The following is a 141,836-nucleotide window of genomic DNA, read 5'->3' on the forward strand; positions in this document are numbered from 1 at the left end:
GTGTGTACTGCCGCTCTGTTTTCAGCGCTTCGGAGAATGGGCGGGGCCGCTGCAGAGATGCCCCAGACCCGGCCCTGCACTGCCTGCGCCAGTGGACCTGTGTGTGGTGCGCAGAGAGTCTGCTCTACCACTGCATGTCGGACTCTGAGGGGGAGTTCTGGGAGCCTTGCTCGTGTGAAGACTCGATGGGGGGCCATCCGCACCCCCTTTGTTGTGCCCGCTGGTTAGCCCTCCTGGCCCTGTCGCTCTTCGTGCCCTGCATGTGCTGCTACCTGCCTTTGCACGCCTGCCTGCGGTGTGGGGAGAGGTGTGGCTGCTGTGGGGGAAAACACAAGGCGGTCCGATGAGGCCAGGTTAGGGGGTGGGAGGGGTTCCCTGGACCTAGGAGGTTTGGGTGTTGAGAGGAGAGAGCACCTGTAGGAACGCAGGAGGTGGAGTTTAGCAGACGGAACAGTGCTCTGAGTAAACCCAGACCTCTGACGTGGCCCTCCAAAGCCCCATGGCCTTCCATTGCATTCCGCTCTTTCTCTTTTCAACCTGGGGCCTTCCTCATTGGTCCATGCCTGCTGAAGGTGCGCTGCACTCAGACCAGGCTCTATGGGAGTCATCTGGAGCCTTCATAGTGGATTTACTGAGGGTTGGCTGATCTAGAGTTAGCGGTCAGAGACTTTATCACAGGAAGAGAGTGGCAGAGGCAACGATGATGTGTACACTGTTTCAAATGTCTGTTTGTTTGTTTTTTTTATTTAGAAAGAAAAACACAAAAAACAAAAGATGTTTATATATATGATTGTTATAATTTTAATTGGTATATTTTATTAAATGTAAAACATATTGAAAGAATCCCCCAATGGCACACACTATCACGTATTCACAAACATGAGATCTTGGGGAAGTTATTTGTTTCATGTTGGCCTGTTTATCAGTCAGATGAACAGATGTCACCCTTTACCTCTAATTTTACCTCAGATGTTACTCAAACCCTGGTTAAGAAATGAAAAGGAGGAGGGGGAGAAAGGTTTGGAGAGAGTGAGCACGAGTGAGTGCAGTCTCCAAGAAAGTATGAGCATCTGAGACCACTAGTGTTGTCTTTTGGTTAAAGGACTAGACCACAGTGGAAGAAAGGTTATCAAATGCAAAGGGACAATTATTGTTAAGGGAAGTTGCAATGACAACCACAAAGACTTAAAAGTCATAATGTGATTCATTATGGTCCTTTGTAACCAAACACAAGGTTAGTTTTGTTTTCTGGAAAAAAAAAAATCAAGAACGTGTGTCGAACATTAAACACCCTCACTTTACACATATTTTTTCATCTTTCCATGTATTTTCAATATTAATCATAGAAAACATCACATCCCACCACTGTACTTGTTGAATCAGTCAAGGTGCTTACAACTGAGGCCTCTGAGCGAGTCTATTCTACCTAATGTACACAACAACCGTACAGTCCCAACCCCAAAGAAAAACAAAACAGGACCCCATGCTAACCAATCTGTAAATGTGTCTAGGCCTTTTGAATGAGATGCCACCAAAAAAAAAATTAAGTGCAATGAACAATGTATTGAAAGAGTATTTTTGTACCACGTTAGGAAAAACGAAACGAAAATCAGAAAGTGTTGGAAGTGAATACTGTAGTGTGTTATTGTGTTCGATATCAAGCAGAAAAGATAAATAGGAACACAAACTTGTCTTTGAGCAGCAGCACGTAGCTCACAGGTGTGACATTTAAACGTGCGTGCTGTAGACTGTTGACCCTGTGATAAGAAAAGAGACACATTAACTTGAAAAAGATGAATGGCGGAGGGTCTTTGTTTGAGCACAGTGGCAGATGTGTTTGCTGAATGTTGCTTTAAGTATGAAGTCAAAAAAGCTGCTATTTTAAGTCCTGTCCTAACCCTATTAAAACTTTCCCGCTGCCTCTTAGCAATCGATGAGGTGGTGTGGCAGAGTCAAACAATCCTTCAAGTTCGTATTCCGCCCAAGGTGCTGAGGATGCTAAAGATTGTGTGATGAAGGTTTTTGTAAGTTTATAGCTGGGCTTAAAGAAGAATTCACCCCAAGATATTAAAAAAAAAATGCTTCTGGTGATGTACCTTGCATTTCTGTGTCTATTTTGCAGATTGGTGGTATATTTTTCTACTTCCAGTTAGTAACTGGCCATGGGTAGATTAAAAGCTATTTCCATCAAAACTGCAACAGTTTTTCAAAAATCTTAATATGTCAACATAAACATCAGGGTTTGTTTTTTTTAGCAAATCCCTCAGATTCAAGGATCAAGGGCCTTTTGTACATTCTACTGAATGCAACCAGCTCACGCCTGGGTTTCTGTGAGCTGTTGAAATATTTCCTAAAAAATGTAAGAAATCAGAAAGCAAGGTAGACGTGGATCACGCAGGTTGAGTAAAAACGTGAACATTGGAAAAGAAATGTTAACAAATAATCTCAAAATAAGTCATGAAATGCATTGAGCATCACAGAACAATGATATCCTAACACTGTAAGAGAATCTGTGGGGAGGATTTCTCTTTTAAATCCAGATTAAATCCTTCATTGAAGATGGGAGCACATACAGTATGCTCTGTATAAGGAAGCCAGTGTTGACTAGTCATACTACAGTCCAATGTCACAAATGGAGGATCACCTGGTAGACCTTGAATTATGGCAGAATGAACCTTTCAGAAGCTTCACCAGATTATTTACATTTTAGGTTTAGCCAAGAACTTTTATCCGAAGTGACTTAAAGTGAGTGAACAGACAGTAGGGTTCAGAGTCAGGACGCATGACTGCTGATGAACACGACCCTTGACCTCTCTGTTATAGGACGGTCATCTTCATTGCTAGGCCAGCCTGCCAACAATGTTGGTCCACTTAGAAGAAAAAAAAAAGATTCTGTCAGGAATGTCATAATGGCAGGAAACACAAACTCAGTCGGTCACTAGACTGCCATTCTCTGCTCCTAAATTAGCCCTTTGTCCCACACACACACGCACACACGCACACACACACACACTCCCCACAATTCTGCAATGCATAGACCTGCACACAGATACACATGTTCACTCGACGGTGCAGATATACAGAACTAGTAAAGCCATTGCACAGCTTGCTACTTCTGGTTCAGAAATGGTGTTAGAGTACAGTACTGACAGTCATGCGATCACAATTGCAGGCCCCATTCTTACATCTTAATAAATGTGCCTTTTGATTTGAGTAATCAATAACTTATGATTTCTAAGTAACTCTGTGTTAAGTACTATTTACTTTTTGGGTTATTGATTTCTGCCAATGTGCATATTTTCAAATGTACGTATTTATTAGTTTCAAAGTAATTAATGAGATATTACCTGTTTATTTATTTATTGAGATATTTATTCTGATTCTTTATTTTTTTGAGACAGGTTTTTATCTTCCGTGCTGTCTTACTTCTGACTTTGTGCCAATGTGCTGCTTTGAGGTGTTACATATCGTGGGTTTGTATCATTATTAAACCCTCACTCTATATTTTAAATCAGTGTCTACTTCTCTCTCACGTGTGCATGTCATTAACTCACTGTGCCTTTTCCCAAACACTGTGCGAAAGTTGTAATTATTCCACAATGCTATCTGAGGAGTTTGAAAAGAAATCTAAATGTGCTCTTTTGTTTGAACATTGTTTAAATGAATATGTTTAAATTTTGGAACAAATATTTTGGGGGAGTAGTTTTTACAAATGTGGATATCTACTATTGGAACAGAACTATGCAGAAGGCATGGGCAAATACATCCAGTGACCATTAGAGGGAAGTAATAGGGCTTTAAGTTAAATCGAGTACAAAAGGGAAGAAGAACGGTGAAACATTAAAAAAACAACTTTATTGTATAAACTCAAGGTTTTCCTAGACGGAACAGAGTTGTGATTAGTCGTTGTCCTTTAGATGCTGTGGTCAGTTACTTGGCAGAATACATGTGCTGCCTTTTATGTTTGAGGATCTCAGTGGAGGTGAGGGTCAGGTCTTCGTTACAGACGTCACAGTGATAAACTCTGGTAAGACTGGACACCGAGGAGGAGCCTGCCTTTCCACCTATCGCCTCTGAAAACCACAACACATGCCCACAGTTAGTCTCAAATTATTCATCTCTTTCAAAACTTATTGGCACCAAGTATCAAGTCAGCTGGTGCATTTGTTAAAGTAATCTAATACTACAAGATACCTCACAATAAATATCAACATAAGGAATTTCTGACCTTCCTCCGGCTGCTGCTGTTCTTCTGCTGGCCTGCAGGAGGCCTCGTGCTGCATGCGTTCCAGTGGAGTCAGAGGCATGTAGAGGTCACAGTTAGGACAGCTCCAGAAAGTGCGTAAACACTCACTGTAGAGATCCTTTGAGTCCTGCAAATCATATAGTGGAAACAAAAGGATCAGTGACACTATATATAGACAATTCTCTTGTCAGGGTCAGTTTGTGATCAGTTTATTTTATGTTAGATGCATTTGACCAGGGAGACTGAATAGTTTAATTCCAAAATGATATATAATAATTGAAGGAAAAAAATACTTGAAAGAGTAAACATCCAGAAAATGCATGTTGTCTCTAGCATCACCTTGAAAGATAAGAAATTGCTGGCTTTACTTAAATAATAAAATAAAATAATGACGATTAATCTTAATGTGTGTGAACTGGTACAGTTCACCTGAAGTGACCTCATACACAATTTTCCACAAAATAAACACAAAATAAACACAATGGGAATTTCCCATATCCAAATGTGACGAGACAGTTGAAACATTTATTTCCCATCTCTTTTATAACTTTAAGAGAATGCTTTTCTAGTTTGCCACTGTTTCAGGCAGACTCACAGTCAGGCAGTTGTAGGTGAAGAAACTGGTGACACGCAGACCTCCTTTAATGGGGTCTGGCTTGGCCTCAGCTCCTGGAAAAAGTGGGTTTAGATCTGGAGCTTTGGTGTGAGACAGCTCAGACTCAGACTGAGGGCCGATGTACAGGTTCTGGGTCTGGAAAGCTGTGAGTCGCCGTAGGCTGTAACAGACCTGGGAGGGAAGGTTAGAGGTACACAGAAAGTACAGAAAGATTGTAAAGCGATGAATGAGCATCTGAGTCACTGAGAATTTCTGGAAAGCAGAAATGAACAATAAAACAGACGCACATAGTTCACACAAACAATATGTATTCAAGGTTTTCTTATTTTAACTCAGTTTTTTACTTTTTAATATAAAAAAACATGAACTGAGGAACAATTGTGTTTCATTTTTTTTCTTCCTATATCTTCTTTCTGCATTGATTTTCTGACCAAAATTCTTACTGAAGTTGTTTCTCTTATTTTAGTTATTTGCCTTGTTTGCTTTCCAGTGGCATGTTTTGAAAACCTCTTGATGATTTGTTAAATCTCACCTGGCCCATCAAAATCATACCTTTATCAAAAGATAAGGCAATCTTATCAGACAAAAAGCAATTGTTTTATGATTTCACATGATTATCATTTGCATCTAGAGTTTGTGTATGAGCTACTTATATTTTTTTGGAGTGCATCATACTGTCATCAGTACCTCAGTGTAGAGCAGGAAGCGGACCAGGCCTTCACTCAGCTTCTCCATGACTTTGCGCGACACCCCTGGAACTGCTGTCTCCCCCATTGTGCTCTGTCCCAGCTGGGCCAACAGCAGGCGTTCCCACTCTGCCCTGAGGGTAAGCGCTGTGGACAGCCCCTTCAGGGCCTCCTCCGGCTCCCTCAGCTCCAGCTCCAGCCAGCCATCCACCACCAGACGCGTACAGTCAGCGTTACTGTCCACAGAGTTTGCTACCAGTAGCAGAGCCTAGTGAGCACATACAGACACACAGAGAATTAATACTACATGGACCAGAGCTGGGAGTTATGGAATAGATCATGATACAATAAATATATATTTCCAACAATAATGATGGTTTATACAGGTGGTTTTGTGACACATCAAGTACAAAAATCTGTGCCAAAATCGATTGTAAAAATAAAATCTGGTGGTCTAGTGGTTGATGGCGACAGCAGCATTCCCAGTTTGCACCCGGCTGGGGACCATTCTCTGCTCATCTGTGTAACATATCCACAAAATGTCAAAACTGGTTTTCCAATGAGAATTATTCTCATACTAAATTTGTCCTCTGAATTTTCTGAAATGTATATATTTTAATCTGTGGAAAATAACACAAAACAGAAAACTCAAATAGCACAAGTACAAAAAAAGCAAATCCCGCGATCCATATGTTTCAATAAAACAGTGTTACTTGGTGCATATGTATCAATAATATTGCGATACTGAAACCAATGAATTGATAATGGATCACACTATCTGACTCTTTGACCTACTCCTAGAACTGAGTTAATAGACACATCAACCCAAAAACTCATCATATAGGTTTGCCATCACTATGTCAAGTTACTTAAACATAATAGGGAACTTTGGGGTTAATCCAAGACAGCCTTTCAAAAAAAAAACATCTAGCAGTTTGTTGTGGCAACAGGAACATCCCACATCTGGTACTAACTTGCAGTGCTGGAACCCGCACGCAGTTGGACAAATATGGCTTGTTGGTCTCCAACAGAGTGACGAAGGCTAGCAGCTGGTGTCTGCTGCTGTCCCTCCTATCAGGCCCTGCAGGCCGGAAACAAAGACAAAGAGGGAGAGACAGATGAGATATGATAAGAGACATGCACAATAAGAAGAGTGAAAGGGAGAGACATATGAGGAAAAAACAAAAAGACTTCATCAGTGGATCAGGAGGCCCAGGATTAGATGTTACATGGAGCATTTCAGAGTGCATTACTTCCAATACATTTGTTTAACTGCAAACAAATGAGACCGATGCTGAGAAAAACGGCAGCCACTGTTCTTCAAGGGCAGAACGAGCAGGTATTGTCTTTGAAACATGAAGAAATGTTTTTGTGGTCAGTGTAGTTCTTTCTAGATTTAAAAGTAACTTCCAGAAAGACACATTTTTTAATTAGTAGCTGATTACTAATCCAGGCAGCGTCTAAAAACTATTTAGAAATCAATTGTGAATTTTTAGTGAATTTAAATGTCCCATAATGGTGGATTTAATGATAAGTTGCCATGGTTTATCTCCCAATGTAATTTAAAGGTGTTCTGTTCTTATTTGTTTGTTTGTCCTTACTTTAAGTCAATCAACCACACCACTGGAGTAAAACAGATGTCACAACCAAAATTCATTCATAAATTATAAAATAAAAATCTATATGTAGTACTTTTAAAGACGTTATTACAGAGGTTTACCCATTTCTCTGGTGTCATCCTCAGGCACTTGTAACACCTCTGGGTCACTGGCAAACACACTGGTTGGGTGGATCACCACTCCCTGTTTATTCCTTGTGTGAAACACCTGCAAAATGTAAGATCACGAAGTGGAGACAGAATATTTCAGCCTAAGTCACTTTTTATCACAACAATTGAGGTTTTCCCCTTTATTGTATCACTGAAACGTGTGCAGCAGGAGACCTGACCTGGTCGGAGTCCTTGCGGGTGGAGTTGTGTTCATCGGGTAGAGCCAGCTGAGGGTAGAGGCCTCGGCAAAGCAGCAGCTTGAGCAAAGCCTGCTGGCGGGAGGACAAGTCCTGACTGACGCTGACCGCCTCCTGCAGCTCTGACACGTTGTGACGCAACTTGAACTTCACCTCCTGTTGCAGACCGAACAGCAGCACAGAAAGATCACAGAGTGTAACTGACTCAAACATACACAAACATATCCACCTCTGTAAAATGACTATCTACCATCTTGTTGTTAATTCTACCAGTTTATTGTTGCCAGGGCCCACAAAACTTCCCTCGAGGTCTTTCTGCAAATTGCTGCAGTCAACTGGTATGATCTGTCACAAATATGATCCACAAAGCAGCACTTGACTGTATAAATTGAAACTTTCAAGTTATCACTGGCAGGACTGCAGGAGTAAGAGGCAGATCAATTACATTTTAATTTAATTCTCCTTGATGAATCATATGCATATGAGTGGATGGGGTTTGTTGTAGTTGCAACCCTATATATTACATAGTATTGCAATATAGAGCTTATATATTTTAGTTTATCTGTGAGCGTGAAATGTTGGTGGTGAGGCTTAGTGCTGCTTTATAGCAACCTTTTTCCATGTTACGCTGAATTCACCTGTATGTCCATGTTCTGTCCCGATTGCTCCTTGTTCTTCTTGCCTCTGCCTGCTTCCTCTGTGTCTGATCCTGAGGAGAACTCTCCATCCTGGCCCTCTTCCAACCTCAGGACTTTACGTTTGCTGCTCTCCTGCTGCTCATGATCTCTCTTCAGCTGATGCAGCTTCCTCCTCTCCGTTAGCCTCTCCCTTCGCTGCCCGCGGTCACCACCAGAGGGAGCGCTGTTCTTTGATTCCAGCAGGCCATGGCTCCTCAGCAAGTCCTGTTAACCAGAGAGGAATCGTGTATTGTGAAATAGTGTTCACACATAAAGCACATTAAACATAAAAAATGTTTTTTACGTGTGAACTACTGTGTCAGTAGCCTGCCTTGAACTGTCTGCGTAGGTTGACCATCTCATATAGTCGCTGCTCCTCCAGGCCTCTCCTCCTGCACCACTTCCTTGAGCCACTACCTCTCTCTCCCTTCATCTGTTGAGCTCAAAGATGAACAGGTTTATGTACAATGAAGACCATCTTATATCCCAACTTTTTATATTTAATAGCCACTGTCACACGATGTTTCCCCTACTGACCTCCATCCAGGCATTGAAAGTGTTGAGCAGGGTGAAGGGGTCTCCCTGGTTGCTGTGCAGGGGCTGGCGGGCAGTGGCACAGTCTGGATTGTGCTGTGAGCTGCGCAGGAAAGGTGACTGAACGCTGAGGGCTGCTGCCACTGTCAACACGGGCTCCACCAGGTTAAACAAAGAGCCCAATACCAGCATCTTCCCTGAGTGAACACAAACGCACACTTAAATCTAACTGCTGGTTAAAGACAAAGACTGAAAGATACCAAGTCTGAAATTACACTATTTAAACTGTATTCAACCGTTTACCACCATATTATGTTCTGTTGTCAGCTTCAGGAAAAAAAATTATAAAAATAAAAATACAGATGCGAAATAATAAAGTAAATAAATGATATGACATGGGGTTTGGTGTAGGGAATCTTACCTATGACCACATCCACAGGCAGCTGTGCCAGTAAACTACCAATCGAGGTCAGTTCACTGCGACTGTCTAGTGCTCCCTGCTCTTTCAGATAAGTAACTGCAGTCTGGATACTAGCAGCTGGAGGTGGATCAATGAAGACAAAAGAAAGTGGATCTCCAAGACACATGCTCTTCATCTGCAGGAACAAAACAAAAACAGCATAAATTAAGCTAGAATTTAACTGTGGAAATTGAAGAAAAAAAAGAAGAACTGCTATCCTGCTTACCTGAAGAATGAGGGCATCCAGAGCCACTCTGTGGATTTCAGGAACAGGATAAGGAGCAAAAGCATCATAGTCAGACTCAGCGTAGAGGCGGTAACACACTCCTGGACCTGTACGACCAGCTCTACCTTTCCTCTGCTCAGAGCTGGCTCGGCTGATCCAGAACTCCTGCAGACGTTGCATCTTGGCCTTAGGATCAAAACTCATTTCCTTTACCTTTCCTATAAAAGAATAAACAACAAAACAATTAATTTATATGGTTGTGTTTTCTACTTCAGGGCCATGCATTACATGTTGCCCTTGTTTACTATTTAAATTTCTTTTAAGTTGGAAGAAACACATTTTCCCCAAAAACTGTGAAGATGGACTCATTGGTAGGTCCAGCTAATTGGTAGGTCCAGCTTAAAAAGTCAATCTCCAGCTACGAATGTACTACTAGTTCCATACCTGAGTCTACAACAAAGCGAACCCCATCTATTGTAACTGAGGTCTCAGCAATATTGGTAGAGATGATGCACTTTCTCACCCCAGGAGGAGAAATGTCAAACACCTGAAGAAAAACACGATGACAGAGAATTAGAACTGATAAACCACAGCTAACATGTCATATTCAAACATAATATGTCCACTCTAATCCAAAAGCTGACTGTGCCTTATCCTGCTGGGCCAGTGAGAGGGTGCTGTGCAGCGGTAGGACTATCCAGCGACGTGTGTGTGTGGCATAAATCTGACAGGCTTCCTGTATGGTGGAGATCTCCGCCACACCGCTAAGGAAGAGGAGCAGGTCGCCGCGCTCCTCTGGAGGGTAACGCTGATCGATGCCCTGCAGGATGCGCAGGTATGGTCTGGGATCCAGTTTCTCTGAACGCGAGGACTGCTCCTCAGGTGGAATGGGCTGGTATATCACCTTAGTACAGGAAACAGAGTTGTTGACTGCCACTTAAAAGAAAATATTTAAGAAATTCTCAAACACTAATACTGCTGTCCTCTGCTCACCTGTATAGGAAACAACCTGCCTGGAACCTGCAGTACAGGAGCACTACCGAAATAGTCAGAGAATAGTTTGATGTTGATGGTGGCTGACATGAGGATGAGACGCAGGTCTGGGCGGTCAGCCACCAGAGAGCGCAGGACCCCAAGAAGAAAGTCACAGTGGAGATGTCTCTCATGGACCTCATCCACAATCACCACCTCGTATTGAGCCAGCGTCCTGTCCTGCTGGATCTGTCGGAGCAGCAGCCCCTCAGTCAGGAACAGCAGTTTGGTGGCCGTGGTCCGGCTGGTCTCAAAGCGGATCTGGTACCCCACCTGCAAAACAAGACTGCATTTTGTGAGCTCTGATGCAATATATTTGAGTAAATCTGCAAATTTGATTTGATTTTCTACTACATACGTATGTTATCTATTTGGTTTTTTGGCTATAGCCCTCTACACATTACTGATACATTCAAATGTCTTACTCGGTTGCCTAGTCTGACCAGCAGCACAAAAACAAAAAAGACATATTCAATTTATAACGAAATCTGTTTGTGTTTGTGATGCTATAACTAGCAAATGTTTAGCATTTTCACTTTAGAATTGACTGAAAATGTATGTTTGGTCACTCAACTATGGATTGATCTGCCGCTCAAGTAAGTCAAATGCTGCTGGACTTGATGTTTGGTCTTGAAGATGTTTCACAATTCATCCCAGAGGCTGTGTTAGTTCTACTGACTGACTGGGAATCCCACGGTGGTTAAAATACCTGTGCCTCCCCACCAGTCAGTAGAACTGATGAAGTCTCTTGAACTCCCTTAAGTCCAGTTGCCTCTGACTGAGTACTTCTACATGTCTTACGTGTTGGATGAATGTTGAAGTCTACGGTGTAGCCAGTGCTTCAAACAAGGTAAGAATTTGATCGTCCATGACAAACCTTTGAGCCGTACTCATTGAGACTCTCAAAGCTGACCCTCTTTGCGAGGGACGTGCAGGCAATACGTCGAGGCTGAGTGCAGGCTACGTTGCTGAAGCCAGCTGAAAGAAGATACTGAGGTACTTGGGTGGATTTTCCACAGCCTGTGTCCCCTGCCACCACAACCACAGGGTGAAGTCGCACCAGCTCCATTATCCTGTCTCGGTACTGGAAAATGGGCAGGTTTTTCTGCTCTCGGCGAAGCTTGGCCAGTTTGACAAAACTCTGTCTCTGGCTGAAGTCCAGGAAATGCAGGAGAGCTGTGCGGCAGTCTGAGATCTCCTGACTGCCTGGACCAGAGGATCTCTGCCTGCTTCTGTGCTCTGACTTTCCCAGGCGCTCCTCGACATCCCTGGTGCACACAGATACATTAATCCGGTAGCGAGCATCATACTCTTTAGGAAGGCCAAGGTCTACCTTTCCAGTGCCAGTCTTTCTCCTGTCTTTCCCTTCATCTCCGTCCTCTTCTCGACTGGCTCCTGGCCCAGACATGTCCCTCTTTGTTTTAAACCTCTGGAAGCGGTCAAAGAAAGCCCAGAACTCTCTGTGCTCCCGGCTGCCTGCCTGGATGTAGTCATGCTGGCGGAAAAAGATCTCGTCCAGTTGGGCTCGGCACTGCGGGCTGTCCCAGTCCCAACTCCGGCTGTCTCTCCTCCTGCCTGAATCCATATTTACTGTAACTTAAATTCACCTCCACCACCATCACGTTTAGTCACTACTAATAAATGAAATCCACATGCCACATGTTTACGGGTTTACAAACATGTAACAGTTTAATTAACCTGACTGTTACCTCTAAATTGGATGAACTACAGACTAGCTAACAATGTCGCATCCATTTTAAACCTGAACCTGATGTTTTCATGTGTCGGAGACAGGCAGAGCACAAGTCCTTAACATTGTTTTAAACTGCTACATCTGAGATTATTGGACAATAATATGTTACGACTATAAGAAAAGAATAACTGATGAATAAAGACCGGATATATACTGCTGCAACGAGTGCGAAGAGTAGGGAAACAATAATACGGTGGGACCGTTTCCGCTCCGTCCATAAAAACCTTCCGACAAAGGGTAGATTCCAATTTGTTCCGGGGTGAAAAAACAATTCTGTTATTATAAAATATATTCCTTGTCATCATCATCATCCATATATACTAACAGACGTTTCAATATGAAGGCTCACACTTTCGCCTTACATGCTCTACCGTGGAAATGGAAGAATTTAGCATAAAAAATAGTTTTGCCTTGGAAACAAAGCTTTTCAGATGGCACCCTATTTTATCCCTAACATTTAGCAAACATGAATTGAACATATATTTCTAAGAGACTAAACAGAAGACCATGGAGATGCTTTTGAAACGCAAAATAAAAACAGCACAAAGTACAATTTGCATCTGGACATCTTTCTGACATAATTTCTCTATTCTGCATTTGTCCACACACAGACACAGTGTCAACATCCTGCCGAAGTGGAGACTTACATCATTTGTAATGCAAATACTGAATATGATGTCATAAAGCAAAGTCATCAAAGTATTTTGATGAAATGCATGTCGGTGCATGAAAATAAAAATGCAAAGAATTGGAGAAATTAGAAATATTTTATTTAAAAACATCTGCTAAAAATACATTTACACAGATTACACTGGAGGGACTGTACTAATATTGTGCTGAATGGAAAAAACATGAAAGATTGAACTCAAACAAAACTTACTATTTCATTCTGTTTTATGCTGACAGAAAAGCAGTTCATATCTGTTAAAATGAAATGCTATCCACAATGAGATGGGTAATGCTCTAAAACATGAACAATTACATCAATAACTTTTCAGGGATTTCTGCTGGACTAAAAATCTAAGATACCAAGCCATAGGAGGTAGGGTGGAATGAGCTTGCTGTCATTTTGTTTTTAATTTATAAAATTTAGAACAAAGACAACAAAGAAACATGGTGGGGAATTATTATGATGGTTACTGATAAAACACAGGACAACAGGGTACAATAATGCAAATTTCATGTGTGTAACAAACACGTCTAAAATCTATTTCTTGTGCTTCTCACATAACATTGTTCTCCATCAAAACACACTAAAACAACAACAGCAAAAAACACACAAAAATAAAACGTTTACTTACATTTAAAAACATTTCATCAACCCCACCCTTATAAAATCACAGTGGACATAAAATATGTTGCAGTTGCTCTTCAAGCAAACAGTGCATTTTCTCACTGTAGCTACGACTGGGAGTCAAGGCCACTACATCAACTGGAAAGTCAGAGTGGGTGTTTTATTGACGCAAAAATCTGTCCTGTCGTACTTGTCATCAGTCCATGTTCATATCCATATTCTGGGCCTTGTTTGACAGCTTTGTCAAACAGTGGTTTACACTCCTGTCTTTTCTTTGATCCAGCCACGGAATTTGGTGACTGTTGTGTAGATACCAGGTTTGTTCCTGCGGGCACAGCCATCACCCCAACTGACCACTCCTGCCAGGAACATACGACTGCCGGCCGGACTGGACAGAGGACCACCAGAGTCCCCCTATCAGAGACAAGCACACAGGTACACGTGTTAGCACAGAGGTACTACATGGGGCAAGTATAGGGCACAATTTCTATTTTCCACTTATTTTTCTCATCACTCTGCCCCTTTCTTCACCCTCTCTTCCTTCATTTCTCAGATTAGAAGTGTTTTTTTTCCATAGCTGTGTTATCAATTGTAAGACAATGCAAAAAGCTTGAGGTCATTCTAAATAGAATTCTATACACCTGAACAAACTTAACACTCTTATCAGGGCAGTATAATTGACAACAGTTACATTTCTAGCTAATTGTTTAATTTGTCCATTGATAACATATTCATATCCCTTGCATTCTGGGAGAAAGCTGTTCTACACAGAAAGAACTAAAGCAGGGCCTTTTATTACCTGACAAGCATCGACTCCTCCGATCAGCACTCCAGCACACAACATCCGAGATGTGATCTGCCCTCCCATCAAATCGTTACACACCGAGTGGTTGATGATTCGGACCTGGGCCTTCTGGAGCACTGGTGCAGCAAATCCTGAATCACAAACACACATGAGGACACCATCATGCTTATGTTTAGGTCGAAATGTCAACAGTCATTAAACTTCAGTAATGGCAGGCCTTCATCAGAGAAATGATATTGTTTCTATTGGCAGGTCCACAGTTAAGTTGTATGGTGTGTATTAGCAAATACTTGATCTATTCGCAGACAAATATAGAGCTACTACAATGAAAATATTTTAGCAAATTAGAAAAATCAAAACGCAGTATATAAGAGAGCATCACTGGAATACCAAACCAACATATCACCACTTATAAAGCACAGACACATTTGAATTCACAATAAATTACGATGTTTATCACAATTCAACAGAGGGGCAAAGCAAAACCTGAAAATATTCGTCAATATCTGAGTGATTCCATCTGACCTCCAGGGGAAGCAATTGCACATCCGGGAAAACCAGCAATGACTACTACTAATACCAATACTACTTCTATCACTGCCAAATCAAAAACTCAAACAAGAAAGTGCAATTGATTATTGATATCCTTCCACCTTCTAGATATTTTAGAGATTCAGCTAAAATTTGGGCCTCAGCATTTATTAAAAAGTAATAGTGGCTACAAGTATTCACCAAAATGAAAAATACAAGGTTTGTTGTTTGGTTTGTGGGGCTCACCTCCTTCTCGAGTGGCGCCCCACCCGGTGATCCACACGGTGTTACCAGTTGGGAAATCATGTTGGGGAGACGGCAAGCAGATGGGCCTGATGTAGTCTGAGTAGGTGACAGGACTGTCCAGCTCCATCAGGGCGATGTCATTGTCAAAAGTGTATTCGTTGTAGTTAGGATGGGATATGACCTGCTTCAGGTTCTTCTTCACCACGGGACTTCCAATCTTCCCCTGCATGTGAAGGCCGAGGTAAGCTTCCCAAGTGCTGGGATGGGAGAATCTGAGGACCCACATCAAAACAAAGTTCATTCTCAATCTTGGATAACCATTAACACACACACACACACATCATGTGACATAAGCATCACACTAGAAAAGATGTATGAAAAACCTCGGTAAGGCCTGGTGCTTCAGGCTTTGTTTACTCAGACTGCATACAAAGTAAACTGAACTTTTAAAAGCATTCATTAAAAGGCAATTTAAAGGCAATAATTATTGTGCTGATCGGGAAAATGCATAAATATCAACCTGTGGTAGGAGAGAGCCATGGCCAACAACATGCATCTAAAACTTGCACCGACGGCCTGGAAGGATTTCATGAGTGTTAAATTATTCACGCACACACCCAAGCATTGTGTTGTTACTAAAAACGCAGAGGTCTAAGGTTTCACTTTGCATGTGACCAATTGTTCAGTCAAACAACTGAACTGCCAATTGAGTTGTTTTATTCTAATGATTCAAAGAATTGAAGGAGTACTTGAGGCCTTTCAGCATGTTTGTAAGTTTTATCAGCTGTAATTGAAGTTTTCTTTCCAAGACAAAGTTATGGATTATAACACTAATAGTTATTGTCTTTGTGTAAACACTATATTCTGTATTTAAGGCTAGTCAAGGCCTTAAATGAGGATAAAATAATTGAAGTAACTTCAGCACTTTTGCATACTTTGGAGACACCTTTTCATTTTCTAAAGATGACCCGTAAATAATGTGGCCAGGATAAAAATACATTGATAGAGGACTTTAATGTCAAACTACTGTTGCACTCTCATTTCAAATTCATTTAAATTTGGATCTTATCTAAAAGTGGTTGAGCTGCAAATAGATCTCATTCCAGATCTCACTCCACCTTACTTATTCGGAGTGATCTGTGAGTATGAGCCCCGATTTGTCACATTTAGCAGAAAAATAAAGATTTCTATTTGCCAGAGAGAACAGAAGGCATAAAGTAAGACGCTACCTTGTCTTGCCATCATTTTGCACACAGTGGGCAGCAGTGACCAGCCAGCGTGGACTGATGAGGGACGCTCCACACACGTGACCGTAACTTTTGACATGGAGGCTGACCTGCCAGGGAAACTCCCCTTCTTCTGCATCCTGACCGCCCACAATACGTGACGTCTTGAACATACTCCTCCCGCAGTCTGCAAAGTAAACAGTCAATCACTGGGCTGTCTTGTTGCAACTTGTGGTGCCTGAAGTGGGTGGATGTTCACATCTGTTTTGCAATGCAAGCTAAACATTGCAGAAGGAGATAATAACTAGTTTATAAGCTGACACAAAGCACATGCACCCGCTGAGGTTTGGGTTATGACATACCGCAATTCTCCTCGTCAGATCCATCTTCACAGTCCTGTGTCCCGTCACATTCTGGGTTCACTTTATTGATGCATTTATTGTTTTTACATCTATATGTAAGATCAGTGCAGCTTACATCAGAGCCTACAGAGAGAGGAAGGGAAGAATAATCAATTATGTTATTAAACTATAAAACAGATCCTGTATGAATTCCTCCAGTGTGGGGGAAAACTACTAATTTCAACATCATCAAATGTGTTCATTAAAATGTGTGAAAGTTGTTTGAAAAGTGTTTTTGAAGCTGCATTAATTGATTTTTTGACCACTTGTGAGCTAAAGAACTCCACAACAAGCTAAAATAAACACATCTCTGATATATTATTTAAGATGTTATGGCTAACTTGTCTTCAGTGGCTAATTATTCCACTTGTTTTGAGAAAAAAGACGAAATAGATTTAGTGACTTATATCTGGAGACATTTTTGCTGTTTAGGAGCAAATGATTCTTACTTCTCCCACAGTCAAGCTCATCTGACCCATCCCCACAGTCGTCCCTGCCGTCACAGCGATTCTTCTCAGAAACACATTTGTTATTCTTGCATGTTATTTGTCCAGATTTACATCCACCTTAGGAAACAAAAGAAACAGGCAGGTATGAGAAAACTGACTGAGAGCCTTTCAGTGCTCATGTAATATTCGTCCTCCATCAGTGTCAGCGGGTCTTACCACAGTTCAGCTCATCTGTGCGGTCTCCACAGTCATCTACACCATCACATTTCCAGAACATGGGCTTACACAATCCATTTTTACAAGTGATATCCTTTGAATTGCACTCTGGAGGAAAATACAGTTAAACTCATTTTGTGTGCTAACAATGTAGAGAGTAATTATAAAAAGTAGTTCAAATCAATAGTCTGAGTATAATCTCAGTGAAAAGTACTTACTGCAGTTTAATTCATCACTCATGTCTCCACAGTCATTCCAGCCGTCACACTTGAGCTCTGTTTTAATGCAGCGCTTATTTCTGCACTGGAACTGCTTTGGACAAGCTGTGGATGACAGCGTTAATGTGAGATATACTTGCCTGATGTCAGGAAATAATCATTATCTGGCAGAAACGGAGTCACTTACGGTCTTTGATGTCAATGGCCTCAAAAACCGCATCAAAACCTCGGTCCACATATGAGGCATCAGAGAAAAACATCACGCTCATTGTGTTGGAGTTGCTAGTTTCGGTCACTGTTCCGTCAGGCTCTTCTCCACACAGTCTGGGGATGAGACACACAAGCAGTGACATGTCTGCACTGTTATGTAATTTCTATGTGATTTTTAGATATGCAAGTATGGACTCACTTCTTTCCGTTGACCTTCACGTAGTCTTTGCGACAGTCCTTGCTGTTTTCCTGCCCAAAAGTTCCTCTTGTCTCAGTCAAGAGGAACTTTTTGAACGTCACCTTCACCGCCTTACCAGCAGGGACCTTAACGATTGACAGAGATGAGTAAAAACTAAATAACATGGTGATGTGACCTTCTGAGGAGCAAAGCATAACAGAAACATGTGTGAAATATATGATATGGCTGTGTAACGTGTCGAGTAAGTGCCGACATCTCACCGTGATCGACCACTGACATGATGTTTGAGGAGGATAGTAATTTGGGAAGTTGGGAGAAGTGAAGCTGCCCTTTTCTCCCGTTAGTTGGCCACCACATGTTGTACCTTTTAAAATAAATATGTTAGTGTTAGCATTTGCACAAATATTAAACATTTATGGTGCAGCTCACGACTCCGAGCATTTAGTTGCTTACCTTTACTTCCCTGTCGGATTTGTGAGACCTTTGCTCTAAAACCTGGGTAGTTCTTCTTGTCATTTGAGGCCATCATCACCAGCATGACATTGCCAGAAGACAGAAAGGTCAGTGGTTCACTGGGTGAGTAGTACCCACACATCCTTTAGAAAAAAACATAAACGACAACATAAATTTCCTATATGCACTGTTCACTGATGTGATGGTTATAATCCAGTTTTGTTTAAATTACATGTTCATTGCATAAACAATCTGACATTGGTTGCCTGTGGAACGTAATAAAGCAACATATTGTTATTGGATCAAAAACCAATGGAAATATTTACAATATGTGCTAAATGCTATTTCTGAGGTTTTTCTTGCTAGTGAAGAAGTACAATCCCCACTGAACCTGGATTTTTACCTATGGCCCAAACAAAGTACATCATATTTTAGTTTTACACAGCTGGTGCCTTTTATCTCTCCTGTGCAAGAATGCCATTAATGATTTTATCATGCACACATGAAAGCACTTCCTGTAACTGTCCTGGTTGCTTTCTGACTGCATGTTGTTTTTCTGGTTTAGAAAGTGAAATCCCGTTCTCAAAGCTTCAGTGGAATTGCTCCCAGATTTAGACTAAACTGTCATATTACAAGTACCATTACTCTAGCATGAGGCTTAACCCAGGCAGGAGCCACCCAACCAGAAGCAGAGCATCTGACCAGCAGAGGGCCTTACATACAAGATAAAGTCCTCTCTATCCAAATCTGAAGGCATGTACAGTGTGCCACTGTATAATATATACACAATATAAGAGTGCAGGAGGCAGGCGAGTTATTTATCAACTTGAAGCTGTTTTTAGAAGAGGCAACGGGCAAACTCACTCTTCCATAACACGACTCTCAAAGGCCACCAGGGAGTCGTAGATTTTGACAAAGTCATTCTTGCAATTCTCTTCCAGATTCATCGTATCAAACTCAAGCTTGATGACATAGTTGGGGTCTGCTCTCAGCTGCCACTGGATGAAGGTGTTAGGCGGATAAGGACGGTCAGGAAAGCCAGGGGACTGGATCTGCCCTATGCGATTGGTCTTTGTATGCTCTGAAAACTTCAAAAATTCTGAGACAGAAACAACGACTTTTAGTGGTGGTCACATTCAAATTTGTCAATCACTGTCACAGGAATGTAGTAGGCCATTTACCTCATTCCAAACTAAATTATGAAGCGTTTACAAACTTATTCTATTCGATATCACTGTGCTAATATTTACCGTGTGAATGCCCAACTGCATAATACCATACAATTGGACTAAAAGTAAACTAGATGCTTCTGCCAAATAAAGAGGAACAATATTGCATGCATTTCACAAGCTATTTCAGTCGTGTACACTCACATACATAATTCTTCATAAATGCTGGGTATAAAACCAAGCATAAAAATGAATGAAGGTCTCAGCTATGTTAACATGTTCCAAACCCCATGAACTATGTGTTACACGTTATTTTTTACTGTTCTCTATGTATATAGATTTTAGGGTTGTCAAAGATAACTCTAGTGGAATTAATGATAGATGCAAGCTGAACACTTACTGCTGAATGATGTTGAAAACAAGCGGGAATCAAGTGCTGTGAGATGAAACACAAAACAACGAACAGATGTACCTTAGATGAGGATATTGATGGCAAAACAGAAAAGGAAAGTCCACAACCAGACAGAACTTGACAATTGATTCTACAACAAACCACAAGCAAAACACAATGATGGACGTGGACTGAATCACAAACAACAGTCGTTTGTTCTTTGGTTGCTTTAGCCCTACCTGAAGACACCACATCTTCAAGGACCAGAGAGTTGCCAGGTCTGTGCAGGGAACGCTGCACTTTGTCCACTAGCTTGTCCATTGTAGTCATGGCGCTGTCGACAGCTGCCTCTTGGCCCGCAGGGACTCTGAACTCAGACAGGTAGTAGGCGACAACGCTGCCTTCACTAGGAGCAATGAGACAAGAATGAAATAGTACAGAGGTGGAGCAAAGTAAAAAAACAAAATGTCACTATACTCAAAGGGTCAGACAGATACATGTGTGCTGATATATCAGGCTCTTATTGGTCTTATATTCAATACTTTACATTGGTCAATGATGTCAGCAATATAATGGCTCTTTCCCAAACACAGCTATGTAAAAATGGTAATTAATTCTTCCCAAATTTGCGACAAATAATAGCTGTTAATGCAGCTACAATAATTCAATTTTTCTGGGTTTCAATAGAGAGCTGTAGTGTTGCACAAATGATGTCTTTGTGTTTGATGATCTTATTATTCTTTACCATGGCTCTATACTCTGACCACGTTGCCCTTTGGGTTTATGTTACAGACTGATCATTTGAACTAAACTGAACAGATACACCGAGGGTAACAGTAAATCCTTTTGGGCATGGAAATTCAAGACACACTGTCATTCAAAAGCATTGGGCACAAACATGCATGATCCTCTGAGCTTGTGTTAAGGAGTGAGTGTGCTATAAATGGTGGTGCTATTAGATCTAATCACTTGTGTAGTTACATCTGTTTTTGAGACAGAATAACAGGAAAGGAAACATGACTCTCTTGTTAGAGGTAATCATAAAGGAGTGAAGTAAAGCTTATTATGAATGCCTTGTTACTTCAACTTCACTGCCATACCTGAAAGCTTGAACTGTAGAACCAACATAGTATTTGGCCAACTGTGGACTTTTGGAATAGATGGCTTTAAGCTGAAAGAGACAGGAGCAAAATCACAACAGAACATCAATGAAAAAAAACATGCAGATGAATTTCCTTTTTGAGAACAGGGCGGTGGTGTGGAGTCTTACCTGTGAAATCACCTGCTTCGACAGCGCCTTGAACTCGGAGCTGTTGGAGTTCTCGTAGGCGTCTTCAAACACCTGGTTGGTGATCCGCATGGAGCCGCTGTACATCTTCTTGACCCGTACATCTTTACGGACTGCAGGGTCACACAGACAAGACTGAGGCAACACACCCACAAACTTCAACAGATTTCAAAAAATACAGTAAGTATTTAAAGAGTACGGTCTATATGAAAAGTGCCCTGAGATAACCTCTATTATAATTTGATGCTATACAAATGAAATTGAACTGAATTGAATGTTAGGCCAGGGGCTAAGAAACAAGCCTTTAAATGTGGATCCAGTAACTTTTGAAAAATAGCTTTTTTTTTAACTACTTTCTTATCATCTACTACACTAGCCTGAATAAAGCAATCTGGCAAATCCCATATTTTTCTATCACTTAGTATTTTGATGCACATTTGATATCAGATACTGGATACTGGATATTTTTCTTTTTAAAACAACAAATGTAGAAGACTGTGGATTGGTGGATGTGTTTTCTCTCCGCAAAAGGACTTATCACCATACTACAAAAGTGAGACTAATTAGGTTACTTGCCAGTTAATGTAGCACTTGTCAACCCTGTATGGACTGTAAATGTCGGTCATATTCTTGTTAGTTATTTTGGAATTGTGAAAACTGTTCATCTTTGTCAGCCATCATGATTGCGGAGACTGTTCTGTTAACATATTTTGCGAGTTTTGCTGTGCTCCATTATTTGTCTCACGTTGACGAAGGACATAGTGTATATCAGCATGCTAATTGCAAGATTGGTGATTGACTTTACCCACCTTTGTAGCAATGTTTTCCATTGTGATCAGGTTACTTCAAAGTTTACATCCTTTTTCATTAACTATTTGCTATTGTGTCCAATTAATCTAATTAATATTAAGGAAGGGGTTCTTACAGTGGAAATGCCAGACCAGCAGTCCGGTCATAAGTGCAATAACAGCAGCAAAGATCACCACACCGATCACAGCCCCAACTTTCCCGGGACCCTTTTTCTTCTCAAGCTTTTTGTTATCTGATGCCGGCAGGAACTGGACAGATGTGTCCCAGTCTTTGTCCTGGAAGACAGACATACAATTGTACTGGTGAATGAATGATCAACACATAAAACTGAGGGGTCTATATCAAACGAGCTAACAACAAACATTTCACAGGAGGTGAAGACATATAGACCTTCAGCTGTAAAAGCCCCCCCCCCCCCCCCCCCCCCCAGGGATGTTCATTAACTGACACGGTTGATTTAGTTGGTTCTTTAAGACAGAATAGAAGTGGCTGTCTTATTTCTACTTGAGGAGAGTAGATGATCAACTAAAGATAAGTGACAGCAGCAGACAGCAAGTAGGTACTTGTGTATTTTAGGAATGTCCCAGCCAGTGGTGACCAACAGAAATATACTACTGTATGTTGTGAAATATGACAAAATGCTTTTCTTCAACAGCTTTAAAGAAATCTGAACAAAATTTCATTCAAAACCTGCTCATAAAAAACATTAAGGACAGTTTCTGTTTCAGTGTCTGGCGCTGTTACTGAATTAGAAGCAAACTTCATGCATGAGTCACGGCACTGTGGTTACCTTTAAGAGGTGAGACGGAGGGGGGAGGGAGTACAAAGGTTTCACCATGTAAAATCCTGTCAAACCTGCTGGGAGCAAACCACTGGCAGATCTGAAGTGGAACACAACAAGTTTCTGTGAGAGCTCGCTGTACTGTAGTATAAAATAAACTGGACTACTTTACTACTTTAATCTTAAAAGCTTCGGGATGTTGAATTCAAAAATCAGTTCCTATGACATTGATTTTATGCCTGTCAGTTTTACAATTACAAGGAGCTTAGTGGATCATTTGCAAAACTGTGACTCCATTCACTGTTTTATGAAATAAGGGCTACATTTTGCTTCCTGTATAAACCTGATACTCATGAAAGACAATAATGAATTACACTTCACCTACGAGGGCACGGCAAACAACACAAGCATTAAAATGTAGTGCCTTTACAGAACTTTCAAAGAGCAGGTATTACATTTGTCTTATTATCTAATTCTCAATTTAAAAAGGCTCATTGCAGAGTCTGTGGAATAGATACTCCCTCCAATGTTCCTATGTATTTCTCTGTTTTGATTATTAACCAAATATTACATGCATCATTTATTCACTGCCCGGGGAGTTTAAAAAAAAAAAAAATTAAGCTACAAGCTACAAATAAAAGAGAAATAGATTGTAAATTAAGGAACAGAGATAACATGTCATGTCCCTAAACAAGATGAAGTTTTCCTGGCTACAAATCATTTTCAAAATAACCAGAAATGCACGTGTACATTTTTAGTGAGCTTGTAAGCAATTTCTCTGTCTATCTGGTTCAATCAATATCATTATAGTAAAAAAAACCCGTCTTTAACAGCAATTTGATTATTATTCCTGTGGACAACAGAAACTCTTACTACACATCATGTAATTATAATATGTTTCAAATGACATTGAATTATCACAAAGCCTCACTGTCAAAGACCAAAACATGCTTAGCAGACAACTTTGCTGCTGAATGCTCCTCAGATCTGCTCCATTGTGTCCTGGAGGACAAATCCTCTGAGACTGAAGGGCATTTTTCACATAATGTCTTGTAGTTATCACCATACTGTGATGCTGTGGAGTAATCTCAAATGGATGCTAGTCTACAGGAGAGAAGGACTCAAGTGAACAAGTCACAACAGGGCGGAGGAACCTGGAGGAATTCAGTCCTCAGCCCCACGATGGCTGCCTGCTTTCTGAGGACTTCACTGATGAAGCTCAGTGAGATTGTTTTCATGAGATTCACTTTCAAATCCCTATTTGAAAAAGGTTTTATCCAAGGTTGGTTTTAATTATCTACTGTATACTGCAGATGGGAAGACACCTCAATAAATGTTTTCATTTATTTCACTTCTTGGAAATAGGGTACCAGAGAAAAGGAGATATCAACCTCTTCTATCTCAAAAACCTGTTACATTTATAAGGAAATTTAGTAGAAAGTTATACAACGGGCCAAACAACACAAGACCCAAGATTGTACAAAAGGATTTCTTGTGATTTTCGCTATTTTCTCATAAACTACTGCTCTTACTTGAATGAAATGATCTGACATATATATCCTGTGACTGTCTATCACAGTGTGAACATTGATCCTTGTCCAGATGGAGATTAGAGAATTTCTTGTATCAAAACAACAATTTTGGAGATGGTGCAGCCACAGAAGAGGTATTTGCTCTTGAATCTAAAAAAGGTGACACTTTTGGGCGTATATACACAGGAATAACACGTTTAAAAGTTCTCCCAAAACATACCAAATTAAAGTGCTAACACAGCCTCGAATCAGCACAGAACCAGAAGCTTGGCAAAGAAATGAAAGCAGTTGTTTTTTTCAGCTTCTAAGTGCTGGATTTCTTTTTCACTTCAATAACATGTTTGTCTTTAAGCAAACTAGTGTGTTGGTGATAAGAGTGGCTGAGACTGTTGAGGTTAAAACCCGCCTATTGAATGGTTGTATACAGTGACATCCTTTCAAGTGTTGTATGTATGTGTGGAATGAAAACACAAGTGACCTATCTACTTCATGTCTGACAGGTTTGCTTTAGGTAGTTTCATTTATCTGTAGCCTGCACTTATCTGTCTTATCTAAAGGGATCAGTGTCACTCAGGTAACACGCAGACTCTTCCATAAAAACACAAACACATAATCCACATCTCACATGTGTAGGCTGTAGAGAAGTACACGATTCTTACCGAGTTTGGGTTAGGGGTGTATCTCGGTCCACTGGCCATGTAGTCCATCAGGGGTCAGTGCCTGACCTCGGCAACTAAAAATAAAACCAAACCGAGCTCAAACACCTGAACTACCTCTTCTCCTCTTCTTGTTTATTTCTTTGACTTCTGCTAGTTTCCCTCAGGCCGAAGTGGACCTGCAGGCCTGGTCGCCAAGAGAGGACTCTTGTGTCTGTCAACGAATTCAACCTGCGAGCAAAATCTATACAAGAAGCAGGTTACAACGAAGAAAACGGTCTCCTAGTGTTTTACAAAGAAGGTTCCTCTCCGGTGGAGATGTTCACAAATGTCTGACCAGAATATGTCGCCTGCCTGTGTGACTGCAACGGAGGGAAACTGGACGAAACAGCAGAGGAATTAAAAAAAAAAAACCCCTTTTTCCGGGAGCTTCGGGTTTCTGCGGGCGTGTCTCTACCTCAGATTCACCTGTAGCGACTTCCTGTTTACCTGCCATAGGTGAGCATGTTCCTTTTATGGAAAGCGACTTCAGAAAAGTACTAAAACGAATGCAGCATCAACTCAGTCATAATATTGTGAGGTGAATGGTTGAACTTACCATCGGAGCGACTGTAATAAACTAATGGACGTCAGCTGTGACTGATTGCGCAGCTGGGGGGACTTTGGGACAGAAGTGGCGTTGTGGTGTTGTGGGTGTCTGGACTGTCGTGCTGTTGTGGGTGTCGTTCGCAGTTGGTTAGGGCTGCGGGCGACGACGACAGACACGACAGGGGGCTAGTGTGTCCCTGGGTTAGGAGGGGAGGCTTGTTGCCGCCTGTAGTTAGTTAGGACCGGGGCTCCAGGAGCGCAAGCCGCCGCTCTCTAACTTGTATGTACAGTGTATTTGTTTGTGCATTTTTATTAGTGTGGGGACAGGAGATAAACTGGGGGGGTTGAGCTGGGTGCCGGGCAGGTGGGCTTTGTTAGTGGCCTCACTAATTACAATTTACAATTGTAGTAAAAATATCAAATATTGTTGTAGTAAGCGTTTCATGCAGCTTATTTTTAGTATCAGTCATGTGATCTTATCCGGGCTTCCTGCTGCCTTGTTTGTGCAATGCAACTATGGAGATGACTCACTTCTGCTGAATCACCTGCATTTTTGTTTTACATCCATGATGAGCAATAAGTTTCTGTTTGAGACAACGACATGTCCCCCAAATGGAAAGTCCCCCGATTTGTGGGGAAAACATGAATCAATATTTCCAATCTGTAAATAGAGACTGTTAATTCGCTTAACACATGCGGAATGATACAACGAGACAGCACTATTTAACCACGGGCTGAAACATCCCTCAAAAACCTTTAAAGTAAGAGATTAAGGAAAAGCAAACAAGCCTTAATCATTTTGTATCCAAACACACACACACGATAATGTAGCGCTAAAACCATTAGTTGATGAAAATTAATTTGGCATCTATTTTGATAATTAAAAATAATAAGAAAAAAATGCTCAAATCTTCTGGTTCCAGTTACTCAAATGCAAGTGCTTGCTGGTTTTCTTTGTCTTCTATGATATTTAACTAAATATTTAGGAGTTTTGACAGAACAAGTTTAGGCTTTGAGATATTGTGGTGGGAATATTGTGAAGTAGAAGATGTTGGTTGTCAGAGCCCACGCTTAAGACCTCCTGTTTAATAAAGATTCCCTAGGTGTAGTTACTTTAATGAATTTGCAATCACCACAGGTAGTCCGGTAAGAACTGGAGAATAAGAAGATGTGCTCAAATGGTGCTTTATTGATACCACACACACACCTGTGGTACCTGTGTACTGATGTGTGGTTTCTGCAACATAATAAAAAGTAGGCACAACAGGCATTAATACTACTTCTGAAATTTACCACTATTCCACAAAACTAACTACATTGAACAGAAAATATACATTGAGTGATGTATAATATAGCCTCTGATAAGTAGATCAAATCCACCTGAGTGTCATCTGAACGCATGCTTCGATGGAAGGGATACAACTGAAAGAAATCTGACTTTTTGTACTAAGGAGTTAAATTGGTCAATGCCACAAATTTGCTTAAATTTGATTGCTGACCTAAAAATAGTGCAGAATCAAAATATTGTTTCTTCATTTTACATGTCATAATGTGTTTTAAATGTTTCTGAATCCTCAAATTTTGTGATTACTCCCAGGTTTATGTGAAAATATTAGAGATTTTCAGTGTGGTCTCAGACTTTTGGACCCCACTGTATATTTACTTTGTTTACTGAAATTTTATTTACCAAACAGTTATTTGAAAGAAAAATACATATTCATTGTTCATGAAAATAATTGTTAGTTCCAATCCTAAAATAATGGTCCCTTAAATTCCTGAATGTAATACCAACCTTATCTAACTGTAAGAGCACAGGACTGGCCTATCTATCTATCTATCCATCCATCCATCCATCCATCCATCCATCTCCATCCATCCATCCGTCCATCCCTCCCTCCATCCGTCTGTCCGTCCATCTATCTGTCTGTCATTCCATCCATCCATGAAAAGACGACACATCCGTATGGAAGTTGTGAGTTTATTTATGTGTATCCCCCCTGTAACCATAAATCTGTTTCCATTGTTGTCAATCAATTTTTTTTAAAATCACTAATATGCATATTATATTAGTTCCCAGTCCCCTCCCACAATCAAGCAGGCAGTTACAAGATTGAAGCCGTTTGGGTGCATAGTGAGACAGTCACATACAGAGATACTGTCACAGGAAGAGAAAAAATAGAAAACAAGAAAACAAACTTAAAAATATATATCATTTCATATAAGAACAATGCACACCACAGGTAATCCTCCGGAAAAAAGCCATGATTGCAACATCAACTATACAGGCATACAAAGACAATACTAAGAGAGAGAGAGAGAGAAAGAAAGAAAGAGAGAGAGAGAGAGAAAAGATGATTTTAGGATTCATTTTACTTGTTTGTGTCATTCTCAACCTGTAAAATACACAAGTTAGCTTTTTTTTTCAGAAACCAGCTCTCCAAGCCTTGTCTTTCTGCGTGTCTCTGTCTGCCTGCACAGCCCTCCAGCTCCAAGTTGTCTTCTATTGGTTTTGATCCAGGGCCGGCCCAAGCCTTTCTGGGTACCAAAATCCCAAAATCAAGATTGTTCCCCCAAATCCTGAAGAAAAGTTTTGGTATCTACCAAAATTATTTGTTACAATCCCCAAATTTGGTATATTCAGGTTCAGAAAAAAACTTTAATTGTTTGGCATTTGTTGTGATCCCAGAATAAGTTATAGCGCTACCCAATCCACCAAATCATCACTTCATTTGGGGGCCCCCTGGTGGCAGGTGGGCCCTAAGCAGCTGTTTATTTAGTTTGTGCACCTGGGCCGGCCCTGTTTTGATCTATCAGACTGTTGTACGCTTCATGACCAGCAAAGCCAACAGTTGCTCCAATAACGTGTGTGTACATCATCCCCAAAATTTGTTTTCAAAGTAGCTTTTCTGTTACTTGGCTTTTGCGTCGGATAATTTGTGCAAAAAGTAATAAACAAAAAAACAAAAAAGCTTGTGACATGCCATTGCCCACTGTCACAATGTTTGTAAAATCAAAGCCACGTAGGAAACTGTCAGGTACATAGTATGGAAAAAAAAGCTTCCACGATACATTCAACTATGTAACACATGTCAATAGGTTTTACTTTATCTATCGATTTTACTGTTTCCCTATTGATAAAGGTTGTGTTTGTGTGTGTAGGAGGGGATATTTTATCACATTCACTTAGTAAGGGTTCAGAGTAGGTTTTATATGATGTGTTTGAGCTGGGGGTCTGTGCACACCTTCACCTTCCCCGACTCTTTCTGACAGTGTGCCTGCAAACACAACTCATGACCACCAAGCTAAGAACCCTAAACCAACTCATAACCTCTTCCCTGGGAAAAAAAGGTAAAAACATCTACTCTTATATATATTTAAACTGTATATGTATATTTTGTCTGTTATCATAACAAAGAACAGAAAGTAAATAATTCATGATTTCATTTTTTTCTCATTGGTTGTTTCACTATACATTTTAATTGGTACAAAGAACCTTCATATACAAGCAATCTATTGAGAGGAAAAAACAAAATAAAACACCAATTCTTTTTGAGAAAACCATCAGAAACTGCATGAATGACACTTGCATGATGTAAAACTAAAGCTCAGTGTCTGGTATGCCGGTTTGGTGATGGCTCCTCATAAACATTTAAATTTTGCTTGATTTGCCTTTCACTTTCAAAAATAAAGAAAATGCCTGAAGAAATGTTATATATCTTGATCTGAGATAGCTGTATTGATAATTACAGAGAAACCTGCAGAATCACATTTTCCATAATGCAAAATGGCAGAACATCACCTTTTCAAAAGAAACATGATCAAAAGGAGCTCTATAGTACAATAGAAGCAGTAGTAGAAGTAGTAGCATTATTTAAGGATTGTTTTGAACAAACCAGTAAATGGAGTTTGGATGTATGCAAATGATTTTAACAATAGCATATGTTATTGGTCAGTAGTATGTTCCCCCTCAGTTGCCGTCCTCTGTCAGACTCCACAGCACCCCCTGTAGGCTCTGGTTAGATCTGCATCTGCTCCAGGTATTTGTAGGTGGGGTTTTCGTAGCCGTGATTCTGCATCTTGCTGAGGTGGCGTTCCTCTGGTGTCAGCATGGGGTCAACCTGTTAGACAGACACACAGCACTCATAATGGCTGACCTCGACAAGGGCAGAACGCGTTGGCAACTCAACCCCACTAGCCACAACATGCTGTGTTTGTTGTATTCAAATGCTGCAGGGACATTAACCTAATCTGCTTTACATTGCAAATTTGATAATTGAATCTAAATCTGACACTTGGAATAAGATGGATAGCAGTGTTGACACCCTCTGCCAAATTCTCCACACAAATCTGCACATTCTGCTCCAAATAACAGGTGGCTTACCTCCACGATGCCATGACTGATGGTGCCATATTGCCTCTTCCTCAAAAGCACCAGACTGATCACAATCACAGTTGCTATGGCCACCGCGATCACCAGCAAGCCAATCAGTGCACTGCTCCCAAAGCTGAAGTCCTCTCCCAGGGGGCGGTAGGACTCCTAACAGGTGAAGAGGGGTGAGAGGAAGAGAGAGAGAGAGAGACAGTGAGGAGACAGTACATGCACAGCTGACCACTGGAGCAATAAAAAGAGACACAACAAAGTTGTCTCTGCTGTAATCATGAAGACATTGCACACACATATACTAATTAACTCAATCAGGTTATTTTCTTATGCTGAATAGATATTTAAATTGTTGTTACCATGCTGTTACATTTCTAAATAAAGCTCCCTTCCAGCCATCTAAAAATGTATAAGAGCCAATGAGCCACTTTTAAAAGGAAATCCCAGCGTATGTCAACCTGTTATTCTCATATTTTTAATTTCCATGACCAATGATCATGATAGCATTAGTAACTATGTTTAACATTTGCAATTTGGAAACTTGCTGACATAAACCATCTTCTTGCGTTTGTAGCTACTTCTCTAACTTCTCTTCACAAACTAAATCGAGAGCGAGCCTCACACTGGTGTGAACAACCCAGCGTCCTCACAGGAACACAGCAGCTGTCAAGTTGAAGTGGATCTGCTCTGCTGTGCAGTTCAATAGTTACAGTAACTATATGTGCTTGCTTTCAGTCGGACTCAAAGAGAATTGTTTGCAATGATTTCTGTTCATTTTAAGTTTTTGGGAACGCTGTAGTAGACTCACACGTCTCAACCTGATCAATATATTTCTTGCTGGAATTTGTGTTCCCAAATATCTACAGCAGAGGAAATTGTTATCATGATCAATAGTCATAATGGAAAGATTTGAGATTATCACCCATTTGACACATACAAGAATTTCCCTTTAATAGTATGAGCCAGTCATCAAATGAAATTGTAAATTGTTCTGCTCTGCAGGTAAACTGTATTTTGATTTCAACTTTGTCAAGCATGGATTGTAAAAAAATCACTTTTAGAAATCCATCTTTCTTAACGTAGCTTTGGAGGAGAATTAACCCTTTATTATCATGTTATATTATAAAACCACAGTGGGGCAGGGACAAAATCCCTTTTGGCAGAGGACCTGTAAGACATGATTGACTTGTGAATAGTGTGTACACATGCATGAAATGTGTCTTTGTGGAAGATTGTGAAATATCTTGGCCAATTCAGTATATACACACACAACCACAGTCACCTACACTCGTCTTCACACTGTTATCTGGCACATATGACACAAACTAATCATATGTAGGTTTTTTTTTTTACTGCTCATTCTCACACATAAACTGAGCACACTCAGGTTTGTGTGGATTTACATTCATCATATGAACTGAGATTTTCAATGTGTACATTCAGATACATTCACATAGCAAACATGCACCCATGCAGAAATAACCAAAACATATTAGCCTGAACAGAAAACTTTAAAAGAAAAAATAAGAGCAGGGATTCTGGGATTTTCTTTTTAAATTCTCGCAGTTAGCTGCTGCAGAACTGGTATCTTTGCACACTCCCACACTCCCTCCTTCTTTCATCTTCTCCCCACTACTCATAACTACAGTTCCCCAGAGAGCCCTGTGGAGGGCGCCGCTATACTCACCAGCTCATCATCATGCATAACGCTGACTCTCTCTGCACTGTAAACCACTTCTTTAACATCCAGAGACTCATCAATCACCTGTCAACACAGACAGGGGAGCCCAGGTTACACTCACCATAATGTGTGTGTGTGTGTGTGTGTGTGTGTGTGTGTGTGAGATCGTATGTGTGTGAGATAGATAGGGAGAGAAAGAGAAAGATAGGCAGGCGGAGAGCAAGAGGGTGTGAATGTGCAGCGAAGTAAACTGTACGGATTATCTGTGTTTGGGTGATGATACACTTGGAGCTGTCTCGTACAAACTGGAAGGAGAGAGGGAGGGGGTTTGCAAGCATCAACAACAGACTCTCTTCTAGGCACACAGTTAACATGTCTTTCTAAACAGACTGTCAGCCACTCATTACTGAGCTCTAATCTTAAGAAGAAGCGCTGTGAGTGGAAGTGGGTGTGTTCAGGAGGCAGACACAAACTCTGCTGTCTGTAGAGACAGAGCAGTCCAGAGTCTGTTTCTCATGAAAATCACGATACACATTTTAGGTGTCACCACCTTTTGTTATTTTTAACCTCAGATTGCTCCGCCTTAGAAGACTAGCATTTACAAAAAGAAACATGCATGCATTCAAAAACTTGCATGACTCATATGCACACACACACACAGACACACACACACACACGCGCGCACACACACGTACACACACGCACACACAAATACACACACAAATACACAGCTTTGCAGTTGGTGTTGGATTAGCATGCGAAACACAGCACACATACAGCAGCCAAGCATCGTTTGAAAATCCATGAGGAGGAATGGTGTGTCTGGCAAAGAAAAGAAGCAAGCGATGACTGCCGAACAAAGTGTGGAGATGATCTGAATGAGGGTCGGTTGGCAGAAGCCAAAGAGAGACACGCAAATAGCCCAGTGTGAGATAGTTGTAACTATGACAACATAGTTACTGGAATAATCTGACTCATTAAAAGCTGAACTTAAGAGAGCTATGTCAAAGCGCTGTATGTACTCATCAATTTCAATCATCAGCACAATTGCCTCGGCATGAGGTTGTGGTAATGTAATTAAACCGTCAAGGTAGTTGTCTGTTGTAGGATACTTAACGTGGGGAATACAATTTAGTATCTTTACACAGTTTCTCCTGTGTTTTTGCTTTAACAATGCTGCTCTCAGTTCATGTGTTGAGCAAGTTAGTAAGTTAAAAATGCTTTGAGGTACAAACAGAATGATAAAGTGACAAAAAAAAGCTCTTACCACATTGTCGCTGATCTTGGGTTTGCTGTTGATGATTCTCTCCTCAGCACCTATCAGACCGTCTAAACCAGACATGGCGGAGCCTGCAGGAGGTGAAGGAGCACAGTCAATAACAGAGGAGCAGCACAGACAAACAAACAAACAGGGATGGTGGTATTGACGGTGGACAGCTTCACATAGCTATCCAGCTCTTTCCCTCACTACTGTCGCCTCGGTCTCATTAGTGCACTGGTGACAACAAAGCCCTTTCTTCCATTCAGCACAGTGTGAGCACTGTGAAGCCAACATGACACTGACCTTACATTTTCTACAAAGGCCCTCTCAAAGTGGTGTTTTGCATATAGCTGAGGTTTCTCTGTAAACATCCAGTTACATTGACTCACTTGATGAAACCCCTCTAAACAATTATGAGTCACTTCATGGTTAAACTCTATATCATTGTAGCGTCTCATCTACATATCCTTCATAGTCCCTTGAGATTTTAACAGATGATCATTTTTTAAAAACCCTGTGGGTTTCAGTAAGTGGCTAAGCCAAAAACTGGGCCAGAGTGTCAAATATGCATGTAGACTGATGCTTTTTAAATAGGCATAGGATCTATTAATATACACACACCAGATATGCCATGAATAAATCAGAACTGGGAGCGGAGCGAGCGAGGCAGTGAGAGCAGGGTCCTGAACAATGTACAACAGCCATGCGTCTGGTGTCGACTTATTGTCTGCTGCTGCTGGCCAGCCAATACCAAACGCTTAAGATTAGTACAATTGCCTTTGGATTAAGCGAGGAACAATGATGTGTGTTTACGAGCCTCACTCAGCAGAAGTGACGTCTGAACCTCTGGCAGGTTATCAGATGGTACTGCAGGGTGCACACAGTGTCGCAGCCAGACACAATAACACACAGCACAATGGGAGTGACCTTTATGGAAGCAATGCGACCTTTCATTTTCATGGATTTGAAAAAGTGCTGAAACAATTAGTCCATTAATGGACTAGTCAATAGACAGAAAATTAATTAAGAATTAATCATTTCAGTCATCTACGAAGCCAATGTGCGAAATATTCACAAGGTCAGAATGTTGAAAATGTGAGGATTTTCTTGCTGATGTCCTCTCTTTTTTAATAACTGTAAATTGAGTATTGGTAATGGACATGGGAAAATCTGGAAAATCTTAATGGGCATTTTTCATTATTCCCTGACATTTTAAAGATTATAGATTAATGGAGAAAATAATGGACAGATAATCCATCTAAAAAACAATCTTTAGTAGCAGCACAAATGTAGGTCGGACACGTAAAACGCAAAATCAACAGAAAATGCAGAGGGACAAAGGTTTATGGAAAAAACAGCAGGGGAGGTTGCACATCCATTTTCAAAAAAAATCAATATATAATTTAGATTCAACAATTAGTGGAAGGTGTCTCTCTGTTCACCGAGTAAGATCACAAGGTTGAGCCCAGATCAGACAAAACAGGTGACGTAAGCACATCCCTTGTCTTGGAGGACAAATTGGGCCAATTTAGATTGGGCTGTGGGTCAGCAGCGGAAACACTGAGCCTCAGACAGGGCCACTAAATCACACAGCTCCTGGCAGGAAGAGGACTGATGAAAGGAACGAGTGTGTGGGTGGGGGAATAATTAAGCAAGGTGCTTTGACAAAAGTACTGAGGAAGGGATGACAGCGAACACACGACTGAAGAGTCTCTTTGAGAGGGGGGCTGGTTGGGACCTATCTCTACCAGACTTAGAAGCCACTGACTTTGCTATTCAGCATGAGGTGTTCATCCTAGTATTATGAAAAGCATAAGCGCAACTGAAACCCAACCACACAGCCCACATGAGTCATCAAAAAAAGTAGAAAACTAACCGCCAGATGGCTTCTCATAAAATAGAAATGGTGGGAGAGAGGATCCCAAATTGCACCAAGGGAAAGGAGAACAGTAGAACGAAATAGTAGATGGGAATGGGTTGGGAAATGAGGGGGGGGGGGGGGGGGGGGGCAGAAAAACAAGACGCAACAGAGGCACCAACCTTTCTTGAAGGCACGTGGGGAGTCTGATAGATCGCCTTGGCATTAGAAATTAGCAAAAGAAACAAGAACAGAAAAGGGGAAGGAGAGAAGAGAGAAAACTTAGGTGAGAAGAGAAAAGGCAGGATTAACAAGCTGTGTTAATTGATTAGGAAAAGAGTCCAGCAGGGAAGAGTCCAAAAATAAATTTGAGACATAACCAAACTCAAAAAAGGGAGCCATTTCTAAATTGGCTGATCTGTCCAAGCCCTCTGGGGTGTTGGCATGTATATTAAATGCTCCTTGGGGATTTACTTGTAATTTGTCCTCCATCTTGCTGGAAGCGTTCCATCCATCACTTTTTTCTCTCCTTGAGGATTCACTCTTTTTGTTTGGCACAAATGTGAAAAGGAGGAGAACCATAACTGCTCATTTTTGTCCCTAAGCTTTTGGCTCCAGCCAAAGCCTGAGGCTTTGTGCATTTATCTGAACTTCAGTAGTGCTGTGTTGAAGGCTAGGCAACAGGAACTGTGCAGGCACAGATAAGTCCAAACCCATGGCTCCACAGCACATTTGCACTGGCATAAAGCACATTGTAAACCTATATTGTGCAACAGTTCTAGCGTGCTTTGTCACCAATGTCCTTCAGAAACACAACAGCCACACTGTTGTTCATGATGCTGCTTGTGTGTCAGAGGCTGGAGCTACTCACCCTCTGGCTCTGAACGGGACCCCAAGGATGTGACCTGGAAGGGGCGGTAGGGTTTGCCCTCGGGCATGGGGACTTCCACGCTCTCCTCTGATGACATAGTGACATCTGGCTGTGATTCAGAGATAGACGACAAGAACTGGTCCATGTCAGCTTTCTGCTCCTGGAGTAGCTCGTCTGCAGGAAAGGGCATATGACAAAGCATGAGACGGCCTGGCACATGCTAAAACCTGTCAACCTGGGACATGGCAGCGATGTGTTAAATGAGGGTTTCACCAATTACTGTTAACAGTCTTTTTTTATACAGAGCTGCTACTGCAAGAGACGTCTGTTCCCATTTCTGCTAACTACCAATTAGTATTTTTCTGAGAGCTATTTTCCATGTAAATCTGCACATCTCCCAACAGGATGCTGCATGGTGAAAGCTGTGACCCAGTTCTGTCACTGTAACCGCTCCACTTTAATCTGCGCTGCAACACCATTCTATGGTTCCTTTAATGATCCAAAGGAAACTAAAGAAAATAATAAAACGTGCCGGACATTTCCTGTCTCAAATTGTACCACTGGAGATGAATACATCCCAAATATAGTTTCCAGTTTTAGATCTAATTATAAAAATGAGAGCTGGTAAGCAGAGACCCTTAAAAACAGAGTAGTAGTTGTATTAAATTCCCATCCACAAATTCATACTGAGAAAGAGACAATACTTTTCTCTCTGTCTCTGGTAATTGGTTTACACACAGCACTAAAGCCTGTCTACTGGTCTTCTCTGATATTTGTGTTTCCCTTTGCACAAAGAGAGTTTTTTTTTTTCAGTTTGCACCAGAAATAAGAAAAACACATTCACTGAGGGCCAGAGGAAATGTGATGTATTGCCTCTATCTGTCTGGACACATGTGCGAATTCATTCACTGTCTTCATTTCACTTCATTCTTATTACAGCACACCGTCCTTCCTCCAAACTGCCTGGGGCTTTTGACTGAACACGACTCACCAATTTCATCCTGAATGTCCTCGGCCACATAAGGTACTTTGTAGAGCAGAGATAGACTCTGATTCATCCTCTCCTCGATGACACGCAGGTGGGTCATCACCTGGTGTGGGGGAAAAAAACCGACAAACAGGGTGTCATGTAACCAAAAACCTGCTGTATTTTTATGATGACATCAAAGTGAAACTGCTTCTCTGCTTGGAAATGAAGTGTTTTATTCCCAGGATCTTGAATAATTCAAAACAGAGAAAAAAATAATCAAGATTTTGATGTACAATGTTACCATTTACATCCAGGACTGCAGCTAATCATTGTCATTTTCGATAAACCTATTCATTTTATTTATAAATGGATTAATTCTTTAGTCTATAGAATGCCAAAAAACAAGCAAAAATGCCCATTGTGAGTTCCAAAAGCCCAAGGGGTTGTCTTCCAGTTGCTTATTTGTCTGAACAGCGAAGAACACAATAGAATTATGTTGAAGATGGAGAAAAGCTGAAAATCCTTAAAATCAAGAGGCGGGAATATTTTTTTTTATAAAATACTTTAATGATAAATCATTCATTAAGATTTTTGTAGAAAAATACCATGCCATACGAGAAATCCATTAATTGAATAATCGTTTCAACACTAATCCAGTGACAGCTAATTACAGAGTGATTTGCCAACTATTAGTAGAAATTGTTCATCCCGACAGTATTTATTTAAAAGCTAACATTAATGAACCAGAAAATACACCCTTATCCCAGAAAATCCCCCTGAAATTCTCTTGAGTTTACTGTAAGTGATGAGTTTTGTCACCTAATAGCATCACAGATTACAGTCTTGGCTCTCCTGTTGGGAGATTTGCACAGAGAAGATTTGTTCAGCAGGAAAAACATGGCGGTGCGGTGAGATAATGCACATGAGAAGATTAAAATTCATCTTCAGGTGTCAGCAGAAAGAGAAAATACAAGCCAAACAAAAAGATGAAGATGTAGGCAAAAAAGAAGAAGAAGAAGATGAAGAAGAGCGCAACAATAAGGGAGACAGAGGATGATGAGGAAGTTGTTTGCAACTTAACCTTACTGTCAACCAGTATTGTTACATATTATATATTTATTATATTATTATTATTGTACTTACCGTTTACACCTTACTGATATTTTGTTTATATTTGCACACTTTATTTTGCACTCTTTCCTACTTTGTACTGCAACTGCTGCACAACAATTTCCCTCAGGATAAATATAGTACCATCTTATTTTATCTTATGTAGAACCTTCATGTTTCTGCTCAGTGAGCAACACCAACAATTGCCACAATGCCACAAGTGCAAAATGGAAACGATTACAAATCAGTCGTTTGTTTTAGATTGATCAATATAACCAAGAAACAGACTTTAAAATGTCATCAAATCTTATAAATGACTATACAGAACAAATCTGAGGGCAGTTGTTCTCCGTTCAGAATATAAATGTTCTGAAGGGAGAGAGTCGTTCATGTTCACAAATTTAAACAGAACTGTCCCAGAAATAGCAGAAATGTGCTTTCTGGGAGAGAGCATATTTCTCAAGATGAACTCACACTCGCTCACAGCCAGCCAACTTGCAGACATAAAACAAGTTGCTACATGTAATATTCAAATCAGTTTTGAAGCTCTGAACTGACATGACAGGATCGACTGCCTGTCAGCCCCGATGATCACCACAGTATCACAGTTTGGATAAAAAAACAACTCTTTTGATTGAACAGATACAAAAGTTTTTGTATTCCAAAAATGTTGCGGTGGCGTTCACTCTTTCTACCAGCAATATGATGTTTAGAGAGGAAAACATTTCCACATCTCTGCTGCCAATGTGGTTGGCTGAATATGAAAAGCTACCAGCCACTGACAAAGCTGACCAGCTCTTGGCAGGTAACTGGTGTTTATTTCCCACTATGATGATTGACTGTTTTAATCTTCCAACACATGACTGCAGTGCACCATAGCCAGCAACAGATGGCAATAATGCACCTTTCCCATTAAAGGCACGCTGCAGCCCCTGTGGCACCTTCCTGTCCATGTTTGACAAACAATCCTCATTATGAAGATTACATGTCCCGGTGTTGGAGTAGAGATTTCGATGCATCAAGCAACCTCTCCTAAACCAGACAGGTGAGGCTTTTATAATAATCTTGATCCCAGAAAGTCACATAACACAGTTATGTAAAGCACAGCAAGCCTTCTTCTTCTTTTTTTTTTTTTTTTTTCTTTTTTTACAAAGGATTCTGTTGTAATGCACTTTTAAGTCACATGTCAGTTGCTGAAACTGAAAATACTGATTTGAACTTGCTGCAGGATTGACTGAGTGAAGCACACAGGAACGAGGCTCGACAAGTAAACACTGCGAGAGCACAAAAATACAGATTGGCTTCCCATGACTGAGCACCGCCTCCCAGATCCCACAATTCATCTAAATAGTAACCCTCCAGTCCTTTTCCCCCTCCTCACTATGTTGTTTCATCCATCTGTTGTGTTATGTGTAATGGTGGAGGATAACTATAAATGGTGTCGAAGGGCACTGACACACACAGGCGAGTACATCTAACAGAGGAGCTTCCAGCCAAATCCCCGTGCTGCGGCTCAGAGTCCAGCATTACACAAGACCTGCGCAATGTTAATCTTCGGCTGAGGCTTAAGTGAATGAAACACCCGCCCTCCCTCCGTCAAACAAGCCTACTCACTCCTCCTGGGCTTCAACTCAGAGAAACACACACTCTTTCTACCTCCTACACACTTAGAAACAGGGCAGAGAGGAGCAGGCTGAGACATCATTATACCTCCCCTGTCTGAGCAAGACTAAGAGGAGTGAGATCTTGGAGTGGCTCGGCACAAGGTTTCAGATTTACTGACACGGCCTCTAATGTGGTACATCTTCACTGGCGAAACTAGCTCAGGAAGGATGCGAAACCTCAAATTACAAAGGTACCAATTTGAAATTGAAAATTGAACTACACAGACCGAAAGGACTACACAGTTGATAATCAATTAATTGTATAAATCTAAGAATGGCAAACATTTGGGATTTGAACATTTTCTCTGTTACATCATTGTAAAATAAACATTTTGGAGTTTTTAACTGACTGAACAAAACAAGCAACATGAAGACACCACCGTGGGCCTTGGGCACTTGTAATGGGCATTTTTCACCAAAATCAAATCAGGAGATCATCAGTCATGATCATCAGGATAAAAAAAACTGACCTGTGACTTCATCTGAGCAGCCTTCTCTGGATCCACGGCCAGGACGTGCTGGTAGTGGCGGATGGTGTGCTGGCGGTCCTTGTTCTCGGCGCGGACGTACCGTCTCAGGGCTTGCAGGATGCGGTGGGGCTGAGGGGGACACGGAGAGGGAAGAAGAGGTGTGGTTAGTCATGATGGGTGGTAAAACACAGCCTCATAACCATTTCTGTGAAATACTGACTCTTGGATGGATCATATGATGCAATATTCCTGTCTTTTGTAAATATGAGTGACAGCAATTTCTTTTCTGAAGTGATATCAATCAATTGTATTTCTCTTCTAATTTGATAGTCAATCAAATAATTTTAAATGGGATGTTTATTGTTTAATTTTTTCCATTCAAAAGATTCAGCTCTCATCAGATTCAGATTTGATTTTAGATGATAAACCTCAAAATGACGATATGACTAAACCCACTTAGTTGTGGGCCTCTCATCAGACATGAGCACACTTTGTGCTACTAACGAAAAATAACATGAAAATGTATCTCTTTCCCTTTCCTTCATATATCTGAGCAGGATGACAAGAACATTTGTGTCAAATGTGAGGTGCAAAGAAATCCATTTCATGTAGCAAGAGATAAAATAACATGACATAAAATCTGCTGGAGCACCTACTGAAATAGCACCACACCACAGATGATGCAATTACCAATTTTGGAGGTGTAACCGAAGCAGGATATGAAATTGCTGCTCTCAAGTCAGGCAACATTTGAAATGAGTACAAAATAGAAATATTTAATTCATTCCTTTTTGGGTAACAAGCCCTGGTGGTTAGAGAGACGACCGTTTGCAACAGAGTGCCAATCTGTGTGCTGGCAAAAGGATCAAAAGACTATTAGATAAGAGGAACTAAAAAAACATGACACAGGGATTATAGCTGTAGGTTCAAATGTGATTGACTTTGTGCTCATGGAGGATTTTTGGATGTGCGTTTTTCTGGCTGCTGTAATCCATTCTCCTCCTGATGAATTGCAAGTTGGCAGAGGGTCTTTTGACAGGATATGAGATTAGCCACAGTCCATAAGTAGTGTAAGGCTCAGTGTGGTCTGACAGAAAATGTGTGTGTGTGTGTGTGTGAATGTAATAGCACATGGAGTGAGGGGAGCAAAAAGCAACAGACAGATGGAGAGAGGTGAGGAGAAGATAAAAGATGCTCTCAGAGGCCAGTGTGTGGTGTTTACCCTGGGGGGGTCGGCCTGCAGGGCAGCCAGGTAGTTCTCCAGGGCCAGACGACGGCGGTCATTCAGCATGGCCTCCACCCGGGCGAGGTGAGTCTCCACCAGCTGCTGCTTCTCGCTGGCTGCCTCCTCCTCCAGGGACTCCACCATGGCTTGGAAGTGCTATAAACAAAATCATAAACACATATAAATATGTATATGCATCTTAAACCGTATGACAGAGCTCTTTCAACTTCTACTTAAAAGAAAAAAGCAGCTCTCGGTTTCACCCATGCGCCTCTCAGGCTTGTCAAGGGAGTTGGAGACTCATTTAGAAGTCTCCCCATTCAGACGGTGCCCTAATTTAGCCTTAGAGTGATAAAGATAGAGCAGCCAGGGAAGAGGGATCTGTAATGGCACAGGGAGTGAGGGACCCAGGGCCTGTGAGCCCTCATATCTCACCCAAACAAAGGGACAAAGGGGGGACTCCCCGGGGGAAGGATCAGTGTCTTACCTGGATCAATGTCTGCCTCTCAGCCTTGGGCAGGTTCTTAGCCTGGCGATCAGCCTCTTCCCACTCTTTTCTTACCTAGAGGGAGAGAGACACAGAGAGAGAGAAGGAAATGAAGCGAGATGCAAGGTGGTCCTACTGTATCTGTACACTCAAAGTGTCAGAAAATAGCCAACAGTGATTTTTGTAAACGCAGATGGGGAAAAACAAAAACCTTAAGGTACGACCTTGCTCTTTGCCATTTTCTTGCATTCAAATTTTCAAAGCAAGCCAACTGATGGCACATTTTCTGCCCTGAATTCTCTCAGGCTACTCTCAGCTGCTCCCCGACAAGCTGAAGATAATTTTTGCTTTTACTTAAACTACAAAAATGTTCTTATTTGAAAAACAAAAATTTTTTTTTTTTTCTGACTCTCAAATGTTTCAACATTCTTCCAATTTCATTGCAAAATAGGTCACAAATTGTATGACAGTTACAGAAAAAGACAAATACTTTTCCAACTGATCCTCATAATACATGATTTATATTCATCTGCTTGTTTTTAACTATGATTCTTTCTTAATGACTTAATGAATTGTTTTGTGAATGTAACATTTATCACCATGCATAATTATGTGATATTAATACGGCTTTTGTTTTGTAGGTTTTGGCTCAAAAGGGCAGCTATTAAGCAAGTACTGCAGGTTTTTGGGAAGATGTTCCAAAAGCCAGAAAATGCACTCTGCACTTGGCAAAATATTCTTCGATCAACTGGTACTGATCAATGCCACAGAGAATAACAGAAAATTAATTAGGGAAGTGGTGTCCTGAGTCGACCTGGTAACTCACCCTCTCCATGCGGTTGCGGTGCCTGATCTCCAGCTGCTCCTTGGCCCTCTGGAAGCGACTGTGCTCCTTGTCGTCGGCCGGGGTCTCAAAGTAGATGTCCACATCATCAGTGGGCTGAGGAGTCGGTGGCATGGCTGCAAATTCAGAGACAGATGGTGAGCGGACAGTGCTGCAAACTGACAACCAGGCAGACAGACAGACAGACAGACAGACGACACAGAAACAGACAGACAGGCTGATCCAGGCAGACACAAGTAGTCAGAAAGACAAAGACAGACAGACAACTGGGCAGAGAGAGAGAGGGAGAGAGAGTTGGAAGTGGAATGCAGATTGAAGTTGGACAAAAATCCTCACAGAAGCACTCCTCTCATTGGCGTTCTTCCACCCTCAGTAACTCTGATAAATGTAAGAGAATCTGACAGTCTTTCCTTTTGCATTCCTTTCATCTTCCCATCGGCTTTCTGCTGACAGGTCGCGTCTCCAACACTAATGGAAATATCTCTGTGTTTGACGGTTGGGTCATCTGGGGCGAGGCCAGAGGGCTCTGTTCTGGGTTCCTCGCTATACAGTCACGCAGAACTCACTCCCTGCACCGCTGTAAGTCGCAAAAACAGTAACGCTCCAGGCTCGCAAACAGGAAGAGAACTCATCGTTTCACCTCACCGTCAAAAACAGGAGGCACGGGTTAATGGATGAAGTAAATGCATCGTTCCTGTGAATTTCACTGCTTCACCTCCTTAAATGATTTTATTTCTGAAATGCAAAATAAAAATCCAGTTTCTTATGGCCATGAATTGTGTTTGAACTGATGAAAAGTGAGTCATTGTAAGGTGCAAAAAACATGCGTTGGTGGGGTTCTAGCAAAGGTAGTGGCAGTGCTCTGTGAGCAGACAGACAGGTGGTTTACAGGCAGGCAGGCAGACAGACAGACAGACAGACAGACAGACAGAAAGACAGACAGACACATGAACAAATGGCAGGAGTGGACAGTGGCAGGCAAACAAGGAAGAAAGAAAACTCTAGAAAGTGTGTTTGAAGTTGTATGCATATGAATGAACACTAAATTAAGAAGAATGTCTCTTTTTTTGATTTAGTATTTTTGGAGTTTTTACTTTTTTTAAATTTTAATTCGACTTTTGTACCTCAATTAAAAATTTACTTGGAAGGATTTGATTTGTAGCGACACTTGAGCTGGGTGTTATTTGAAATTCTTCAATACTAGTTCCAATACGATGCCAGAGTTTTGGTACCGATAATAAAATCATACTTTTCTTGATGCATTACTTAATAATGTTTTTCTACTAGTCTTTTCTGCATTTAACAAAAGAAGCCACATTTCTCAAATGTCATGGGCAGCTGTACAAGACATTGGCCTAAAGAAAATCCAGAAGTCTAAAATATTCTTAAATCAGAAAATCTGATCAAATAATAAGTAAAAGAATGTATGAATCTGAGCAAGCATTCAATGACATATTTTGGTTGGTTCAATATCCAGCCCTCATTGACGGGTGTGTAGGAAGCACACTGATCAGTCTACGTTTGACTACTGACACCTGACAGTCCTGGAATGGACTGTTCCCTCGGATATTGATTTGTCTGTAGGTTCAGATAGTGTCCAATATTTTTATTTTTATGAAAATAAAACTTAATATAAGCTTAATTTCTTTCTGTCTGGTATTGTTAATATAGAATATTTCAACAGTTCCAATTTAGTAGAGCACTAACCAAAACTAATGAACCACTGTGTGCCATAAATGAAAACACTAAGATCTATTATGTCATAAATAGCCTATTTATTAGTGAAGAACTGGATGCTAAGTGATACAGTGCTGAAACTATTAGTTCATTAATCTATTGACAGAAAATGAATCAGCTCTTAAGTTCTTAAAGCAGAAATGCCAAACAAACTGCTTCCAGCTTCTTAATTGTGAAGATTTGATCTTTGATTTAAATCATTGTAAATTAAATATCTTTGGATTTTGAGCTCCAAAACAATCTGATCATGTCAGCTTTGGCTCTAGAAAATTGTGATGAATATTTTCTTGCCTCAACAATTAACAAAACAATAACTGGCACATTATCATAATGAAAATACTCAAAATTAATTGCAGCACTTGAAACATCAGTGGAATAATAAAACAAAAGAGAATGACATTGAGTTGTTGTGGTGGAGGTGAAAGGGTAACAACAGCTGTAGTCATCTGATGAGCGACAGCTGAAGACAGCAGAACAGGTGTTCTGCTTGTAAGTCAGTGACAGACTGAACCTATATTAAGTGTTTTCAGCGGAGAGTCTGCAGCAAAGACACAAACAGAGAGAGAGGGAGGGGTGTTGTCAAACGGGCCTCTGTCAGGTGAGACTTACTCAGGCGCTTGCACACGGCCATGCAGTACTCCTCTGAGTCGAAATTGTTGCGGTTGCCGGCACAGCCCCCGTATATGAAGCGCACACACTTCCTCTGGCTCAAGTCGAAGTGCCAGCGGGGCATGGAGGCACGGCAGGGGCCGGTCTCAGCCTCCAGGGTGCACACAGCTGCCAGGGGACAGCTCGTTAGATCATCCGGCCACTAGGGGCAGCACTTAATTCCAGTCTCAATTACAAACACAAAACTACCATCTAACACACCACTGCCACATCTACAAACATGATTAAAGAAAACAAAACAATAAAAATACTGGAGCAACTCCTTTTGTACATGATGAGCAGGATTTGGCTTAAAACCTTGACCTTGTACTCTGATAAAGCAGAACAGTACATCACAGCGTCTGCTGTGAGCTGAAGAGAAGGGTATTTGCTGATGCATACACTTATCTAATTGCAGTCTGGCTGAGATTTAAGTATAACGGCCTATAGTTTAAAAGTTAAAAAGGTTTGATTATATCTAAGTGGTAGGCAAAGTGCCAATAAGGGAGAGAAAGAGAGAGAGAGATAGAAGGGAGGATGGTAAATTATAATTTAAAACAACTCATTACAAACCTTTCACTTCCTGCAGAGTCTTGTCCTCATCTTGGCTCTCTGACATTTTGCTGCTCTCTTTCTTATCATCCTCATCCTCCTTATCTGCCTCCTCGTCCTCATAGACATAGTGGTACTCCTCCTCATCTTCCTCCTCCTCCTCCTGCTCCTCCTCCTCGTCCACCGGCTCCTCCTTTTGTGTGGGCTGCTCATCAGCTGGTGTCTCACTGTGGAGGGGAGGAGGCGGGGGTGATTGAGTGAAGGGGTGGAAGCCAGGAAAAGGAGTGATTTATCAAACAAGGCAGAGCAGCTGCCATAGGTCAATGTCACAACACTTTAACTCATCCAGATGGCCAGTAAGTCCTGCCCTTCGCAAGAGAGCGGACATTACGCTCGCCATATTTCAAACACATGCCACGATCGTAAACACAACCACACACAGCCACAAACTTTGCCCTCCCTTTTCACAACCGCTCACCTGTCCTCCTCATCAAGCAGGTCGGTCTCGTCAATCTCCTCATCCTCTACCTCCTCCTCTTCGTCATCCTCCTGGGAGGGCAGGGAAGGTGGAGCGGACTCCACGGCACGAGAGGCGGGGCAGCAAACGTACTCGGTGCCGTGGAACTTGTCAATGCCACAGGGCAGCAGCATGCCGTAGCTGTGTAGCACCATGGAGCTCTTGGCACAGGCCTGGCAGGGTAGAAGAAGCGAGCAAGTCATGATATTGGATGAACACTGTACAGGGCTCCTAATTGATGCTGCTGCTGTGGTTTCTAGGCCTCTCACTACATTAAAGAATCAACTTTAACTTTGACAAAGTGCCATTTGTTTAACCATTATTCATCAAGGGAAAGTTAACATCAACAATGATGCCAGATGGAGGAGCGTGTGAGTCATGGGGGGGGGGAACAGTGGAAGTTAAATTAATTCAGTCACATGATATTGTTGACATGCTGGTTTTTGGTCTTGGTTTTTGTTTTTTATAGATTTGTGTTGATGTATGTTATTTTTTAAGTCAAACTCTCCACCTCCTGGGTTGCCATATTTTTCACAATTTTATCAACTATTTTTTTAATACTATTCAAAATAATAAAAAAAAATCAGACTAAACACTTGTGAATTCTGCGTCTGGCCAGCATGTGCACATTGCTGCACTTGACATCAAATGTGGGCCAGTGAAGTGCAAACACACCCAGCCGTAGGTGACTAGCACTATCAAAGGGGTCTGCCTGCAGATATGTAAAAACTTTCAAAAGTATTTTCGTAATATTTAAACTTTGCTCATTTATTGTGTATGCTCAATGTCTTGCAGAGACCTTACGCTAAGACGGCATTCTTTGTCATTTACTTTACCAGACTTGGCAGATGTATACTAGCTACCTAACCCCAGAGGTGCTCCCAGCTTTTATTTTATAGTATAGTGCTAGTCCCTTTGCGGATACCTGACACAGTAACAAATCTACTCACCTACAGAATATAGACATACTGATTTTAGAGCTAGTTCTCTTGTCACACACTGACTAACATGATTAATGGGCCACACTTCCAAAAAGTCATGCAGTCCTTTAACTGGCGTGCTATTTTTCAGCAATGCTGTGCTTCATGTAGCAGCTAGGAGGTACTGAGTACAACTTCAGTCTAACTGATGGCAGCTGAGAAAGTCCACTGGAGCAGTCGAGGATTAGCTGCCCTGCTTAAAAACATCTCAGTGGCAGTTGGTGAGGAAGCTGAGATTGTTTTTCGAATCATTTTTCTTACCCAGATTTTCCCACCGGTAAGATTTATTACTGCTAGGCTGTAACAAATTTGTTATCGACTGTAGGACTTTGGGCCTCTGGATGTCACACTATCTAAGGCTGCAGATGATACATGGGTTCAAGCATTCGTATTACAGAGAAGAGTAAGAGTCAGGAAGCATGAGGCAGGGAGAGACAAGAGCAGACGGTGGATGGGCTCAGTGAGCCGCTGCTCCTGTCATGGTCAGAGTGGCCCCCAAGGGCCGGATCTGGAGCTGCCCATGGGATTAGCTGCATTACAGCCACAACACTAATCTGATTAGGAGCTGAAATGTGAAGGCTCCCAGTCAGCTGGTGATCAGAGGGCCTTGGAGACTCGCAGAGACAGGTGGAAAGATGTTAGGGAGGGAAGAGGAAAGGTTGGAAAGTAATAAAAGTGTGACCAGTATGACTAAAGATTTGTTTAAAAGTTGATGCTTAAGACTTCCTCTTCCCACAGGACTTTTCTTTCCCATCTCTGAGATACAGCCTCCCACTGTTTCCTATGAAGTAATTCCTTCCTTACCTCTTTGGCCACGCCGTGCCACTGCTGATGGCTGACGCAAATGTCCATACGCTCCTTGTGGAAGAACTTGCACTTCTCTGGAACCAGAAGCACGTCACTCACGAACTCGCCCACTGTAACAGCAAATCACACGGACCAATATGCCTGTTAGTCACACCACCAATCTGTCCAAAAGAAATCACTCAGAAACAATAAATCGCCCAGTGGGACTAAAAATGGAATAGCAGATGAGTGGAAAAAAGGCTTAATTCAATAATTCATAGCTGCCTGGTCCTTTACATTTCATTACAGTGGTATAACAGAAAGGACAGTTGACACTTGAACATCTGGCGGCGCACCTGAAGCCGAGAGGGATTTATCCCTTTTCCATAGCCACATCTGTAACTCTGTCATCAAAATGGCAGGGGAGAAAATCAGATTTCACACTGTGACTCTTTTAAGGTGGTCCAGACTCTTCCTGCGAGTCAATGATATAATTTGCTTGATAAATTCAATCAATGTTTTATTCATACAACGAGCTGACAGAAAGCAGATCTGGGGGAAATAAAAGACAGGCATCTTGTGAATTCCTATGAATAGTTTCAGATGGAAAACCATGTGCATGCAAGCATATGGTGCAGGGGTCATAAGAAAGATTATAAAGGACAGCGGCTGCTGATAGGCTGGCAATGTGACGAGGCGCTCAGGTAGAAACGCTGCCATCAGAAACAGATGGAAAGCCAGGCGGAGAGAGAGAAAGGAAGGGAGGGAAGGATGAATAGAAGGTTTAGGGCAAAGTCCAGATCAGAGCGGCTGAGGAATGGGCGGACTGAAAACACACAAATGAGGGTCTAGAGGTTTCACGATGAGAGCTGGGAGCTGTCCTATAACTACTCATTTAGTGGTTTCGCCACGACCTCGGCCTGAGGCAGAGCTGCTGGAGCACTTCATATGAGCCAGGCCAGGCAGAGGGTGAAAAAGCAGTGTTTTGGAAAATGAGAGGGTAAGATAGGAAGAGGAGAGCTGGAAATAGCAGAGGACTCAGCAGCTGCTTCTCATCTCCGCCCAGGAGGTACAGTAACACCCCCTCACATAACCTCCCTCAACCTTCCAGACACTCCTTCTCCTGCTTCTCTGCTTTGTGTCCAACAGTGGTGGAGAGTAACTGAGTACATTTGCTCAAGTACTGTACTTGGATACAGTTTTCCATGCTATCATTAGTTCTGAAACAGTATATTGTGATGGGCTTTTTTTCTGACATATCTACTACTTCTAATTCACTACATTTTAGAGACAAATATTAGATAAATATATCAATTTATTTGACTACTCAAACTACTCAACAGTGTGTTTAGTTAAAATGGGCTCCTTCCTAAATAGCTGTATGCATTTAAATACAATAACAGAATAGCCAAATCCAATAGAATAACATAGAATAACACCCTGAAAGTGCTTTTACTTGTGATATTTTAGTGGATTTTGCTGATAATACTTTTTTACTGTACTTACTTACATAAGTACACTTTTGAATGCATGTCTTAATTGTAATAGAGTAGTTTTACATGGTTTAATTGCTACTTTTCCTTAAGTAGATGGATCTGATATGTCTTCGACCATCGCTGTCTTTCTATCCAGAGAAACAGAGAGACACTGAGAGCATTCGGGGGAAAGCTCTCATGACTCTCAGTAACCATCAGCTCCGTATCCTGCACACCAGACGCTAACTGATTCATTCACTCACACACTCTCTCTTCATTTCTTCTCTCTCTCAGTCTCATTCTCTCACACTCACAGGTTGCTTTGGTTGTGAGGTGGAGTGGGTTTCAAGCAGACGCCGTATGCAGTCACACTGCAGTGGGTGATGGATGGTGGTGTTTGGAGAGCAGCTGTGCCTCGCAAGCACTCCTGCTCTGTGTGTTTCTGTTTGTGTGTAGTTGTGCAAGTGTGTGTATGAGAGCATATACTCCTCTTTCTCTGTGACCTCCTCTCCACCTACTCTATTCATCCGCCTTTCCTTTAACCTTCTGTCTATCAGACAACCTTGCTAATACTCTACAGTCAGTCCCAGACTGGCTGTACTACAGGACAGTGTGAAGTTAAGAACACACACTGTACCGATGATACCTTCAGTACTGAGAGGTGGTGAATTCAATTAAGCACCAACCAAGATCTGCTTGTTGTCAGCACGGCTATTATGTTTCAAGGACTTTCCAAACGAAGCCTGCTGTGATGAAATGTAGTGCAATCACTATCACTAACATGTTCAGTGCACTTAATGATTCAGTCTGTAATATATTTCACCACTTAGCTATGAGGTACATTAACATGTTTAGTTGAAGAGTTATAGTTGGAAAATCAGCTTCTCAGCTTATAATCATTCAAAATACTGAGGTTTTAACAGCATTATAAAACATAAAATATGAATAACTCTCATATAGTCATGATATCAGGTTCCAGTCCTGTGCTTTGATTTTTGGCAGTGTGGCTACCCTTTTGTTTACAGTTGCATCATAAATTGTGCTTTTAAAGTGGAAGAAATCTGATCCACCACCATGAAAGGATAACGTGGGGAGACATGACTAAAACCAGAAGGTAGCTGGAGGTTGATTTTACAAAAAAAAAACCTGCGTTCGACTTCCAGCTCATGCAAAGACATTTTTCATTCAGCAAACGTTGATCATTTTTAACTACAGGCAACACCTTAACCTGAGCCTTAACCAACACTGTATTACTTGCTAACTCAAATTTGTGATATTGTCATATTATCTTATAATAGTGAAGGAATGTAGTCACATTTTTGTTTACGGTGTTTCAAAGTTCAGGCTCATTTCCAGAGGTAAAGGAGTGCATAGAGCCAGAGGTGTGGTGCTCTGAAACAAGCCTGAGTTTGTATCCATTATCAACTTATTCACAATCACAAGACTCCCCCTGTTGATATCAGGAGGTGTCATTGTGTGCCCTGCCCTTTGTTAAATCAACAGGCTTAGTCTACAGGAAAGGCAAAGTATGTGCCATGTGTCAGAAATTCCACTTCTCGCCAAAACCCTGCCTTAAAATACTTGGTTCCTGAAAAGTGATCTATTGCTGATAGCTACCAACAGCAATAGAGGTTAAAGTTCAATACACAAAGCAACAGAAATTAAATGTAAATTTGCCTTTTGAGAGATCCTTATAAGTCTGTGTTACCCCAGAAAATTATTTTTTGCATGCGAGCTCCATTTTAGCAAGAAGCTGCTGTGTTTCCCCAGCAAGTTACACAATTTAGTCCTGGTGCAACAGACTGCCACGCACGTACACACAAACCAACACCCTAGTTACACATCTGCCACTGACTGTTCTCACCACTCCAGACATAATAATAAAAAAAGTCTCTGAAATAATCCTCAACTGTTTGACAAAGACATCATGCTGCAGGGATTACAGTGCCATGGAACAAAAATCACATTCATTTGCAGAGCCATTGTTTGGGGACAGGAAACACGGAGGGATTGTGGCTCTGTGACTGAGCCTTTTCATGGAGAGATGGGATACAGCATAACCCATCTCACTTTTTACACTGAGCTCGTTCCTTAGAGCTTGCATTATTCATATAAACCTATTAACTTGACATGGGTGCTGGTCTGGCCCTTTTAATCACATCCTTCAATCTATAGCCCACCTCCCTTTGGTGTATTTCATTTCTTTTTGATTCTACTATAATTAATGTACGCTGATGAATATAAGACAGAACCTCTGATGTCCATTTCTCTGGAACACTATGTGAACATCACAAATAATGAATAATTCAAAAGCACTCTCCATTGTGCCTGATATGATAGAGAGGCCTGACAAATAATGGACTGTAGAGGTGAGGCGCAGTGAGGTGGCAGAGGCATGCCGTGGCTCGTAGCATATGATCAGAGCCCTCCAATTAAGCCCCTAACATGCTCCATTACATAATTAAGCAGAAACCCTCTCAATAGCCTCCTTCACGCCAACACCTTATGTTCATCTCTCCTTCTCCATCTGTCTCCTCTGTTCTCTCGGTTCAGACTCCTCATTTGCAACCCAGCAGAGCAGCAGAGAAGGCCTTCGTAATTTGACGGGGCATGAGTGCGCAGACCTTTAACAATGATGACAAAAAATGTGCAAGAACAAGCAATGAAGCTATTTAATTATTCCAGTGGAGGTAACGGGATTGTTTTAATTAAATGGCAGTCATGACACTGTTGCTGAATCCTAATGAGAGGTCTCGGGTTGTTGATGGATGCAACAGCCGGCCACAGTGAAGACAAGAGGACAGAGGCATCAGGTGTCGGAGGGAAACAGCTTCAGGATGTGAGATGAGAGCAAACTGGGGGAATTTCAGAGACCGATTCTGCATGTGAACCTCTCTCATCTGTATTCCTCTCTCAGCCACCGAGTGGCCACTCCATGCAGTTGTGGTGTTTGCTGTCCCATGAATTTCCCAAAAGTCTCCTCTCTGTGTTTGCCAAAAATGCTCTTGAATGGTAGCCCATTTCACAGTCCAGTGCAACTGCTAATAGCTTTTTCATACAGGAAAGCACCACAACTCAATCAGCAAGAGGTTTTCGGACAGAGGAAGGGTGCCGGGAAGTGTTTGCAGCATAGAGGAAGATGTTTTTTTCCTTCCTGACATAGCTTTACAAGTACAGAGAGGAGCCTTGTTTCAGAACTCTAATTCTCTGTTATTGCAATCCTCAGAGGCAGCAGGAGTGTGCTATGTTTTTGTTAGTTAGGGAGCACAGAGACATGTGGCCTGCAAAGTCTGAGACTCTATCTGACATTTAATAAACCAGAATATAGCCATGTTGCCACTGCTGATTACAGTGATGCCGCAGGAGACAGAGGAGGGAGAGAGGTGTGTGTGACGGCACAGGCGAATGGAGAAATGGGGAGTAATAAAGCAGGCCTCCTCGCAGACCTCCCTCTTGCCGACCCTATGTGTCTATGTGAGTTTATGGCCACTGTCTGAGGGGGGAAATAAGATTGTGCTTTATTGCTCAACAAGCCTCCCCAGCAATAATAGCTTTCCCCCCTCAGCCATCCGTTCTGAGAGACATTAGCTCCCATCCAGCCTGGACCTGCTCAATCTGTAGCTCAAGGCCAGGATTAGTCAACTGAATCAGGCTCCGATATTGCTCCATGTCACCTCTGCCTATGGCTAAGATGTATCATAAACGCTTCTTTCTCTATGTTAAATGAAGGGCCAATATAGAAGCGGGGGGACAATAGAGAACACCTGATATGAAGGGCCATTCACAGTCCTCTAAGTGGCTCCCCCCCGCCCTTGAACTACTTATTAGTGTAAAAGCTTACCTAAGCATTTGTAAGGCACCACAATATGGGCGTGTCCTTTGCACACCTTCTTCTCCTCCTTGCACCAGTTCTCAATACGAATTGGCTGGTTGGCTTCCACCACGTTTGTGATTTGAAGCTCGGGATACATCTGTTGGAGGAAGAAGCAGAGAGTGCATATTAAATAACGAGAGAGGTATTTTATGTGTGTGTGTGTGTGTGTGTGTGTGCAAAGGAGAGAAGGTACGATAAGTGGAGCTTCAATAGGATCCTTTAATCCACGCTTTATACTCTCTAGATGCCATCTGCTCAGCCATGAAAGAACATGCAATTCACACTTCCCCCAAATGCCATCAAAATGTCATCAATAACTGCAACTGAAGCTTGTGGGGAAGGCTGCTTGAAAATGTACAGCCTCGCTTTTTTTCTTGGACAGCTGCATAATAAACCATGACAGTAATACCAGCAGCCTCTTGGGTTTGGAGATATACAGTAGGAGGAACAAGTAAATAAGAGCGAGGACATCTAGTGGGGTTGGGCAATCCTTTCTATTTTCATATCATCCAATCGTGGTTTCTCGAGGGGGGCGGCGGGATTAGGGGTGTGTGTGTGTGTGTGTTTGTGTGTGTGTGCGTGGGGGGGGGTTACGTCATATCACGCTAGTGAAATGCCAGCAGTCTTAGTGTAAAAGAAAAATGTAACATCTTGTATTTGTGGATATTATGGGTTTTACCCAGATGCCAAAGGTGAGCCCAAGGACATTACACAGCCTATCTGCAAGCTATGTAAAAGACCTGTGTCAGTGAAGGACATGCAGACAACTAATTTATCAGCGTGTGTCTGTGCGACAATATCACAGCATCATGATCTGTTAAACATTATTATCTCATGTTTTATATTACAATCCAAATCATATCCATATCGTTAACTACTCTTCTGGAGCAAAGTTGTAGTGAGCAGGCAAATGGAGAACGGAGATCCGTAGAAAAGAGACAGAAAGCTGGTTTGTAATTAAGGATTTAAAATTTGTCACGGACATGCCGCTCCTCCAGAACCATCTCTAAATACACAGTAGGGCGCGGATCTTAGAGATTACTTCTATAACATCTTTGTTCTGATAGTAAGTTAGTTAAAATCGCCTCAATATCGGCGTAGGAAAAAACGATCCCCAATCGGCACAAGCCTAATATCCATGTCGTGGAAAACATGTCCTTAATTGACAGCTAGAGAAAAGACTGTTAGAGGGTCTGCTAATGGAAATGCCTCCCACTATACTGTAAATAATGTCTTTCAGGAACAGCTCAGTAGCCTCTCTAATGACAAATCACAGTGAAATGAAATTTTCCACCTCACTGGCCGATTCCACTCAATATAACTCAATATATCTCACCTCATAGACCTATTCAATAATACATTTCCAAATATTTACTTTTTCATTTTCTATTATTCCTGCTGACCAGGGGGAAGAATACGATTCATGTGGTGATATAAACAAACAAAAGAGCTCTGATACTAGCAAGGTTATCTTGCTAACCTGAATCTTGTGTTTCCCCGGTATTGTTAATGATTTGATAAACATTAAATCCACCTTTGCTGGGGTGCAGCACCATTCATTTCTTTTGGCTTCTGAAAGGGGTCATGACAGAAAAACAACCATTGATTTCATTTGTAGCTTCATATTTATTGCACAGACATGAAAGTGGTTTCGATCTTCTCATCTAACTCTCGACAAGAAAGCAAATAGTGTATTTCCCAAAATGTCACACTATGTCACGTAATTTCCTGCTCCTAAATTCTGATAAAGCAGAGATACTGGTCATTGGCCGTATTCGACATAGAGTTAGATCAAGTAAAAGTAACCCTTTTAAAACTGTGTGATCTCTCAAAGTTTGACAGCCAAGAATCTCAGCATTACGTTTGATCGTACTCTCTCTTTTGATCAGCACATAAGAAAACACCAAGGCGGCCTTTTTTCACCTATGCAACATAGCTAAAATTAGGTCTCTTCTGTCCTTCGCTCATGCAGAAACACTTTGTTTAATATAGACTTGATTATTCTAATACCTTGTTGTCAGGCCTGCCGCGTACTAATACAAAAAGTCTTCAAATGGTTCAGAATGCCGTAGCTAGAATCTTAAATTAAACTAGAACATTTTACCATATTACACCAATTTTAACTTCCCTTCATTGGCTCCCTATTCATGTCAGATCAGTCTTTAGGATTGCTTCGGATGACTCACAAAATTGTTAATGGGCTTGCCCCGTCATACCTGTCTGATCTCCTTAAACCTTATATCCCATCCGGTGCTCTCCGCTCTCAGAATACAGGCCTCCTGTCTGTCCCCAGAGTTAAAAAGACTGTTCCCCCTTCCTCTGAAATAACCTCCCTGTTGACATGAGACAGTCTGACTCTATTTAGGCCTTTAAATCTGAATTCAAAAATCATATTTTTGCATTAACTTGATTACCTTGTACCTGTTACCATTATCCTTCCAGCAGGTCGGTCAGTCTCAATGAATCTATTAAGGCTAGTCCTCTGTACATGGGTGAGCACCTCCACCCTCAGATCTCCCTGAAGTAGTTCCCTTGGCTGTATCTATGATGACAACCCACTTTGTTTCTGCCCTTTTCTAACAGACTGTGGTGCTGGAATTTCAACACCTTATAGATAGGAGATAAGAGATGTGTCTGTGTCACAGTGACTCACCTCCTGGCAGTACTGCAGCACACCCTCCTTGGTTCCTACGCAGCTCTTGGTTCCAGAGGGGTCGGGTTCCCAGCGGCCGGTCTGAATGTTGACATGCATGTTGAGCTTTCCGCAGAACATTGCCACCTGTGGCTCGGCCACGGCAAACCCTGTGCCTGCATTGGCTGCTAGTGCCTGCAGAAAGACAGAGAAAGAGAGAGAGAAATGGGGGTTAATACAATCAATCATTATAGAGCCTATAAAAGCTGGGGAGTATTGTGGCTGACAGACTTGAGACACTGTCTGCACCACTTGCTTTTCTCATAAACTTTGTTATGAGCCTGTCACAGGAGGAGAAGTCTGAACACATAAAGCAGGTTCAGCTCATGTACTGCAATGGATAACTGTACTAGATGTGATGGAGCAACATCAGAACTGCCTGTCAACGCTTGGCTGCTTTTGCAACTCAACGCTGCAGCGCTGAGTGAGCAGAGGGGCTCAGACAGGAGACAAATTAACTGCACCGGGAATGTTTGGCTAGGTTGATGGTTAAACGGGTATTGGTTTGACTGGATTTGTGCACAAGGTTTTTTGCTCTGATGCCCATTGAGTGACTGAGAGGCTGCACACAGAGAGCAGGAGAGAAGAAAACAAACTGCAGTCCGTCATGCCTCGCAAACCAGGACATTCCTAGTTGAGGGCAGGGCTTTGCTCATCCAGGCCTCCTGGGACTAAAATCTTTCCACAAAGGATGGAACATTTATTCTTCAAGGTAAACACTGATCCACTGTATGCTCTGCTGTACAGACACATATGAACAACAACATAAATTATGTAATGAAAATATCTGTTCTGAGATACCACAGGATTTAAAAAAAAAAACACATCTATGATTTCCTACCAGTATTTCCCATTTTTGTTTACCTCCCAACCCTCTGAACATTGAGAGGAAATCTGCTATCTCTCCCCCACGTTGTCCTTCCTGTCATCATCTACTGAAGCCTGCAGTTCCTCCTTCAGCAAGCAGGAAGCAGGAACACCCAGTCTGCCTGTCCATCACTTAAAATAACTTAACACCACTCACTATAGAAAATGGACACCAACTGTCCAAAACTGCGTAATCAGCTTTCACGCGATTGCTTTTCAAATGACATGGTGTGGTGCTAGCATCAGTCATCTCATCAGCTCCTCATTGAGACAATAAGTCACGGCCTGCTAACACTCGCCTGATGCTAGGGGTGTCACAGGACGGGACACTCTAATGAATCAGCGAGCCGATGTAGCTCTGCATGCCAAACTATCCCAAAACACACACAAGGGAGCCTCTAGACAGGAAGTGGAACGGAACTGATCCCCTCTTGATTGTCATAATGTCATCAGGCTGAGTAAACAGGCTTCAGCCCCAGAGAGAGATCAAGGGAATGAGCGAGGACTGTTGGACTCAAATGTCTGACCGTGTGCTGGGTCCTCGGCCTTGAGGAGGCGCCGACATAGGTGTCCTCTGCAGCGCAGAGCCAAGGAAAAACCAGCTGAAGAGGGAGACTTGAGAAACAGTGTGTTAGACAAAGCTCTCCGACTAATTCTGCGCAGTCTCCCGGGCTGATAATAGGCGCAGAACAGAGTAGAGCGAGGACAAAACAAGTGCTGTGTAATCAGCAGTTGGCTGTAGCGTGTGATGAGCAGAGCCAGCCAGAGCTGAGTCTGCATGCATACACACACATAAACTGAATACAGCTCCAGCAACACACACATGCATTTGTGCCCACAAAACCACACATAACACACAATCATAAAACGCATAAAAAACATGCATCCAGCCACACAGGCATTCATCCACGTAGGCAAGCAAACACACACTGGACTGTCTTGATTTGGTCCTAGAGGCACAACAGCCTCAGATTCAACCTCATTTCCCCTCCTTCCTCCATCTCCACGTCTTTGTCCTGCTCCACTCCTCCTTCTCTGCACCACCACAGGCTTGTTTGCTCTCCTCCCTCTCAATCCTTTGTGAGATTGGCTTGGGGTGTATGCGAAGCAGAGAGGTGGGGAGGAAATGAGGGACGCAGAGAAGCACATTAGGGAGGAAGACAAGGGAGGCAGTGACAGCCTGACCACAACTAGACTCTGCGGCTGTGGAAAAACTAGTGTTGGGGTCTTTTCAACAACCCTTTGACTCCACAAAGTGTCTTAAATTCTTCAAGTGCAACAAAGGCAGGGGAGGTGGTTTATACCACTGCCTTAAATCTGCAGTCACATGCCTGTTTAGTACTTAAGAAAAGAGCAGCTAGGGGCAAGACCTGCACAAAGACAATCACCTGGGGGGCAGCAGAGAGCACGAGAAGTGATACACAGACGTGGAGGGCTTGAGGGGGAACAGCAGGGCGGAAGAAGAAATTTGCCTCGTCTGTGTTCCCCATCTCATCACCAGCGAATGACTGGCCTCTGGAAATAACACTGGACAGTGATCAGTTCTGCTGGCTGTGACAACCTTAAACACAGACACACACTACTGTAGGAGACACAATCAACAACATGTTAAAAGTTTTGGTCTCATCTCCAAACTGACAGAATTTTCACTTGGTCGTGACTCAGTCCTGGACAAATTTATTTCAAGACCAGTTGAGCACACAACTGGTCTGCCATCGTCACTATCTTTACATCATCCATAACCGATTTGTTCCGTCGGCCGGTGAGGGTCGGTGAAATGAATCAGAAGAAGAAAAATAAGAAGAAATAGAAGTTACTCTGAGACTCAGAAGGCAGCAGTGGATGAACACAAGCTACAGGCCACAGTTAGCTGAGGACCAGACTGTTGGTCTGTTTTTCTTTTCACTGTGATTTGATGTAACTGAACTCTCCCTTAAAGGTCACATGAAATAACTTTGACAGTAATTTGCTTCCGTGGTTTGTCGTGTTGGAAACAGAGGTTTGGGGGAGGACTTCATGCCAACAGTGACTTCATTTTAAAGTTCAAAAGCGGTGAAACAAAGACTGCAAAATTGACATTGATGGTAGTCCTTGAAGATCACTTGTCTTCCAGTTTAGTGTGTTGATCTATTTCTAGTGCAGAAAGCTGCTGGTCCAGGTGCAAACCAACACCCAGATACACACACAAGACTCTTGTAACTGCTGGTGCTAATTCAGCTTGGTAGACCTGAAGGTTTTATAAGATGGGAAGGGTTGGCTGGATCGCCCCAGGATCAGAAAGCTGAGTCATCAACAACGTGTTGACAGGTTACGGGAAGAGAAAAGTGTGGAGCGTGGATCACAAAATGTCTTTTGAGATTTATTTGACAGACAATGATAGTTTTGAGAGACATGGGGTAATAACAAGACATTATCCTAATTATCCTAAAACACAATCCTGCTCTTATGAGACCCTTCTATCATGTATTCATCACTACCATGTTGAACTGTATTGTACTAAAATATCTAGCAGATACGTTTACCGTTGATTGTTCTGGTTTCTCTCGATTCAGTCCGCATGAGCTCTGGTCTTGGTCCCATATGCAGCACAGACACACACAAACACACAGCTACTGGAAAAATACGCCGCCACACCTTTCAAACGTAAGTCATCGAGCATCCATCTCTCATTACTGACTCAACGTGAGATGTTATATCATGTGTAAGTGTGAACACCTGCTGCTGTGTGGAGGCTTAGGAAGTCAGAGGGAGAGACAAAAGAGGGGGAAAGGGAGTGGGGATTGGGGAAAGGGAGAGGCTGTGAGACTGATGAAAGCTCAGTCAAATAGCGTAAATAGACAACGGCAGCAGGGAATGTTTCCTGATTGGCTTATGTCCCGGCTCGACATATTATTCTCAAATGAACGCAGACTGTAATGCAATAAAGAACGGCGTGAGGTGGTGTGAACGCAGGAGAGACAGGCCTGCCACCACAGACGCTTGTCAAAAGCTGTGTGGGCTGAGGATCATTTCGCTCGTTTCACTCTTTACTGCAAACGCACACTAGTCTGTCGCTGCTTTCCCAGTCTGCCTCCAGCACACAAACATGTTTTATTAGCCTGCTCTGTCTTCCGAGCCAAGTTTCACATAAAACAAGCTAAGACACGACAGTGCTAGTCGTGAAATAACACACAGAACATCACATGCACACACAAATAAACACTCCTTTTTTCCTGGTAAGCGACAAATATACCTTATGAGTCTGGATCTCTAATGAGCAAGCCAAACACACACACACACACACACACACACACACACACACACACACACACACACACACACACACACACACCACATTAGAGGTAAATCTGACTTCATTTCTCGAGGAAAACATTACCCGGTAACACTTAAAGCAGGAGAGTGATGTTATTTTGAGTTACAGCTCATTTACTGTCTGCGTCTAGTTTACATTACACCGTTGTTTTGTGATGCATATACTGTATATATTTTATAACTTCTTTTTTATTGCTGTAATACAACTTTCCCAGTGTCACGCCGATCTTAAAAATAATTAGAAATATATACGTGTGACAGTAAGGTTTCATTTTTTGCAAGATTATTTCTCAGCGACTTTCATCTCTTGCTGTGGGTGATTGACAGCGAGCAGAGTGTAAATGAACGCATTCATATGAAAATGCTGAATGTAGGTGCAATGAAATAACGATGAATCAAAGAAACTTTGACAAAACGAAATTAAGGCTTTACATTTATGGTGACAGATTATTTAGCTCAAGCAACTTTCCAGTCTGCAGAAGACAATAATGAAAAGCAGAAAACGAACGAGGAAATGGAGCCTGATATTTTCAACAATGTATACAGACACCAGCAGGAATAATAGAAAAAGGAAAGTGCAAGTAAGACTACAAACTTACAAACAAAGCCCAGGTAGTATTCCTTAATGAGGTTTTAGAAAAACCCTCCTGGGATCGGTACGGGTCAGTTATTACATGACCTACCACACAGCATCTGGGCAAGATCCAAAGAAGCTAATCCAACCTGTGTGTTTGTGTGTGTGTGGTCTCAGGTCAAACACTCAGGGCAGCATGATCAGCAGTGTGTGAGCTCAGGACACACACCAAGAGGATAGTGGAGAAGGGGAAATAAGTAAACGAGGGCCATAATGTTCAAAACACCAGGGTTTGAGCCTTTGTGATGATCCTCCAATACAAACACAGACCGCACTTTGAAATAGCCAAAACACACAAAATTCCTCTGTGAACAGACAGTTTAATGAACAGGTTAGGTGGTCGCATCTGGCTGCATTTCTGACAGACATATGTTCTGGTAAATTGCCTGTGTTGCATACAAAAACAGCTCCACTGTCTATAAACCTTGTAGGCCTCACTGAGCGGCGGCAACTGGTCTAATTTTGGCAGAGGTATGGTGAAGCCATCCTTGCAGTCTAGCCCTTATAAAAGCAGCTCCAGAATGAGGCACCGGTCAGGACACGTGGGTTCCCAGAATGCTTAGTGTCCATGTGACTCTGTGGAGAAATGCCTGGCGCCGTTAATCCACCTAATCCTTCCCTGTGGTGACTTAATACTTAAACAAGATAGGCAGCGGTGAGAAGGCCACACACACATGCACAGGAATACGATGTATATGTACACTACATAGAGACATAAAATGAATATTGATTTCTATTTCTTATTGCTTGCAATAAAAAAGTGTTGATGTGTATGAGAGGGCAATGTTCACTGCAATTACTATGTTGTTCGAATATGTAGAGGGGAGCAATTACAGCATTTTTATTTCTTTATTAGCTTCTATTATAGCTTTTATATAACAGCTTTTAGTGTAGCATGCGCTTGTTTATTGCGTCTTGTGTTTGTTGCTTCTGTAACAACTGAATTTCCCTGTGGGATAGTTTCAAAATGCACAACATATACTATTTAATGCCCCATAAAACAAAATGACCACAATATGTATGCAGAGGTTTGAGTCATTGTTCAATGAATACTTTGCCAGGTGCTAAGATCTCTGGTTGTCTAAAGACACGAATACTGAATACTTCATGGTGTTCAAAAATGTAGGATGGCGAAAGGGAGACATTTTTATACCCTTTAATACCATCATTACTGTGAGTGGACATCAGTACAGAAGGATGTGGGGCAGCCTACGGCTAATGTTAGATCTAAAGTGAAGGAAATGGATGGACTTTGGTGTTCACTGTTTCTCACGCTTAAGAATTTAGGGTTCAACTTAACTCAAGCATTGACTGCAGTGTCAGTTGTGACATGAAAGGTGCTATGCTGTTGTTGTAAAGAAAAAAGTAGGTAAGTGGTTTCCCACCACTGGTATCCATGCTGCTATTTTCCAAACACAGCACTGCATTATGTTCACTTTGTGATGATTGTGGCACAGACAAAGATCTGTACATGCCAAGAGTGATTGGAAGTACCGATGAGCATAAAGCTCTGATCAAGTTTTGCTTATTCAGATTATGATCTTGATGTGAGTAAGACAGCCTGGCTACGATGTGTACACGAGCTGACAGCATTAGAGCTGGCTGAGAGTCACAATACAATGATGTAATGGGACATGTTATAGGGACAAAAGCTGGTACATTTAGATATACACAAGAAACGTTTGAGACTACATCATCAAAGCAGATATGACGATTAAACAGGTAGTGGTTATTATTTTTCTAGGGTAGAGCGCTTACTAGCTTTCGTTTTCATTATCAATCGAGTCCAAGGCAATATCTTCAAATGTCTTGTTTTGTCCCACCAACAATCCGAAACTCAGATATCAAGAAAAGCAGTCAATCTTCTCATTTGAGAAGCTGAATTTAGACAATGTTTGGCACTTTTTCACTGGTTTTGCTGGGAAAATGACTGAAAGAGCAGTTGATTAAAAAAAATAGTTATTGATTCTTTTTGCAGGTCGATCAACTAATCATTTCAGCTCTAAAACAGCTAACTAGGGACTTAACAACAAGACCAGCAGATAAAAGTGATATGAGTTATATTACCAAGTAACCAAAATGTGACAATATCTACTCACATATATTGTATTGATATTATATCAAATAAAGTACATCAAAAAGTGTATTTGCCTGGTCACTAAGAGTTCATGCTGAATCTATGATCTATATAAATCAGCTTACTTGTTACATTTTGATCACTGTGCATTACAAGCCATCATAGGTGCTTCAATGCTCAGTAATGGAGGTCAATTAAATATCCATACACAAATGCAAACCCACACACATGCCAAATGAGGATGTGTGTGGTAAAGCCCATGGGAAGACACCATCAATACACAAAGAGCTCACCAGCAACAGATAACAGATGGGGGGGGGGGGGGGCTCAGTAACAGAGGGACAGTGACATTTTCCTACTGACCAAACACCTCCACCACCTCCCACCCTCAGAAGGGCACACAGTAAAAACAGCATAACAAAAAGGAAAAAGGTGTCATGTTCTTAGACTCTAAATCAAAAGGGCAACCCCTCACTGCAATGCAAATGAGCTCCTCTGTCTGAGTGAAATGGCCTTTTGTCTTCACCATTTGAAGTGTCTCAAGACTACTCTGGAATTGCCCTATGAGTCACTGCTCCAAGCCCGCAAAAACACTCCCACAGTTTGGGGAACAGCAGCGTTTACTCAGTGCCACTTTCCCTCCAAAGACAACAACCTAAAGCTGTGAAATTTACAGTTCCGCATAAACTCCGTGTGGGATTCTTCTTCTGCTTTTAAGAGAGACCTCACTCACTTTCCACTTTGAAAATCAGTCTCTTAAAGAGGAGAATGTGCATATGTGTTTCAGTAAAAATCCGTAAATAATCTTGTACTTTGTTCCCATATCAAACATTTTCATACAGTTTCAACACGTAAATTCTGCAAAAACCATTTACTAAATGTGGTAAAGGAAAGCACGAGATTAATTTGTAAGCTTGTGTGTGCGTGTGTGTGTGTGTGTCCTGTGTTTGTTAGAGTTTGAGGTGACGAGGAGAAAGCTCAATAAAGCCGAACATTATGTTTCTGTTCACTAGTGGTCACCTCTGCGTGGCTCATTAACCTCCCATCATTCATAACCGGACGGGACCGGACAGGAAAGTCTGCTGTTCCTTCTGCCCCGAACTGTCACAGGGGAGCGGAAAACTTGTCACCACACACCCAACGCCCACCGAGGAAGACAATGTCGTGGCCACGACACATCGTGCCAGCCCCGGTTCAGATAGTAAGCGGAAAGGAATTGTAATCCTTTCCGCGCAACCTGTGCTTGATTGAACATGCCTTTGTTAATGAGACTGTGTGGAGCTGTTTCAAAGTGCGAAACACTGGAAGCACCACTGACGCAACCATGTCCTATATTTCCTTTCATGTCTCAAACGAAAAAAAAAGATTCCGAAGGGAAAAGGAGTTGATCGAGCTGGGAGAGTTCAAAGTGATGAAGGTTCTCCGGGGGCTGTTAGACTCCTGATACAAGTGATCTGCTTTAAGATTAGCCTGCTGCCTGTTCAGTAACTAATTGTCTAAAAGTTTGTAACTGTACTGCTCTCAAGTACAAGTTTATTTGACTAGATCTTGTTGTCTGCATTCCTGAGCAGGTCTCCCTTAAACACATGAAAAGAACCTGATGAGTTGAATATGATACTTGTTGTTTGTGTTGTAGCCACAACTACTACTACTACTAATAACAAAAACTACTAATGTTATTATCATTATAAATGATAGAATAAGAGAATACATTGGGGTTACCACGCCAATGTTTAAATATATACAACATACAGAAATATTATTCAAATGGTAAAATGGAGGAAAATAAAACGATCCAAAAGTTAAATCCCATCTCCCATAAATCCCCTTGATTCCTATCTCAAAGAGGGTGTTGGTGTTTGTGTCCGCCTTTGCATTTTTTGGCATTTTTGTTTGTTTTTGAGAGCAAGAAGAAGCATGAAAGTAATGAACAGTCCTTGTTAGCAGACTTTTGGCGACATGAGCTAAGGTTTTAACTATTTGTACTTGGACTGGGTAAATGGAAATGGGGCAGGGTTGTGTATTAACTGCAAAGTCAATTGCATCCTGTTTTGTGGTAATTATTCACTGGTGTTAATATTCTACAATTTCCACCATGAAATAAACCTGACTAACAGTTTCCAAGGCAAGATATGATTGAGCTGCAACTTGATCTCACTGAGTGTCGCTTTAACGTCGCCATGCTCAGTGAAGGGAGATGAACAGAGACGAGACGTGTTCGTAATTAAGCACCAGCTAGAAGATGCGTCGCAGCTCGCTGGTTGCAGGGTAGCAGTTGTGGTGATTGAGTGGCACAGGTCTGCCTGTGTGTCAGGGGGAGATAACATGGCCTCTCACCAGCTTACAGCGAACAGACGTGAATGACGACTTGTTCAAATGGCCCATCACTATGGAAACCCCTCTACAAAAGCATCCCAGCTATTCACACAGAGGAACATTGAGGCTGCAAAAGAAAGAGGCAAAAGGGAAATAGAGAGAGAGGGAACATATGAGGGCAAAAAAGAGAAACAGATTGAAGAAGTGGAGCAGGGGAGAGTGAGGGGAGGAGGGAGAAGAAAGCAGGGAGATAGATAATCAGAAGCTCACAGCGACAGAGCGGGAGGACAGGAAGGAGAAAAAATAAGAAAAGAGGAGGGGGGATTCGAGAAAGAGAAAGAAAATAATGGAGAAAGAGGGAATGAGGACACAGTTGTGAGAGACTGGCATATGAGACAGTGTGGCAGAGAGGGGGAAGAGATGGGAGGCGTAGTGACGAAGATTGTGTGAATGGCACAGAGGACGACACTCACAATAACAGCTGCTCTCCCCTGTTTGGTGCATTCAGCAACACTGCGCCCTTGTATGGAAACACCAAAATGACCCTCAGCTCCATAGGTTCGCACATATCTCCCCTGACACACACACACACACACACACACACACATAGCAGACATACAGTACACAAAGCTATGTCTGTGCTCAGTCCCCTCCTGAACAAAAAACTGTGCCCATTGCCATGGCAGTGTGCGTCAGGGTGTTCAGCAATGTCGCTCCCCATGACGAGCAGACACTGCGCCAACTGCCAGTGGTTCCTCTTCAAATATTTACCAGTCAGTAAGTCACAGCTTGAGTTCTGAGAGGAATCATTAGGATGTGTTTTTAGGACGTGTTGCAGCACGTTGGTGCCACACAGAAAATTCTGGTCTGGGTGAAAGTCAGTGTGCACCCAAGTTCACAGTGTGCTGACTGCTTCAGCAATTCTATGTGAGCAGGTTTAAACGAGTGTGGGAAGCAGGGGTGTAATGAAAGGTGCAGTGCCATGCGCAATCACAATATATTTTCTAAAGTTTAAAGAATGATGACGAAAAGATTCTAATGTTCATAAAACTACATTTAAGAATAAAAAACACATCTAGATGAAAATGTCCTCAAATGTCTGATCTTGGTTGGACCTACCCAATTCCAACACCTTAGTTGGCTACAAATGTGGTGGTTGGATTATTCAACTGATATGATATATAATGATATTTAGAAACGACATGGACGGAAACAAAGTCAGTTAAACAACATGAACACAGAAGAACAGACAATCACTAGTGTTGAAAATGTTTTAACTTGAAAGAAAATGTAGCTAGCAGTTATAGTAGTTTGATTCCATGACAGGAGCAGAACTGAGATGGACAGGATGGAAATAAATGGAACTGGAGTTCCTGCTAACGTCTGTACAGTCAGTCAGATCATTCTGGCTTTTTGTGGCCAGAAGAAACAGACTGAAAAATCACTTCAGCTGTCAAAGTGAGACAAAATGCAGCCTGCTTTAGAGCGTTTGGTCCAACTTTCAAAAAAAAGCTGCTTCATACAGATTTGTCCGTGACCTGTGTCTGAGCCAGTTGTTAAGATTTACTTGGTATTGCGGTCCATTCTTTCAGCTCCGCAATACACATTTACATATTGTGAATATCGCGCCTTGATATATTGTTACAGTTCTTATTGGAAGGTGAGGTATGAGGGTATAAACCTTTCAAGTGTAGCAGCGAGATGGTGGCACAAGGTGACGAGCTCAAGTCTGTTTCAGGCATCTGAAGCAAGTTAACAAAGACAAAAGTGTTTGTTTGATTCATGTTTGCTCTTAGGATCTGCTCTCAGTTCCACTTGTCCAGAGCAAGCATTACAGAACAACTTGTATGTATTTACAAGCTATAGTCGAGAGTTTACTTGGGAATATATCTCAATTTACACAGAGCTTCCAGAGATTTCCAAGTGTAGCACTGTCAAGCAGCAGGGGCCTTGTTAGTGGGCCTTCACAGTCACTCCACATTTTCAGTCAAAGCCTGAAAATTCATCTCTTCAAGACGAACCTCATGTCACACACTCACTGCTCAATCATATCCTGTCTCTCTAACCTTTCTCCCCTGCTTGCTATAAATTGCTCTCATAAAGAAGAAGCCGTTGACATCTCTCCTTAGCTCATACATTTCTTTTTTCTCTGTTAAAAGATCAAGAATACTGTTGGGGCACTGTCGCTCTCACCCCTGCTCTCCTTACTGTAGGCTGCTTGTAATCGTTGTGATCTCGTAATGTGTTCATTTTAAGTGGCTGTGGACAAGGGTGTCAACTGAGAGACTGCCATGTAAATGTAAATTCAGTGAAGTGAAGAGATACTAGGCCAAGAGAAGAGAAAAACAGTGTTAATTAGAGCAAAGTACTTTTTTTTTTCCTTCCAGTGGCACACTGCCTTTTCACTGGGGAGAAGGTGTGTCTGGGCTATTTATAAGCGGCTCCAGTTGGTGGGCCAGTGGGGTCTTGTCTTCCAGGCCTGCCCTCGCTGAAAGAGCTTGTTCAGAGAAAGAGAAGTAAACTCAAAAAACATGAGGACAACGCTACGTGGTTAAGTGGTATCATCCTAATTAGAACCATATTTCATCTAAAGAGGTTTTGTAAATGAGAGCTCAGAGGGGATTTTAAGGCAAAATAGATCTAAAAGGTAGTATATTCTATTCTCTTTCATGAAAATTCTGCCAGAAGACTTATTTAAAAAGGTAATAACCTGCTTGTGTGGCATTCATTTCTTTTCAGTGTCAAATTAGGGATTTTAAAGTGATTCTGATGTGCAATGGAGTGCTGGCACAGCGGGTTCACACTGCGAGTATTATTATTTTATTGTGGGTAGTACAAGAGCATGACAAAATATATGTACTTATTTCATGCAACTAGTTTTTGACAGAGAAATGTGAGCAATGTATGAATACAAATCATGTTTTGTTTTTTGTTTTTTAAGTTGTGGTATTGTCTTTAATTTTACGTCATTTTGATGAGTTAAAAAAAGTGCAACACATCAACGTTTCCACGACCAATGTTTTGGGGGTATTTACTGATGTAGTCATGAAATAAAACTGAACTGTAGGTCAGGTTGTGTGTGCTGCCGCTGTGACTCAGTGTCTACAGCTTCTTCTTTCAACTGCCAGTGATGAGTGTCAGCAGGTGCTCAGACCAAAAACAGCCCGTTAAAACAAAGCAAGGGGCTTGTTGCTTCAGGTACCATGGACACATGAAATATGATCCAAAAAGTCTAGTTTAAATAATAGATTCACAAGTTTGAAGGTTTATCAGATGACAAAACACCACCCAGCGGTATATAATAACACCCTGAGACAGGATTTTACAACTCACAAAGTTACAACGGCTGTAATTATGTTATCTTTTGTTGTAACGATCTCAAGGTAAACAGAAAAATATGGTGTTCACGAGCCCTGTTGTTGGCACCGGCCTCATTCAAATGAAAAAAGGGGCTGCGTTTTTTCATGCAGGGCTAAAGGCAGTCTGAACGCCTAAGAGTCAAGGAGGCAGGGACAAGAGCCCTCACCCGTTTCCCACCTGTGAACATGATCAAATGCATTTGTTGGAATGCACAACCAAGGCAGAGGTACCACTACTGGGGAGGGAGCTAGGGAGCTTAGCTGACGACTGAGAAAAGTTCAAGTGTGTTGACTCGTTCACAAACCACACATCAGCCGGGTTTCCTTGGTCACTGAGGTCTAATAGAAAGAAAGAAATGAACTTCAAGGCTCTTGTTTTCCTTGTTTGCGTGCACAGTTAGATTAATCAGTGAAAGTCTTTGTAGGGAACGTCACAGAAAACTAGGGATTTTGATGAATGAGATTTTACTGTGTTTTTACAGAGAAGCAAACCCACTGACTCATGCAAAGTGCAGCTCAGATCTTTATAATGCAGGTCCAAGTGACCAAAGGGCAGCCAGTCATGGGAAAAAAACCTCTGTTGGTACGGATAGCTAAACCACTCTGACATCACAGGGCAAAGGTCCTCACTTCTCCCCGTTTTAAACCCTTTCCCCTCCCTCACTTCACACAGTTTTTTCCCTCTGACACATTTTCTCAGACACCCAGTGTTGTCAATACTGTGTGGTCTCGCCATCTTTGTCTCAGCTGTTATCTGTGGCGTGTCAGACAGACACACAGAGCTGCTGTTCAGATGCCTGCTTGTGAGTGCCTGACGGCCGGCATCAGGATGTCTGCTGCATCTTGTGTTTCATTATTCTTTTATTCTGAGGGTAGGTGCTGCCAGTGAAGCGAGGAGAGCAGGGCAGAGCAGGAGCAGGAAGGGAGCGAAGAGCCATTTCCCCCACGGCCCCTCTTGACACAGATTTCCGCCTGCACGCATCTCCCTGGAATATTACTCCACCCCATCCACCTCTCCAGCCCCATCAGACAGTGCCTTGAGGGTCATCCACAGCCATCATAACATTGCATTTGGTTTTCCCTGCCTACCTGGTTAGACTAGGCAGATACAGAGCAGATTGGTTTCGAGCCGGCTGAGGAGCAGGAGGCAGACAGCACAGGGATGAAGGAGAGGAGGAAGAAATGGAGCAAATTTGTTTCGATTCTGCTCAGGGTGTACTATTTGCAGTATATGCTGACGAATTTGGGAAGAGACACGTCAAGTGATAGCAAGGGCTGGACTACAGCTTCCTTGTTAGTCCAATCACTGTCAAGAGATGTCGGGAAAGAGGCAAAGAATGCAGGAGCAAAACAAAGATGGGCTGAAGGGGAGAAGCAGGGCAGAAAGAGTGACTATTAGCCAATAAAACATGGACAAACTATCTCAATAATTATCCATCATGAAAAATGTATCTGCTTCGAGTTTACAGCTTTAAAAAAGATAAATATATCCTCTGTAAATTGTTGATTGCTACTTAATTGCTGCAATTCTGACTGAAGGTGTTTTACAGGGGTAACTGAATTTGAGCCAATACCATCAAATGTCTCATATGCAAATACAACAAAACAAGCCAAAAATGTTAAGGTCTAAGATGTGTGCTGCTGTTTGCAGAGAAAGTTGGTATACGCATTAAATCAGTCAACAGAGAAATAACTGATAACTGTGTGCTGCGGCGATAAAGAGATAATTACACCAAGGGTTTTACCCAGAGCTTGTTGTTTAGTTGCTAAGCTACGCAGGTGCATGGTTGCATAAATAAGGCGCTGGAGTGTAAAAACTATTTCTTGCAGGAAGAAGATAATTGCTTTTCATTTTGCGTTAATGACTCGAGAACTGAGATGATTGAGGTCCATTTTCAGGTGATTTTTTTGCAGCCGCCGCACAGCTACATGGTGTGCTGACGATAGGTTTAAGCATGCCTGCCTCTTCTGCAGAACTCCTGTCAGTACAATCACCCTTTCTTCCCTTCTGCCCACTAAAAGCTCTCTGCATGAGCAGTCCTCCATCTCCCTCCTTTCATCTCTATTCACTTTGAGCACTCTGGACAACTCTTTGTGCACCCCTCTCCTTTTGCCTCAACTATCTCTATACATTTACCTCTCCACCTGCTTCTCTCTCTCTCTCTCAGAGCCATGTGAGCTGGCGACCCTCTCAGCCCTCTCTATCCGGGCTTACCGTCCACGTGGCCTAGAGCGGATTACATTCTTGACATCACTGTGCCAGATGTTTATGACAAAAATAGACAGAACAACTAGCCTCAACACTAAGTCAAACAATGCATTTAACCTAAACTTGACACCCCGTTTCCCATTTATGCTTGAGGAGGTTCCTCTGTTTTAATAGGAAAGATTTTGCCTAATGATCTCCCCTGTTTCCTCTGTCTCTAATGCCTCTCTCTTTAATTGGAATCAGAGCTGCTGTCTTCATTACCTTGTTCAGGAGACTAAAGTGACTCGTTTTCTCTTGTCTTGTATTCACGTCATTGCTTCCTGCCTGTTTTTTTCCATTCTTCCCCCTGCAGCTTCTGCTCCCAGCTCTCTCCAGTGAGCCGGCATGGAGATCAAATAGCCAATAAGCCGCCCACTGTAACATACACATTAGCATGATTAAATTGGCCATTGCCTGTCCATTTATTAAAAGCCTCTCTGTGCTGGTTGGAAGGTCTATCTACCCAACTCATTGGGTAGATGACGGAACGGGCTGTGTGTGTGTGTGTGTGTGTGTGTGGGTGTACATGGTGTGTATCGCTGTCATGTGTGTATCTAAGCCTGACATCACCAAGGCTGAGAAGTTAATGAGGGTTGCACGGGTATTTCTGACACAGTGCTGTTGGCTTTCTGTAGGGCATTTCAGGTGATGTGATGGAGCGAGATCCTGTTGAGAAGCGATAGCTGGGCGGGAAAAAGCCGGCGGTGGGCTCGGCTCTGGCAGTGGCTACACAGGAGATTTAGGGCTTAGGCGATTGTTAGATGGGGCTCAGTTTGTTTTGAACTATGGGCCTGTGTTTTCGGCGGGCCGCTTTATGTGGACGCTGACTCTTTCCCCACTTTGTACTGCACTCTCAGCAGTTTAAAAGAGGAGGATTAGACGCAGGAGCGTGCCTCTCTCTCGTCTGCCGGAGAGCACAGCCGCCTAATCTTTCACGCTGAGGAGAGGGGATTTGGAAGAAATGACCTGTGCTCACTTCACTTTCTCTTGCTTCTCTTCCTCTCATACCCTCCAAGTTGAGTGAAAATACAGTGCTGCATCCTTCCTTCCTTCCGTCACTCCCACTCCCGCTTTTTCATTTTCCTGCTGGATGACTCTACGCTCATCAGCATGCAGCACCACGCGGCTGCTCCTCAGGACCAGGCAGGCTGGCAGACAGGCAGGCAGACTTGTCAATAAAGGACAATAAAGTAACAGGGCACCTCAGCAAGGCCTCCAGCCCTGCTGCTGACGTCTCTCTCAGCTGCCTGGACTCCCCTCAGTTAATGAGCACGTAATTGTTGAGCAAGCAAAAGAGAAATTAGGGAAGCGAGGAGGGAAAAGCGGCCATGAGGTGAGAGGTGTAATAGAGAGATAGTAGAGTGGGAGGAGAGGGAGGTGAGGAAAGCACAAGGACAGAATGTTCCAGTGAACAAAGTAAGACATAAAATCGCCAATTTGTCCTAAAATGTGAGGTGCAGTACAGTCGGCAGTGAGAGAAGAGGGGAGGAGGAACACTGTGTCTAAATCAGAGGGACTGTGGGGGGAATGCTGCTCAGTGGGAGCTGACATTGAGAGCAGGCGGGGAAAAGCAGTTTCAAGGACAACATGGAAATATCACGTTCAGTCGCTACAAGGCAGCCATGAGTTATGGTGAGGCCATGCTGGAGCAGAACACCAGCCAGAGAACTGCAGGAGAAAGAACGAGATCTAGGACACGAAGCAATGTTTCCAAAAGATCCGACAACATGAAATGACAGTAGGCGACAGATGTGCTGCGTGGGAACGCTGACAGAGAGGAGAAAGATGTTGACCTTACTAGTATTGGCATGATACCAGGGGTTTGACTTTGATGCCACAACTAATTTTAATCTTTGGATTCGATACTACAGAACCACAGCAAGTGCAAACATCAAGCAGCGTGCAGCATTAGTCAAAAAATAAAAAAATAAACAATTTGATAATCGTCATTTTCTTGGACAAAAATACCAAATGTTCAACATTTCTCAAACGTGAGGCACTGAAAACCCATGAACTCTGAATCTTGTTTACAGGTACAATAACTGCCATGTCAAAATCATTTTTCAACACCATCGTACAAGATTGTATTACAATTTTTATTCTGAATTTAATTGGATCCTGATTGAACAGGAAATTACTTCTCCTTTTAAACCCATTGAGGCCCTAAAAAAAATATATGGTACAACCCCAAAATAAAAATAGGTAAACAGACAATCTATTGGGACCAGTGGTTGAGAAAAAGTCAGAATATCAGAACAATAATTTCTTTAAAGAGGGCAATTTCCTTTCCTATAACAGAATGAGGGAGAAATTTAATCTGGAGGGACATGGCCATCTTTGGAAATATTTACAAAGTAGAATAAGGGGTTGAGTTCACTTCCATCATGGATGTAAAAACCTTGATGATATATATGGGAAAAAGAGCTGGGTTGTACATTTGATGAAGAAACATGGGAGAGGATTCTTTCCAACAAAGGGGAATACATTAGAGAAGCCATTAAGGAGGAATGTTCAACACCAAGGTTGTGTCTCCTTGGGGACAAAACTGTAGAGCCGTACTTAACTACATTTGCATTTAGAGTATTAACAACTGGCTTAATAACTTGTGCTCGGTTGATTCTAAGATGTTGGAAAGAGCCTCTGAAAATGTGGAGAGAACAAATGATGGAAATAGTTGAGTGTGGGAAGACTGAACTGGAAAAAACAATATGATTGAAGAACAATAGGACAGCTTCAGTGGGTAAATGTCCGGAGGGAGCAGCCTAACCTTGTCAAGAATCTGATGGTCTGGTACAGTACATTGTATGTACTAATGTCTGCCACATTATTGTAACCAAATAATTGCCTTTCTTATATCAATGTCTGCTTTCTTGTTGCTGGATATTCTTGTTATAAAAAATGTGGCGTTACACCTTTTAGGATTACCACTTGGAAGTAAGTTACAGACTGCAGCTGAATTTGGCTCCGGTCCCTGCATGCAGTGCTACTCTCCCATGACCACCCAAGCTGATTTAAATGAATCTGTGCTCTGATTGCAGAGCTCTGTGCTCCTTTTTCTACCCTGCAGACGCTGAGCAGTGGAGCAGAGACACAACCCACATGTCTGCATTAGGCCATCTTTACCAGGGGAAAATGATGGATGTAATGTAGATCTGCTTATCTGTCATTAAGCCCTGCTCTGCCCTCCCTCAGCCTCTCTGCAGGGGGAGGGCGGAGGGATTTCAATCAGACTAGTGAAGAATATAACTCTGGTGAGACATGCTGAGGCCAACAGCTAATCAGTCATGTCTCTATGGTGAAGACACAGACTTCACAGCAGGAGCATCCGTCTCTAGGCCTGTCTACTATACTCGCTTTTTGTCAAACGTTTGACCTTGCTCCCCCACCTCCTGTGTCTTTCCCTACAGTGTACGGACCCCTCTTCGGTATCCTACTACTTCTCTGGGAGAGAACCCAAATCCAAACCAGCACAATGACAGTGACTATGAGCCAGACAAATCCCTGTGCCCTCGCATGACTGGGCTGCGATGTCCGCCTGTCAGCTCCCAGCAACTCAATAATAGCGCAGTGACGCTAAATAGGCTCCTGAAACATACGGACGAGATGTGATGAACACTGAAGGGAGCAGTTGGAGGGTAGGTGGGGAATGGAGGGGGTGGAGTCCGGTGAAGGCGTCTAGCTGCTCAGAAAGCTCTATAATTAGCTGCAGAAGATCAAATGACTTTTAATGGGTTTGTCTGAAAACAGCAGACTATTTCAGATTTGCGCTCGGAGCTATATTCATATCTCATCAAACTAATGGAATTCTCTGGAGTGCTTGATTGGTTTTTATCTCAGATCAAAATGGCTGATAGAGGTGCACAGCTGCAGCATTCATGATCTGAAGTTTTGTAATGAAGAAAAGTGCCATTTCAGGGCGCCATTATGTAAAATTACACATGATGTCAAATGACGATGAGTAGTCCTTCAACTGGTGAGCTGACAGCACTCAGAATTAACGGGTTGATGCACAATCGTTGTTGCTATAGGAATCATTGGATTCCATGGATGTTTCAGTGCAAATAGTCATATAATAACTTCTTGTGACAGATAATGGAAACCTCTACCGGTCATTAGTTAGAGAATTAATAGGAGCGATACTACAAGGATAATATCAGGGTCATAGCTCAGCCACTGTCTGATCTGGGTGGAGGGAGGTCTGCTGCAGAATGCTAAATATACTGCCTGCAGTACACACACCGCACACGCACTGATTTGCACGGTGTGGGTATCAATGAGACGCTATTGAGGAACTATCCAGTGCAGAGACAATTAGTTGATTAATCGATTAGTCAATCAACAGCAAATGAACTGATCATTTTGATACTTGATTCATCTGCTATGTCATTTATCGAGCAAAAAAGCCAAACATTTGCTGGTTCCAGCTTCTCAAATCCGAGAATTTGCTGCTTTTCTCTGTCTTATGTCATTATAAATTGAAGATCTTTGGGTTTTGGACCCAAGCTTGATAAGCACTTTCACAATTTTGTGAGTTCTCAATTCATTGAAAAAATAATTAAGACATTAATCAATAGTAAAAATAACCATTGCTTGCAGCCCTACATCGGTCTGTTCTACCCTTCTGACTCCTGGTTATTGTTTCTGCATAATGAAACTGCATTCCTGAAAACGTGCATACGCTTGATGCAGGGGAAATAAAGAGAAAGACAGACAGAGGCAGAATATGGAGTTGTTGCACATGCTCTCAGTGAAATTATACATGGCACAGTCTGTTTGTGGCTATGAGTGTCCTTTATTTCCCAGGGTTTCCTGCTAGCATTCAAGCTACATTCATTTTCCCCACTCCGTCATCTGGGGTTTTCTATTTTAGACTGAGGAAATTATATCCAAGAACTCAAGCCAGATTCAAACTCTAATTTACGTTTTGCCTTCTCCTTAAATTACACAATACACAAACCTTTTTATTGCTTCTGTGAGAGCAAGGAAAGGGGATCTACAGGCTTTAGCTCTTCATCCTGCATGAACACCTCTCATTGAATTAATTACAGTGCATGAAGGTAGGAGCTTAAAGGTAAGTAGGGGGAAAAACTCAAAGGAAAAGTTTTAATCTAATTTCGATGACAGGAAAAAAATCTGTTCTGCCTCTGAAGTCCATGGTGGAACACTAGCTTTCCCACTTCCCTCCTTCGTAGGTGAAATCTCCCCCTTGTTCTGTCTGTGTCCTAAGCGGACCATCCTACAGAGCTGCTGTTTGTCCTTGGCCACCTTCTCCTTGAGAAAGTGCTGTATCAGACAGGCTGCTAACAGGGCCGCCACATAGCTTGAGTACCAGCGGCGGCAGCAGCAGCAGCAGCAGCAGCAGCAGCAGCAGCAGCACAGGCCTCTCTCTGGGGGTATACAGTTACACTGCACTGCTTCCATCTCTTACCGTTCTGACATTTTCATTTCCCCCCACTCTCCTGAGGAAAAAAAGGATAAACTCAAAAGAAAAAAAACAAGAAACAGGATGGACTTCATGCGTTGGTTCTAGTCTGGATGATACCATTTCCACTACAGGCATGGGGGTAAACAAAGGAGCGATATGAAGGAAGCTCGGCAAGCAGGAAGACGGACAGGGAGCTGGAACTAACATGCTCTGTTTTCCCTGGCAGCGGATGGAGTATTTGTGCAGCGTTGCTCAGCAAAACAGAGCACTATAGCAGCAAGGCAGCCTGCCAGTCATCCACCTTATCAAGGCAAGAGCACCACCTCCTCCCTCGCTATCCTTCAGCTATGAAACAGTGGCATACCTGGGCATGGAGATAAGCTAAGAGAAGAACCTGATAAAACAGGACTTCTTATGGCTCTCAAAGCACCAAGAAGCAACAAATCAGTAGACACTGTGGCAGTGACAGTCCTCAATAATGTCCTAAAGCATGCTGAATGTGATGCCAAGACACAAAACATCAAAAAATGGCATCCCGGCGCGCTGCACGCACATCCAGCGAAAATATGGACGGAGACATATGATGCACAAAGAGACACAAAGACAGACCCACCCACACACTCAAGCTCTCGCACAGAAAGACACAAAGAGACAAATCAACAAAGTGCTAAGAAAAGACACATCAATTATAAGTAAAGTTTGGAAAACTGGGTCTGATTTGAATGCTCTTGTTCGACAAGAGAGACAAAATTCAGTTGAAGATGGGTTCAAACACAAATAAAAAGCCCTTGAGTAATTTATGCTCTATTTTCTGGTGCAGTTGAGCATGCAAACAGCAGGAAACAATGCTTGGCACACAGTTAAACTGGCTCTTTGATTCTTAGCTGCCTGTCTCCATTCTATTTCACTTTGTGCAGGCACAAAAAGGCAGACAAATCACTGCACAGGCTTCGCCCGAGCCTGCGTATGACTCACTGATCTCACAAAAACGCGAGCTACACACCTGAATAAGACAAGGAGGGGACAGTAGACATAGTCTTCCTCACATATGGACAGACAGGGACTGAGGAAGAGACAGGTGGGCCATAGGCACATAGAGGTACAAGTGCACTATAACTCATAGATAGCACACCAGATATTTTATTCATGGGAAGAAAAACCCAAGCAGTAAGAGTGACTCACTGAGCCACAGGGACACACACACACACAGACTGGAGTGTGTGTGTGTGTGTGTGTGTGTGTGTGTGTGTGTGTGTGTGTGTGTGTGTGGGGGGGGGGGGTGACAGGGTTTAACCCATCTAGGAGTGCCTGCTCATTCTCAAACAGAAAACACATTAAAAAATAAAGTCTGAAATGGCAGGGCTCCTTTCAAAGGGATTAAAGGGGATGTTTTTGTCTACTGAACTTGCCAGAGTGTATAGTCCCTCTCTCACTCTCATAGCGCTATCACAGAGAGAGCCGCTCGCAGCACAATACAGCGAGCCGTTTGCACTTCAGGCTATGCATTCCTGAGCACTCTGGCACATAAACTGACAAAAGGAATTCTCATGCAGCCGTGCTGAGCCAGGCTATTGTCGAAAACACACAGACTCAGGTGTAGTGGCATCCACATTGGCTGCGCATACACGAGGAGGATTGTCGATGCTGTGCAGATTGGCCTACATATGGCAGGAGGCCTGGTGCAACTTAAGCGATGTGCAGTCATCAGTGTGCAGATTTGAACCCACTCACTCCGCGCCAAGTCCCCGCCGCCCAGGATCTCTCACCGAGAAAAACTGACTAAATATGTGATGAGCTGAGCTGTAAGAGGATTCGGGCGTATAAACACACACACACACACACACATTTCAAAGGCATATACAGACACACAAACACGCATTTCCAGTTGTGAAAAAAAAGGAGGCAACTCCGCTCACTTGGGATAATTAGAGCGCACGCAGAGCCTGGGAGACAAAGCCTGGCATCGTGAGAACAAGGCTCGCCTGATGAGGCCTCTCTATTTAAATCCCCGGGATGAGCTGAGAGTGTGTCTGTCGATGAAATCGCTCCAGGAGACATGAACGGGCTTGGAGGAAGAAACAGCCAAGACAGGGAAAAGAAGACAGAGACAGACGGACACAGAAAACTACATGGACCAAGTGGCAGGAAGGTATCTTTGAGGAAATGAAAGGACAGAGAATAAGGACTTAGATTCAATCAGACGTCCCTTCCCGTTGTTGGTCACAGAGTACAGATAAGACTAAATGTTGAGCGAACACCACTGAAATTACACACAGGTGACTCAATGTGTGCTGTGCCACTTTGAAGTCAGTTTGCCACTTCAGGGCTTGGAAATGAGGGTTTGACTGAGTGAGTGGGCGAGTGGGGGAGTGAACCAAGTGAGCGTATGAGTGTGTGTGTGTGTGTGTGAGAGCTGACAGAGAAGGGTAGGGCTCTGGGATTAGTACCTTTCCCTTTGCAGATCTATAAGCACCAAGTGTTTCTTGTCACTAAGAGGATTCACAGGGAATCACGGGCCTGTCCCAACAATTGAAAGCAAGGTTTTAGGCACTAATCTACAAATTCAAGGGCGACTGAGGCTGATTCTCAGGCTGATGGAGAACATGCTGCTGCCTTCAACTTGATTGACACGGCTGAACGTGGAGGTCAAAGAGGCAATCTTTACAGCTTAGAGGAAAGAGAAGCCTACGGAAGGCTTGAACTGTGCTCCACCACCCACAACCATGTATTGAGAGATCATTATCAAATGCAAGTGCTACTGACTGTTGTTATAGGTTTTTTTCAGGCGCGAAATGTCGCCAACAGTCTGCCTTTGCCCCCGTCGCTGCTCAGTATCTTGATCACCTCTGTATAGTTGCGACACCCTGGGTTGTCTCAGCTATTCAGGGGCACACAAAAGGCCCTCATAGGGAATCATTCAGCCCTGCTAACGGACGGCTCCATAGCACCCGCCCCGACAATCACAGCCAACTGGGGGCATTCATTCACATGCAATTGTTCACTATCAGCCCATATCCAGAACAAATACACACATGGAAGCACACAGGAGCTCACTTTAATATCAATGCTTGCCTACAAGCACACACAGCCGAGCACGCACACAGACTTTAGATGAGAGGCAAGAGGTGCTTGCTGCTGCAAGAGGGCTGCAACCAAAGAGCAATGAGCATAGCACCACAGTCATTTTTTTGGGTTATGCTGAGGAAAATTTTTTTCTTACTTCTTCTTCTCCCTGTGCTCATGTATCCAGCATTTCTACACTTGTGTGGATTGGATCTGCTTGTCCATTCCTCTAGGACCACTCTGACTAGTTCATGTTTGCAAACAGACCCTAAAAAAACAAAGCCAGTCCACCAGAGTTAACACTGCAAACACTGGAAGTCGCTTCCATAACATGTTGATATATCTGAAGCTTTTTTTGATTTTATGACAGCCACAAAAAGCTGATTGTTGTGTTGCGTAACATCATTTCTACGCTGTGTGTCACAGCTGTGATAATCATTGCTTGTTTAAATCAGCAGAGAATAAAATGTACCGAATGCATTAACTGTTCCAGATATTCTGTATTCCATTAATCCAGTGGGAGCCATATCAGCAAATGCCTCAGTGTGATGCAAATATCTGGGTAAACCTGCTATGTGCTCACCATGGGTTTTCCAAACGCAAGCGAAATTGAAAAAAAATGGATATGAAATTATAAAAGGCAAGATACAGGCAGTAAAGAGCTAGAAATCACCAGGGCCAAACCTCGTTTGAAGCCACTGCAGACTGTAAAGCCTGCGACACAAAGATGCTCAGATGAGAGGGGGGAAACACAGCTGAAGAAACAAAAGCTCACAATCTGGCACTCTCACAGGTATCTGACAAAACCAAACCATTTACACAGCTGAAGTATCTGGCTGAACCCAAGACGCTTAAAAACAAAAAAAAAGAGGAACTGCAAAACAAGGAGGCCACTCTGGTGATGACACCTCGACAATCACAATACACAAAGAGATGAGGAACAATGGAAGGGCAGAGATGGACGAGAGGGAATAAACCATCCCCGACCAGCAGTGTCTCTGAGGAGCGCTCACCGGCTTGTAAATTCAAGCTCAAGGTCCAGGGGAGCGAGTGCAGTCAGCATGTCAGTACAGCAATATCTACCTCAGCTGTGTGTGTCCACAAACTCATCAGCAGGGCCGAGTCTGCACACACCAGCAGCTTCACTGTCAATCAACGGCAAAGGCAAGCAGTTGGTCTTTGGCTGTCCAGTCCTGGTTCAAACTATTGAGAATTGAGAAAACGAACAATTTGATGTTTACCTCGATGCTTGAATGAAGTAGGACTTTGTGAACCTGAACTGTTTTACTTTAGTTTACTAAAGATGTAACCTGACGCCATTTTTGAGCAGTCATGCATCATACATCTTATAAATGTATATAGCTGTCTCTTTGGGGTGTTGGTTTGTTCTCTTAATTCAGACTCAAAGGTGATCATACTTTTATACAGGTGTATATTACCACTCCAGTAATGAGTCTTAAGTTTCCTGTAGACAGTGTGCATATGAATATCCATATTCTATACATGTGATGTTTTACTGCAAATAAAAATGGCATTTCAAACAAAGAATAAAAGCTGTGTCCTTCAGGACAGCCATTGATTAAACCACAGGAATCCTCTACATGCGCCTCACAGTCAAGGCGCACAGCAGCCACTATAAATTTCTCAATTTAATCTGGGTGACTGATCAGGAAGATTCATTGATTTCATCCATTAATCATCTCAGGAGAGTCTGTACAGTATTGATCAGCAAAGTCTGTGCGGTTAGGAAGGATGACTGAGGAGGCAATCATTGCAGAGGGGACAGGTCTTTGTAGAGAGAGTGCAGCGGCATAGATTTTGTTGGGGACATAATAACCATTATTTCCCTCCACACAATGCCAGCCAATACTGCCTCAAAATGGCCGAGTTTTTTTTTTGTCGCAAACGCGGGAGAGAGAGACACATTCCCTGATAACCACTTTTCACGGTGCACAACAGTGCCAGGAGGAGACGTCTTGTTAAAATGTTTTGTCATGGTTGCTTCAACAGTGAGCAGGAACACTTGTGTTTACCCTGTGAGGGGGCGGGGTGGTGGGGTGTTTGCTCTGAAAATGGGTGCATTGTTATCCGATGACACACACGTCTGACACTGCAGGCATCAGTGACCAGGGACATTAACTGGTGAGCCAGCAGGAAAATAGGACATCAGGTAGGTAAGGAGTGTGTGCACGTGTGTGAGTGGGTGTGTTTATACACGAGGACCATTTGGATCTAACAAATGGACTTCTGTGCAGTATTTTAGTGGATCAAATTGTAAAACGGACTACAAACCTGTCAAATTAAGACATTAAAAGACACCACTGAGTAAGAATGGGGGCCTGGCTGCCTCACAGGTCTGGCATGAGGGGGGGCGTCCTGTTGACTCAGGAAAAGCTGGAGTTTGAAAACCTAAGTAACAGATTTCCTCCTCTCTGTTAAAGAAAATATATGTGTGTGTGTGTATATATACACACATGACGGACACAACTATTGTGCAGCGCAGACAGTACAATGTTTGTGATCCATTGCAGAGGTCCTGTGTGTCCCCACAGGCCTGACACAGCCACTCTGTCTTTCATTTGATCTCTGCAGCAAACCCTGCTTTACTTCTTGTTACAGCACCTTCCGGCCCCACATTGTTCAACTCACACCAACAAAACTGCAGTCACTGCTCCAGAATGAGCTGAAGAATGACCTGAAAGCAAGCCCATAGACATTTCACTGGACCTTATAATATATCTGCCCCCATGGACACGTTTAAGAGCCTTGAAACTACATAAAAACAAGTATTATGTAAATCCATACATAACTAACTGAAACCAATCTGATCAATTCCGCTACTTGTGTGGGAATCTTGTCTCGGAGAAGTAGTCAACACCTAAGAGAATATACAGTCACATCGAGCCAGATAAAATAGTGTATGGTTTGGAGATCAGCAGAGCTGAGCCATAAATGCCTCATGTGAAGAGAAGACAGGATACAGGCCGAAAAGATTTGCTTTTCCATGAGCAGAACACACTGCTGTTCTGATCCAAGTCAGGCTGAGCTGGCAGGGAATGAATCAGAAAACATTTCAGATTACATACCTCAATATAGCCGGCCAGCGCTGGAACCACAATGCCCAAAATAAGGACAGATATCGTCGGGACTGAACCCATCTTCCAGGATCTCCGCTTATGTTACTGTAAATAACTTGTATCCTATATGTGTGAAGTGGCGTCCGGGAGAATAAAGAGCAAACCAGGTCCTGGGAATAATCTGAGAATCTGTCCCGGAGCGCGGCACGAGTCCTGCTCCGCTTGTTTTGTTACCCGAGCTCGACACAAAATGTTGGAGGGAGCCTGAGTGTCGGTGTCCTCTGGAAATGTGGACTGAGAGTGTGTGGCTGCTCTGACTCTGCTGCCTCCTCCCTCCTCTGCTTCTGATCCGCACAGAGCAGAGCGCACTGCGCCACCAGGCGGCCGGCTGCAGAGACACCCACCCTGACACACCATTTACACTAAACTCTGTCTGTGATCCACTCGTCAATGATAATAATAATAATAATCATAATACTAGCCACATTATAACATGTGTTTTATGAGTACTGCACTGGAGAACACTCCCTCCAGTATTTCCATTCTTTAGGGTTTTAAAGCTGCAGTTACTGGATACTTTGCAGGTTACATTTTTACATTAAAAATAAAAACATGACCAGTTTATAAAACATGATGCATTGTACTAGTTTTATAGGTGAAATAAGCTCTCACTCAGCCTGTTTCAACATGTTATGGCTACTTTCACGTGAATGGATTAGTAATAACTAAAAATGAAACCTTTTATATGCGGTTTGATCTCTGCTGATTACAATGCTTCATGTGTCAGAAGCTGATTGAATGTTTTTCATGTAAAGTCTTAATCAGCAGAGTAACTAGGACACGTAGCTGTCAGATAAACGTAGTAGAGTAACAAGTACAATATTTACCTTTGAAGTGTATTGGAGTTGATTTATAAAGTGCATCAGAGTTGTTGTACAGTAACACCACTGGTCAATTATACATGCAGGGCTTGTATTTGTAATTGAGTACTTTTATATTGTGGTATTTCTGCCTTACATCAGTAAATGATCTGAACTAACTTCTTTCAGTACTGCAGAGTTGATCTGGTCTATTGACGCTGACATTAACTGGTGGGCTCATAAGACCCATATGAGTTTCACTGTTGTGTCCATTAAGTTTCTCCATTCAAGGAGAAACTCAGTTCTCAACTTAAAACAATACTTGGCCAAAGGAAAAGCATATTGATGATATGATGATATAGATGCAGTGGTAGAAAGTAACAAAGTACATTCACTAATTAAGTAGTACTTTAATACAGGTTTAAAGTTCAAGCTTAACTTATTTGTCATTTTACAACACAGGGTTGCACAATGAAGTGAAAAATCTGAATTAGAATACAATAAAAAAATGTATAATAATAATAATATATACATATGTATATTATAAAAAAGGTATAATCACTTTTTCTCTTTTCCACTTGATATACTTTATACTCCACAACTATTCAGGGGGGAATATTTGACCTTTTACTCCACTACATTTACCTGACAGCTGTCTTTAGTTTGCAGAGAGTAAGATTGTACATACAAACCATATAATCAGCTTATATAATATGAGGACTTGTTATAAACTAAATTAGGACATCAACTAATGAATATTAATTATTGGTTGATTATTTCAATTGATTTTTTAACCTAAAAAAAGAATTAAAAACACAGTGAAAGAGAATCCAAGGTGACTTCTTCAAATGTTCTGCTTTATATGACAAACAGTCCAAAACTCAAAGATATTCAGTTTATTATGATACAAAACAGAGAAAGGCAGAAAACCCTCACATTGGAGAAACTTTCACTTTTGATACTTAATTTACTGTTAATATTTCTATACTGTAACATTTTGAATGCAGGACTTTTACTTATAATGGAGTGTTTTTATAATGTGGTATTTAAGTAAAGATTCTGAATATTTCTTCCACCACACAAAGATGACAAAGATAAGCAGAACGATGCACGCTGCACTCTGGATGGTGATATGTCCGACAGCCCTTAAAGTAGCAGAACCACCACATTGCATACAAGAACATCAAGAGGTGTCTTTGAGAAGAGTGCATTCAAATGGCTCCCTTCAGGAAAGAAACTCATTTGATAACACATTTTTGTGAATTAGGTGTCTCTTCTATCATTGTTTATATGTAAACATATTCTAGATTTTATGTGGAGAAAGACAAAGAAAACTATCCAACTAAAGGAACATTTTTCTTTGGCAACATCATTTCTTTATCCAGTAGGTTGTATTAGTAGTGAAATTCCACACATACACACGCTCAAACACTGACTTACTCATTGACTTCCATTAATTAATTTCCTGGAGACTTACCCTTACCCTTAACCTAAACAGAACCTTATTCTAACCTTAAACCAGGTCTTCTTCTCTAAAATTTTACGATTTATGTTATGGGGACTTGTGTTTTGTCCCCAAAAGGAAGGTGAGTCCCCACAATGTGACTGTGTAAACATATTTACAACATGAGTAATACACACTATCAAACACACCATCAGGTTGGTGATTTGATTACGTTGTCCCCAACTCAATTCTTTTCTTCCTAGATTGTCATTTGTACTTTGTTCTGACGGCTTATTGAAAAAACACATCATGTAAATTTGATCTTTGCTTCAGGCGGGGCACTCAGAGTGGTTATTCATTTTTGAAACATCAGCCATTGGACGTGTTTGAACAAGTTGGATTTGTGCATTTTAAATCTAATCTTGGGACGTGTCAATTTGATCCCAAGTTACCTCAGTAAAAAAGGCCTCTGGAAAAAACAGAGCGGATAATTAACTTTCTGTTTTAGCTACCCGGGTAACAGAGGTCCAGTGAGAATAGGTCAAACTGGAGTGCTACTTCGCCTTTTCTTTGTCTAAAGGAAACAAGTAGAATGGAGTATGGTGCTTGTTTTTATTTACTTCATATTTTGAAGGTATCCAACACCACTTTTTTCTCAGCAGAGCCTTGAGTAGCTGCAAATTGATCCCAAACAAACATAATGTGATGTGAGTAAAATTAGTGTCCACAATATTCATTGCAAGGGTGTATTATCATAGGAACTTCCCTTAGTCATTGAATACTCTAGTCTAAGATGCATTTTCAGGTAGGACAATATGGGAAGTGATTAATGTGTTTTGAAACTTTTGAATACAGTTAAATTCTTTGACCTCATTTGGTTATGCTTCAGGATAAGGCTAGTCTGATAATAAGACTTAAGTGCAATTTATTACTTCATTTTCACTTTCATATTTGAATCGCTGAAACAATCATGGCCCATCAAGAGGCAACTAAAGCCACAGGGACTACATTACTGTGTGTTTAGTGGTCCTACCAGCTTCATAAGGGACTTTGTCAACATTATGAGTCAATGTTATTTTCAATATGAGGTCTGTATTGTCAACCAGACTACTACAAGCAACAGAACACTCTTACATGCTCTCACACAGTCATTTTCCGTTTAATCTTCTTTATCTGTTTTTATACAGGCACACTTCTTTGTTGGTTTACTGTCCTCTTATCATTCATCATGAGTGCATAATCATGACTGTTCACTATAAAGTGTCGTAGGGATGACGTATTTTTGTAGGCCAACCCGAAAGTTTGCATCGCCCTGGTTCCCTCGACAAAAAACCAATGGGATTTTTCCATGGGATTCTGGATTATTGCAGAAAATAAACTCCATGGCAAACTAAAGTGTACGATACTTCCACGTTTTGTTCGGCAACATAATATTCACAAATTAACTTCTAAGATAATATATATATATATATATATATATATATATATATATATATATATATTATCTTATATATATATATATATATATATATATATATATTATCTTATATATATATATATATATATATATATAGAGAGAGAGAGAGATAAACAGATAGATATAGAGTATAAACACAACGAGACTGTAAAGGCGGACTAGTGAGTAGATGACTTTCCGTGTTCGGTATCATGAGTCTCATTTAGCCACTTGTTAGCAACCGCCTTTTTTTCAGACACGTAAAAGCTTCAAAATTCACGAGTGGGGTATCTACTGGCGTATTTTATGTCGTAAAACAAAACGTGTAAACCTCTTCAACTGGTGTTACCCACAGCCCTTATTTCAGGCATTTAACCAAAAGCCCATTGAATTCGAGACGAGGGAACCGGAAGTGTAAAAATAATAACTAATTTCCGAGTTTTAGGACTCCTTCCTGCAGCACTCTATTGAGTCTGTCTTGACCACCTGGTGGAGGGATGCTGTAGTTACTCACAGTGACCATTAGAATTAAAATGGTAATGAATCAATCTCTCAACTACTTCCGTTTATTTGGGTTTATTTTAATTTGAAAGTATTTACCGGAAATGTGCTCTTTTACCCATGTCTGCATTGACGCAACTTTAACAAATTGCATATTGCCGTTCGTCAATATGACCACTTGAGGGCAGTAAAGACGCCCCTTACGAACTGATTGAAGAATTGGCTATTTGAAAATCGCCTCGGTGTTGAAAGGAACGACCTAAAACGTCTTTGGTCACTGGACTTGTTTATGTTGATTGAGATTTTCTGTATAAAATTCTCTTGATAAATTATACGGCTGTTAATAAATTGCACTGCATGGTGCAGGGCTTTATATCGTAAGATTAATGTGTACATTATTAATACAAATACGATTAGTTCCAACATAATTATTTATCCTCAATGATACTTCTAATGAATAGAAATAATCAGTATTAAGATATGTAATATTCCCACTGAAGAATGTGCAGTTGCAGCCTATAAACTGTGACCACTGTAGAACAATTATTACACAATCATCGGATTGACCGTTTGTTTTGTGCGATTGCTTCAGTTTGGCCATTGTATTTTGAAAGTATTTACCAAGTATTGGCAAAGTGTAATGTCTGCATTGACGCTAACACTTGAAGAACTTAATGTTGCAGTTTCATATACATGTATATATAGAATGAAGCACAGCAGTAAATAACCTCTTGGGACAACAGGTTTAACTCAATTGGATGACTTCGGTATTTAATTTTTCTGATTGGCTGTACTAAAATAGATCATTAAGTTATAACCACGATTACTAAAAATGTCGGCGGTAACATCGTTGACCGTTTCAACATATTATTATTTAATTGCGACGAGTATGCAAACTCTTGCGTGAAGATAATGTTTTAAAATATCCTAAATTGCTTTTGCTCCTGAGTAAATAACCACCAATCATGAGCCACGCTGCCGCGTGTTGCTAGGCAGATTATGGTAATATATGCAATGCAGCCATCTCTGCAGCTACCATTCTGAGGTAAGAACAACTTGTACGCTTTACACAAAATGTAAGAAAACCAGGAATTGCTGCACGACCAGTTCTGTGGCTCGACTGCTCGGTAGCCTTTCTGTTAATATAAATTAAATGTACGGGTTGTTTTCGCGCATTTGTACCAGTAAAAAATACATATTTTTCTTTGGGTCTCTTCGGATGTGGTTGTTGTTGTTAGTCCCACCCAAAATGGAGCCCGTTCTTCCTTGTTCACAGTAGACTTGAAGGGCTGGGCTCAACTAGAATGGGGGGACGGGTGGGTCTACCCAAATAATTCGGGCTTTTACCGCTTCAAAACCACCTTTGTTAAAAATCGCAGAATATGGTCTACGTCCTGGGGCCTGACTAGTTATATTTGGCTCCGAGGTCGGCCTTACATTGGGACTATATGGCCGTAATGCTAATGTTGCGGTGCAGTAAATGCCCGGGTTTCTATAGCGCTGGTTTTTGTGGTATGGTCCAGTTGGGACCGAGAACCTGCGGGGTTAAAATAGGGGGGAATTGAATTTATTATTGATTATACCAACTAGATTTGTGAATGAGCTGACAGAGTCGTGAATTTTTATGGTGGCTCTTATGTCGACATGCGGTTGTATTTAGCCCGTTTGTCGGGCGGCCTCGTGAGCAAACGTTGACCGCGTTTTCCCTCGTACCCCCGCTGAGAGTCTTGTGTGACCGCTCTGTACTCTACGTGACATGCTGGTTCATTTTGGCTCGCATGTTCTGTCAGCCAAGCGAAACTGTGTCTGAAGACCCAAATGTCTGTTGCAGATGGCACATGGGGTTGAATTCAGTGTCCCTTTGCTCAGAGGTGGCTGCTGCAGTGCCTCATTGTTGCAGCCAAGTAGCTTTTCCCTACACAGTCGTGTCGACATAATATGAATATTAAGCTCCATCATCCTTTCATGACATTACCTCACACCATGTACACATTTCTACAGCAAACCCACCTTTGATTAAAATCTCACAATGTACATTTTTGAGATGATACATAAAAACATCTATCTCAAATTCATATTAAAATCCAAAACCAGCCATATTTTACTTGGGTATTATCTATTATCACCTTGTTGCAATATTATTATTAAAATCCCAATCCTCTTGCGTGTGTGCATTACAGGCATCCCTGGCTGTCTCCAGAGTGAAGTGATAGGTGACGTGGTTGGCAACAGGCCTGGCACCGTGCTGCCATGGAGACCAAGCAGGAACCCTCTGCTGTGTGGAGTCAGGCTGCTAACAATGATTCAAGCAACGGCACACAGGTCTGCTGTCCTGTCTGAACTGTCTCTGAACTGCTGTATTAGATTAATAAGCAATAGATAAGGGTGCAATACATCACCTCAGAGGACAATTTAAGTATCTCACAATTTGTCTTTCGCACTCACCAGATAGGGAAACTCACTTCTGTCCATTGACCCTAGTTTTATAGATTTAGCTAATAGAATTAGTGAGATTTTAGTAAGTAGTGATTCCTCAAAGGACTTGAGGAAGACAGAAACTCATCATTTGTTCAACACCCATATATACTTTGTGTAGTTTGCTTTTAAGCAAGTTAATGGAGGATTAATGGGTGGTGAGTCATGGTCAGAAAGTGTAATAATGCTGCAGGTGGTTCAAAGCCTTTGTGTCTTGTGCATGCATGTTGCAGGTGCATTTTGAAGGCGGCACAGTGGCCCAGATAGTGTACAGTGGAGATCAGGCGGACCGAGGACAGCAGCAGGTGGTTTACACAGCAGACGGGAACTCTTATACCTCTGTTGAGTCTGCAGAACATACGCTGGTCTACATACACCCTGCAGATGGCACTCAGGTAAGAAGGGATCTTATTTAGAGCAGAGATGCATGTTGCTGACATGTTAAGCATTTAGATGACACTTGTAATTAGAACAACGTGCATTGATGGGCAGGTGGGGTTCAGTATGGACGCAGTGGCAAGATACATAGTGTTGCGCTGAAGCTATGACTCTGCCTTTTATGGGAAAGTCATTCTTGACCACATATTTGGAACATTTTACAAAAACCAGTATTAACAATTTCAAGAGTTTCAATTTAATATGTAAAAATTGTAATAGCACTTGGGCCTGCAAGATGTGCTCACATCGCTGCATTAAACTTTTCTTTCAGACTGTATTTGCTGATCAGCCACAAGTGGCTTACATTCAGCAGGATGGTACAACTCAACAGGTGAGTGGACCATGTACTGTCATGTCATGACCTTGCTGTGTACCAGCTGGTTTTTATTGAATCTTAATGCAATGTAATCTCATTCGTAGGTCACAGTTTTGCTGCCCAGTGGACAGAACATGAATGCTGCTAATCTGCATGTTCTCAGTAATGTAGCAGAGGCTCCCCAAGCTATCCTGGAGCCAGTTTCCCAGGTGAGGACACAAGGAAATAGTATTTGTCAATTCTTGTTTTAACACACTTGATGGCATACAGTAGGGAAACATGGGCACAAATGGTTTCATGATGCATTTATACAATGATAGCAAAAGCATTGTTATTGTTATATTTATTTTTCCTTTTTAGTGTAGATTTTTGTTGCATTGTTACACGTGAACAAGATCAGGTTAACACTTGTCAGTGTTAACAGTTGAGTGAGTATTAACTCTGTGAAATGATCAAACACACACAGGAGCAGCTGTCTGTGTCCAACTCGCTCCCCTCCATGGCTGACATGGCGGACCCCCCCACCAGTCCGCTCGGGGCCACAGACTCCACAGACGATTCTGACGAAGACGAGGATGAAGACTCTGAGATGGACGACTGGGAACCTCGTGAGGCTCAATCATTCAACCCTCACAGCCTCTGTGAGTGACGTCCTCCGCAGTTACAACACAGTCGTCTGGTCTGTCAGGAGTCTTACTCGCTCATGATGACCGTCTACTTAAAACACTCATCTCACTGACTTGGCATCGACCAGCCAGTATTTCTTTTGCTGCACATAACTTAAAGTTGTAATGTAGAACATTTGAACATACAAAAAACTAAGATAAGAATACTGCTGCCTTTTGGCTGACCTTCTGATCTAGATCTGCACTACAAACATGTTATAATTTTCTTTCAAGTCATGTAACAAATCTGCCAATGGGTCATGGTAAATGAACATATTGCTAATGGCAATCAACTTGTCAATTATCTTGAAATAAGTGGAGAGACTAGCACTGTTCCAAGTTACTGCCACTTATTCAATTACATTTTTACATTTCTCGAAAATTAATTTAGCTCATTGAAATCACAGTTATGTCCTGTGGCTGTGGACGCTTTTAGTAGATTCCCATAGAGTGAAATCAACAATTCTGGGACATTTTCTCAACAATAATTTAAAATGAAAAGCTTCATAGTGGTAGTGTTTGTCGCAGAGCTGTTGTACTGGATTGTGCAGGTCTTCATAATCTGTTTACCTTTTGTGTTTTAAGAAAGCCTCTTTTGTATCTGTTGTGGTGATTCTATCTGATTGATTTCTCCTTTTTGTGGCCTCTCAGGGTGTGAGGAGTGTAATAATGCCAACCCCTCTGTGTGTCTGAAGCACGGCCCTGTGCACCCCATCCCCAACCGGCCGGTGATGTCCAAGGCCCGGGCCAGTCTGCCTCTGGTCCTCTACATCGATCGCTTCCTGGGCGGGGTGTTCTCCAAGAGACGCATCCCAAAGCGCACACAGTTTGGTCCGGTGGAGGGACCCCTGGTTCCTCAGAACGAACTACAGGAACACTACATTCATCTGAAAGTAAATCAGCGCTCTACATGACTAATTTCACCAATTACATCCATCTTCTGTGTCAAGAAGAGTATCTCATTGTACCTGAAAACTCGTATCCTTGTCTCACTTTGGTGTAAAGTAATCACAGAGTTGTGAAACTATTGCTATTCAAACGGACAGAAGCAATTATGGCAACATTGGTAATTATTGTGTTCTAACAAAGAAACAAAAAAGGAAATATATTTTTGTGAATAAGAATGTTTTATAGGAAAGTGCTGGGTCAGTAAGAATCGAAGAAAACATTTTGTGCAGTCAAAGGTTGCACTCTTTCAATCTGATCTCTAATCTGCTTTTTGCTTGTCTCAGCTGTGCATGCTTGATGCAGAGAAAGATGGAGAGAAGTCTGATGACATGTGGTTGGACCTTTCTGATGAGGACAGCTGTAACTGGATGATGTTTGTGAGACCTGCTCAGAACCACCTGGAGCAGAACCTGGTGGCCTATCAGTACGGCTCAGAGATATTTTACACAACCATCAAGAACATCCAACCAAAACAAGAGCTCAAGGTCAGTCCTGTGTGGTGCACAGGAGTTGTTTTTGTTTTAACAATGACACCACTCATGCAGACTAAGAGCAGAACCAAATGAGAAAGAGTGAACTCTTCAGGCTGCTTCTTCTGTAGTGGATCCCGAATGACGATAGGCCAGCTTGAAGTCCAAGCAACCAATGAACAGCATGGTCAGGCTTGCACAGGTGGAAACTAATCACCTGGTTATCACCTGGAGAGAAACTGAAGGGAGAGAGAAAGACAACAGACACTTTGCCCCTGCCTGTATAACAGTTGTGTATACAGTATGCTCATTTGTCCTGCTTCATACGTTTCCACTGCGTGCACAAAGTGACAAAGTTTTCACTCCTGTATGCTACCTGCCCAGCATCAAACAGCAGACAGGCAAAGTTAGCGACTAGCTGGTGAGGAAATTCAGTTCAGGCCAGTCAAAAGCCGAACATCTAGAAGCTTAAGAGACAGATGTATTTCTCAGGAGGTGGTGGAAACAAGCCAGAGCTGAAAGGAGAGTGAGTCAGTCCCAGTAAATATCTGAATGAGCCGTTGCAGTTTGTGTTTTTAATGATATTTCCTTCTGCAGGTGTGGTATGCGGCATCATATGCAGAGTTTGTCAATCAGAAGATCCACGATGTTACAGAAGAAGAGAGAAAAGGCGAGTCTCTGCACACAATGCTGACTTTGCTTAATATCAACACCATGTGTCCCATTACAAACTATCACAACAGTAGTAGGGGTTAGTAGTAGTGGTCCTCACTGTCTGTTGTTCCTTCAGTGCTCCGGGAGCAAGAGAAGAACTGGCCTTGTTATGAGTGTAACCGCCGCTTTGTGAGCTCTGAACAACTGCAGCAGCATCTCAACATGCATGACGACAAGTTAAACTCTGTTACCAAGTAAAACCTTTTTTTTGTCACCTTATTTTATACCTTCTCTTTCATTTCGACCTCAGTAGAGCTCATATGGCCTGTTCGCTGTCTCTTTCCTCTCTCAGATCCAGAGGCCGGGGTCGAGGAAGAGGCAGGAGGAGGTTTGGGACAGGAAGAAGACCAGGACGCCCACCTAAATTTATTCGTTTGGATCCACCAGTAGACAGCGGTGGGGACAAGACAACAGTAAGGGACACATTAATTATCTGTAATGAAATTATTGTTGTTTGCAGTCCTAGTGCATATAATATTAGATTCAAAATTAAAATTAAATTAATTTATACAGTTATCAGCAAAGTAATAATACAGAAGCAAGTATTAACTGGAAATGTATTCATGAGGGTTGTCAAAAAGGATTTAATCATAAATAAAATGAGCAACACAAGATTAAAGTGTTTATGAAATATGCTACTGAATTACTTGAGCCAATGACAAATTATTTTAATTACCAATTTCCAATGATCTTTTTAATCAGGAGATGCTGGAGTTGACGGAGAAGCCGCTGGAGGAGCTAGCGGAGGGAGCTCAGAATGGGCTGAAGGTGGTGGAGATGGAGCCCGAGGTGGAGGCTGCGACTGAGGCAGAGGGCCAGCTTATACCTCCTGCAGGGGAACCGGTCCCAGAGTCTGTTACCCCTCCCACCAACACAGATCTGCCAGTTCCAGTTAAGGAGGACCCGGCACAGAGCAGCCAATCAGACGCCCACCTCACATCTCAGGACATGCGCCGTGCCAAGAGGATACGGGTAAGATTGGAGACTCTGTGTGTTCACTGAAATGCAACAGTGTCTTAGATAGTTTGTAATTTCGGTGTCATAGTGGCCACGATGTGCTTCACAACAGTGTGTCTCTCTTTCTCAATGCGTGCGTCCCTCAAAGATGGATGTGCAGGTAGGTGAGACCTGAGTGATGGCAGAAAAACATGAGGTTCCAAGATTCCTTTTGTTGTTTTCCATGGTGTTAATGTTCATGTGACATTTCAGGATATGCACTCTCCATTTCATCTATCAGCTTCTTCCCATGTCTCAACAGATTCATGTCAGAAAACACTGTTGGGTTGTGTTCTGCTAGCAGCTCCTCTCTTCTCTCTTTTGCATCTCAGAACGCAGCGCTGCAGCACCTTTTCATCAGGAAGAGTTTCCGGCCTTTTAAATGCACCCACTGTGGCAAGGCCTTCCGGGACAAAGACAAGCTGGATCAGCACCTGCGGGTCCATGGCCGGGATGCCTACGCCTTTTCCTGCCACATTTGCAGCAAGAGCTTCATGAGTGACTCAGCCCTGGAAGACCATCTGCTGGTGCACACGGAGAATCGCTCCTACTCTTGTCTCTTATGCCCAGAAACCTTTGAAAGGCTGGACCTGCTCAAGGACCATGTAGGGGTACATGCTGTGGACGGCTGCTTCACCTGTCCTTCCTGCAAGAAGACGTTCACTGACTTCATCCAGGTTAGTAATAAATGTCTCTTGCAGGGTGATACAGCTAAATGGGGTTTGTTAGACATTATAAACGTCATTGTCAAAACCCTTTTAGCTCTTTAAAACACTGTAATTCAAGTTCAGGGAGCGAATCCACAGTCGCACAGTTCATCTACATATTCATCCCAATCAAGGCGATGTAGCCAAAAATATTTGGGGGAGCAAATGGAAGGTGATTTGGCCAGTTAGAGCCAAGCACCAAGACTCCACCGGTTGCAAACAGAAGTCCGATTGTATAGAAGTGTATCAAAGAATTACCCTACTTCTCACTTGATTTATTACCTCAGTAAACTGTTTCCTAATGAGTTTATGGTCTCAATCGCTAGTTTCAAGTCTTCTTCAATACAGCATGATGTTCATTTTGTAAATGGTGGTCCCAGGGTATGCTTTACGGCGCGGTGCCTACGTCCACTTCTTTTATTCAGTCTATGGTTAATCTAAGCAACAGTCTGGTTTAAAATAGTAAATTGACCCAATGTTCTCTTCCTCAGGTGAAGAAGCATATCCGCTGCTTCCATTCAGAGAAGATCTTCCAGTGCCCAGACTGTGAAAAGGCCTTCTGCCGGCCAGACAAGCTGCGTTTGCACATGTTGCGGCACTCTGACCGCAAGGACTTCCTGTGCTCAACATGTGGCAAACAATTCAAGGTAAGATAAATAGGGAGCATCGAGAGATGACAATTGGTCATGTTAGTTTATAGATATGTGAGTTCTTATGTGATAATTATCTTCTTTTTGTGACATTAAGAGGAAGGATAAGCTGCGGGAGCACATGCAGCGCATGCACAATCCCGACAGAGAGGCCAAGAAGGCTGACCGAATCCACCGCTCCAAAACCCTCAAGCTGAAGATGCCCACCACTGACTTCGAGAGCTTCATGTTCAAATGCAGAGTGTGCATGATGGGGTTCAGACGCAGAGGGATGCTGGTGAGCAAGAACTCACAGAGAGCTTTTTATTTGCTAATATTGAATTCCAGTACACTCAGCTTAATTTTTCTGGTTACAGGTCAATCATTTGTCCAAGCGCCACCCAGAGATGCGTATTGATGATGTGCCTGAGCTAACGCTGCCAATTATCAAGCCCAACAGGGACTACTTCTGCCAGTATTGTGACAAGGTTTGTTTTTCCCATCCTGTCACAGGGAGCTTTGTCAAGACTTGTCATTGTTATTATTTATTTAATGATTCCAGAGTGCAGCATGAGCTTTCAGTTTGATCTCAATGAGTCCATCTGATGGACTGATCTCTGTGCAGGTGTATAAGAGTGCCAGTAAGAGGAAAGCCCACATACTGAAGAACCACCCCGGGGCAGAATTGCCTCCCAGCATCCGCAAGTTGCGTCCGGCTGCTCCCGGTGAGCCAGACCCAATGTTGAGCACACACACCCAGCTGACTGGCACCATCGCCACTGCACCGGTCTGTTGCCCACACTGTGCCAAACAGTACAGCAGCAAGGTTAGTATGAAGCTCTGTCAAAGAAGGTACTGCACCTCATTGGAAATCTGTATAAACATTTATACAGAGACTGACTCCAGCTTTGAGTTTGCAGTAATTATGCTATGACCACCAACTGATAACTTTCTGTGTGCTTGTATCTCAGACTAAGATGGTTCAGCACATCAGGAAGAAGCATCCAGAGTTTGCTCAACTCGCCAACACGATCCAGACTCCTCTGACTACAGCTGTGATCAGTAGTGCTCCTGCAGTCATCAGTGCAGATGGTACCACAGCTGAGGCTGTAGTGGTAAGAAATATTTACATCACATACACGTACGCGCAGTAGATTTCTGTTCCGAGGTGTCACATGAAAATGAGTATTTCATAAACAAAAAACAGTGCAAATGAATATAAATGTAGAAAACTGAACTCCGTACAGCAGAAGCAATAAAAAATGACAGACAGAAGGAAAGAAGAAAGAAAGGTCAACTAATATACACCAGATATTATAACTGTATGATTTATTTTCTCCACAGACCACAGATTTGCTGACCCAAGCCATGACGGAGCTTTCTCAAACACTGACCACAGACTACCGCACAGCGCAGGGAGACTACCAGAGGATCCAGTACATCCCTGTGTCTCAGGCGGGAGGCAGCCTGTCCCAGCCGCAACACATTCAGCTGCAGGTGGTGCAGGTGGCTCCGGTAAGATCCAGGATCTGATCTAGGACCTAGATTTGTTTTTTGTTTTTATTTAATTTCTATGTATCCTGGGGAAGCTTAGCATCTCAACAACATCCTGCCGCACAATCACAGTTACACACTTTGACATTTGGGAGCTGCTCTGTATGAACACAACTAAGTAGAGCTAAAACAATTAGTCAATTAACCGATTAGTTGATTGCAAGAAAATGAATCGGCAACTATTTTGATAGTTGATTGTTAAGTGAAAATGCCATTCTCCAGCTTCTCATATTTGCTGCCTTTCTCTGTTTTATATCACTGTAAAGTGAATGTCTTTGAGTTTGAGACTGCTGGTCGGGCAAAACGAACAATCTGAATGTGTCACTTTGGGCTCTGGGAATTTGCGATGAGCTTCTTTCCACTATTTTCTGATGTTTTATAGGTTTGGTAGGATGTAAAATAACCACCAGCCATTATGAAAGTTCTGGGAAATTTTGGCATGTTGCTTTGAAACATTTCAGCAGGTAAACTACCTCTGCTGTATACCTTTACATCCTGCTGTATTTTGAACAATGGAAGTAGCTTGTTGTGTTTGGCAATATTTATCCTGCGGTGGATTGTGGTAAATTTTCTGAAACAGTAACAAGTTTTTTCTCTGTGTTTCACAGGCTTCCTCCCCACATTCCCAGCACCCGACAGTAGATGTGAGCCAGCTGCATGACCCTCATGGCTACAGCCAGCACTCCATCCAGGTACAACACATCCAGGTCACTGAGCCCTCAGGCGCTGGACAAGGTGCCACCCAGGTAAGTCCTCATTACTCTGACTCTTCATAATGTTAAGCTTGAAATACAGTACTTGAAATACAATACCTATATACGACCATCTCTTCACTCTCTCTAAGGTCACAGGTCAGCCTCTCAGCCCCACCTCCCAGCAGCCTAGTCAGGAGCTGAGCCCCACCCAGCTGACCCCCGTGACTTTAGCTCAGAGCCACACTCTGCAGACCAGCAGCACCCAGCAGCAGCAGCAGCAGCAACAGCAGGGGACCGTGCAGCACGCTTACATACCCGGGAACTGGAACTACCGAGGCTACTGTGAGTCACATACAGACTCTGTAAGATTTGTTGGCTCTATACTGTATGATTGCCTGTCAGGTTAACATGTAAACCTTTTACTGTTGCAGCATCTGAGATCCAGATGATGGCTCTACCTCACGCGCAGTATGTGATAGCTGAGGCCAGCACACCTGTATCTGGAGTCAACAGTAACCAGGTGAAAACGGTGAGTGAATGCTGTCTGATACCTGTTGGATGAAAATGACCAGTATGTTCGGCCGTGGTTCAGTTTCTTTTTTTCCCCACACGTTTTTATAAGTAAGACTCACACAGTGTCCCACATCCTGACAAAAGATCAAATGCTACACGGCACATGAATATACAGTAAAAAAAAATAAGATGGTTGGTGCACAGCAGAAGCATTTTGGATTCTTAAGTTATTGTTAAAATAAGATGTATATAGCTTTTGATCACATGATGTGGCTCCTCTATATGAATCTGTCTTGAAATGCGTTGTTTGCTGTTCCTGCACTTGTTAAAATTAACTTGTAATAAATTATTGTTGCTCTGCATACTCATCTTTAAAAAGATGTGAGTTACATCCTAGACAATAAAAAAAATAAGTGAGCTGAACGTTCTCATCCCTGTCCTGCAGACACACTATGTTATCTCCGAGGGTCAGACTGAGCTGGAGGCCAAGCAAACTGTTCCTCAAAACACAAGCCAGACCCACACTGAACATCTGGAGCAGCAGCCGACCAATCAGCAGCCCACCACGCAGTACATCATCACCACAACCACCAATGGCAGCGGCACTAGTGAAGTTCACATCACAAAACCCTGAACTGTACAGAGATGAACTCTGCGAACCCAGCACAGACCCACTGACTGATCCTGCATGAAGACCTCAGCAGCTTGTACGCACATAAATGAACAAACACGTCATATGCACATGGATACGGACTTATGTACATACTCAGCTAAAGTGGGGATGAACCAATAACCAGCACAGTTTTATGTGTCTGTATGTGTTAAGATGTTGAATGAGCTGAGAAAATAAAGATAGTCGAGAGAAAAATGCAAAGTTTTGATTTTGAACAGAATATATAAACAACACAAACATTTTCATTGAAACTGCTTAAAACAGGGACATTATATCATTATACCAAATATCACGTTTGTAAAGTATGGTGAATGAAAGCGGTCATTTTAAGATCTTGCTGTGTGAGTTATTAGAGTCTGAAGTGGTGGAAAAGCTCTGTTGCTCATACAGATTTGAGTGCCCATTTTACATATTTATAAAGTTACAGACATTTCTTAAAGTATTGTATTTGTAAATGAAAGTCTGGAAAGAAATACAGAACTGAAATATATACCCTATAGTTGGCCTTCCATAACAGGTCATTATGTTTTTTCCCAACACACCCTCTGTTGTATTGTATGATACCATATTTTGCTGATATCTGATATCTGTCTGTCTCAGACATCTGTTTTTATTTACACGCTGGATTCATTTCCCAAACGTATTTTTGTTTGTCATCGTCACAACAACATGTTTTTGTAGTAAAATTCAGAAAAGCAGACATAATCAAGTCCACTATTCCAAGACTGACTGAATGCTACCAAAGGCTTTTGGTGTCAGTTATGAATGTTTTGTTTTTGACATATCATCACAGACTGAATAGTACCAGAAAACTATACTTGAAGAGTAACTTAGCTCCAGGCTTAAAAGCGGTGTTTCACTGCCCTCTCTGGTTGAAAGTCTGTTTCACCTCTGATGGTATGATTGGATGTGGTCAGAAATGCGCTTTGTTACACCTGTAACCACACCCACACAGTGATGTCAAGGGGTCCTGGAGTACACCTGTACATCACTGCAGCAAGACAAGAAGTTAAACCACTGGAGGTCAGAAAAGAACAAGAATTTCAGGGGGGTTTAAGTTGCTCTTTTAAAAAAGAACAACATGCATTTTCAGTTTGAGTTTTTTTTTTCAGTTTCAAGGTTACTTTTGAAACCACAGCAACACAGCAGCCAGCAAACAGGTAGAAAGACCTTACAGGTCGTTATATAGACGCTTGAAACCAAATGCGAAATGTGTTTTCCTCAATTACACACTTTTGATGACAAATGACTAAAGTTAAACTTATTTGGTTATAACATGAAGTGTTACAATTAGAAATGGAACAGCATCACAGCTTTGCAACTGAACAGCTTAGGAGCTCAACATACAGTGTTCAAGTGTGATACGGGCTTATTCCACTGTATTCATCTGTTTGTTATCCCACAAAAAATATTGCATAGTATTTTAAGGTAAAAGCCAGTGAGAGATATTGTCACTCAGCATGTCTTATATTTCCTTTGCAGTAAATTGAGAGATGAGAATGTAACTCGGTAGCAGGCTTTCAAACCTTGTGATAGCAATCAGCCATCCTACTGAAGTGTTCACGAGCAAGGCATGTGCTGAAATGATCTTCCAGCACAAGTGTTAAAGTACTTCTGGTACTTCCCCATGATGACAACACAGGTCAATGAATTAAGGCCATTGTAAAATGTTGTTAATGTGCCCATTGTTTATATTGTTCTATGACAATAGACTTGTACAATGTAAAATATAGCAGGAATATTATGAAGGTTTGTGTACAGAGATTCCTATTGTTGCAGGTGATTTTGTCTTTTTGTCCATGTGTTGAGAAATTAAATTATTTTATATCTGTACATTGTGTTTTCGGTTCACTTCATTATGAATGTGTTGACTTCGGGAGCTAGCGGTGCCAAAGCAATTTCATAGTGTCTATTGAGGGTAATTGGGATTTAATTTGTCTGGATGTTGTTCTAATTCTCACTGCTAGATGGCAGGATGTCCTCAGAAAACAGAAACAAGTTCTACACCATCTTTAAACTGTGATAGTTAAACATTACAACGCGAACAGACAGTGATAATCTAAATTACGTCTGAGTATTAATGATTTAAAGCGGCTCAGTGACCACAAGACACAAAAACCATGGCAACATTCAATGAAATGAGGAATATTTACTTTGACAGGTTCAACTCTGTAATTTCAGATTTCAAAGAGTTTAGTGATCTCTCAAAATTAGAAATATTTCTGGAAGAAGAAGACAGGGTCTTACTGCCCAATATGTATCAACATGCCACAACCTGAGGGACAGTGAATGACCTGGACACATACACAAATACATGCATAGGATATACCGATATATATAATTAATATATATCAATCTTAATGTTGTGTTAATGTTCATATTACTATTTGTATTACTGTGCAAATATCTTGATGCTTTGGCAACATTGTCATGTAAGTAAAGCCCTTTGAATCGAATTAAAATGGCCTCTCTTCCATTTGTAAACCTCTCTCGTAAGGATGAATTTAATGCAATCCAGATTCCAACAGGTTGTTCACATCGTGTCATCTAATAATAGCTCAGTGTTAAGCATGTGACAGTGATTCAGAAAGAAAGAAGTGACTGTTGGAGGGGACCTGGGCGGAGCAGGGCTTGTCCTCAACACAATTGTAATCAGTATGTTTAACACATTCCTGCATGGATGGAATGTGGGAAAAGGAAAACGCCACTACGTAGATAAAAAAAAATCCAGTAGAACCAGTTTAACAAGCTTGTCATGTTACAGAACTAATCACATTTTGAGCAGGTGTTCTACTAATTGCTCAGCTTCATTTTCCGTCAGCATGTCTGTGTCTGTGTTGCTCCCATGCCTCGGTTGACAGTTGCCTCCCCCAAAGGTCAAGGGGGTAGAGGACAGGGAGAGATAGGCGGCAAGGACTCTGCCTGTAAATGGATGGAGGAGGTAAAGGTCGACGGGGAGGGAGAACCTGCCGAGAGGAGCCAGAAACGTCAGAGGTAGGTAGACCTGTATGTCATTCAACAACTGGCCTTTCATTTGAATCAGCTTTTGAGAGACAGGTCTCCGACTGCCTGCAGCTACAGAGAGGAGAAGTCGGAGTGAAATTATGGTCCTAGTACATTTCTCTGCTCAGACTGTTGTTGACAGCAAACGCTTCCCTGCTCCATTAGACAGATATCTCTCAACATGTCACTCCTCTGGGTTCACTTCTAACTGCTTACCATTACACATGAACTAAAATACCTGAAGTGACTATCAATTATACAGTACAGTGCTGGTTTAGGGATTAACCTCTTTGACTCAGCTGGAATTCCAGTCTGGATCCCAAGATTTCCAAAGATACTAAATTATATGAAAGTGGAGCATAAGAGATCTCATGTCATGTGTTGCTATGAAAACACACCTTCTTAGATTTCAGTCATGCTCTATCTAACTTTGATGCTAATTAAATTCGGGGACTCTACTGTAAGGCTGTGTCTAAAATGTATATTTGCAATGACAATTTCTCTCCTTTTCCTTCCCTTTCATTTTTAATAAACCCGATCTCTCTCTCTCTGTCTGTCTCTCTATACACCCCGTTACTCCAGCAGTTCACACCAAACACAAGCTGTTCGTCAGCCACAGCAAACATTTTGGTCAAAGACTCTAGCGACACTGAGGCTCTGGAAAGGCTGGTACAGGTTTGCTCTAGTAGGTGTAGTGTGGTCAGTCTGCCAGTTGGAGGCGCCGCTGCACTCCTCTCTGTTACTGGTGGATGTGGGCTGGAGGCTCCTATTGGTGTGCTTGCTGTGGATGGTCCTGGGAGGTGGTGTCCATGCCCTGAAGTGCTGCCTGTGGCCAGGATACAACCAGGTGAGTGCAGCCGCATGAAGTGAGTCTCACATGACCCTGTTGTTGTATTTAATTGTGTTATGTTTATTCAGTGACTTTGCTTCAGTTCAAGGAGGAGCCTCCACTGAGGATACAGCAGGAGGTTGTGACTGAAAACAAGAGTAACCAGTATTCATGGTGAGGCATTTTTGACAGTAGAAAGTGACAATAAGGACCAAAGACAGACATAGAGATTCATCAAACATCTTATAGGGCAGATTTTATCGAAGGACACTGCATGTATCTGCCGTATCTGCCATCAGCCACAAGTTGCCCAACACCTCACAGCATAAAACAGCCTCTACAAATGTCCATTTAAAAATCTGCACACCCAAAGGAACCACAAATGTCTTAATAATAGCCTGTTTGCTGTCGAATGTGTTTATTAGTTTCCTCTATTTTGTTTTATTTTTACATTTTCAGGATGAAAAAAATCTGAAACAGTCCTAATCTTTTCAAACAAATCCATGCACATGCTCACTGTGGTCTTATTTCTCCAGGACGTCCCCGCCGAGGAGCTCGGGCCAGGACGTTCCTCTGGCCTTTGCCCTGGCTGACAGCCTACTGCTATGTGTGCTTCAGGAGCCCCTGCCAGACCCCAGTGTGCCCCACATAAAGACTCTCTTCTCCAGGCTGGAGGTAAAAGGGTGAAAACCACCTCCCTCTCTCACACACGGCAGCCTACAGCAGTACCTGTCATCTCCCGTGTTTTCAGTCGGTCTTTGCGTGTAGATCAGTGTAAAGTCTTTGATGCTGTTATTACAGAGATCAGACCTTGCACTTAGGCATACAAAGATATTCTAGCCCGGGGCATCACACACCATCACTGAGCTGCTGTCGTCTGCACTCTGAATCAACCAGACTGGCAGAGGAGACACATTTTAATCTTTTGTCTCCTTTCCTGTGTGGCTCTATGATAGCCGTGTCAGTGAGTCCGTCAGACTCTTGGTCTTTTGTTGGTCCATCATTTTGTTCCGGGGTGAAATATTTAAAGAATTGAATGGATTGCCAACAAATGTGATGTAGAGAGTCCCGGTGGCCAGAGGATGAATCCTGAAGACTTTCTTCCTCCTTTCTTTTTTGACTTAATTCTGGCTCCACCAGCAGGTCAAAATGTCTGGTTGTACAGCTGTAACTCACTGTGAGCCTAATGCTTACAAATGTGCTGACATGCTGGGCCTTTCCTTCTGGCACCAGCCTCAGGCTAAACTTGATCTTTGCTGCCGTGAGCATTGCAGCATCAAAAGGCCACGAGCGAAGCTATAAACTTTTTTGTCTTGTTTAAAACATATTCTTCCTTCTGTTTGTTTGTGTTGAAAGGCCATGCATTTTATAACTGTCCTGTGTTCATCATTTCACTTTTTTGGTCTCCTTGTTATTTTTGAGAATGTTCCAAAAATGTATTTCTTAAATCTCAGAATCAGTATTGTTTTTATACTTTACAGCATTTTTAAACTGTATGAAAATATATCAGTTATATGTATATATCAGTTGCATGTGTAGAACAGATGTCAGTGGTGAATGGATATAAAATGCAACAAGTAGATTCCTGCACGCTGTCTTCATCTCTTAAAATTTTTATATGACAGCATTATGCACAAATAAATTAACATATGACTTTTGGTGGATGTTTATATCCCATGTGCTGCGCAGCCACACGATGCATACATTTTGCAGAGGTAGTTTAAAGTGCCTCTACCAAACAAACCCACAAAACTAAACCCGGCCCTCTCAATCCTCTCTTTAACTGTAGTCAGTGTCTAACACACTTGAGAGGGCTGATAGTGGGCCAGAGGCGACACTGGAGGAGGTGGGCCAGGACTCTAAACTGACAGACAAAGTGAAGCTCATCCGCACCTACCTGCAGCAGAGGTGAGGTTCAACATCTAGTGTACATGCCATCTGCTTTCTTGGAAACTTCGTTCAGACTAACATCACACACTCCTCTCTGATAGGATGAGGTCACTGTGTAGACTGGTCCAGGTGCAGGGGGATTTTGACGCCAGTGTGAAGGACATGCTGGAGGGCCTGGATGGCCTCTGGGCTCAGCTGGAGGAGCTGCACACCGGGGTCACGCTCACCAAGGAGGGGAGCCGAGGCAACGGAGACCTGGACTCGGCCCAGACAGACGCAGAGGTAAGCAGGTGTGAAGGTCTGTCTGCAATTCTGTGGTACTGGTATTATATTTTTTAGTTAAGTTGTTGTCTTCTTACTTTTGGTTTCTTTCAAGAATTTTGGTGACTACATTATAATTTGCATTGTCATTGCCTTTGAGTGTCTTTTACAATACTCTTATGTGTTTGGCAAAGGCTTTGTTCGCAGTCTTGGGTCACTACAGAAACAGACTTCCGTGCTGCCAGACTCATCTGAAGGACAGCACACAACTACTGCAGGTAAAGCCCCCTCATGCAATGAGAGTCAGCGTCTGATATTTTCTGCTGTTTTCACTCAGAAATCCCCTCTGCCCTGTTCCACAGGAGTTAACCTGGAGTCACACTCATATAAGCAATAGCGTGAGCAGCCGCAGTGAGTCAGTCTGGCCAGAGCTGTTGCTTCAGTCCAACATTGAGCAGGTACACTAAACTCTGCCTGGATATTAAACAGCAGAACGTCCTTGTTCATAGGTTTAGAAACCCTCCAGGACTAAAAACCCCTCTCTCTTTGCAGTTTGACAAGGTACAGGAGGGTTTCCTCTCACTGGAACAACAGACCTCTACGTTCCAGGCCCACCTGGAGGGTCTTGGAAAGGGGAGTCATGCAGTCGGGGCCCATTCGTGCTCAGTCTCTCCACAGACTTCCTCACATCTCCACAGTGGACGCACAAGTGATGTGTCACTGGAGCACCGAAACTCGACCTCCACGTCTGTCTCCTCAGTGGATGCAGACACAGAAGCCGCCACTCTTCTCTCTCTGTGTGAGAGGTCGGCTCTGCAGTTCTCCTCCACTATCGGACGCCTGCGTAAATCTGGAAGGAGGAAATGACTTTTATTGGACTATAGACATTTTGTAAATAGAAAAGTGTTAAATAACACAGGAGAATATGTTCAAATGTTGATCATTTGCTTGTTGCCTAAAATACATTATTTATTGCTTTATGTGATTACTGTGTTTTACTAGTTACTCTACTCTTTTGTATTTTGCTTTCATTTTTCATTTCAAAGACTGGCTGATGAGTTTAAGAGCTGGCCAGAGCAGCTTTTTGATTTAAAGAAGATTTCAAACACAAGGGGGCACACTTTCACCAGTTATCACAAGCATAACATAGCAGCACCCATTCAACATACCGTATTATACCATCAAACCATTTATATACCGCATAGTCATCTCAGATCTCTCTCTGCAATGACGGACCATGACCCTGACCTTTTCTTGTCAATCAACTTTAGAGGAGGAAAATGTTGAACAGGCCAAAACATGTGTTTCTTTAAGATCAGGACAGAATCTCATAATGTGTCTGATGAATGATTAATTTTATCAACGATCCGATTTGCACTTTAAGAGAATAATGCAATATTGGATCTAATGATGCACTTTTCGTTATTGTGCTATTGCTTTGAAGCCTTATCCCATGTCTGTTACAACTCTTTAAACCAATGTTGTTAAAGTCAATTTTTTTTTATGTTTTTCAGAAGTACGTTCTTCTAAAGTGCAGGAGGAATAGGTAACAGGCTAAGAAATTCCTGACCTTTTTCTTTTCCAGAACTATTTTTTGTTCTGTCTCTCTCTATCAGACTGAGTGGCCGCGATGACTTGAGCCCTTCAAAGCGGGGATTTCAGGTTGAGGGGGGCAGAACGGGGGAGAGGAAGGTAGAGGGGGGCAGTAGAGGTCAATGCCGGAAGCGTTTCTGTTATTACTAAAAACTGAGCAGCCCTCTAGACCTTTTTGAAAGACATGAATGTCTTTGATCCAAATTCAATTACCCAAAAGCTTCAACACTGATGGCATAGAAGTCGACTTAGCTTTCTCCCCCAGATTCCGGACTTTTCTGGCCGGAGCAAACTGGATTTCTGATGAGAATCAGTTAATTCATGGATGCCGTTAAGTGCTAATCGCAGGGAGTCAGTACAGTATGCATGACGTGGATGTCATTTGACCATGGACTTGCATACCATCGGCCAGATCCTGCATCTGTCTGATTCCCTCACATTGGGGCAGTGATTGGGAGAGGTGGGGCCGACCCCTGGGGGATCTGGGATGAAAGGAATGTAAGCTGAACGCTGCAGGAGCCGAGCTGTCACAACACCAAAGACACAAACACACCATGTCTGGATGGATAGAGGGATGAGAAGACTGTGGGAGGAGAGATGTTGTGCATTTGGTTATTTGAAGTTAGTGACTTGTATAAAAAAAGTGATGACATGCCACATGAATATGTAACATTTTCCATGAATCAGTCCTGAATACACAGAACATAACGCTCTTGGATGCTTTCTTACAATAACAATGACCACATTTGCGGTCCAACAGTCAAAAGACAACAACATAAGTTTTTGAATTGATTTATTAAGTGATTTAATAAATGACTACAAGGGGGGAGAGTTGATTCCATTAGATGTGAATGAAAAACAGTACTTCAAATACAAAACAAGCCCTGCTTTACGAGCATCCGTCCTGGTCCTGTCCAGATGAACTCATGCCTCACATTGCTGGCATGTGATATCATAGAGACGTGTCTGGGAGAGCAGAGGGCACCAGCTATCTGCTGGCCGTGAATGTAAGAGAGATCTAATGAAATTACCACAGGCTTTGTTTGGTTACACTAAAAAGTTGATGACTAGCTTCCTCACAGGCCATTCCAGTCCTGGAGAAGAGGCTATTTCAAAGCTAGCTCAAGTGTGTGTTGTTTCAGAAAATATGGTTCATGGCAGAGGTCAATCCCTCGCCTTATCCTCACAATTACTCAAGATCGGGTTTCACTGGCGTACACATAGCGCACATTTGTGCTGATCCCCCCTCTGATGGCAGGACACCATGCAGTAGTATGGACGGCTGCTATCTGATATAAACAAACTCGGCACTTGTCACCAAACTTTCATGAGAGCACAGTTAAATAAACCTCCTTAAACTCCCATTAAGATTTAAAATTTGTTCTCCAGACTTACAAACAAAAAAGGTTTCAAACAAAAGCACACAATGTCAGTGTGCTCAATTTTATTCAACAAAATGGTGAGTAGGAAGTTAGTGTGTGGACATAAGTATCAACATAAGAAACCAAATACAGGCAAGAACAACTGAACAGGCTTTAACTGTGAAGAATGATAGTGGACGGTTTACACAGGGGTGTGTGTGTGTGTGTGTGTGTGAGTGTGTGTGGATGGTGGGGGTCCTGTTAACCTTTTAACTTAATGACAGTGACATTTCCCGGGTTGAGAAACAACCCCATCAAACAGGCTGTGTGTCTTCATCCAATGATCTGGGGAGTGTGACGTACAGCAGTTAAAGGTAAAGCAGCTCAGATAAAGTCTTTAAAATCAACCCTTTGAAAAAATCTTACAAAGGGCTGAGATTATTTCTAATTTCTAACCTTTTTCTAAGAGAAGTGAACTTCTTTTATGGATTGTTCTAGTGTATGTCAACATACTGACATTTATTTTTACTAAAGACGTGAAACAAGTAATCTCACCCCATAGGTAGTTATTGTTGGTTTTTAGGACTCAGTAATGGATAACAATGACTTGTTAAGATGGAGATTTTATGTTGTGTAGCAGCCACGGGGTTCCAGTTTGACATGATCACAATACATAAAAGGAGAAAAGGTGTTTATCATGAAATACCGGCTCACGTTCATCTTGTTCTTTGATGTTTTGTTAACGTGTGCATTTATTTTTGGCTTCTACAAAGTAATTTGATGATTTTGTTTGGCTGTGACATTAGCAAGAAGTACATCTTGAATAGAGAAACAAAATATTTTTCCACAATATGATACATATACAAGTTCACCAGATACTTAACTAACAAATAAGATGCATTTTTGTTTCAGATCCATTTAGTTTTTTTCCCTATATTTTTAGGACACCATTTTCCTTCGTTTAAAACATGTTCGTGCCAAACCTGAACAAATCTTTCTGCTGGCATGTGTCCGCTCTGCATTATAGTCTGGAGGCTCAATATGTATTTTTCTTTATCTTGATTATAGTCAAGAACTTAGCTGTGCTGCCCTGTAAGTAAGAATGTAAGACTTTGTACAAAAAGCATAGCCCTCCTGGTGAATCACAATCCACATGCATGGCTTCTATTTAAGGGCTGGACACAGATAACGGAGGGCCATGCCACTTCTAACCAGAGGCTGTTGGAAATGGAACGGACAGCTGCACATTGAGACAAAACATCAAAACACCAGCCACAGATGTACGCAATTAGCAACATGGTAGACATTTGGGGAGCAAAGGTCCATAAACTCGCAACTTATTATGGTTGATCTAACATGGCTGGAGGGAAGCCTAAACTCAACAACATTAATGGGTTTTAAGTTTGGGCTGAAACATTCCACCGTCCAGGATTTAATAGCGAGGAGGGCTCAACTCCTCCTCCACTCTTTGTCAAACCTTTAATGTCAGTTTTCTATTGTGATACAAAATCGTATTCCACTCAGTGCATGTGTATATGTGTGTATACAGTATATGTGTGTGAGCAACACAAATAGGCTCAACATGTTTCCAATCATTAGGAAATTCTAAGCTTCCTGTTTGTGTAAATATTTTCTTATTTTGTTTTCCAAGAGCGCGGGGTAGAATAATCAAGCCTGACCTCTCTGCCCTCTTGTTTCCTACTCATCACGTGGACGCCGCTCACCTTCTGCGTCGACACTGCTGAGACCAGACGTAGGAGCCTGTCGGGACCCGTCACTGGCTGCTGGGAGAAGTTAGTCAGGAATGGATGGATCTCCAAAGGTCATGAGCAACAGCCATTGATACCAATGGGTAACAGCTGTGGGGCCAGTTTAAACTCAGCATTGTCGACTTTTAAACTCCATGCAAAGACAAAAATACCTTTCACATTCTTTCAGATATATTTTAAAGTACCAGTATCTCTGGAGTAACATCCTCCACGGATTGATAAGGTATAGTTGCAGAATATATTTGATAAATGAGTTGTACTATAAAAGTTATTTGTGAAGTTAAAATCCCACAAACTTGTATGACACTTTTTGGAATGATAGTCTAGTATGTTTTTCATCTTTGCTACTAAAGGTACTGAAAGTTTGACTTCTCCCTTCAGAAATAATCATTTTTAGAATCTTTCTCCTGAAGCGTCTGCGGCTGAGATGCTGCGGCTCTGAATTTTGGATTTCTTGCTTTTGCTTGAAAAGTTTGTGATCATATTCCTGCACTAATTCTTACTGTAAGCAAACAAGCATGTTGCAAATTCCCCTCGAATGCTAGGAAAGGCTATCTCATCTGAGAGGGAGCAGTATACCTCAGATGGACATTTAGGGAGATGCATACAATATATTATTAAAAAAAGAATACGGTCATGTAGCAGTTCAGCTAATTTCTTGTGGGGTTTCTGGCATGTGCTTGCCTTGTTGCTAATGTCTAAAGTGATTATATGAATAACTAACTCATTTATGATATTTAGCTGACCACTGGTCATGGTTGTTCACATCAATGGAGCCAGTCAACAAGCCAACGTTTGAGCCAGAATATCTAAAACACTTTAATTGGTGGTAAAACAAACAGCAGGTACGTTTAAAGTTGAACCATGAAGTTGGTCTCTGATGGATGTTTACAACCTGTCGTCTTTGTTTTCTCTTCTAAATGAGTTTTGCTGACCTAGTTTGTTTAACACCTGTGTGATTTCCTGACTGCTTGTATTTCTTGCCCTGTGAGACGTCTTTTTAAAGATATCTTCCAAGATCTCAACAATCATCTGTGTACAACGTGAGTACAATGTCGTTATGTCTTATGATGTGAACAAAAGTAAATTAAAATAAGTTAATTTTACAACAGGAACACAGCTCAAACACAGTTTTTTGACTTCTCTTTCTCTCTCTCCTCACCTCTCAAAGCTTGAGCTTGTCTCTTTGGCCCTCCGTATGAGGCACCGATGTGTGAAGCAGCTCTCTGAGGAAAGGCTAAACAAACAGGCTGGCCCAGGCACAAAGAGTCCGCCACTCAGAGACATGTGGCAGCAAAACCCTCTCAATCCACGTCCCCACCTCCCCGGCCACAACTCTGAACCCCTCCACATACCCTGAGCTTGGAGCCAAGAGAAGGAAAGATGGAGGAGGAGGGGGAGCAAATTCTGATTCCTATTCACTGAATGTCACCACCTCACAAAGGGGACCGCATGACACTGCCACTAAATCAGAGTTAATGGACTCCTTTTTCAGTCCTGCGAACATGACAGGGGGCGTGTGTGTGAGAGTGAGGGGGTGTGGGAGAGGGACGGGGGCTGGTGAGGGTGCCTGTTTGCCCCATTGAAGGGGCACATGGGCCAATGAGCCTTGTGTGATATAGTGAGAGCAGACTGGTGAGGGAAGTGTGTTTTCCAGGGGCATTAGCAGCTCACCTAATGGAAGGCCCCGGGTCTCATTCAACACTTATTTGTTTTGAGCAGTCCATAATTCAGTGGATTTACTGACTTGGTGCTTTCTCCAAATTGTTAGTGATTTAAAAAAGTTTTGTGTGACTGTTCTGTCACAACTCTTTCAGCACAGCTGATTTGTACGTAAGAAGCAAAACAACATAACATCAATCACAGGCCACTTTAACAGTAACTACAACGCTACACAAACCATGTTGGTGCGCAGGCAATCCATCAAACTCCTAAAGTGACGGTGCGGGGAACACCATCCACAGGGCTTGTGGGGCGATTGTCGATTTGCATGTGAACACTTATTTCACAATGAGGAGCCAGACTGGGGGACAGCAATTTCGGAGCCGTTTGTTATCTTCCCTACAGGGCAGAACCTAATACGAGTTACCCCTCCCACCCGGCAACCTCGCACCCCATCCCACAGTCAAAGAGGGCAGCTTGGAGGCCAGGGTGGAGATGAGTGAAGATGGCATTGGTGTCACTTGGCAGGCATTCATAGCCGCTGCTCCCCCCGCCTTCGACTGCGCAGGGGAGATGCGGAGAGACAGAGACGGAGAGACACGGAGCCCCAGGTACCGACCTCATTAGCAGATAAAAGCAACCTTTCCCCGTGACCCCTGACCCCGGAGGTTGCCATGGAGCCTTCCAGTCGAGGCATAGATGGAGCATGCTGGGATTGCTCCCAGCAGGGTAGAGTGAATATAGGCTGCTGTGAGAATTATTAAGACCCCACCCCACCCCACCCCCTCCTCTCTCATACACAAATCCATATCCCTCCACTTCAAGCTCCTCTGAACTCATTTCTTGAAGTTGTGCTGAAACTCATGTGCTGCTCTCCCTCGCTTCCTGCTTTGTTTCTGTTCAGTCGTCTTAAGCTCATTACATCCCTGAGTTCACCTTTGATGTGCAGGGAGGAAAAGTGTGATAGTTTACTTAAGGATGAAATGAAAAGACCACAACTTTTTTCTCTGCTTGTTTCTACTCAGCAAAGTGGCCATGTATGGTTGTTTTCAAGCTTCACTGTGTTGCATTATTGATGCTGTTTGTTCTTGAGGTGAAGAACTAGTTTACATACTGAATTTAACCCTGAACCTAAAGGAGGTTATTAATTTGGTCTTTATGGATAAAACCACTTTTGCTACTGTTACTTTATTATTCAGACGTGTTGTTTTTTCAGTGAATCACTTGGTAAATTTATTTTAATAAGTGCTCTACAAACAAAAATGATCATTATCATGTTTTAGCGTTGTATGGGAATGTGTTACAGTACATAAAACCAAGGAGGTCTCAGATTGTGTCCTTGTACTTTGTGCTGTTGCAGGTAAAAGGAGGTCTGGGAGAAAGTGTATCAGTATGTTACAGGGTGTCTTCATGTATGTATCTGTGTATGCATGTGTGTGTGTGTGTGAGTGCATGTGTGGTTGTTGGAGAATAAGGGGGGTGTTGGGGGGGGGGGGGGGTTATAGCTTGGTCATGCTGACTGAGTTTTATAAGCTGTGGCTAACCCCACTCCCCACAGCTGACTGAATATTAAATAAACAGAGCCAAGTGGATGAATTCAGCGGAGTGAGTGCTCAGGCTGGAGAAGCACTACTTCACCAGCGCGGGGCCTCCCCCATGGGGCCCCCACATCAGCCTGTCTTATTCTTGGCAGCTGCAATGGAGAGAGGCAGCCTATGGGGTGGGTGGGTGGATGGGGTGTGTACAAGGGGGAGGCAGGGGGAGTCACCTAAAGAGGAGGGAGGAGGTGGATGGAAGGGAAAGTTGGAAGGAGTGAGGAAAGAGGGATGTGGGCAAAAGAAAACTGGGAGCCGGTGTGGGATGAAAATCACTGCCAGCAGCAAAAAAAAAAAACTGAGCGTTGTCGCTGGCTAATTTTTCTTGCGGTTCTGAGGAGAGTTGGTGGAATCTGTCGTCCGTCAGCTTGCCTGTCTGTGTCAGAGTGTGAAAGTGAGGCAGTGTGTCAGTGTCAGTCTGTCAGCCATGAACAAGCGTTCTGCAGGGAACACCACAGGCCTTCATGCTTAATCCCAAATTGCTTCTCATATCTAGTTTTTACGAGGTGACATTTAACATTTTGGGATGCAGCCGATCCCAACACGAGTAGACAGTGACGCTGAAAAGACACGAGCAGAGCAACAATAACAAAAGACATCACATCTGATTTTTAAATACATTTTATGTTAAAGACTGTGTTTATGTTTTGACTCGATTGATTTGATCTCTTAGCTATTTCTATGTTTTGCTTTTCTGTGAATCAGAAGCAGACAACGTAAGAAAAGCAAGGGTGTAATCAATAACACCAACGATGGCTCTGTTAAAGTCATTCCAAATAAGTCAGCCGTGTGGACAACATCAGGGCACACCTAAATGTAATGCACCTATAATCAATATTATTGATTACACCCGTGATTTTCCTGTTATGAAAAGTCAAAAAGTCCACTGTGAAAAAGGCCCACGGCATGAAGACAGAGGAAGATGAAGATGTTTTAACATGTCACAGGAGAAAAAAGCACAGGTGTAGATAATAAAATGAATGATGGATGAATTCCAATTTGCTGCTTCAGTTTCAGGGTCCTGGCATTGTGCATGCTGGCTCACTGTTACACATACAACAGAGCCATTGTTAAGGATAAATAAAGACCTGTGCTTTTCATGCTATGACAAGTCAAAATGTCTGCTGTGAAAAGGGACCACTGTGACTCAATTAAGCTGCCATAGGCGTTAAAATGATGACAAATGTCTCAGGTGCAGATTTACTTTTGCATTCTGTATTTTGGGCTGAGCCTCAGAGAAAACACCACATTTCTGCCACATGTAAACATATCATGGAAAAAAAATCATAAGTGGTACTCCATCAGTTGCAGCTAGTCTCATCCTCTCTAGTCGAAGTACACACACACACACACACACACACACACACACACACACACACACACACACACACACACTAGAACCCCCTCGGCACCCCACGTCCCAAACATCACTGTCTCACACCCTTGAGAGTTTCCTGCCTTGTGTTTTCTTTCATCTCACAGTTAAAATAAGATCTACCCCTCCACCACCTCACCATCATTACACACACACACACACACACACACACACACACACACACACAGTGCTCTCCATACACATACACATACTGTACTTGGTCTGTCCTTTGGGAACCCTAAACCGACCATCCCAGACTGTGAGTTTAGCCATTCCAGACAGTGAATAAAAAAAGCATTTGATATCAAGCTCCTGCTTGATTTATAAGGCGCTCCCACATGAACGCTATCGAGTCGCAGCGAGCATCTGGGCAGGTCATGGGAGCCATTTTCTGGATGGAGTGAATCCGCAGGGCTCCTGCCTCCCACACCCTGCTCTATAAACACAGCTGTCAGTCTCGTGTCTCCTGTCATTGCCAGCTCATGTGTTTTATTTTCTCCTCTTTCACATAATTTGAGCTTTAGGGCTGAGCAGGCAGAGAGCTCCCTGTCAGTATCCTCCTCTGTCATTGGTGGATGCGGGGGAGTTTTGCTTACTTGCTGACTGAACTGATTACGTAGCAAGGAAATATATTTGGGATGCTTCCCCGTGTTTACAGAGCTATCTTCGCCAGGAACGTACACTGCTGCAAAATGCTGGCCATCTCTAATGACTCACACCAAATCCAGCAAAGCACATTGAGAGAGTTCAGCTAATTGAAGCCAGCGTCTATGTTTTTTGATGAATTGTTGTCCTCTTCGTATCCCTCCCTAAGCGTCCTCCCACACTGTGCTTCAGACCTCCCACAGTACACTACAAATGTACATTTGCATGCACTTGCGGACACACAAATTCACACACACATTCTCAGCAGGGCAGGTAGGGGCCGTAGTCAGGGAAATGGCGTTTCATCTTGACCCCAGGAAAGCAGAGGCATGAGTGCAGCTCATTGGTTTTCAAAGGGTGAATGAAAAAGGAAACAGGAAGATTGAGAGTGATAGAGAAAGAGAGAAAGAGTATTTGTGTGTGCGGTGGAGGAAGAAGGAGAACGAAGGAAACAGCGAGAGGCAGAAGGGAACCGTTTGCTAAAAACTCTCTGTGGACTCCCTTCTGCTTCCCTCTCCTGCAGGTTGGCGTTCCCCCTCGCTCTCCTTGTGTGGTCCGGAGCTCCGAGTCGTTCCCAAACAATCGGCATTAATCCAGGGGGCGAGGGGCCTGGAGCACAGTGCTGCCAGACTGCCAGAGCACCCTCACCCTGGCCCGTACTGACGCACGCTATACACCAACTCCACACACACACAGACACACTAATAGACTCATGCAGCCTTTAATCAGGCTCGGTAGTGTTTTGTATTGAACAATATGATATTGCAGACACTGACTTCAGTCTGTAAGTGTGCCAGACTCTATCAGACTCAGGTTTAGCCAGAATGAAGACATGCTTTATTAGCTCCTTGGCAGAGCTCAAGTCGTAGTCAGATCACAAGTCTTCATAAGCAAATAGCAAGTTGAGATGCAAGTCTTTGAAGTAGTGGTGTAAGTTACGATTAACTTTGTAGTACATTCACTTTTTTTTAAAGATAAGCAGTGGCGCCGCTGTTCCAATGCAGTAAGTGAACGCATCATCATTCATTCATCTGAATGCTGCCTGATTTAAATGTCTTCCTTTCATTAGTACATTCAGTTCAATGCTAGTATAAGCTGTTAGATTCAGTTCAGCACAAAACCAGGCGTATATAAGCACAGTAAACCCATTATGATTGTTTCAGTGGCTTTTCCCATACTTTAATAAGCTTGAGGAAGTAACATACTGTGTTTCAAGGCTGAGCTGACATGTGTGCTCTCAGTCAGCAGTGAGGAACTCCACTGCTGAATGCTACTGATTCGGTCAGTGACAATTGAGATTCAGTAGTCAGTTCAGTTTAAAGATTTGGTGTTAAAGATGCATTTGTACTCACCTCTTTCAAGTTCCTGGTTGAGCTACCATGCTTGCCAGTTGTGTGCGCACAGTTTTCTGGTGCATTGAGGGATTATTATTGACATTTTGGGTGTGCTCATTTTTGGTTTTATCTCCAAATAAAGTGGTTTAAATAATCTGTCATAACTGTTGCATACAACCGGTCTGATTGTCTAAGTGCTCATGTTTCTTACCCTGTCTGATTTTGCTGTAGGAATGTCACTGTGTTCCCAGATCTCAGCCATCATATCGTTGAGTGCAGAAATGATCACAACTGATACAAATGATGGCTGAAATAGCAAAAATAAGACCAACTTGAAATAAAGTGGAATAATCCTTCAAATTTGTCTCAAGTCTATAGCTCTGCATCTTAGAGATGCTTAATATATTACTTTATTATCTTTTTTCACTTTCTTTACAGTCCTGCATTCAGTCTTTGCAGGTGTTTCCTTTCATAGATCATCTTTTTATATTTCTATCTTTTCCCACAGCTCTATTTCGACACTTTGCATCAAGCCAAGGGGTTTAAGATTGGCTGTGCGCTCAGCCTCCATGAAGGGCTCACTTTGACCGGAACCTGCACCACTCCCAACCCACCCCCTCCCTCATATGCAGGTCCAGGCATCTGGGATTAGCCAGCATCGTGTGCTGCGGCCTGGAATGTATATTCCTGGCAGTGCTCAGGGTAAATTGCTGTAATCAGCCATTACTCTAATTCAGTCATTTACCTGACTTTACACATTCATCACTTTCATATAATTCTAGGCACACAGATGATGAATTGGAGCGTTTGTGCCCCCCCCAAATCCTTTGCTGTAACGACCCAGAAAACATGTCTCGCCAGGGGACCAAATTGGACTCCCTCTCCAGCCTCTTACAGCCTAATCACCAACTCTGACCAGCCATTAGTCAGTCAGTTCAGACACCCTGACACCACGTCCGGTACCCCAACACCACCCCACCTTGCTCCCCAGCACACAGGCCAGAAGGCGGGTGTGCTGCTGGGAGGTTGGCTAGATGCAGTTGTGGCGAGGAACCAGGTCACTAACTCCCTTATGGCCATTACTGTAATTATAGTTGGCGTTGTTAATTGTTTTTTGTTGGGCCTAATGAGGTGGGGGGCTGGTGCAGTGCAATTAGGGAGGCCGAAGGAGGCGGTGGGAGGTGAGGGAGTTTTGGGTGAGACACAGGGTGAGAGAGGAAGCCAGAATGGGAGGAGGGAGCAGGCGATGGAGTGCGGGATTGAATTGTCAGTCCAGGTTATGATTAGGAGGCGCAGATGCAGCCATGTGAGAAATGAATTTCATGCCTGTTGATTCTGCGATTTCTCCTGGAATGTAGGTTTTGCTGCAGAGAGAGAGAGAGAGAGAGAGAGAGAGAGAGAGAGAGAGAGAGAGAGCTCCTCGGACAGTGGACTAACGTAGCTCTCTGTGCTCTGACTCAAAGATACAGAGGGATACAGAGGAGGGAAAGGGTGTAAACAAGGACTCATCATGTGGAAGAAGCTGTGGTTTAATTTTCTCCTCAAATGTCTCCTTTCTGTTAGAAGTGGCTATATGTACATTTACTATTTTTATGTACAATTTATTTTAATGTATTTTGTTTTATCTCAAATTCAGTTTATCATTTAATGTGTCTTATTCTTTCAGAGATGTATCTTTTCGTTATTTAAGATATGTCTTAGCTGTTATTGCAAAGTACTTTCAACTTGTATTGTTATTATCACTATTGTAATTTTATTAATAATGTAATAAAATATTATGAATTGTAATAAACTGTATGCCTTAATAGAGCACATTCAAATGTAATATACCCTATACTTACACTTGTGTATATTGCTTTAATTTTGCAGTCAAACATGTGCATGGCTGTGATGTCCGTAAGTAGTTGACCGACTATAACCCCTCAGACAAAGCGGTTTTGTATTCTTTGACACACATGGGAAGAGAGGTTGCACTACGGGCTTGACCAATCATGTGACAATTAATCAGGGAACGTCAGATAAATCTTCCCTGGTGTTTTTGCAGGGATGCGTCAGTTTGGATTAAAGGGCTGAGTCTGAAGAAAAGGCGGGAAGTATTATGTATCCCTCACTGTGGGAACAACAGAGCCCTATGTACACTTCTCTCCCTTTTGACTCCTTATGTGAGCACATGTTTTCCATTTCTGTTTGGAGTGTCAGCGAAATGTGTGACACAAGGGGAGAGCAGGGTGTCTGGGGCGGGCGTATGTGTGGAGATGGGATGCCAGGCACTGTTTACTCTGGCCAGCACCAATAGTGGATACCAGCCTGTAGCCAACTGCCAACCTGCCATCTCACCAGCAGCTTCCCGCCCCGCATTACCCTCCCACCCTGCTCACCCCGCTCACTCTCCCAGGCCAAGGTTGGACGTAAACTGCAGGATTTCTTGGACCAGACTAGCCGCGCAGATGCCTGCCAAGTGGACTCCTCGTCATGAGAATACAAGCCTCGAGGTTCAGGTTATTTGCCCTAGAAGTGAGCAATTATTGTTTTTCAGCATTTGAGAAGAACACAAAACATCAAAAACAATTCAAATGAGAGATACATGAGAGATACAGTTCATCATGGTTCAGTGAGAGCAGTTAAGACAGTTACAGTTATTCCTAATTACACTGGATTTCCCGTTATAGCACAGTGGTGTTGGAATAAATGACGCTTGTAATTATTTGTCCTGACCGGAGGAACCAGAGCGTAAAGGCTGAAATTAAGAGTGAAGGGTGAGAGCGCTTTGGTTGAACTTACTGACATGATTTTTCTCGTCTCAGCCTATTTTCCTGCAGCTCTTCTCCAATGCTCCAAAAAAAAAGAAAAGAAAATCAAAGATGAACAACTGACTCAGCTATGTACTCCCCAGAACTGTTGTCTAGGTTTGGTAGCCTTGATAATTAACAACTATCATTTGATTAAATAAAAACAACCAAGTAAAAATATAAGAACAAATGAGCAGCAATGTTGTATGACAGCGTATTAGGGCCATTGTAGGTAAATAAAATAAATTACGGAGCCAGGGAGGGGGGTTGTATACAGAGAAAAAACTTGGATATTATCTGAGATTAAAGTCGAAGACTTATGAGACAAAAACTTGGGAACCTAGCAGTCGAGGCTTTTGTCACAAGGAAGTAGATTCAACGTTGCAAATGCAAGTTTTTCTTATAAATTTGCCACTTTAATCTCGGAAATGTTGAGTTTTTTCTCTGACTATTACCCCACTCTCCTGGCTCTGTAATTTTGTTTTAACCTATAATGGCCCTAATGCGCCATCGTAGATGTATGCTCCAAAGCTAAGCTAAGCTATTTCTCCGTTATACTTGTTCAGACCTTCTGGCTAGCGAGGGCATGTATCGGTAAACAGCCACTTCTTCCAACCCCAGTTTGAATGGTGGGCTTTTCAATTCAAACTCATATATGTAAGCAAACAATGAAGTCTCCAGTTTTAAATGTTAATATGTTGCCAATAAATTGGTTTTGGTCTGATGTCCTGCAGCTCTTTTACAGAAGTGTAAACTGCCCACTGGAGACATTAAAAAGCTAACAAGTTATGCTGAAGCATGATTTCCACTAGGCAAATGGATTTTTCACAGCCTTGTAAGTAATGACTTATTATTGATGTATAAAACAGAACAAAAATTTGATGTAGTCTAGATGTTCATTTTTATTATTTAATTATATTGCATTTGCGTGGAGATTTTCACCGGGCACCGTTTGCTCTAAGCAACCCTCTGCTGGTCCAGTCGGTCAGAGGGTGGTGAGAGTCTGAGCAGAGGGTTCCTGAGCAGTGAGGTAGTGCGCATGCTGTAATAGGGTGTCACAGTGAGACATAGTGTTGTGTCTGTCCACTGGGGACATCGCATCATGGAAAACCGAGCACAGAGCTCAGCCTGTGTGGAGCTGGTCATTACGCAAAGTTTTCAGCAGCCTTGTCGGAAATGAGTCAACAGACTCCAGAAAGCGTTTGTCGCGCCCTCGGCCCTGTCTACACCTCGCAGTGTGGGAGAACGCGCAGGTGCAGGTCACAGTTTGTGTGTGTACATGTGTTCGATTGAGCTTGCGGCTGTGCACAGGGCCCTGTTTGTGCCTCTCCTGCTGGGTTTGTTAATGAAGGAGTCTAATTGGATTTTTTGGGTTGGTGCTGGGGTGTTCAGGAGAGGGCGGGGCCAGTCCGAACCCCCTGAAGAGAGGGGAGGTGAGGGGGACAAACTTGCAGGCTGGATTACCACTGTGCCCTTTTCTCTCTTGCTCTGTCTTCCCAAGGTAGGGGATTATTGTCTGTAAGAGGCTGGTGAGAGAGCATTTCACGAGTTCAGCTTGTTAGGATAAAGGGCAGGTCATGCGAGGCTACACAAATTCTGCTTTGAACGCAAATGTTAAACGGATAATCTAGTGTAGGTCAGCAGTTGCTATTCAAATCACAACATCCATTAACTTGTGCAAAGTTATTCTCAAAGGTAAACCTTTTCCCGCTGAAAGAGTGCTCATAAATGTTTTAGATTTTTATGACATGAAACTTATGAAACACTTGTGAGTGTGACTAAAGTCCACTACAGATGAAAATGAACCTTACTTGGCAAGTTCATTTGCTGAGCTGTTTACTGCTGTACCCTTTTCCTGCTCAATGAACTGACTGCAGATATGCCACGACAATGGTAAAGAGAAGAGGGAGTTTCTGCTCATTTTTTTCACCAACAAAAGCAGCGAAACAGAGGGAGACGTGGAGCGAGGGTGAATACAGGTTTGCTGTCCCTCTCACTCCTTCCCACCCTCCCTCGTTCCCTCTCCCTCCGCTGGCCTATTGTCCAGCCTCCCTGTCTTCCGGCTGGGACTGGAGTAGTTCCCAATGGCCGCAAACAGGATTAGGAGCACCCACGGCTCCGGTCATTCTCTGTGGATTTGGGAATGTTACTGCAGCTTGGTTGAGCTATGGTACTTTAATTACCCCGCCACCAGGGGGCCTCAGAGTGGCCCGGCGGGTAACAAGCAGGGAGCAGGGGAAAAGCTTCTGTCTTTACATGGGAATAATCCCTGAGCCCCTCTCATCAGGTCAACTCGTACTAAGCACTGACAACCATTTTTTAACCCTGACTGCTAGGCTCTAGTGCCGACTGCACGTTAATGTGTTAACATTTAAAAATATTTAGAACAGGGACAAGGGAAAGTGGATTTGCAATTGCATTCTTTACTTTGTTGCCTACCTTAAAAAATTGTCTCTTTAAGATGGTAACTTACATTTGTTACGCTACTTTGGTGTAATTCACTCCATGAACACAGTCACACTTTGGTTCTGCTGTTGAGTGTGTAGGTCATCAATGATTTAAAAGGGCTTCAGATTGATGCATGACACTATGATTACATGATATCAATTTACATTATAATTACATTTAAGTCAAACACGCTTCAATGCTTCAGCTATCTTTAAATGGTTAGCATTGTTGTCTGCACGAGAAATTTTCGATTTCTATCATTTCTTCTCCAGTTTAAAAAAGTAGAAATTATGGAATACAAACCAAAGTTTATGTATCGATTGTGAAGGTAAAATCACAGGGATTGTCACATGATGAAAAAAAAGTTACGCTCTTTTTCCCTATCGCCTTTGCTGCAAACTCACTCATTATAGTCTGATGGCGTTCTTAGCTGACAAGCTGACACAACAGGATCTTTCTTCAACAAGATGAGCCTGAAGGCCCCACAAGTGGCCCCTAGAGGCTTGCTTATTGCAGCTACTTCCACACAAGCTGACCATCGTGGTTTGAACTGAGCGACCAAATGAGTGACATCTGTTTTTGATATTATACTTTTATTTCATTGGTCAGCTATAAATCTCAATGATTTTAAATTGATTTTAAATTTGTGCAGGCGTATGATAGTCTGTGTGTGTGTGTGTGTGTGTGTGTGTGTGTGTGTGTGTGTGTAACATGGTAACAGGGCCACAGGCTGTTTGTTTGTCTGTTGTCTGAATGACAAGATCTAGGCTATATGCAGTGCTTACTGCTAGAGAGAGAAACATCTTGTTGTTTACTTAGGCTCCATGAGGTTTATTTGCTTGTCCCTGTAATGTCCAGACCAGACCTGCTGCACCTGCTAATGATCAACAGACTTCACAAGATTCTTGTCTGTACAGCCAACAATGATGTCACAGCCATAGGAGCACAGTTGTAAATGTAACTGATTTTATGCATTTCACTTTATGCATTGTTTTTTGTGATGCTACAAAGAGACTCTTTTATTATTCAGAAGATGCAGAGGTGTAATCAAATAAAAGTGTATTTATGACAATGTTTTGCGTACAAAATACGGCTTGAGGCCATATGGTTGAGTGCAGAATACAGACTTAAAATGCCAACATCTGGACCTGGCTTAATGTCACTGTTTGCTATGTGTGTGTGAGTGTATGTGTGAGTCTGTGTGTGTGAAGGCAGATACAGTGTGTGTGTTTGCGCTTGTGAGAGAGCAGGGTCTGCAGAGAAGGAGGCAGAGTGCGGGCACAGACAAAGGTAGGCCTGTGTGCCCCTTCCTCTGTCGACCTGTGGAAAATTCCCCATCAGCGTTGTGCCAAGATGCCTGGCCCTACGAGGCGGGACTCAGGAGGAATGTGAGAGGCAGACGTGACCAGGAGTGCCAGCATTTAACCAAGGCCAGAGAGTGTAGAGGGGGCATGTCCTAAAGGGGTGGTCAATTTAAATTGATTTCTATTTGTGATGAAAAAAGGTGTGACATGACGGTGTTCATTGAGTGACTCTTTGATCTTTGATTAGGAAAGTGGGTGGTTGGAGGCGGCTGATTTCCATTTAGGTCAATAAAATCCATGTAACATCCAAGATAGCACAGAATTTTGTCATGGCAACAGTTTGTGCTTCCACAATATTAGTGTAGTGTAGAGTACTTCATATACTATGGACAAATTCATGCCAGATCATAGTTCCAGGTCCAGGCATGTTTCTGTTGGCTAGTAGTGCTAATCTTAGGTAAAAGTTTACCAAATTTAAATTCTGTGAAATGAAAAAGAGTAAAAAAATCCACAGCCATAGCCAGTGTTTTTAATCCTCCATTTGATTTTTAGCTGATGTCAATGGGAGGCAAAGTGAATTTCAGTCTAGAGCAGACTGAAAGGTGCAACCAGACTTATTTTTACAACTTCTGGGAATATCAAGTCTGATGAAGAGCTGCTGGTTAGACTCGAACTGTCCAGTTGGGGTGTTTGTCGTGTTGTAGAAAGAAAGCAGTGAATCCCTTCTTTCTTATTGTAAATGGTTCCAGTTGCAGTACGTATGTCAGTTAAATGGCCAAATATAAAAATGTAATAACGTTAGGAAGCACGCAATGTAAATATTCTGCATTTATCAGGAGTGAAGGTGGGTTGTTGTCAGTGGCAGTGGGGTATTTGTCTTGCTGTCCTGTTTCTGGCAAACCCATCTCCGTCTGCTCATTGAAACAGCTCAAAACCTCCTATCACACATCTTTCTTTTTCAGCCTCATTTTAGGCAGCTGTCCTCAGGCAGTTCACCTGGTTGCCTGGCCCCAAGGTGTCAATCTGGACCAGGTGTCCCTTAGTACCCATCACCCCGCTGGTGAGGCATGTCTGACCTACAGGAGGTTACCAAAATGTCCTTCCCCACCTGCACTGGAGGCCTGCATTTCCTCCAACCTCCATCCCCTCCACCGCTGACGGCTGGAAGTTACGCTACAGTGACTGCAAACTTCCAGGAACGGAACTGTTTAAATGTGCAACTTCGCTAATGAGCGTGAGTTATTGCCTTGGATGGACATTAATGATGAATTATGAACAATTATCAGGGCAGTGGGGTGGCATAGTGATTAGAGAGCCTGTCTCTCAAACACAGCGTCCTGAATCCAATCGTGTTTGACAGCAACATCCCTTTGGGGTGCCATTCTGTAGCTGATTTGACTCTCTGATGGCCTCATGGCGGTGAGGTAAGCAAAATGCAGCGATTCTTCTTTTAAAAATATCACAAAAGGTGTCACTCATATGTCCCTTTATGGCCCTCTTAAATAAGTATCTTTCTCAGAGAATCATTTTATAGGACAACATTGTGTCGTAAGGGGTGCAGAGAGGAAATTGTCCCGTTTGCCAAGCCTCCGTGAATCCTGTCAGAGACTCCACTGGGGCTACCGAGCCTCCCTCAATCAGGCCCAGGAGCCACCAGGACCCTTGCATCTGGCCCTGCTTAGGGCAGCCCCCAGCCTCTCCCAAATAACATAACAATCATTTGCTTTTGCTCCAGTGTTCTACCACAGTGAAGCTGCAGAGGGGCGCTAAGACAAACTGCTGGGTATGCTCCTCTGCCGTGCAACCAAAGCATGCATGAAAACAGTCAGGGCTTGGAGGAAACACACGCGCAAATACATAAATAAACACACATATGAAGTCTCACACACACAATGGAGAGAGAAAAAGGTCAACTTTGCCTTGCCCCCACCCTTGTAGACATTCCTGGAGCACCTGCACTCACTTAATATTTTGGCAGGAGTGGAAAAAAAGCTCCTCTGCTCAGCGCCTGTCATGTTTGTTCACTGAAGGAAACAAGTTTGGTTTTAATTAGAGCCCCTGCCAAGAGCTGAGGTAATTGCCACTTTCTTTTTAAAATTTCTTTTCTCCTTTGTTGCTTCATATACTTTAAAACAGAGTTGAATTGAGCTCATGCTTGCAAAAAAAAACAGCATTTATGTGAGCATGCATTAAATGCGGTCAGTGGGTGCATCCATGCTGGAAATTGAAAATACAGGAAAAACAGAAGGTCAGCAGACCCTGAGTGTAGCCAGGCCTGTGTTATCATTAGTTACACAGGACATACAATGTATGATGAGGAACATAATAATTTGGATAATTGCTGTGTTCATCCAAAACCCACCCGACTATGTCTGTATGTCTAACTCTTTGGCTATTTTGGCCCTGAACAAGGTTTTGTCCTCAAGGGGTCTGGGGCTCCGCTCTTACTTAACCTTCCACACAACCATCCATCCACCGCTCCCCCTCGCTCTCCCCACCTGTAATCCAGCTGTGGCCTTGTGCAGCTCATGAAAATTCCCACCAAATTATTCTGACAAAACCCCAACATCTGCTGCTGGGAGACACCCCCCTCATTACACACTCATGCAAACACACTCATTTACATATAGAAGGTCAACTCTTACATGCCCATGGTGGCCAAGAGAGCGCAACACACTGCAGCTTAATAAAACGGAAGTCATCACCACTTTGAATACATATACATACAAATAAATACAACATGAAGAATCGTGCTGCTGAAAACACGAGCAAACACAGACACGCTACACACCACAACAACAGTTTCTGGGGGACATTAAAAAGTGATCAACATGTTGGTAATTAGTAAAAGGCTGAAGGCATTCAACCAATATCTTCGGTAGTACGGGAATCATGTAATCTGAATATTTAAACTAAAATAAACTTAGCTCACTTTGCAACTCCAGTGATGAGTGTGTCAATCACATTCATCCATTCCCTGGAAACTTATTTTGTCTTATAATGCACTTCCATTGAGGTGTGTACAGTTTGCACTGGATTTAGGTATGCTACATACGTGTTATCTTCATCTGCTTGTGTTGTGTCCATTCACTTGTCCTTCATCCTGCTGCTCTGCTGTGTTTCGCCTTTCAGTCCACACCACCGGTCACAATGTTGATATTGATAGGGTGTTCTTGAGACAGGAAGACACATTTGATTTGTCTGTCTGTCAATATGTGGATGGTAATCAGGGATGGATTTTCTCCCTGGTTTTTCTCGGCGGGGCCTCAAATGACTTGAGCACATGCTGAGCCTTTCAGAGGGGTTTTTATTTTGATTTGCACCAGCAGGGGATGGAATGAAGCCTGCTTGGTCTCTCTCCATCTGAGCCCCTGTGGACCCATCAGGGCCGCTCTCCAGTCCAGAGATAAGACGCCATGACGCTGATTTACTATTCAGAGGTTAGTCATCGCCTGTGGATAAAAAGACAATTGAATTATGTTGTTGGAACAGCCTCGGCTGGGCCAGAGCAGTTCAGGACGGACGATCTGCGTGAACCAAGATGGAGAGACAAGGAGACAGACAGAGAGAGAGAGATGTCTGATCCTTCTGATTGCTCCAGGCGACTTCCTGTTTCTCTGATCAGTTCTATGTGCCGATGGAAAACAGAGATGGGAGTGCCGTTTGCAGTCAAGGTCGCTGATGTTCCCTGAGATGTCTACAAAAGGTCAAAGGTGAGATCTGAACTTCAAGAACATAATTGTGGTCAGGTGTGTATTTCAAGTTTCAGTCTAAAACGAGATGGAATTCTGAGTGGAACACTTCACCTTAATTGTGTCTTTTGAGAGTCCAGTATTCACACTCATAGTTCACCTCATGGCTCAGATGCTACGTCGAAAGGGTACTCTGCACTACATGTACGTAGCATACACTACATGTAGTGATTTACTGGATTGTTTGGAATATGGTCTCTCTCTCTGGGTCTCCATTGGAATTTAATGCAACTTCTGTGAATCCAAGCTGACGGCTGCCGTCCTCCACAAAGGAGCAAGTTACAGACGTTATAGAGCCATTTTTCTACAAGTGGTAAATGTTAGATACAAATATAAACAACTCTAAACTTCTACATTTATGCATTTTTAAAATATTGGACGGTTGATTTTGGAATTGAATCTTTAATTTTCTCAGAACATGAGGGATTGTAGCTGATAGAGAGGCATCTGTTTAGCAATATAATGCTCCCTCTCCTCACATTGCACATGCTTCTTATTTAGTGGACAACATGTCATATCTGTAAGATGTCCAACATATATACAGTTGTAACTGCTGTAATGAAGCAAGAGTGCTGAGGTCAGGTCTGAAACATCGGTTCCATGTCCAGCAGTAAAATAGTTTCTTGGATTTTCAACTTCCTACCCCTCAATGACATGATGCTGTTAGTGTTGACCTGCCATCAGTGCAGCAAAACTTTAACTGTACAGTGCTGCAGAAAGTGGTCCACATTTCACATCTCACATTTAAGAAGATTTAGCTCTCAGTGATGTCTCAGGTGAAATAACATTCTCCATTTCCTATTAAATAGCTTTTTAATCACTGCTGCAGAAATGTCTATGCCAGATGCACTGAGGTGTTGGCAGGACATCCCTCGATCTTGAAGGACAGGGATGTTTTACCCATTTCCCATCACCCATGTGAACTCACTGATATTAAATTGAAAATACACATTGAAATCCCGGGACACACACAGATTGCAAAAATCTCAAAACATCAACAAATGGAAAAAACATTTAACAGCATGAATCTCTGTATCCAGAAGTCAAGTCTGTTGGGTGGCCTTTGCTCTGGGGGTGGCCCACCGTGGCATGTTATGAGTGTTGATTGTGTACAGTGTGAGTATCAATTGTAACACCCCCTCCTCTGTTCGCCAAGGGGAACATAGCTCCCTCCCAGGACACAGAAGGTGAGCTGGACATTGGCCCACATAAACGTAACGTCTGTTCCAGCTGGGGTTGTGTCAGGATCTACTGGGCGGCGGGGACAGGCCTGTCTTTGTCCAACAGGAGCTGCGTGTGGTTCAGTATCTTAAGAGAGTCATAATCACATCGGTGATCGGGGTGTTAACAGGCCCCCACAGCTGTCAGAGAGCGATGCACCCTGGGAATGCATGACGAAGGAACCGCTGGCCCTCAGCATGCGGGTTGCAGTATGTGTTAATGTCCGTACACACACAGCATGCATATGTCTATTCATCTCCTGGGTAATATGGGTGGACGCCTCATTTCTTGTCCAAACACACCAACAGCTATGGCAGCACATCATCAGCTTCCTCCTGTGTAATTTAAGTGTCTTATGAAAAGCATCTGTCTGGGATGTTGTGTCAAGAAGGCATTCGGAGTGTTGTCGTGATATATCTTTGAACAAATGCAGAAACACAGTAAATGACTGCATTCAAAAATAAACATAATAACGTGAAACAACAATATAATTCCTGAACCAAAGAGACATTTGGAGGCCTTTTGATGTGTGCAGGGTGACCCGAAAATAGCCTGGTGGTTAGCCAATGGGATCTATATGGCATTGCAGGGAACTCTGTTCATGACCCACACTCAAGTACCTCCTGTCCAGGGGCTGATTCATGAGCAGGGGTCAGTCCTTCACAGTATATATCAGGTTCTCAGTTTGTTGCTTTTAGCAGCTGTTATTGCAGTCAAGTGACTGAGCTGCCCCTGCTGAATCACAGGCATGAGTGGGGGGGACTTTGTCCTTAAGGGCCTCAACAAGCAGGCAGAACAGGAGGCAGGACCTTCACAATGGCGCTACGGTACTATGGCCCGGCCCAGGCAGGGATATGGTAACACCGGCCCATGCCTGGCTGTCTCCAGGCTGGCAGTCAAGGCAGCACAGGCTAGGTGGTCTGGCCTTGTTTACCCCTTCAGCCGCACGCACAGGGTTGTTTAAACAAAGTGGGTGCCTTCATAAGCTTCCCCTCAGCCCGTGGACGTCATCAAGCAGGCACGTGTTGATGTGGCCTTTCCCTGGAGCACCCTGGACTATGTACTCCAGAGAGAGAGAGAGAGAGATGTTGCCAGCTGCCGGACTCAGACCACAGCACCCCTCGTCCCAGTTGTTTGACCAGATAACTGTGAGCCAAAAAGATGGTGGAACGGCATCAAAATCTCGGCTCTCTGGCAGTCCTGATTAACATTTGGATCCTAAAGTCGAACCCTCCAGCCAACGATTTGACATTCCTCCACTCCACATACTGCCAGCTCTGTCTGTGATCACTGTATACTTGCTCCATCACCTGTTGCCTGCTTCTTACAGGTGATCCTCGCTGAAACCGTGCATGAAAGCACAATTCAACATAAGAAATATCTAATGAAAGGATGCCAAGCATGTTGATCATTATGGGAGTTATAACATGCATGAACAGTGCATGAAACCAACAAAAACTAAAACCTGTAGGTCCCAATAGAATCACAGTCATTGTATCAAAGAGACAGATGGAAACAGGATTGTTGAAGTGGTTGAAGTTATTCTGAGTAACCTGGTTTCAAAAATATGTCTCACTTTTGGCTCATCAGTTAAATGTCAAACCTGCACAGGTGTTTTCAGTTATTCTCATTACTGTAATCTCAGGTTGATGTTGGGGAGAGCTATAATGGAAATGATGGAAATACCCAAACTTTAAATTCTTAACTTAAATTGTTCTGCCTCTACAGGGGCGAACAAAAGTTAACCTCCAGGCCACCAGGGTGCAACAAAACTGACAGGAAAGTGAAGGAGGTGTCAATCAATCACAACCACACACCAAGGGTATGAAGGGCCTTTGTTAGATGATAGAAAAACTATGATTAAACATTCATGGTCAACATATTTGAATAAAATGAAGCATATCAATAATTACCTTTCTTAAAAAATAAAATACAGAAAAGAAGAAAAATGCTTTTTTAAAGGTGCTTGAAAGTGCTGGTATGTATCTCCAGACAAATGGTCTGATCAGCTGAACCATATGACATGGACTTTATCTCCAGAAAACAGGACGCTGCTATCTAGTCATGCTGAGGCCTTTTTACTGAGGAATTTTAACTACAGACAATCTCCTTGTGGCACACTCCTCATGTCATTGATACCAGGCCACATCCATATCAGTCAAGAGCAGTTGAATGACTCATTAGTAGCTGCCATGAAGGCCACTTGGCTGTTCACTTTATCATTAATCAAAGCACTGTGTCCATTAATGGCAACCAATAGAGTGTAACAAGCAGTGCTATCTCAGTGCTTTGATCAAGCATCAGCCTTTTCTCTATCACCCTGTTGGCCCCGGGTGGCCCTGGGTGGCCTTGCGTTGTAGGCCCTGCCTGGTCTATGGGGACAGAGTTTAGAAAAGGTGGCTGTCTCAGATGTCCTCCCCTCCTCCATAACGTCGCCCCCCCCCACCATTTCTCCAGCACATGAAAGCTAGCACAGGGCACGCTGGTCTGATCCCAGCCACTGACATGAATTTTTGATCAATGGCTGGTGCCTCTGAAGGGCCTTTTCCAACACTGCTCCTCTTGCCAGCCTCCCCTTCCCTGATGACAACCCCCCCCCCCCACTCCTCCCCTTTCCTCTCACTCTAAAGCTTGGGCAACTCCAAATGTCAATGATGTTAGTTTAGCCATTGTACACGGCTGGCCGCATCTGAATGGGTGACTTGTCCCCAGGCCAGCCCCCTACAATGGCCTCCTTTCTCACTCTGACTTGTTCTCAGCGTTTTCCCCCCTCCATGAAGAGAGGGCTCTCTCTCTGGCTCTCTTAGCTCTTTGGCTCTGCTGAGAATCCTGGAGCCGGAGTTAAACTGGAAGAGAGGGAGCAGGAGATCAAGACTGAAGGCCAGAGAGAGAGAGAGAGGGTGAGAAGGAAGGATGGAGGTTGGGAGGTCAGTGGGGAGGTGGACCGTGACAGAGCAGTAAGTGGTTTTATAACCAGAATTGTTACAGTGTGCTCTGCCAATAATTACCAGCATAGAGGAATGGCGGTAAATCTGGCTTTCACAGACCGGCTAAGCTTGTTAGTGTGCTTAATCGGACAGGGAAAGAGTGTGTTGTTGCGCTGAAAGCTTTGGGGACTGAGAAAATGTGCACCCGCTTCCTTAATGAAGAGTGACGAGAGTAGATGGGGTGGGGAGGATGTTGAGTTGGGAAAAAAATCATACATATGTGGTGAATTTACAGATCAGGATGGCTTGAAATTCCTCACCTGTGAGAGAGAGCACAGCTCGGACTGACAGCATGGACTGACACAGAGCTGACGGCCAAGGGGAGAAGGTTGGAGCCCTTATTTGGGCCCCATATTTTTTAGGAGGTGAACTGGGGTCCAGCTGATGTGGTCAGTGCAGACCAGGGCTGTTTTTTAAGTGTTTTGTGGCAAGGCCATGTCGAGTTTAGAGTCAGTTGAGACAAGTTCAGGCCACCAGTCTTGTCAAACCAAATGTCAAGTCTCTAGTCCTCAAAGACAAAGCCAGTCCAGTCAAGTCTTTATGGGCAAATTACAAGTCAGACATTTCTCCCAGGTCCCTGAATACCAACAATTAAAATGATTCAAAATCTGAAGGTTTTCCTTTCAAAGTTGTGTGAATAATGTTTTTACACTTGAAGTATTTTCAATATACAGTATAAGTCTAATATTTAACTGTTAAAGCAAAAAAAACAAAACAGTTGCTGTCTTATTACTTTCAAGTCTCACGTCAAGTCAAGTGTTAAGGGAACTTGAGACCTAGTCTCAAGTTGTGCTTTGACACAAAACGAAATTTGACTGCTGGACCATTTGTACAGTCTGTGGTGATTCGCCCCAAACAGCCAATTTACCAACTGTACAGACAGACGTGTGTTTGTGGTGTGGCAGCACTTGCTTCTGTCATTTCCTCCCAAAGTTTCAACTCCCAACTTTGTTTCCAATTGCCCAGCAGCCTCTAAAATTTGCCTTGCACCCTCAACCTTTCATTTTTGAGATGGAAGTCTGATTCGAGTTGCAAGTGCCCCCCCCCTCACCATCAAGCCGATCATCACCACTTTCCTCACCGTCCCCTTGAAATAATAATTATTATTAAATACTGTCCCCCATGTGGAACAGATTTATTTTAGCACGTTAAAAGAAAAACAATATGACTGTAATATGAACAGCTGCTGGCTGGGTCTCCGCCAGATTTTGAAGAGGACACACACTCAAGCACACACACAAAAACAACTTCCCCCCACTTCTTCTCAATGAGGTTTTTATAGACACTGAACATCTGGAGCACGAAAGGCAATGATGTAGAGAGGAAGAAGTCACATATTGTCACTGACTGTATTAAAAGTAATGAGGTCATTATTTTGGCTTGGATTAGGATTATTTTATCACTTTATGAGCAATGAATCTTCTTTTATGCTTACTTATTCCTACAGTGGTTGTCATTCTCATTGAAACAAAAGTTATATGACTGACTATGTCAACTTTGTCACGTGTGTAAGAGTGAAGCATCAAGTACAAAATGGTGTATGTGGAGATTTATTTCCAAATGCGTGTTATACAGTTGAGCATGAATTGGAAGCCCAATTCATTTGTTAACAGTGAAGAACTGTTCATTTTCAAACACTGGTTGGCTTTCTGCAAGTAAACTTTGTGTGCTGCCATCTACTGATGCCTCATTGAATTGCTTGGATTTTTTGCAGTCTCGGGGTCAGGTACGTCCACATCTGGAAGGCACATGCCTTCTAAGACAGATGTATGAGGGGTCAGGGGTCACCTGGGCCCTTTAATGCAGATTAAAGAAGAAAAGTGAAGAACAACAGAGATGAACAAACCTCTGAAGTGGCTCCAAGGCTGGAGCACAGAGTGAGACGCTGATCAGCATCACTCAGGTGACGGGCTAGTTGATTGCACAATGAGACACGAAAGAGGTTGCAGAAACTCTCCAGGACTAAAAAACACTCCATGTATGGGTGATTACATTAATAATATGCGGCTAAAATCTGACTCATACTGGTTGCAAATTCAGATTTTATTGAACAATCAAAAGTTATTTTTTCCTTTCCTTTGAGGATTGTTATAACTTCTGACGGTCCTGCTTTAAATGTAGATGGGTTTCGTGGCGTGCTGCTTGTGTCGAGTCTTTGTTCCCTCTGCTCCTCTGCTACTCGCTCTGCTCAGACATGTTTCTCTCTCCCACCCCTAAATTCCCTTCTTTCAGAGAGAGGTCAGAGGCCAAGGACTGTGACCTACCCTGGGGTGGTTGAGGGACTCCCCCCTTCCCTCCCTTCCCCAAGAGATGGGCTGTTCCTCCCCATCTCTTTATTTTGTATACACCTGAGTCCCTTATTCTCTCTCGGATCAACTGACAGAGTGCAGAAAGAGCTGCTGTATCCAGTTTCCAGCTCTATTTTGGATTGTTCGGACAGATCAATAAGTGCTCCACAGCTGGTTGTATGCAGTCATTGTGCATGCAGAAAAGAAGGAAAAAAACATGGAAACTTTACTGACAGTTGTGATCATGCAGCTGAAATTAAAGCAAAAAAATAAATCAGTTTACAAATCCAATGGACATAATGGCGCCTGTGTAGAACTGAATTACGTCCATTTGTGTCCAGTAGTAATCTCTTTACGTTTTCCACATCCTGAAAAAATTACATGTGGAAGATATTTCTGAAGAGAGGTTTTACCATCATTATCTAGTTCGGGGAGGTTAGTTCGGACAAAGTAAGGTCTCAAAAGTAACGTCAGACAGTGAATGACTGTTCTCTCCGGACTCATACGCCCATGTCTTTTGATGTTGACCACCCTCCCTCCTCCTGTACCCCCTGCCTCTCCTTGGCACCGGTCCTGCATGTGTGTTGGCTTAGAGGAATTTTCTTGAGCCTGCAGGAGAAACGAGTTGCATTACACACCACTGTCTCCTGCTCGCTCGGTCCAAAGCAGAGTGTTGCTGGCCCTGTCTCTTCTTGTGCTTCTCAAACACGTTTAAACAACTTGCCTCCTCACTCCGCATATTGACAAGCCAGACAAGCAAAGTGTTTGGGATGAAGCTGGCCCTGTCTCAAGCTTGTGTCTCCTCATGGTGCCTCCAGTGATCTGGACGATTTTTACAATCTCAAACTCCTTTCCCAAGAGCTAAAATGTTTCTTTTGCGCCTGCAGCCTGTTTTTATATTCAAGTTTCGAAATGTGAATGTGCTCCAGTTCAACATTTTCTTGTGTATTTATTCTTCCATATATTATTTTTGACCTAATCTCTTTGTCTTATGAAGATGTTTTTTGTTAAAACTGCACATCTATCAAGTCTATCATTCTTTCTCTCCTCTGTGATTTTCATCACATATTTTTGTCCACTTCACTTCCAGGTTTTATAACTTTGCAACAGACAGATCCGGAGCAGGTTAAGACTCCTGTTGAATTTATACAAGGTTTTATGAGCGGGATATGAGATTCTGCCCTTTAGCTGGTGGCATTCCTCTGCTCCTCAAATGCAATTATCTTTTCCCATTTGTCTGTTTTTGTTTTCCCCATCCTTCCCTCTTATACTCATTTCCTGTTTTGAGCTACACCAGGCTTTTAGCCCCCAGCCCCCACCCCCTTTCTATAAGTATGAGAGCATATCTGTTATTTACAGCCCCCAGGGGCTACCTGTCATTCTCACCGCTCCATTGTGATTGCCATGGTGACACCCAAATTCCATGGAGCGCAGGTCCCGACCCCCACCCGCTCCACCATAAAGCTCTGACCCCTCACCTCCACACCTGGGGATGCAGGTCACAAAACTTATTGCTGTTGATTAGAGAGTGGAGGAGGAGATGTAGACGGAGGCAGAAAAACAGACCGACAGACAGATAGATAGATATATTGTGTTATTTTGTGAGCTGGTAAGTGGATTTTGTAACCGTTGGATAGAGCCAGGCTAGCCGTTTCCTCGTTTCCAGTCTTTATGCTAAGCAAAGCTAACTGGCTTCTGGTTGTAGCCGTATATAAATGTGAGAATGGTGTTGATCTTCTCATCTAACTCTCAGCAAGAAGGCGAATGAGCGAATTTTACCAAATGCTGCATTATTTCTTTAAACCTAAAGAAGTTTCTTGATATCAGTTTTAAAAAGTCTGAAGCTGTTTGAGATAAACGTTTGGTGCCTTCTTCAGCACATTGCAGTACTTCAGTTAAATGCTTACTGTGTGTTTCTTAATATCTGGAGGATCTGTTTGCCCCTGTGGTCTTGACTTCAAGCAGCAGCCTGAATGTGTTTGTACATGTCCCTTTGTAGTGTGAGTGAACACTTCTCAAGTTGGTAACATCCTCTTTTCTCAACCTGCGCATATGTGTGTGCCTCCAGTTCACCATTGTAGACCTGTTGCCATGGACACGGAGACAGTTTGAAGATGAAAACACATCAGAGGGTGATAGGAGGCTGCTGTGAACTCTTGACCCCCTGTGGGAGGCATAGTTACAGAGTCACAGACTGATGCTAAATTGAATCTCTTAGTGTAAGGATATCATCTAATATCTTCCATTTAACACTGGAAAATCACACAGCGGGGGTTTAATTTTCTTCTTAAGGTCTGACTCATGCTGCTACTGTTACTAGAAATGATGATATGTCTGACTGTTAATAAAGAAAAAAAGCTGATCCCATTCACAGGCGCCGTGGAAGTCTGTTGTGTGAATGGAGAAGAGACTGTTAACATTTAAAGTTGGGTGAATTAACCCTCCAGCCCCTCAGGCTGTATTACTCCATAATTACATGGTTTCATGTTTTCCCTTACTCATATTCAGCCATGTAATGGTTTACTCCTGCAAATATTTTGGTCCAGCTGGCGCTATAGTGTAACTGAAGAAGGGGAGCGTTGTAGTACAGGGGTGCTCTCTTGTCCACTCATGAATGGACTGTATAACATTTGAGAGAAATCCAGGCAGACATAATAAAGTCATAGAGAGACAACATATCTGGGACAGTGAGAAAAACATGTCACAGTTAGGAATAAAAGGGAAGAGAAATATCAAACTTATTTTGGGGTGTCGACTTTTAAAACAAACTTGTTATAAAATCCACCCTCAGGTACTTTTACACTGTGTTTTATCCATTTTTCTTGTTTCCCTTCTCCGGTTTCTTATTTCCACACAATACCTTTTGATATCTTCCAGAGAACGAGGTCTAAACTTCAGTTGTGGGTTGTATGCGTGTGTGAAGAGATATCACAGCAAGATAGCAAGCTTTCCACACAGCATGTATTCTGGCTGCATTGCACTCTGGTTTATTGTGGCTTCTGTCGGTGGAGACATTTCTTCATCTGTCTCTTCTACAATAGATTTCTTGCTTTATGTTAAACGTTTGTGCAAAGTGGTTCATCTTTGCTCATAAAAAGAGGAAACCTTAAAATCTCTTTGATTCTGTGCAAAAAGGCAGCTTTTTATTTTTTATATTTAAGGTAGTTAAACCTCTTTCTCTTGGTGAGTCAGACTCGTCAGGATACCATGATTGTCTATATTTTGTTATGGTTATTGATCAAAATAACAATGAAAAATTAGTTAATAGTTTTGTCTGAGTGTGAAATTGTGTGTCTCTTAAAAACGTGTATCATACAAAACAGAAAGGTAATAAATGTAGTGATGACAAATATTCTTTTATAAACAACTGCTATTAGATTAGGGAAAAAGTAACAAAGACACTTGAATACCACACTGAGTTTCTCATTACCATAAAAAGTAACCAAAGCTCTCTACTTTGTTATTTAACAGTGTGTTAACCCATCTGTTGCGTTTATAAACTTTACAGTCTTGACCAGGAGTGCTCCACAAGCTCTTTCCCCTCTGGAACAACTGGTCAGTCTCGTGGTCCAGATCTAATGAGGCAGACATTATTGTTGGCCGGGAGACTCGTGCGTCGGTCTGACCCTTCGTGCCAAGATGCCAATCTGAATCCTCTACTGCTGCTTTCCATCTGACTGCCATTCTGGCTGCTCCACACCCGTGTGACGCCCACCTGTCCATCACTGTTTGTTTGCCTGTCTTCTAAGCTGTCCGCTGTTGGGCCAAACCACACAACCATCTGCCCTCTGCCTGGCTCCTGTCCTCTGAGACATGGATCATCAAAATGTTATTCCAGAGTAAACCTCAGCAGAACTACTGGAACCCCGGCGCTCTGGCACACTCCTGTATTGTCTCGGAGACGTGAGGAGGGAAAGTTTGAAGGAAACTCTACTGTAAGAGAGATTCCCTCACTGGGAGTCCTGAAGGCCTCAGACAGAGCAGGGCGCCAGGTCAGAGGGCCTGGATTCATCTGGAAACACTTCAACCCCTTCTATACTAACTAACTACCACGTTCATTATTGTCGTCAGTTTAACCAGTTTTACATGTATTTACTCATGGGTACTGCTTTTCTTTCTTTTTTTTTATTGTTCTTGTATGAATTTGTGTTTTCAGTTATTGGAACAACTGCTTTTGGGCCCCACTTTATTTATTGTTTACATCTTGCATTTGGTAACCTTTAGCAAATTTCATCTTATTACTACATTTTCAATATTACTTTTCCTGTACTACTGTTGCACATTCATATTAGTTTTGTATTTTCTAAAACTGCCTGTGTATTGCCAAACTCACACACACACACACACACACACACACACACACACACACACACACACACACACACACATATTGTATATTTTTTTGTTGGACTAGATGTGGCCGCATGCTGATGCATACATACGACCAGTATCTAGTATATCTATCTCTATGCTCTGCCTCACATCTATGTGTGGTTTACCTGACTCACAGTAAATATGTTTTTTTGTAGCAATTTAGGTAAACCAACCCCTTAAAAATTCAACTTCACCTACCTAAAGTTAAGTTTAGAAATTCGACAACTTTAATACAGAAAATTTGATCCAGGAAATAAAATGTCACAGCCTCGCTCTGATTAACAAAAGGATTCATCAGTGTAACCTAAGTGCAGACAGTAAAGATAGATTCACTTCACTGAAGAACATCTCTTACGCTTTTTAACCTAAAACCTCTCCATCACCCTCTTTTCACAAACTCTTTTTTTTCTGCAGTGTCTGTGCTCTTCTCTTCTCTCCTCTCTTGTCTTTCTTTGAAAACAGCTTTCAATTTCCTGGGTAGCCGTCTTCAAAGGGAGCGGGCGGGGGGCAAGAGGCCGAGTAGGATGCCAGAGGCACAGTGACAGCTGGGAGGCAGGAGACTCCGAGAGCGAGATCAGAGGGTTCGAGTTTCTGCCTGCCACAGACACGGTGTCATTCTCTGAGCTCCTGCCCCTGCTGCTTTCACACACACACACACACACACACACACACACACACACACACACACACACACACACACACACACACACACGGACAGAAGTACAGCTAAAGACAAACTACATACATAAATATACAGTTAAACATACACAAACATGCACTTACAAATGAGTACACACAGATGACATAAACACACAGTTACTGCACATACCTATACACACACACACACACACACACACACACACACACACACACACAAAGTGCTTCTACTACTAACAGGCAGACACACACATGAACACACTTATACAAAGTACTGCAAAAAACATACAGTGGGCAAGATTAACGTCTCCGCAAACTTTCCCAGAAGCACCTGCCCTGACTTGGCACCCTTCATCCCAGCACCAGAGGTCTTCTGAGGCTGCTATGCAGGTTGCAACATCAAGTCTTTATTCCCAGGTGATGATGTAAGTGTTGAGGGAAGAGCGAAAATAATCTTATTCAATTTACATAATGTGTTGACTTTGGAGCTGATACCATTCTGCTAGAAGGAACGCAGGACCTTTCCATTGGCAGCTCTCTCGCTCAACACATTTTAGTGATTAATGCACTCAAACCGACTTGAAACATCTGTCCTACTTTCTCATCTAACTGTTTTTTGGCACTGCAGTTGGCTTGCCCACCCGATTTGGGTTTCTACATGTCTTCTGGCTTGGTTGGCCTTGAAAGCCAGGCCAGGTAATGGCACTTTGGCTTTTGTGATGCCGCCACAAGCTCACAGCTATGAAGAGCTTTTGAAGATTCTGGCGCCACATTACAACAGTATCTCTCTACTATTAAATGATACCTTTCTAGTGGCCTGGAGAGCTCACTGTAAAGAGAAACTAATTACGTCCTGATAGCATTGGCTAAAGTGATGCCAGGCTGTTTTGTTGCTGCCTGACGTGTGGCCCGGCAACCCTGTCCAACCCCTGGAGTAAAGTGACATCAGCGACCACAAAGCTCCCGTTTGCACACGAGCAGGGAGCGGGGATAAACAGAGGATCTGTTTGGAAAGGCTCAGTGACGCTTTCCTAAGTCTCACCTCAAAAACCAGAGTGTTGACTGCTCTCGTATTCCCAGTGCATCTCGCACTCTCAAGGAAAAATATGCAGGAGTGACGGAGGAAAGCCTGAGATTGGGTATGAAAGAGAGAGTGGAAGAAAATGAGACAGTGGGGACTCCAGCTAGAGGGGGGGGGGGAGAAAACGTAGAGGGAGAGGCAGAGTGAGGGAGAAAGAGAAGGGGGGAATGGTCTTTGTTAATCCCTCCACATCTGGCTTCTATTAGAATGTGGGGGCCGCTAAAATAATGTTTTTCACCCTACAAGCCTTTCTGTGCTATAAATTACCCACCAGCCACTGTGCCTTCCTGACTGAAACTCTTTCAGTGAGCCAGCTTTCGTTTCTCAGGCAGTCGACTCAACTCCTCCCCCCTCCTCTTTCTTGCTCTTGTCCACTCTGCTTTCTCCATTTTCAAAACTCCATCTTAGCGCCGGCGCAGTAAAATCAGGCCTTTCTTCCTGTCAGCCATCCACACTTCCTGTCTGTACTCTGGTTTTTATAGCCTGTTCGATCTCATTACATTTGGATATCTCCCTCTCCATCAGTACATTGTGGCTCATACGTGGGCAAACATGGCAGAGAAAGGCTGTGTTTAGACCGATTATGATGCTAAGTTAAAAAAATGCAGCCTCTTGACCATTTCAATGCCGCCACAGAGCGTTCTGGTAAAAAAAAGCAAAAAAAGTTGATCCTGGCTTAGCCCCATCTGTGACCTCAGCACTTGTATGTTACTCTGTGATTTGGTCACATAGCTGTCCCAACCTAAACCTTTTCCAGTAACAACTGCACAACTGAAAACACATGTCAACTTCTCTTCTTCTTTACTGGATGTATGTTGAATCCACTGCCCTAGCCTATGGCAGGTTGGAGCAGTGGATGTAGTGTCCAGCTTGTAAATTATTAATAACTTAAGGTTTTGTTCCTTGTCACTGACTATGTTGTTCACTTTTTTCAAAGCTAAGCGGTTGTATCACATAGTTTAAATGTACTTCAGTACATGATTTTGTCGTCAGTTCAAAAAATAAAGTTTCACCCAAGGTTTGTGTCGGGAACACAATGTGAGTAATGTACAGAGTTCACTGATGGGGCTAATCCTAGCTCAACTTTTGCAGCAGTCGCGTCCAACGTCATTTGGCAGTGGGCTGGCAAATCATATGCACATACCATGCAGAATACCTTATAGCTTGTACTGTGTAGCATTGTGTTATTTCTTCCATGATAACTTCTCACAGTTGTAAAACTGCCTCAAAGCAGTAAAAACTGCTGCAGTGTCTTGGCATCTGACAAGCCTTCAAACTGGACTTCCTGGTTTCTATTGTATAATATTGTATTTCCATTCTGAAGACGGTCCAAAGGCCAGATCTGTGGCCCCCTTCAGTCTCTCAGCAGCGAGACGGTCAGCCAGGTCTGATCAGTCAGAGGTTCATCACCACCAGGGGTTAAGCAGAGTTCAATGTGCAGAGGTGCATAAAAGTAGTGGGCTTGCATATGGAGCTGGAGACATGAGGTCTAATGGTCGGTGAGAGGGCCGGGGCAGGGCCTCGTGGAGGAGGAGGGAGGGAGGCTGGTGGACGGGGTGAAGGGCGGCAGGTCAGTGCCTCTTCATCAGTAACACCAATTAGATAAATAAGAGCTGACAGCCTAGAGGATGAAAGGGAGAGGATTGACTAATGCGCAAATTCAAGTGGTAATGATGAACTGGCCGAACCTGATTTTATAGCCATTAGGCACCTGTTTTCGGAGGGCAGCTGGTCCTGCCAGGAGGCCGAGGCTTCCCCAGGTGATGCCCGATACCCGGGCGCATCTGCTCGGAAACCAGAGCCATACAGGCTGTAGCGCCCTACTTCTTTGATGACAGCCTGATCACTAGAGAGATGCTGTCAGAGATCAAACCAAGTACAGTAAACCAGAAATCCTGCACATTGTCGGTCACTTGAACTCAGTCTATTGACTTCATCAAGTGAGCTTCAGGTTATCTTACCTGATGAAGTGAGGAGGATTTCTGGTTTCTTCTCGGTTTACAGAGATCAAATCAAGATTAGACCTGACAGAGCCCTCACCCCTCCCCTCTGCTCCATGAGAGAGCAACAGTCACCACCTCACCCTCTGAAACTGGCACTTCACAGGTGCTCTGTGGGCATCAGCAAGAGAAGAACTCTGTGATATTCAGGAGGAGAGAAAAGGAGGTATCGTATATCTATTGAGCATGATTTATGTGCTGTAATGTGGCAGCGTTTGGCAGAGTCAACTCAACTTTTGATTGTTTGAAGTCATCCTGAGAAACAACAGGATCATATGAGCCTGGAGAAGGGTCTATACGGACATATTTCAGCACTGCGTAACTCTAGCTGGTCACGGCCTATCATCTGGATGGAGTGGATGTCATCCCTGTGCGGGTACCCATTGTGTCAACGGGCCCTTTGCCACATACTTCGATGTGCCCCCTGTCTCTTCTACTCCATCCCATAATTACCTTCTGCACTTCACTCAGTGAACCCAATCCTTCCTTTGCCTGTGTGCCAATTCCTCAGATGTTCAGAGAGAGCCATGTCATTAGCCTGCTGAGATGGGCTGGCCAGAGGATTGACTGTCTGGACGGTTCTTACAGAGCCGTCTGGTTCAGTCCCACAGTCTATGTGTCTGTTTTCACAAATAAAATCTAACGCTGGCCTCCAATACAACTCGGGATCTTAAAGACTTTATTATGCATGAGTTACATTTCTGTGGTCTGATTATCTCATACTGGAAAACTGCTGTCGCTATGTCTACCTGCTTGCATGACGCCTGTGTATCCTCAGGCTGTCAGAGTTTATCTCAGCTTAGAGCGAGAATGTCTAGATAAGAGATGACTAACGTGATAGATAGTGATAGTTTGAGCTCTGAGGTTGCAGATGAGAGACGTCTCACCGGGCGAGGCCCTCAAATTCCAGCATGGGAATATCCCAATTTATCCTGTGAAAGGTAAGGAAAGAAAGAGACAAACAACCTTTCAAAGAGCAGTGTGGATGTATGTCAGCCATGCTCAGGATACTAAAAACCACGTCATTTTTCTGTCATGATCCATGGGATTATTTGTGTGGAGGTGGAGTGTGTGTGGGGGTATGAACAGGGGAGGCTATTCCTCCACGCAGGGGTCTAAGATATCAAAGCCAGAAGGCTGTGGGGAGGATGGAGAGGGTGGATGCAGCAGGAGGGTTTCGGGGTGGTGGGGGTTGGCTTTTGTTCCAACCCCTCCACCAGGATCCCCTGAAAAGATCACCGAGCAGGCCAATTCGTCACGGCTCCGAGCTCTTCCCTCTGATTGGTTTCGGCGGGCGAGCAGATGTTGGAGATGCAGCAGGGGGTTCGGATGATTCCAGCTCCTTGCTCTCACACCGCGGGACGGTCTCACAGCACCAGCAGCTCTCACACACAACCTGCTGAAGTAGGGGCCCACAGGCTCACAACACACACCACTCGCTCGGG

At 42.7% G+C, this 141,836-nt stretch overlaps 6 protein-coding genes across 10 annotated transcripts in view; 3 read left to right on the forward strand and 3 right to left on the reverse strand.

The window, feature by feature from the left end:
* The window catches only part of spred3 (sprouty related EVH1 domain containing 3), a 4,370-nt gene extending 4,023 nt beyond the window's left edge, over positions 1-347 (forward strand). For both annotated transcript variants that reach the window (XM_070906305.1, XM_070906306.1), the window contains exon 6: positions 1-347. This exon is cut by the window's left edge and continues 658 nt beyond it. In XM_070906305.1, the coding sequence (XP_070762406.1) occupies positions 1-347 (347 nt within the window).
* A 3,488-nt stretch (positions 348-3,835) lies between these two features.
* Positions 3,836-12,033, reverse strand: dhx34 (DEAH (Asp-Glu-Ala-His) box polypeptide 34). The gene is made up of 16 exons (XM_070905490.1): positions 11,320-12,033; positions 10,404-10,715; positions 10,060-10,314; positions 9,855-9,957; positions 9,411-9,628; positions 9,146-9,320; positions 8,728-8,921; positions 8,522-8,623; positions 8,152-8,415; positions 7,496-7,669; positions 7,269-7,374; positions 6,523-6,629; positions 5,550-5,816; positions 4,842-5,033; positions 4,229-4,373; positions 3,836-4,073 (listed from the first exon to the last, which is right to left on the reverse strand). Exons 1-16 carry the CDS (start codon positions 12,025-12,027, stop codon positions 3,931-3,933), a joined length of 3,465 nt encoding a protein of 1,154 aa, XP_070761591.1. The 5' UTR covers positions 12,028-12,033; the 3' UTR covers positions 3,836-3,930.
* Positions 12,034-12,949: 916 nt separating this feature from the next.
* On the reverse strand, positions 12,950-25,414 carry st14a (ST14 transmembrane serine protease matriptase a). Its single transcript, XM_070905491.1, has 19 exons — positions 25,074-25,414; positions 22,217-22,376; positions 21,274-21,404; positions 21,104-21,174; positions 20,243-20,409; positions 20,013-20,048; positions 19,308-19,542; positions 18,444-18,586; positions 18,251-18,354; positions 17,991-18,115; positions 17,769-17,905; positions 17,582-17,686; positions 17,364-17,471; positions 17,148-17,264; positions 16,660-16,782; positions 16,301-16,484; positions 15,072-15,343; positions 14,289-14,425; positions 12,950-13,903 (listed from the first exon to the last, which is right to left on the reverse strand). Exons 1-19 carry the CDS (start codon positions 25,119-25,121, stop codon positions 13,745-13,747), a joined length of 2,562 nt encoding a protein of 853 aa, XP_070761592.1. The 5' UTR covers positions 25,122-25,414; the 3' UTR covers positions 12,950-13,744.
* Positions 25,415-27,622: 2,208 nt separating this feature from the next.
* On the reverse strand, positions 27,623-82,387 carry aplp2 (amyloid beta (A4) precursor-like protein 2). 2 transcript variants are annotated; one of them, XM_070906514.1, is made up of 17 exons: positions 82,129-82,387; positions 55,703-55,876; positions 53,017-53,146; positions 47,719-47,831; positions 45,896-46,107; positions 45,446-45,644; positions 44,827-45,028; positions 42,463-42,596; positions 41,637-41,711; positions 41,147-41,305; positions 39,925-40,053; positions 36,702-36,801; positions 35,711-35,884; positions 32,988-33,070; positions 31,727-31,804; positions 30,040-30,195; positions 27,623-29,776 (listed from the first exon to the last, which is right to left on the reverse strand). In XM_070906514.1, exons 1-17 carry the CDS (start codon positions 82,198-82,200, stop codon positions 29,675-29,677), a joined length of 2,292 nt encoding a protein of 763 aa, XP_070762615.1. In that variant the 5' UTR covers positions 82,201-82,387; the 3' UTR covers positions 27,623-29,674. The 2 variants fall into 2 exon arrangements, with proteins under 2 accessions (XP_070762615.1, XP_070762616.1); XM_070906515.1 differs by lacking the exon at positions 82,129-82,387 and having other exon boundaries at positions 44,827-44,994; positions 45,439-45,644; positions 55,703-55,890.
* A 6,218-nt stretch (positions 82,388-88,605) lies between these two features.
* prdm10 (PR domain containing 10) lies at positions 88,606-98,698 on the forward strand. Of its 3 annotated transcripts, XM_070905512.1 has the most exons (23): positions 88,606-88,702; positions 89,089-89,250; positions 89,565-89,624; positions 89,714-89,818; positions 90,076-90,250; positions 90,926-91,167; positions 91,507-91,707; positions 92,290-92,362; positions 92,483-92,600; positions 92,699-92,819; positions 93,109-93,378; positions 93,512-93,523; positions 93,735-94,079; positions 94,601-94,756; positions 94,857-95,036; positions 95,116-95,226; positions 95,364-95,564; positions 95,710-95,853; positions 96,083-96,253; positions 96,901-97,038; positions 97,137-97,329; positions 97,419-97,516; positions 97,946-98,698. In XM_070905512.1, the coding sequence occupies exons 1-23, from the start codon at positions 88,631-88,633 to the stop codon at positions 98,132-98,134; spliced, it is 3,537 nt and encodes a 1,178-aa protein (XP_070761613.1). In that variant the 5' UTR covers positions 88,606-88,630; the 3' UTR covers positions 98,135-98,698. The 3 variants fall into 3 exon arrangements, with proteins under 3 accessions (XP_070761613.1, XP_070761612.1, XP_070761614.1); XM_070905511.1 differs by lacking the exon at positions 93,512-93,523; XM_070905513.1 differs by lacking the exons at positions 89,565-89,624; positions 89,714-89,818; positions 93,512-93,523.
* A 3,239-nt stretch (positions 98,699-101,937) lies between these two features.
* On the forward strand, positions 101,938-105,108 carry LOC139285848 (uncharacterized). Its single transcript, XM_070906516.1, has 8 exons — positions 101,938-102,023; positions 102,109-102,179; positions 102,542-102,680; positions 103,795-103,913; positions 103,997-104,177; positions 104,351-104,434; positions 104,519-104,614; positions 104,709-105,108. The coding sequence occupies exons 1-8, from the start codon at positions 101,964-101,966 to the stop codon at positions 105,021-105,023; spliced, it is 1,065 nt and encodes a 354-aa protein (XP_070762617.1). The 5' UTR covers positions 101,938-101,963; the 3' UTR covers positions 105,024-105,108.
* Positions 105,109-141,836: the final 36,728 nt, after the last annotated feature.

Source organism: Enoplosus armatus, chromosome 5 (genome assembly GCF_043641665.1).
Source record: "Enoplosus armatus isolate fEnoArm2 chromosome 5, fEnoArm2.hap1, whole genome shotgun sequence".
NCBI classification, from domain to species: Eukaryota; Metazoa; Chordata; class Actinopteri; order Centrarchiformes; family Enoplosidae; genus Enoplosus; species Enoplosus armatus.

What these genes read in the sequence shown, in the direction of transcription:
- prdm10 (XM_070905512.1), top strand. Translation starts at nt 88,631, where the DNA reads ATGGAGACCAAGCAGGAACCCTCTGCTGTGTGGAGTCAGGCTGCTAAC. An exon ending in AGGATGGTACAACTCAACAG is followed by an intron (nt 89,625 to 89,713) that starts GTGAGTGGACCA and finishes TCTCATTCGTAG; the next exon opens with GTCACAGTTTTGCTGCCCAG. An exon ending in ATTCAACCCTCACAGCCTCT is followed by an intron (nt 90,251 to 90,925) that starts GTGAGTGACGTC and finishes GTGGCCTCTCAG; the next exon opens with GGTGTGAGGAGTGTAATAAT.
- LOC139285848 (XM_070906516.1), top strand. Translation starts at nt 101,964, where the DNA reads ATGGTCCTGGGAGGTGGTGTCCATGCCCTGAAGTGCTGCCTGTGGCCA. An exon ending in TGTGGCCAGGATACAACCAG is followed by an intron (nt 102,024 to 102,108) that starts GTGAGTGCAGCC and finishes ACTTTGCTTCAG; the next exon opens with TTCAAGGAGGAGCCTCCACT. An exon ending in TTCAGTCCAACATTGAGCAG is followed by an intron (nt 104,615 to 104,708) that starts GTACACTAAACT and finishes CTCTCTTTGCAG; the next exon opens with TTTGACAAGGTACAGGAGGG.
- dhx34 (XM_070905490.1), bottom strand. Translation starts at nt 12,027, where the DNA reads ATGGATTCAGGCAGGAGGAGAGACAGCCGGAGTTGGGACTGGGACAGC. An exon ending in GACAGAACATGGACATACAG is followed by an intron (nt 7,670 to 8,151) that starts GTGAATTCAGCG and finishes GGTCTGCAACAG; the next exon opens with GAGGTGAAGTTCAAGTTGCG. An exon ending in GGATGACACCAGAGAAATGG is followed by an intron (nt 6,630 to 7,268) that starts GTAAACCTCTGT and finishes TCCGGCCTGCAG; the next exon opens with GGCCTGATAGGAGGGACAGC.
- st14a (XM_070905491.1), bottom strand. Translation starts at nt 25,121, where the DNA reads ATGGACTACATGGCCAGTGGACCGAGATACACCCCTAACCCAAACTCG. An exon ending in TCTACAGTTCAAGCTTTCAG is followed by an intron (nt 20,410 to 21,103) that starts GTATGGCAGTGA and finishes CATTGCTCCTAG; the next exon opens with TGAAGGCAGCGTTGTCGCCT. An exon ending in GAGTGATGAATTAAACTGCA is followed by an intron (nt 17,472 to 17,581) that starts GTAAGTACTTTT and finishes ATTTTCCTCCAG; the next exon opens with AGTGCAATTCAAAGGATATC.
- aplp2 (XM_070906514.1), bottom strand. Translation starts at nt 82,200, where the DNA reads ATGGGTTCAGTCCCGACGATATCTGTCCTTATTTTGGGCATTGTGGTT. An exon ending in GGCCGTGTGCAAGCGCCTGA is followed by an intron (nt 42,597 to 44,826) that starts GTAAGTCTCACC and finishes CTGAATTTGCAG; the next exon opens with CCATGCCACCGACTCCTCAG. An exon ending in ACCGCAACCGCATGGAGAGG is followed by an intron (nt 41,712 to 42,462) that starts GTGAGTTACCAG and finishes CTCTCCCTCTAG; the next exon opens with GTAAGAAAAGAGTGGGAAGA.